Consider the following 139761-nt stretch of genomic DNA (forward strand, 5'->3'; position numbering starts at 1 on the left):
GTGAGAAACAGAGGGCGAGAAACAGAGGGGATGAAACAGAGGGGCTGAAACAGAGGGGCTGAAACAGAGGGGCTGAAACAGAGGGTGAGAAACAGAGGGGCTGAAACAGAGGGCAAGAAACAGAGGGGCTGAAACAGAGGGCGAAAAACAGAGGGCGAGAAACAGAGGGACTGAAACATAGGGGCTGAAACAGAGGGGCTGAAACAGAGGGCGAGAAACAGAGGGGCTGAAACAGAGGGCGAGAAACAGAGGGGCTGAAACAGAGGGGCTGAAACAGAGGGGCTGAAACAGAGTGGCTGAATCAGAGGGCGAGAAATAGAGGGGCTGAAACAGAGGGCAAGAAACAGAGGGGCTGAAACAGTGGGCGAGAAATAGAGCGGCTGAAACAGAGGGCGAGAAACAGAGGGGCTGAGACAGAGGGGCTGAAACAGAGGGGCTGAAACAGAGGGCGAGAAACAGAGGGGCTGAAACGGAGGGCGAGAAACAGAGGGGCTGAATCAGAGGGGCTGAAACAGAGGGCGAGAAACTGAGGGGTTGAAACAGAGGGCGAGAAACAGAGGGGCTGAAACAGAGGGGCTGAAACAGAGGGTGAGAAACAGAGGGGCTGAAACAGAGGGCGAGAAACAGAGGGGCTGAAACAGAGGGGTTGAAACAGAGGGGCTGAATCAGAGGGGCTGAAACAGAGGGGCTGAATCAGAGGGGCTGTAACAGAGGGCGAGAAACAGAGGGGCTGAAACAGAGGACGAGAAAGTGAGGGGCAGAAACAGAGGGCGAGAAACAGAGGGGCTGAAACAGAGCGGCTGAAACAGCGAGCGGGAAACAGAGGGGCTGAAACAGAGGGCGAGAAACAGAGGGGCTGAAACAGAGGGGCTGAAACAGAGGGGCTAAATCAGAGTGGCAGAAACAGAGGGCGATTAACAGAGGGGCTGAAACGGAGGGCGAGAAACAGAGGGGCTGAATCAGAGGGGCTGAAACAGAGGGCGAGAAACTGAGGGGCTGAAACAGAGGGCGAGAAACAGAGGGGCTGAAACAGAGGGGCTGAAACAGAGGGTGAGAAACAGAGGGGCTGAAACAGAGGGCGAGAAACAGAGCGGCTGAAACAGAGGGCGAGAAACAGAGGGGCTGAAACAGTTGGGCTGAAACAGAGGGGCTGAAACAGTGGGGCTGAAACAGAGGGCGAGAAACAGAGGGGCTGAAACAGATGGTGAGAAACAGAGGGGCTGAAACAGAGGGCGAGAAACAGAGGGGCTGAAACAGAGGGGCTGAAACAGAAGGGCTGAAACAGAGGGGCTGAAACAGAGGGGCTGAAACAGAGGGGCTGAAACAGATGGCGAGAAACAGAGGGGCTGAAACAGAGTGGTTGAAACAGAGGGGCTGAATCAGAGGGGCTGATTGAGAGGGGCTGAAACAGAGGGGCTGAATCAGAGGGGATGTAACAGAGGGCGAGAAACAGAGGGGCTAAAACAGAGGACGAGAAACAGAGGGGCAGAAACAGAGGGTGAGAAACAGAGGGGCTGAAACAGAGGGGCTGAAACAGCGAGCGCGAAACAGAGGGCGAGAAACAGAGGGGCTGAAACAGAGGGGCTGAAACAGAGGGGCAAAATCAGAGGGGCAGAAACAGAGGGCGAGAAACAGAGCGGCTGAAACAGAGGGCGAGAAACAGAGGGGCTGAAACAGTCGGGCTGAAACAGAGGGGCTGAAACAGAGGGGCTGAAACAGAGGGCCAGAAACAGAGGGGCTGAAACAGAGGGCGAGAAACAGAGGGGCTGAAACAGAGGGGCTGAAACAGAAGGGCTGAAACAGAGGGGTTGAAACAGAGGGGCTGAAACAGAGGGGCTTAATCAGAGGGGTTAAAACAGAGGGCGAGAAATAGAGGGGCTGAAACCGAGGGCGAGAAACAGAGGGGCTGAAACAGAGGGCGAGAAACAGAGGGGCTGAAACAGAGGGCGAGAAACAGAGGGGCTGAAACAGAGGGCGAGAAACAGAGGGGCGGAAACAGAGGGGCTGAAACAGTGGGGCTGAAACAGAGGTGGAGAAACAGAGGGGCTGAAACAGAGGGCGAGAAACAGAGGGGTTGAAACAGAGGGCGAGAAACAGAGGGGCTGAAACGGAGGGGCGGGAAACAGAGGGGCTGAATCAGAGGGGCTGAATGAGTTGGGCTGAATCAGAGGGGCTGAATCAGAGGCGCTGAAACAGAGGGTGAGAAACAGAGGGGCTGAAACAGAGGGGCTGAAACAGAGGGGCTGAAACAGAGGGGCTGAATCAGAGTGGCTAAATCAGAGGGGCTGAATCAGAGGGGCTGAAACAGAGGGGCTGAATCAGAGGGGCTGAAACAGAGGGCGAGAAACAGAGGGGCTGAAACAGAGAGCGAGAAACAGAGGGGCTGAAACATAGAGCGAGAAACAGAGGGGCTGAAACAGAGGGGCTGAAACACAGGGGCTGAAACAGAGGGGCTGAATCAGAGGGGCTGATTCAGAGTGGCTGAAACAGAGGGGCTGAATCAGCGGGGCTGAAACAGAGGGCGAGAAACTGAGGGTCTGAAACAGTGGGGAGAGAAACAGAGGGGCTGAAACAGAGGGCTAGTAACAGAGGGCCGAAACAGAGGGGCTGAAACAGAGGGCGAGAAACAGAGGGGCTGAAACAGAGGGCGAGAAACAGATGGGCTGAAACAGAGGGGCTGAAACAGAGTGGCTGAAACAGAGGGCGAGAAACAGAGGGGCTGAAACAGATGGGCTGAAACAGAGGGGCTGAAACAGCGGGGCTGAAACAGAGGGCGAGAAACAGAGGGGCTGAAACAGAGGGGCTGAAACAGAGGTGCTGAAACAGAGGGGCTGAAACAGAGGGCGAAAAACAGAGGGGCTGAAACAGGGGGCGAAAAACAGAGGGGCTGAAACAGAGGGCGAGAAACAGAGGGGCTGAAACAGAGTGCGAGAAACAGAGGAACTGAAACAGAGGGCGAGAAACAGAGGGGCTGAAACAGAGGGCGAGAAACAGAGGGGCGGAAACAGAGGGGCTGAAACAGAGGGGCTGAAACAGAGGGTGAGAAACAGAGGGGCTGAAACAGAGGGCGAGAAACAGAGCGGCTGAAACAGAGGGCGAGAAACAGAGGGGCTGAAACAGTTGGGCTGAAACAGAGGGGCTGAAACAGTGGGGCTGAAACAGAGGGCGAGAAACAGAGGGGCTGAAACAGATGGTGAGAAACAGAGGGGCTGAAACAGAGGGCGAGAAACAGAGGGGCTGAAACAGAGGGGCTGAAACAGAAGGGCTGAAACAGAGGGGCTGAAACAGAGGGGCTGAAACAGAGGGGCTGAAACAGATGGCGAGAAACAGAGGGGCTGAAACAGAGTGATTGAAACAGAGGGGCTGAATCAGAGGGGCTGATTGAGAGGGGCTGAAACAGAGGGGCTGAATCAGAGGGGTTGTAACAGAGGGCGAGAAACAGATGGGCTAAAACAGAGGACGAGAAACAGAGGGGCAGAAACAGAGGGTGAGAAACAGAGGGGCTGAAACAGAGGGGCTGAAACAGCGAGCGCGAAACAGAGGGCGAGAAACAGAGGGGCTGAAACAGAGGGGCTGAAACAGAGGGGCAAAATCAGAGGGGCAGAAACAGAGGGCGAGAAACAGAGGGGCGGAAACAGAGGGGCTGAAACAGAGGGGCTGAAACAGAGGGTGAGAAACAGAGGGGCTGAAACAGAGGGCGAGAAACAGAGCAGCTGAAACAGAGGGCGAGAAACAGAGGGGCTGAAACAGTTGGGCTGAAACAGAGGGGCTGAAACAGTGGGGCTGAAACAGAGGGCGTGAAACAGAGGGGCTGAAACAGATGGTGAGAAACAGAGGGGCTGAAACAGAGGGCGAGAAACAGAGGGGCTGAAACAGAGGGGCTGAAACAGAAGGGCTGAAACAGAGGGGCTGAAACAGAGGGGCTGAAACAGAGGGGCTGAAACAGATGGCGAGAAACAGAGGGGCTGAAACAGAGTGGTTGAAACAGAGGGGCTGAATCAGAGGGGCTGATTGAGAGGGGCTGAAACAGAGGGGCTGAATCAGAGGGGTTGTAACAGAGGGCGAGAAACAGAGGGGCTAAAACAGAGGACGAGAAACAGAGGGGCAGAAACAGAGGGTGAGAAACAGAGGGGCTGAAACATAGGGGCTGAAACAGAGGCCGAGAAACAGAGGGTCTGAAACAGAGGGCGAGAAACAGAGGGGCTGAATCAGAGGGGCTGAAACAGAGGGCGAGAAACAGAGGGGCTGAAACAGAGGGCGAGAAACAGAGGGGCTGAAACAGAGGGGCTGAAACAGATGGTGAGAAACAGAGGAGCTGAAACAGAGGGCGAGAAACAGAGGGGCTGAAACAGAGGGGTTGAAACAGAGGGGCTGAATCAGAGGGGCTGATTCAGAGGGGCTGAAACAGAGGGGCTGAATCAGAGGGGCTGTAACAGAGGGCAGAAACAGAGGGGCTGAAACAGAGGACGAGAAACAGAGCGGCAGAAACAGAGGGTGAGAAACAGAGGGGCTGAAACAGAGCGGCTGAAAAAGCGAGCGCGAAACAGAGCGGCTGAAACAGAGGGCGAGAAACAGAGGGGCTGAAACAGTGGGACTGAAACAGAGGGGCTGAAACACAGGGGCTGAAACAGAGGGCGAGAAACAGAGGGGCTGAAACAGAGGGCGAGAAACAGAGGGGCTTAAACAGAGGGGCTGAAACAGAAGGGCTGAAACAGAGGGGTTGAAACAGAGGGGCTGAAACAGAGGGGCTGGAACAGAGGGGGAGAAACAGAGGGGCTGAAACAGAGGGGCTGAATCAGAGGGGCTAAAACAGAGGGCGAGAAATAGAGGGGCTGAAACCGAGGGCGAGAAACAGAGGGGCTGAAACAGAGGGCGAGAAACAGAGGGGCTGAAACAGATGGGCTGAAACAGAGGGCGAGAAACAGAGGGACTGAAACAGAGGGCGAGAAACAGAGGGGCTGAAACAGAGGGCGAGAAACAGAGGGGCGGAAACAGAGGGGCTGAAACAGTGGGGCTGAAACAGAGGGGGAGAAACAGAGGGGCTGAAACAGAGTGCGAGAAACAGAGGGGTTGAAACAGAGGGCGAGAAACAGAGGGGCTGAAACAGAGGGGCGGGAAACAGAGGGGCTGAATCAGAGGGGCTGAGTGAGTGGGGCTGAATCAGAGGGGCTGAATCAGAGGCGCTGAAACAGAGGGTGAGAAAAAGAGGGGCTGAAACAGAGGGGCTGAAACAGAGGGGCTGAAACAGTGGGCGAGAAACAGAGGGGCTGAATCAGAGGGGCTAAATCAGAGGGGCTGAATCAGAGGGGCTGAAACAGAGAGGCTGAATCAGAGGGGCTGAAACAGAGGGCGAGAAACAGAGGGGCTGAAACAGAGGGCGAGAAACAGAGGGGCTGAAACATAGAGCGAGAAACAGAGGGGCTGAAACAGAGGGGCTGAAACAGAGGGGCTGAAACAGAGGGGCTGAATCAGAGGGGCTGATTCAGAGTGGCTGAAACAGAGGGGCTGAATCAGCGGGGCTGAAACAGAGGGCGAGAAACTGAGGGTCTGAAACAGAGGGCGAGAAACAGAGGGGCGAGAAACAGAGGGGCTGAAACAGAGGGCTAGTAACAGAGGGCTGAAACAGAGGGGCTGAAACAGAGGGCGAGAAACAGAGGGGCTGCAACAGAGGGCGAGAAACAGAGGGGCTGAAACAGAGGGCGAGAAACAGAGGGGCTGAAACAGAGGGGCTGAAACAGAGGGCGAAAAACAGAGGGGCTGAAACAGAGGTGCTGAAACAGAGGGCGAAAAACAGAGGGGCTGAAACAGAGGGCGAGAAACAGAGGGGCTGAAACAGAGGGCGAGAAACAGAGGGTGAGAAACAGAGAGCGAGAAACAGAGGGCATGAAACAGAGGGGCTGAAACAGAGGGGCTGAAATAGAGGGGCTGAAACAGAGGGGCTCAATGAGAGGGGCTGATTCAGAGTGGCTGAAACAGAGGGGCTGAATCAGCGGGGCTGAAACAGAGGGCGAGAAACTGAGGGTCTGAAACAGAGGGTGAGAAACAGAGGGGCGAGAAACAGAGGGGCTGAAACAGAGGGCTAGTAACAGAGGGCTGAAACAGAGGGGCTGAAACAGAGGGCGAGAAACAGAGGGGCTGAAACAGAGGGCGAGAAACAGAGGGGCTGAAACAGAGGGCGAGAAACAGAGGGGCTGAAACAGAGGGGCTGAAACAGAGTGGCTGAAACAGAGGGCGAGAAACAGAGGGGCTGAAACAGAGGGCGAGAAACAGAGGGGCTGAAACAGATGGGCTGAAACAGAGGGGCTGAAACAGAGGGGCTGAAACAGAGGGCGAGAAACAGAGGGGCTGAAACAGAGGGGCTGAAACAGAGGTGCTGAAACAGAGGGTGAGAAACAGAGGGCGAAAAACAGAGGGGCTGAAACAGAGGGCGAAAAAAAAAGGGGGGCTGAAACAGAGGGCGAGAAACAGAGGGTGAGAAACAGAGGGCGAGAAACAGAGGGGATGAAACAGAGGGGCTGAAACAGAGGGTGAGAAACAGAGGGGCTGAAACAGAGGGCAAGAAACAGAGGGGCTGAAACAGAGGGCGAAAAACAGAGGGCGAGAAACAGAGGGACTGAAACATAGGGGCTGAAACAGAGGGCGAGAAACAGAGGGGCTGAAACAGAGGGCGAGAAACAGAGGGGCTGAAACAGAGGGGCTGAAACAGAGGGGCTGAAACAGAGTGGCTGAATCAGAGGGCGAGAAATAGAGGGGCTGAAACAGAGGGCAAGAAACAGAGGGGCTGAAACAGTGGGCGAGAAATAGAGCGGCTGAAACAGAGGGCGAGAAACAGAGGGGCTGAGACAGAGGGGCTGAAACAGAGGGGCTGAAACAGAGGGCGAGAAACAGAGGGGTTGAAACGGAGGGCGAGAAACAGAGGGGCTGAATCAGAGGGGCTGAAACAGAGGGCGAGAAACTGAGGGGTTGAAACAGAGGGCGAGAAACAGAGGGGCTGAAACAGAGGGGCTGAAACAGAGGGTGAGAAACAGAGGGGCTGAAACAGAGGGGCTGAAACAGAGGGGCTGAATCAGAGGGGCTGTAACAGAGGGCGAGAAACAGAGGGGCTGAAACAGAGTACGAGAAAGAGAGGGGCAGAAACAGAGGGCGAGAAACAGAGGGGCTGAAACAGAGCGGCAGAAACAGCGAGCGGGAAACAGAGGGGCTGAAACAGAGGGCGAGAAACAGAGGGGCTGAAACAGAGGGGCTGAAACAGAGGGGCTAAATCAGAGTGGCAGAAACAGAGGGCGATTAACAGAGGGGCTGAAACGGAGGGCGAGAAACAGAGGGGCTGAATCAGAGGGGCTGAAACAGAGGGCGAGAAACTGAGGGGCTGAAACAGAGGGCGAGAAACAGAGGGGCTGAAACAGAGGGGCTGAAACAGAGGGTGAGAAACAGAGGGGCTGAAACAGAGGGCGAGAAACAGAGCGGCTGAAACAGAGGGCGAGAAACAGAGGGGCTGAAACAGTTGGGCTGAAACAGAGGGGCTGAAACAGTGGGGCTGAAACAGAGGGCGAGAAACAGAGGGGCTGAAACAGATGGTGAGAAACAGAGGGGCTGAAACAGAGGGCGAGAAACAGAGGGGCTGAAACAGAGGGGCTGAAACAGAAGGGCTGAAACAGAGGGGCTGAAACAGAGGGGCTGAAACAGAGGGGCTGAAACAGATGGCGAGAAACAGAGGGGCTGAAACAGAGTGGTTGAAACAGAGGGGCTGAATCAGAGGGGCTGATTGAGAGGGGCTGAAACAGAGGGGCTGAATCAGAGGGGATGTAACAGAGGGCGAGAAACAGAGGGGCTAAAACAGAGGACGAGAAACAGAGGGGCAGAAACAGAGGGTGAGAAACAGAGGGGCTGAAACAGAGGGGCTGAAACAGCGAGCGCGAAACAGAGGGCGAGAAACAGAGGGGCTGAAACAGAGGGGCTGAAACAGAGGGGCAAAATCAGAGGGGCAGAAACAGAGGGCGAGAAACAGAGCGGCTGAAACAGAGGGCGAGAAACAGAGGGGCTGAAACAGTGGGGCTGAAACAGAGGGGCTGAAACAGAGGGGCTGAAACAGAGGGCCAGAAACAGAGGGGCTGAAACAGAGGGCGAGAAACAGAGGGGCTGAAACAGAGGGGCTGAAACAGAAGGGCTGAAACAGAGGGGTTGAAACAGAGGGGCTGAAACAGAGGGGCTTAATCAGAGGGGTTAAAACAGAGGGCGAGAAATAGAGGGGCTGAAACCGAGGGCGAGAAACAGAGGGGCTGAAACAGAGGGCGAGAAACAGAGGGGCTGAAACAGAGGGCGAGAAACAGAGGGGCTGAAACAGAGGGCGAGAAACAGAGGGGCGGAAACAGAGGGGCTGAAACAGTGGGGCTGAAACAGAGGTGGAGAAACAGAGGGGCTGAAACAGAGGGCGAGAAACAGAGGGGTTGAAACAGAGGGCGAGAAACAGAGGGGCTGAAACGGAGGGGCGGGAAACAGAGGGGCTGAATCAGAGGGGCTGAATGAGTTGGGCTGAATCAGAGGGGCTGAATCAGAGGCGCTGAAACAGAGGGTGAGAAACAGAGGGGCTGAAACAGAGGGGCTGAAACAGAGGGGCTGAAACAGAGGGGCTGAATCAGAGGGGCTGAATCAGAGGGGCTAAATCAGAGGGGCTGAATCAGAGGGGCTGAAACAGAGGGGCTGAATCAGAGGGGCTGAAACAGAGGGCGAGAAACAGAGGGGCTGAAACAGAGAGCGAGAAACAGAGGGGCTGAAACATAGAGCGAGAAACAGAGGGGCTGAAACAGAGGGGCTGAAACACAGGGGCTGAAACAGAGGGGCTGAATCAGAGGGGCTGATTCAGAGTGGCTGAAACAGAGGGGCTGAATCAGCGGGGCTGAAACAGAGGGCGAGAAACTGAGGGTCTGAAACAGAGGGGAGAGAAACAGAGGGGCTGAAACAGAGGGCTAGTAACAGAGGGCTGAAACAGAGGGGCTGAAACAGAGGGCGAGAAACAGAGGGGCTGAAACAGAGGGCGAGAAACAGATGGGCTGAAACAGAGGGGCTGAAACAGAGTGGCTGAAACAGAGGGCGAGAAACAGAGGGGCTGAAACAGATGGGCTGAAACAGAGGGGCTGAAACAGCGGGGCTGAAACAGAGGGCGAGAAACAGAGGGGCTGAAACAGAGGGGCTGAAACAGAGGTGCTGAAACAGAGGGGCTGAAACAGAGGGCGAAAAACAGAGGGGCTGAAACAGGGGGCGAAAAACAGAGGGGCTGAAACAGAGGGCGAGAAACAGAGGGGCTGAAACAGAGGGCGAGAAACAGAGGGACTGAAACAGAGGGCGAGAAACAGAGGGGCTGAAACAGAGGGCGAGAAACAGAGGGGCGGAAACAGAGGGGCTGAAACAGAGGGGCTGAAACAGAGGGTGAGAAACAGAGGGGCTGAAACAGAGGGCGAGAAACAGAGCGGCTGAAACAGAGGGCGAGAAACAGAGGGGCTGAAACAGTTGGGCTGAAACAGAGGGGCTGAAACAGTGGGGCTGAAACAGAGGGCGAGAAACAGAGGGGCTGAAACAGATGGTGAGAAACAGAGGGGCTGAAACAGAGGGCGAGAAACAGAGGGGCTGAAACAGAGGGGCTGAAACAGAAGGGCTGAAACAGAGGGGCTGAAACAGAGGGGCTGAAACAGAGGGGCTGAAACAGATGGCGAGAAACAGAGGGGCTGAAACAGAGTGGTTGAAACAGAGGGGCTGAATCAGAGGGGCTGATTGAGAGGGGCTGAAACAGAGGGGCTGAATCAGAGGGGTTGTAACAGAGGGCGAGAAACAGATGGGCTAAAACAGAGGACGAGAAACAGAGGGGCAGAAACAGAGGGTGAGAAACAGAGGGGCTGAAACAGAGGGGCTGAAACAGCGAGCGCGAAACAGAGGGCGAGAAACAGAGGGGCTGAAACAGAGGGGCTGAAACAGAGGGGCAAAATCAGAGGGGCAGAAACAGAGGGCGAGAAACAGAGGGGCGGAAACAGAGGGGCTGAAACAGAGGGGCTGAAACAGAGGGTGAGAAACAGAGGGGCTGAAACAGAGGGCGAGAAACAGAGCGGCTGAAACAGAGGGCGAGAAACAGAGGGGCTGAAACAGTTGGGCTGAAACAGAGGGGCTGAAACAGTGGGGCTGAAACAGAGGGCGAGAAACAGAGGGGCTGAAACAGATGGTGAGAAACAGAGGGGCTGAAACAGAGGGCGAGAAACAGAGGGGCTGAAACAGAGGGGCTGAAACAGAAGGGCTGAAACAGAGGGGCTGAAACAGAGGGGCTGAAACAGAGGGGCTGAAACAGATGGCGAGAAACAGAGGGGCTGAAACAGAGTGGTTGAAACAGAGGGGCTGAATCAGAGGGGCTGATTGAGAGGGGCTGAAACAGAGGGGCTGAATCAGAGGGGTTGTAACAGAGGGCGAGAAACAGAGGGGCTAAAACAGAGGACGAGAAACAGAGGGGCAGAAACAGAGGGTGAGAAACAGAGGGGCTGAAACAGAGGGGCTGAAACAGCGAGCGCGAAACAGAGGGCGAGAAACAGAGGGGCTGAAACAGAGGGGCTGAAACAGAGGGGCAAAATCAGAGGGGCAGAAACAGAGGGCGAGAAACAGAGCGGCTGAAACAGAGGGCGAGAAACAGAGGGGCTGAAACAGTGGGGCTGAAACAGAGGGGCTGAAACAGAGGGGCTGAAACAGAGGGCCAGAAACAGAGGGGCTGAAACAGAGGGCGAGAAACAGAGGGGCTGAAACAGAGGGGCTGAAACACAGGGGCTGAAACAGAGGGGCTGAATCAGAGGGGCTGATTCAGAGTGGCTGAAACAGAGGGGCTGAATCAGCGGGGCTGAAACAGAGGGCGAGAAACTGAGGGTCTGAAACAGAGGGCGAGAAACAGAGGGGAGAGAAACAGAGGGGCTGAAACAGAGGGCTAGTAACAGATGGCTGAAACAGAGGGGCTGAAACAGAGGGCGAGAAACAGAGGGGCTGAAACAGAGGGCGAGAAACAGATGGGCTGAAACAGAGGGGCTGAAACTGAGTGGCTGAAACAGAGGGCGAGAAACAGAGGGGCTGAAACAGAGGGCGAGAAACAGAGGGGCTGAAACAGATGGGCTGAAACAGAGGGGCTGAAACAGCGGGGCTGAAACAGAGGGCGAGAAACAGAGGGGCTGAAACAGAGGGGCTGAAACAGAGGTGCTGAAACAGAGGGGCTGAAACAGAGTGCGAAAAACAGAGGGGCTGAAACAGGGGGCGAAAAACAGAGGGGCTGAAACAGAGGGCGAGAAACAGAGGGGCTGAAACAGTTGGGCTGAAACAGAGGGGCTGAAACAGTGGGGCTGAAACAGAGGGCGAGAAACAGAGGGGCTGAAACAGATGGTGAGAAACAGAGGGGCTGAAACAGAGGGCGAGAAACAGAGGGGCTGAAATAGAGGGGCTGAAACAGAAGGGCTGAAACAGAGGGGCTGAAACAGAGGGGCTGAAACAGATGGGCTGAAACAGAGGGGCTGAAACTGAGTGGCTGAAACAGAGGGCGAGAAACAGAGGGGCTGAAACAGAGGGCGAGAAACAGAGGGGCTGAAACAGATGGGCTGAAACAGAGGGGCTGAAACAGCGGGGCTGAAACAGAGGGCGAGAAACAGAGGGGCTGAAACAGAGGGGCTGAAACAGAGGTGCTGAAACAGAGGGGCTGAAACAGAGTGCGAAAAACAGAGGGGCTGAAACAGGGGGCGAAAAACAGAGGGGCTGAAACAGAGGGCGAGAAACAGAGGGGCTGAAACAGAGGGCGAGAAACAGAGGGACTGAAACAGAGGGCGAGAAACAGAGGGTCTGAAACAGAGGGCGAGAAACAGAGGGGCGGAAACAGAGGGGCTGAAACAGTGGGGCTGAAATAGAGGGGGAGAAACAGAGGGGCTGAAACAGAGGGCGAGAAACAGAGGGGTTGAAACAGTGGGCGAGAAACAGAGGGGCTGAAACAGAGGGGCGGGAAACAGAGGGGCTGAATCAGAGGGGCTGAATGAGTGGGGCTGAATCAGAGGGGCTGAATCAGAGGCGCTGAAACAGAGGGTGAGAAACAGAGGGGCTGAAACAGAGGGGCTGAAACAGAGGGGCTGAAACAGAGGGCGAGAAACAGAGGGGCTGAATCAGAGGGTCTAAATCAGAGGGGCTGAATCAGAGGGGCTGAAACAGAGGGGCTGATTCAGAGTGGCTGAAACAGAGGGGCTGAATCAGCGGGGCTGAAACAGGGGGCGAGAATCTGATGGTCTGAAACAGAGGGCGAGAAACAGGGGGCGAGAAACAGAGGGGCTGAAACAGAGGGCTAGAAACAGAGGGGCTGAAACAGAGGGGCTGAAACAGAGGGACTGAAACAGAGGGCGAGAAACAGAGGGGCTGAATCAGAGGGGCTAAATCAGAGGGGCTGAATCAGAGGGGCTGAAACAGAGGGGCTGAATCAGAGGGGCTGAAACAGAGGGCGAGAAACAGAGGGGCTGAAACAGAGGGTGAGAAACAGAGGGGCTGAAACAGAGGGCGAGAAACAGAGGGGCTGAAACAGAGGGGCTTAAACAAAGGGGCTGAAACAAAGGGGCTGAAACAGAGGAAGAGAATCAGAGGGGCTGAAACAGAGGGCAAGAAACAGAGGGGCTGAAACGGATTGCGAGAAACAGAGGGCGAGAAACAGAGGGACTGAAACATAGGGGCTGAAACAGAGGGGCTGAAACAGAGGGAGAGAAGCAGAGGGGCTGAAACAGAGGGCGAGAAACAGAGGGACTGAAACAGAGGGGCTGAAACAGAGGGGCTGAAACAGAGTGGCTGAAACAGAGGGCGAGAAATAGAGTGGCTGAAACAGAGGGCGAGAAACAGAGGGCCTAAACAGAGGGGCTGAAACATAGGGGCTGAAACAGAGGCCGAGAAACAGAGGGTCTGAAACAGAGGGCGAGAAACAGAGGGGCTGAATCAGAGGGGCTGAAACAGAGGGCGAGAAACAGAGGGGCTGAAACAGAGGGCGAGAAACAGAGGGGCTGAAACAGAGGGGCTGAAACAGATGGTGAGAAACAGAGGAGCTGAAACAGAGGGCGAGAAACAGAGGGGCTGAAACAGAGGGGTTGAAACAGAGGGGCTGAATCAGAGGGGCTGATTCAGAGGGGCTGAAACAGAGGGGCTGAATCAGAGGGGCTGTAACAGAGGGCAGAAACAGAGGGGCTGAAACAGAGGACGAGAAACAGAGCGGCAGAAACAGAGGGTGAGAAACAGAGGGGCTGAAACAGAGCGGCTGAAACAGCGAGCGCGAAACAGAGGGGCTGAAACAGAGGGCGAGAAACAGAGGGGCTGAAACAGTGGGACTGAAACAGAGGGGCTGAAACACAGGGGCTGAAACAGAGGGCGAGAAACAGAGGGGCTGAAACAGAGGGCGAGAAACAGAGGGGCTTAAACAGAGGGGCTGAAACAGAAGGGCTGAAACAGAGGGGTTGAAACAGAGGGGCTGAAACAGAGGGGCTGGAACAGAGGGGGAGAAACAGAGGGGCTGAAACAGAGGGGCTGAATCAGAGGGGCTAAAACAGAGGGCGAGAAATAGAGGGGCTGAAACCGAGGGCGAGAAACAGAGGGGCTGAAACAGAGGGCGAGAAACAGAGGGGCTGAAACAGATGGGCTGAAACAGAGGGCGAGAAACAGAGGGACTGAAACAGAGGGCGAGAAACAGAGGGGCTGAAACAGAGGGCGAGAAACAGAGGGGCGGAAACAGAGGGGCTGAAACAGTGGGGCTGAAACAGAGGGGGAGAAACAGAGGGGCTGAAACAGAGTGCGAGAAACAGAGGGGTTGAAACAGAGGGCGAGAAACAGAGGGGCTGAAACAGAGGGGCGGGAAACAGAGGGGCTGAATCAGAGGGGCTGAGTGAGAGGGGCTGAATCAGAGGGGCTGAATCAGAGGCGCTGAAACAGAGGGTGAGAAAAAGAGGGGCTGAAACAGAGGGGCTGAAACAGAGGGGCTGAAACAGTGGGCGAGAAACAGAGGGGCTGAATCAGAGGGGCTAAATCAGAGGGGCTGAATCAGAGGGGCTGAAACAGAGAGGCTGAATCAGAGGGGCTGAAACAGAGGGCGAGAAACAGAGGGGCTGAAACAGAGGGCGAGAAACAGAGGGGCTGAAACATAGAGCGAGAAACAGAGGGGCTGAAACAGAGGGGCTGAAACAGAGGGGCTGAAACAGAGGGGCTGAATCAGAGGGGCTGATTCAGAGTGGCTGAAACAGAGGGGCTGAATCAGCGGGGCTGAAACAGAGGGCGAGAAACTGAGGGTCTGAAACAGAGGGCGAGAAACAGAGGGGCGAGAAACAGAGGGGCTGAAACAGAGGGCTAGTAACAGAGGGCTGAAACAGAGGGGCTGAAACAGAGGACGAGAAACAGAGGGGCTGCAACAGAGGGCGAGAAACAGAGGGGCTGAAACAGAGGGCGAGAAACAGAGGGGCTGAAACAGAGGGGCTGAAACAGAGTGGCTGGAACAGAGGTGCTGAAACAGAGGGCGAAAAACAGAGGGGCTGAAACAGAGGGCGAGAAACAGAGGGGCTGAAACAGAGGGCGAGAAACAGAGGGTGAGAAACAGAGGGCGAGAAACAGAGGGGATGAAACAGAGGGGCTGAAACAGAGGGGCTGAAATAGAGGGGCTGAAACAGAGGGGCTCAATGAGAGGGGCTGATTCAGAGTGGCTGAAACAGAGGGGCTGAATCAGCGGGGCTGAAACAGAGGGCGAGAAACTGAGGGTCTGAAACAGAGGGTGAGAAACAGAGGGGCGAGAAACAGAGGGGCTGAAACAGAGGGCTAGTAACAGAGGGCTGAAACAGAGGGGCTGAAACAGAGGGCGAGAAACAGAGGGGCTGAAACAGAGGGCGAGAAACAGAGGGGCTGAAACAGAGGGCGAGAAACAGAGGGGCTGAAACAGAGGGGCTGAAACAGAGTGGCTGAAACAGAGGGCGAGAAACAGAGGGGCTGAAACAGAGGGCGAGAAACAGAGGGGCTGAAACAGATGGGCTGAAACAGAGGGGCTGAAACAGAGGGGCTGAAACAGAGGGCGAGAAACAGAGGGGCTGAAACAGAGGGCGAAAAAAAAAGGGGGGCTGAAACAGAGGGCGAGAAACAGAGGGTGAGAAACAGAGGGCGAGAAACAGAGGGGATGAAACAGAGGGGTTGAAACAGAGGGGCTGAAACAGAGGGGCTGAAACAGAGGGTGAGAAACAGAGGGGCTGAAACAGAGGGCAAGAAACAGAGGGGCTGAAACAGAGGGCGAAAAACAGAGGGCGAGAAACAGAGGGACTGAAACATAGGGGCTGAAACAGAGGGGCTGAAACAGAGGGCGAGAAACAGAGGGGCTGAAACAGAGGGCGAGAAACAGAGGGGCTGAAACAGAGGGGCTGAAACAGAGGGGCTGAAACAGAGTGGCTGAATCAGAGGGCGAGAAATAGAGGGGCTGAATCAGAGGGCAAGAAACAGAGGGGCTGAAACAGTGGGCGAGAAATAGAGCGGCTGAAACAGAGGGCGAGAAACAGAGGGGCTGAGACAGAGGGGCTGAAACAGAGGGGCTGAAACAGAGGGCGAGAAACAGAGGGGCTGAAACGGAGGGCGAGAAACAGAGGGGCTGAATCAGAGGGGCTGAAACAGAGGGCGAGAAACTGAGGGGTTGAAACAGAGGGCGAGAAACAGAGGGGCTGAAACAGAGGGGCTGAAACAGAGGGTGAGAAACAGAGGGGCTGAAACAGAGGGCGAGAAACAGAGGGGCTGAAACAGAGGGGTTGAAACAGAGGGGCTGAATCAGAGGGGCTGAAACAGAGGGGCTGAATCAGAGGGGCTGTAACAGAGGGCGAGAAACAGAGGGGCTGAAACAGAGGACGAGAAAGTGAGGGGCAGAAACAGAGGGCGAGAAACAGAGGGGCTGAAACAGAGCGGCTGAAACAGCGAGCGGGAAACAGAGGGGCTGAAACAGAGGGCGAGAAACAGAGGGGCTGAAACAGAGGGGCTGAAACAGAGGGGCTAAATCAGAGTGGCAGAAACAGAGGGCGATTAACATAGGGGCTGAAACGGAGGGCGAGAAACAGAGGGGCTGAATCAGAGGGGCTGAAACAGAGGGCGAGAAACTGAGGGGCTGAAACAGAGGGCGAGAAACAGAGGGGCTGAAACAGAGGGGCTGAAACAGAGGGTGAGAAACAGAGGGGCTGAAACAGAGGGCGAGAAACAGAGCGGCTGAAACAGAGGGCGAGAAACAGAGGGGCTGAAACAGTTGGGCTGAAACAGAGGGGCTGAAACAGTGGGGCTGAAACAGAGGGCGAGAAACAGAGGGGCTGAAACAGATGGTGAGAAACAGAGGGGCTGAAACAGAGGGCGAGAAACAGAGGGTGAGAAACAGAGGGGCTGAAACAGAGGGGCTGAAACAGAGGGTGAGAAACAGAGGGGCTGAAACAGAGGGCGAGAAACAGAGCGGCTGAAACAGAGGGCGAGAAACAGAGGGGCTGAAACAGTTGGGCTGAAACAGAGGGGCTGAAACAGTGGGGCTGAAACAGAGGGCGAGAAACAGAGGGGCTGAAACAGATGGTGAGAAACAGAGGGGCTGAAACAGAGGGCGAGAAACAGAGGGGCTGAAACAGAGGGGCTGAAACAGAAGGGCTGAAACAGAGGGGCTGAAACAGAGGGGCTGAAACAGAGGGGCTGAAACAGATGGCGAGAAACAGAGGGGCTGAAACAGAGTGGTTGAAACAGAGGGGCTGAATCAGAGGGGCTGATTGAGAGGGGCTGAAACAGAGGGGCTGAATCAGAGGGGTTGTAACAGAGGGCGAGAAACAGATGGGCTAAAACAGAGGACGAGAAACAGAGGGGCAGAAACAGAGGGTGAGAAACAGAGGGGCTGAAACAGAGGGGCTGAAACAGCGAGCGCGAAACAGAGGGCGAGAAACAGAGGGGCTGAAACAGAGGGGCTGAAACAGAGGGGCAAAATCAGAGGGGCAGAAACAGAGGGCGAGAAACAGAGGGGCGGAAACAGAGGGGCTGAAACAGAGGGGCTGAAACAGAGGGTGAGAAACAGAGGGGCTGAAACAGAGGGCGAGAAACAGAGCGGCTGAAACAGAGGGCGAGAAACAGAGGGGCTGAAACAGTTGGGCTGAAACAGAGGGGCTGAAACAGTGGGGCTGAAACAGAGGGCGAGAAACAGAGGGGCTGAAACAGATGGTGAGAAACAGAGGGGCTGAAACAGAGGGCGAGAAACAGAGGGGCTGAAACAGAGGGGCTGAAACAGAAGGGCTGAAACAGAGGGGCTGAAACAGAGGGGCTGAAACAGAGGGGCTGAAACAGATGGCGAGAAACAGAGGGGCTGAAACAGAGTGGTTGAAACAGAGGGGCTGAATCAGAGGGGCTGATTGAGAGGGGCTGAAACAGAGGGGCTGAATCAGAGGGGTTGTAACAGAGGGCGAGAAACAGAGGGGCTAAAACAGAGGACGAGAAACAGAGGGGCAGAAACAGAGGGTGAGAAACAGAGGGGCTGAAACAGAGGGGCTGAAACAGCGAGCGCGAAACAGAGGGCGAGAAACAGAGGGGCTGAAACAGAGGGGCTGAAACAGAGGGGCAAAATCAGAGGGGCAGAAACAGAGGGCGAGAAAGAGAGCGGCTGAAACAGAGGGCGAGAAACAGAGGGGCTGAAACAGTGGGGCTGAAACAGAGGGGCTGAAACAGAGGGGCTGAAACAGAGGGCCAGAAACAGAGGGGCTGAAACAGAGGGCGAGAAACAGAGGGGCTGAAACAGAGGGGCTGAAACAGAAGGGCTGAAACAGAGGGGTTGAAACAGAGGGGCTGAAACAGAGGGGCTTAATCAGTGGGGTTAAAACAGAGGGCGAGAAATAGAGGGGCTGAAACCGAGGGCGAGAAACAGAGGGGCTGAAACAGAGGGCGAGAAACAGAGGGGCTGAAACAGAGGGCGAGAAACAGAGGGGCGGAAACAGAGGGGCTGAAACAGTGGGGCTGAAACAGAGGTGGAGAAACAGAGGGGCTGAAACAGAGGGCGAGAAACAGAGGGGTTGAAACAGAGGGCGAGAAACAGAGGGGCTGAAACAGAGGGGCGGGAAACAGAGGGGCTGAATCAGAGGGGCTGAATGAGTTGGGCTGAATCAGAGGGGCTGAATCAGAGGCGCTGAAACAGTGGGTGAGAAACAGAGGGGCTGAAACAGAGGGGCTGAAACAGAGGGGCTGAAACAGAGGGGCTGAATCAGAGGGGCTAAATCAGAGGGGCTGAATCAGAGGGGCTGAAACAGAGGGGCTGAATCAGAGGGGCTGAAACAGAGGGCGGGAAACAGAGGGGCTGAAACAGAGAGCGAGAAACAGAGGGACTGAAACATAGAGCGAGAAACAGAGGGGCTGAAACAGAGGGGCTGAAACACAGGGGCTGAAACAGAGGGGCTGAATCAGAGGGGCTGATTCAGAGTGGCTGAAACAGAGGGGCTGAATCAGCGGGGCTGAAACAGAGGGCGAGAAACTGAGGGTCTGAAACAGAGGGCGAGAAACAGAGGGGAGAGAAACAGAGGGGCTGAAACAGAGGGCTAGTAACAGATGGCTGAAACAGAGGGGCTGAAACAGAGGGCGAGAAACAGATGGGCTGAAACAGAGGGGCTGAAACTGAGTGGCTGAAACAGAGGGCGAGAAACAGAGGGGCTGAAACAGAGGGCGAGAAACAGAGGGGCTGAAACAGATGGGCTGAAACAGAGGGGCTGAAACAGCGGGGCTGAAACAGAGGGCGAGAAACAGAGGGGCTGAAACAGAGGGGCTGAAACAGAGGTGCTGAAACAGAGGGTCTGAAACAGAGGGCGAAAAACAGAGGGGCTGAAACAGGGGGCGAAAAACAGAGGGGCTGAAACAGAGGGTGAGAAACAGAGGGGCTGAAACAGAGGGCAAGAAACAGAGGGACTGAAACAGAGGGCGAGAAACAGAGGGTCTGAAACAGAGGGCGAGAAACAGAGGGGCGGAAACAGAGGGGCTGAAACAGTGGGGCTGAAATAGAGGGGGAGAAACAGAGGGGCTGAAACAGAGGGCGAGAAACAGAGGGGTTGAAACAGAGGGCGAGAAACAGAGGGGCTGAAACAGAGGGGCGGGAAACAGAGGGGCTGAATCAGAGGGGCTGAATGAGTGGGGCTGAATCAGAGGGGCTGAATCAGAGGCGCTGAAACAGAGGGTGAGAAACAGAGGGGCTGAAACAGAGGGCGAGAAACAGAGGGGCTGAAACAGAGGGGCTGAAACAAAGGGGCTGAAACAAAGGGGCTGAAACAGAGGAAGAGAATCAGAGGGGCTGAAACAGAGGGCAAGAAACAGAGGGGCTGAAACGGATTGCGAGAAACAGAGGGCGAGAAACAGAGGGACTGAAACATAGGGGCTGAAACAGAGGGGCTGAAACAGAGGGAGAGAAGCAGAGGGGCTGAAACAGAGGGCGAGAAACAGAGGGACTGAAACAGAGGGGCTGAAACAGAGGGGCTGAAACAGAGTGGCTGAAACAGAGGGCGAGAAATAGAGTGGCTGAAACAGAGGGCGAGAAACAGAGGGCCTAAACAGAGGGGCTGAAACATAGGGGCTGAAACAGAGGCCGAGAAACAGAGGGTCTGAAACAGAGGGCGAGAAACAGAGGGGCTGAATCAGAGGGGCTGAAACAGAGGGCGAGAAACAGAGGGGCTGAAACAGAGGGCGAGAAACAGAGGGGCTGAAACAGAGGGGCTGAAACAGATGGTGAGAAACAGAGGAGCTGAAACAGAGGGCGAGAAACAGAGGGGCTGAAACAGAGGGGTTGAAACAGAGGGGCTGAATCAGAGGGGCTGATTCAGAGGGGCTGAAACAGAGGGGCTGAATCAGAGGGGCTGTAACAGAGGGCAGAAACAGAGGGGCTGAAACAGAGGACGAGAAACAGAGCGGCAGAAACAGAGGGTGAGAAACAGAGGGGCTGAAACAGAGCGGCTGAAACAGCGAGCGCGAAACAGAGCGGCTGAAACAGAGGGCGAGAAACAGAGGGGCTGAAACAGTGGGACTGAAACAGAGGGGCTGAAACAGAGGGGCTGAAACAGAAGGGCTGAAACAGAGGGGTTGAAACAGAGGGGCTGAAACAGAGGGGCTGGAACAGAGGGGGAGAAACAGAGGGGCTGAAACAGAGGGGCTGAATCAGAGGGGCTAAAACAGAGGGCGAGAAATAGAGGGGCTGAAACCGAGGGCGAGAAACAGAGGGGCTGAAACAGAGGGCGAGAAACAGAGGGGCTGAAACAGATGGGCTGAAACAGAGGGCGAGAAACAGAGGGACTGAAACAGAGGGCGAGAAACAGAGGGGCTGAAACAGAGGGCGAGAAACAGAGGGGCGGAAACAGAGGGGCTGAAACAGTGGGGCTGAAACAGAGGGGGAGAAACAGAGGGGCTGAAACAGAGTGCGAGAAACAGAGGGGTTGAAACAGAGGGCGAGAAACAGAGGGGCTGAAACAGAGGGGCGGGAAACAGAGGGGCTGAATCAGAGGGGCTGAGTGAGAGGGGCTGAATCAGAGGGGCTGAATCAGAGGCGCTGAAACAGAGGGTGAGAAAAAGAGGGGCTGAAACAGAGGGGCTGAAACAGAGGGGCTGAAACAGTGGGCGAGAAACAGAGGGGCTGAATCAGAGGGGCTAAATCAGAGGGGCTGAATCAGAGGGGCTGAAATAGAGAGGCTGAATCAGAGGGGCTGAAACAGAGGGCGAGAAACAGAGGGGCTGAAACAGAGGGCGAGAAACAGAGGGGCTGAAACATAGAGCGAGAAACAGAGGGGCTGAAACAGAGGGGCTGAAACAGAGGGGCTGAAACAGAGGGGCTGAATCAGAGGGGCTGATTCAGAGTGGCTGAAACAGAGGGGCTGAATCAGCGGGGCTGAAACAGAGGGCGAGAAACTGAGGGTCTGAAACAGATGGCGAGAAACAGAGGGGCGAGAAACAGAGGGGCTGAAACAGAGGGCTAGTAACAGAGGGCTGAAACAGAGGGGCTGAAACAGAGGGCGAGAAACAGAGGGGCTGCAACAGAGGGCGAGAAACAGAGGGGCTGAAACAGAGGGCGAGAAACAGAGGGGCTGAAACAGAGGGGCTGAAACAGAGTGGCTGGAACAGAGGTGCTGAAACAGAGGGCGAAAAACAGAGGGGCTGAAACAGAGGGCGAGAAACAGAGGGGCTGAAACAGAGGGCGAGAAACAGAGGGTGAGAAACAGAGGGCGAGAAACAGAGGGGATGAAACAGAGGGGCTGAAACAGAGGGGCTGAAATAGAGGGGCTGAAACAGAGGGGCTCAATGAGAGGGGCTGATTCAGAGTGGCTGAAACAGAGGGGCTGAATCAGCGGGGCTGAAACAGAGGGCGAGAAACTGAGGGTCTGAAACAGAGGGTGAGAAACAGAGGGGCGAGAAACAGAGGGGCTGAAACAGAGGGCTAGTAACAGAGGGCTGAAACAGAGGGGCTGAAACAGAGGGCGAGAAACAGAGGGGCTGAAACAGAGGGCGAGAAACAGAGGGGCTGAAACAGAGGGCGAGAAACAGAGGGGCTGAAACAGAGGGGCTGAAACAGAGTGGCTGAAACAGAGGGCGAGAAACAGAGGGGCTGAAACAGAGGGCGAGAAACAGAGGGGCTGAAACAGATGGGCTGAAACAGAGGGGCTGAAACAGAGGGGCTGAAACAGAGGGCGAGAAACAGAGTGGCTGAAACAGAGGGCGAGAAATAGAGTGGCTGAAACAGAGGGCGAGAAACAGAGGGCCTAAACAGAGGGGCTGAAACATAGGGGCTGAAACAGAGGCCGAGAAACAGAGGGTCTGAAACAGAGGGCGAGAAACAGAGGGGCTGAATCAGAGGGGCTGAAACAGAGGGCGAGAAACAGAGGGGCTGAAACAGAGGGCGAGAAACAGAGGGGCTGAAACAGAGGGGCTGAAACAGATGGTGAGAAACAGAGGAGCTGAAACAGAGGGCGAGAAACAGAGGGGCTGAAACAGAGGGGTTGAAACAGAGGGGCTGAATCAGAGGGGCTGATTCAGAGGGGCTGAAACAGAGGGGCTGAATCAGAGGGGCTGTAACAGAGGGCAGAAACAGAGGGGCTGAAACAGAGGACGAGAAACAGAGCGGCAGAAACAGAGGGTGAGAAACAGAGGGGCTGAAACAGAGCGGCTGAAACAGCGAGCGCGAAACAGAGGGGCTGAAACAGAGGGCGAGAAACAGAGGGGCTGAAACAGTGGGACTGAAACAGAGGGGCTGAAACACAGGGGCTGAAACAGAGGGCGAGAAACAGAGGGGCTGAAACAGAGGGCGAGAAACAGAGGGGCTTAAACAGAGGGGCTGAAACAGAAGGGCTGAAACAGAGGGGTTGAAACAGAGGGGCTGAAACAGAGGGGCTGGAACAGAGGGGGAGAAACAGAGGGGCTGAAACAGAGGGGCTGAATCAGAGGGGCTAAAACAGAGGGCGAGAAATAGAGGGGCTGAAACCGAGGGCGAGAAACAGAGGGGCTGAAACAGAGGGCGAGAAACAGAGGGGCTGAAACAGATGGGCTGAAACAGAGGGCGAGAAACAGAGGGACTGAAACAGAGGGCGAGAAACAGAGGGGCTGAAACAGAGGGCGAGAAACAGAGGGGCGGAAACAGAGGGGCTGAAACAGTGGGGCTGAAACAGAGGGGGAGAAACAGAGGGGCTGAAACAGAGTGCGAGAAACAGAGGGGTTGAAACAGAGGGCGAGAAACAGAGGGGCTGAAACAGAGGGGCGGGAAACAGAGGGGCTGAATCAGAGGGGCTGAGTGAGAGGGGCTGAATCAGAGGGGCTGAATCAGAGGCGCTGAAACAGAGGGTGAGAAAAAGAGGGGCTGAAACAGAGGGGCTGAAACAGAGGGGCTGAAACAGTGGGCGAGAAACAGAGGGGCTGAATCAGAGGGGCTAAATCAGAGGGGCTGAATCAGAGGGGCTGAAACAGAGAGGCTGAATCAGAGGGGCTGAAACAGAGGGCGAGAAACAGAGGGGCTGAAACAGAGGGCGAGAAACAGAGGGGCTGAAACATAGAGCGAGAAACAGAGGGGCTGAAACAGAGGGGCTGAAACAGAGGGGCTGAAACAGAGGGGCTGAATCAGAGGGGCTGATTCAGAGTGGCTGAAACAGAGGGGCTGAATCAGCGGGGCTGAAACAGAGGGCGAGAAACTGAGGGTCTGAAACAGATGGCGAGAAACAGAGGGGCGAGAAACAGAGGGGCTGAAACAGAGGGCTAGTAACAGAGGGCTGAAACAGAGGGGCTGAAACAGAGGACGAGAAACAGAGGGGCTGCAACAGAGGGCGAGAAACAGAGGGGCTGAAACAGAGGGCGAGAAACAGAGGGGCTGAAACAGAGGGGCTGAAACAGAGTGGCTGGAACAGAGGTGCTGAAACAGAGGGCGAAAAACAGAGGGGCTGAAACAGAGGGCGAGAAACAGAGGGGCTGAAACAGAGGGCGAGAAACAGAGGGTGAGAAACAGAGGGCGAGAAACAGAGGGGATGAAACAGAGGGGCTGAAACAGAGGGGCTGAAATAGAGGGGCTGAAACAGAGGGGCTCAATGAGAGGGGCTGATTCAGAGTGGCTGAAACAGAGGGGCTGAATCAGCGGGGCTGAAACAGAGGGCGAGAAACTGAGGGTCTGAAACAGAGGGTGAGAAACAGAGGGGCGAGAAACAGAGGGGCTGAAACAGAGGGCTAGTAACAGAGGGCTGAAACAGAGGGGCTGAAACAGAGGGCGAGAAACAGAGGGGCTGAAACAGAGGGCGAGAAACAGAGGGGCTGAAACAGAGGGCGAGAAACAGAGGGGCTGAAACAGAGGGGCTGAAACAGAGTGGCTGAAACAGAGGGCGAGAAACAGAGGGGCTGAAACAGAGGGCGAGAAACAGAGGGGCTGAAACAGATGGGCTGAAACAGAGGGGCTGAAACAGAGGGGCTGAAACAGAGTGCGAGAAACAGAGGGGCTGAAACAGAGGGCGAAAAAAAAAGGGGGGCTGAAACAGAGGGCGAGAAACAGAGGGTGAGAAACAGAGGGCGAGAAACAGAGGGGATGAAACAGAGGGGTTGAAACAGAGGGGCTGAAACAGAGGGGCTGAAACAGAGGGTGAGAAACAGAGGGGCTGAAACAGAGGGCAAGAAACAGAGGGGCTGAAACAGAGGGCGAAAAACAGAGGGCGAGAAACAGAGGGACTGAAACATAGGGGCTGAAACAGAGGGGCTGAAACAGAGGGCGAGAAACAGAGGGGCTGAAACAGAGGGCGAGAAACAGAGGGGCTGAAACAGAGGGGCTGAAACAGAGGGGCTGAAACAGAGTGGCTGAATCAGAGGGCGAGAAATAGAGGGGCTGAAACAGAGGGCAAGAAACAGAGGGGCTGAAACAGTGGGCGAGAAATAGAGCGGCTGAAACAGAGGGCGAGAAACAGAGGGGCTGAGACAGAGGGGCTGAAACAGAGGGGCTGAAACAGAGGGCGAGAAACAGAGGGGCTGAAACGGAGGGCGAGAAACAGAGGGGCTGAATCAGAGGGGCTGAAACAGAGGGCGAGAAACTGAGGGGTTGAAACAGAGGGCGAGAAACAGAGGGGCTGAAACAGAGGGGCTGAAACAGAGGGTGAGAAACAGAGGGGCTGAAACAGAGGGCGAGAAACAGAGGGGCTGAAACAGAGGGGTTGAAACAGAGGGGCTGAATCAGAGGGGCTGAAACAGAGGGGCTGAATCAGAGGGGCTGTAACAGAGGGCGAGAAACAGAGGGGCTGAAACAGAGGACGAGAAAGTGAGGGGCAGAAACAGAGGGCGAGAAACAGAGGGGCTGAAACAGAGCGGCTGAAACAGCGAGCGGGAAACAGAGGGGCTGAAACAGAGGGCGAGAAACAGAGGGGCTGAAACAGAGGGGCTGAAACAGAGGGGCTAAATCAGAGTGGCAGAAACAGAGGGCGATTAACATAGGGGCTGAAACGGAGGGCGAGAAACAGAGGGGCTGAATCAGAGGGGCTGAAACAGAGGGCGAGAAACTGAGGGGCTGAAACAGAGGGCGAGAAACAGAGGGGCTGAAACAGAGGGGCTGAAACAGAGGGTGAGAAACAGAGGGGCTGAAACAGAGGGCGAGAAACAGAGCGGCTGAAACAGAGGGCGAGAAACAGAGGGGCTGAAACAGTTGGGCTGAAACAGAGGGGCTGAAACAGTGGGGCTGAAACAGAGGGCGAGAAACAGAGGGGCTGAAACAGATGGTGAGAAACAGAGGGGCTGAAACAGAGGGCGAGAAACAGAGGGTGAGAAACAGAGGGGCTGAAACAGAGGGGCTGAAACAGAGGGTGAGAAACAGAGGGGCTGAAACAGAGGGCGAGAAACAGAGCGGCTGAAACAGAGGGCGAGAAACAGAGGGGCTGAAACAGTTGGGCTGAAACAGAGGGGCTGAAACAGTGGGGCTGAAACAGAGGGCGAGAAACAGAGGGGCTGAAACAGATGGTGAGAAACAGAGGGGCTGAAACAGAGGGCGAGAAACAGAGGGGCTGAAACAGAGGGGCTGAAACAGAAGGGCTGAAACAGAGGGGCTGAAACAGAGGGGCTGAAACAGAGGGGCTGAAACAGATGGCGAGAAACAGAGGGGCTGAAACAGAGTGGTTGAAACAGAGGGGCTGAATCAGAGGGGCTGATTGAGAGGGGCTGAAACAGAGGGGCTGAATCAGAGGGGTTGTAACAGAGGGCGAGAAACAGATGGGCTAAAACAGAGGACGAGAAACAGAGGGGCAGAAACAGAGGGTGAGAAACAGAGGGGCTGAAACAGAGGGGCTGAAACAGCGAGCGCGAAACAGAGGGCGAGAAACAGAGGGGCTGAAACAGAGGGGCTGAAACAGGGGCAAAATCAGAGGGGCAGAAACAGAGGGCGAGAAACAGAGGGGCGGAAACAGAGGGGCTGAAACAGAGGGGCTGAAACAGAGGGTGAGAAACAGAGGGGCTGAAACAGAGGGCGAGAAACAGAGCGGCTGAAACAGAGGGCGAGAAACAGAGGGGCTGAAACAGTTGGGCTGAAACAGAGGGGCTGAAACAGTGGGGCTGAAACAGAGGGCGAGAAACAGAGGGGCTGAAACAGATGGTGAGAAACAGAGGGGCTGAAACAGAGGGCGAGAAACAGAGGGGCTGAAACAGAGGGGCTGAAACAGAAGGGCTGAAACAAAGGGGCTGAAACAGAGGGGCTGAAACAGAGGGGCTGAAACAGATGGCGAGAAACAGAGGGGCTGAAACAGAGTGGTTGAAACAGAGGGGCTGAATCAGAGGGGCTGATTGAGAGGGGCTGAAACAGAGGGGCTGAATCAGAGGGGTTGTAACAGAGGGCGAGAAACAGAGGGGCTAAAACAGAGGACGAGAAACAGAGGGGCAGAAACAGAGGGTGAGAAACAGAGGGGCTGAAACAGAGGGGCTGAAACAGCGAGCGCGAAACAGAGGGCGAGAAACAGAGGGGCTGAAACAGAGGGGCTGAAACAGAGGGGCAAAATCAGAGGGGCAGAAACAGAGGGCGAGAAACAGAGCGGCTGAAACAGAGGGCGAGAAACAGAGGGGCTGAAACAGTGGGGCTGAAACAGAGGGGCTGAAACAGAGGGGCTGAAACAGAGGGCCAGAAACAGAGGGGCTGAAACAGAGGGCGAGAAACAGAGGGGCTGAAACAGAGGGGCTGAAACAGAAGGGCTGAAACAGAGGGGTTGAAACAGAGGGGCTGAAACAGAGGGGCTTAATCAGTGGGGTTAAAACAGAGGGCGAGAAATAGAGGGGCTGAAACCGAGGGCGAGAAACAGAGGGGCTGAAACAGAGGGCGAGAAACAGAGGGGCTGAAACAGAGGGCGAGAAACAGAGGGGCGGAAACAGAGGGGCTGAAACAGTGGGGCTGAAACAGAGGTGGAGAAACAGAGGGGCTGAAACAGAGGGCGAGAAACAGAGGGGTTGAAACAGAGGGCGAGAAACAGAGGGGCTGAAACAGAGGGGCGGGAAACAGAGGGGCTGAATCAGAGGGGCTGAATGAGTTGGGCTGAATCAGAGGGGCTGAATCAGAGGCGCTGAAACAGTGGGTGAGAAACAGAGGGGCTGAAACAGAGGGGCTGAAACAGAGGGGCTGAAACAGAGGGGCTGAATCAGAGGGGCTAAATCAGAGGGGCTGAATCAGAGGGGCTGAAACAGAGGGGCTGAATCAGAGGGGCTGAAACAGAGGGCGGGAAACAGAGGGGCTGAAACAGAGAGCGAGAAACAGAGGGACTGAAACATAGAGCGAGAAACAGAGGGGCTGAAACAGAGGGGCTGAAACACAGGGGCTGAAACAGAGGGGCTGAATCAGAGGGGCTGATTCAGAGTGGCTGAAACAGAGGGGCTGAATCAGCGGGGCTGAAACAGAGGGCGAGAAACTGAGGGTCTGAAACAGAGGGCGAGAAACAGAGGGGAGAGAAACAGAGGGGCTGAAACAGAGGGCTAGTAACAGATGGCTGAAACAGAGGGGCTGAAACAGAGGGCGAGAAACAGATGGGCTGAAACAGAGGGGCTGAAACTGAGTGGCTGAAACAGAGGGCGAGAAACAGAGGGGCTGAAACAGAGGGCGAGAAACAGAGGGGCTGAAACAGATGGGCTGAAACAGAGGGGCTGAAACAGCGGGGCTGAAACAGAGGGCGAGAAACAGAGGGGCTGAAACAGAGGGGCTGAAACAGAGGTGCTGAAACAGAGGGTCTGAAACAGAGGGCGAAAAACAGAGGGGCTGAAACAGGGGGCGAAAAACAGAGGGGCTGAAACAGAGGGTGAGAAACAGAGGGGCTGAAACAGAGGGCGAGAAACAGAGGGACTGAAACAGAGGGCGAGAAACAGAGGGTCTGAAACAGAGGGCGAGAAACAGAGGGGCGGAAACAGAGGGGCTGAAACAGTGGGGCTGAAATAGAGGGGGAGAAACAGAGGGGCTGAAACAGAGGGCGAGAAACAGAGGGGTTGAAACAGAGGGCGAGAAACAGAGGGGCTGAAACAGAGGGGCGGGAAACAGAGGGGCTGAATCAGAGGGGCTGAATGAGTGGGGCTGAATCAGAGGGGCTGAATCAGAGGCGCTGAAACAGAGGGTGAGAAACAGAGGGGCTGAAACAGAGGGGCTGAAACAGAGGGGCTGAAACAGAGGGCGAGAAACAGAGGGGCTGAATCAGAGGGTCTAAATCAGAGGGGCTGAATCAGAGGGGCTGAAACAGAGGGGCTTATTCAGAGTGGCTGAAACAGAGGGGCTGAATCAGCGGGGCTGAAACAGGGGGCGAGAAACTGATGGTCTGAAACAGAGGGCGAGAAACAGGGGGCGAGAAACAGAGGGGCTGAAACAGAGGGCTAGAAACAGAGGGGCTGAAACAGAGGGGCTGAAACAGAGGGACTGAAACAGAGGGCGAGAAACAGAGGGGCTGAATCAGAGGGGCTAAATCAGAGGGGCTGAATCAGAGGGGCTGAAACAGAGGGGCTGAATCAGAGGGGCTGAAACAGAGGGCGAGAAACAGAGGGGCTGAAACAGAGGGTGAGAAACAGAGGGGCTGAAACAGAGGGCGAGAAACAGAGGGGCTGAAACAGAGGGGCTGAAACAAAGGGGCTGAAACAAAGGGGCTGAAACAGAGGAAGAGAATCAGAGGGGCTGAAACAGAGGGCAAGAAACAGAGGGGCTGAAACGGATTGCGAGAAACAGAGGGCGAGAAACAGAGGGACTGAAACATAGGGGCTGAAACAGAGGGGCTGAAACAGAGGGAGAGAAGCAGAGGGGCTGAAACAGAGGGCGAGAAACAGAGGGACTGAAACAGAGGGGCTGAAACAGAGGGGCTGAAACAGAGTGGCTGAAACAGAGGGCGAGAAATAGAGTGGCTGAAACAGAGGGCGAGAAACAGAGGGCCTAAACAGAGGGGCTGAAACATAGGGGCTGAAACAGAGGCCGAGAAACAGAGGGTCTGAAACAGAGGGCGAGAAACAGAGGGGCTGAATCAGAGGGGCTGAAACAGAGGGCGAGAAACAGAGGGGCTGAAACAGAGGGCGAGAAACAGAGGGGCTGAAACAGAGGGGCTGAAACAGATGGTGAGAAACAGAGGAGCTGAAACAGAGGGCGAGAAACAGAGGGGCTGAAACAGAGGGGTTGAAACAGAGGGGCTGAATCAGAGGGGCTGATTCAGAGGGGCTGAAACAGAGGGGCTGAATCAGAGGGGCTGTAACAGAGGGCAGAAACAGAGGGGCTGAAACAGAGGACGAGAAACAGAGCGGCAGAAACAGAGGGTGAGAAACAGAGGGGCTGAAACAGAGCGGCTGAAACAGCGAGCGCGAAACAGAGCGGCTGAAACAGAGGGCGAGAAACAGAGGGGCTGAAACAGTGGGACTGAAACAGAGGGGCTGAAACAGAGGGGCTGAAACAGAAGGGCTGAAACAGAGGGGTTGAAACAGAGGGGCTGAAACAGAGGGGCTGGAACAGAGGGGGAGAAACAGAGGGGCTGAAACAGAGGGGCTGAATCAGAGGGGCTAAAACAGAGGGCGAGAAATAGAGGGGCTGAAACCGAGGGCGAGAAACAGAGGGGCTGAAACAGAGGGCGAGAAACAGAGGGGCTGAAACAGATGGGCTGAAACAGAGGGCGAGAAACAGAGGGACTGAAACAGAGGGCGAGAAACAGAGGGGCTGAAACAGAGGGCGAGAAACAGAGGGGCGGAAACAGAGGGGCTGAAACAGTGGGGCTGAAACAGAGGGGGAGAAACAGAGGGGCTGAAACAGAGTGCGAGAAACAGAGGGGTTGAAACAGAGGGCGAGAAACAGAGGGGCTGAAACAGAGGGGCGGGAAACAGAGGGGCTGAATCAGAGGGGCTGAGTGAGAGGGGCTGAATCAGAGGGGCTGAATCAGAGGCGCTGAAACAGAGGGTGAGAAAAAGAGGGGCTGAAACAGAGGGGCTGAAACAGAGGGGCTGAAACAGTGGGCGAGAAACAGAGGGGCTGAATCAGAGGGGCTAAATCAGAGGGGCTGAATCAGAGGGGCTGAAATAGAGAGGCTGAATCAGAGGGGCTGAAACAGAGGGCGAGAAACAGAGGGGCTGAAACAGAGGGCGAGAAACAGAGGGGCTGAAACATAGAGCGAGAAACAGAGGGGCTGAAACAGAGGGGCTGAAACAGAGGGGCTGAAACAGAGGGGCTGAATCAGAGGGGCTGATTCAGAGTGGCTGAAACAGAGGGGCTGAATCAGCGGGGCTGAAACAGAGGGCGAGAAACTGAGGGTCTGAAACAGATGGCGAGAAACAGAGGGGCGAGAAACAGAGGGGCTGAAACAGAGGGCTAGTAACAGAGGGCTGAAACAGAGGGGCTGAAACAGAGGGCGAGAAACAGAGGGGCTGCAACAGAGGGCGAGAAACAGAGGGGCTGAAACAGAGGGCGAGAAACAGAGGGGCTGAAACAGAGGGGCTGAAACAGAGTGGCTGGAACAGAGGTGCTGAAACAGAGGGCGAAAAACAGAGGGGCTGAAACAGAGGGCGAGAAACAGAGGGGCTGAAACAGAGGGCGAGAAACAGAGGGTGAGAAACAGAGGGCGAGAAACAGAGGGGATGAAACAGAGGGGCTGAAACAGAGGGGCTGAAATAGAGGGGCTGAAACAGAGGGGCTCAATGAGAGGGGCTGATTCAGAGTGGCTGAAACAGAGGGGCTGAATCAGCGGGGCTGAAACAGAGGGCGAGAAACTGAGGGTCTGAAACAGAGGGTGAGAAACAGAGGGGCGAGAAACAGAGGGGCTGAAACAGAGGGCTAGTAACAGAGGGCTGAAACAGAGGGGCTGAAACAGAGGGCGAGAAACAGAGGGGCTGAAACAGAGGGCGAGAAACAGAGGGGCTGAAACAGAGGGCGAGAAACAGAGGGGCTGAAACAGAGGGGCTGAAACAGAGTGGCTGAAACAGAGGGCGAGAAACAGAGGGGCTGAAACAGAGGGCGAGAAACAGAGGGGCTGAAACAGATGGGCTGAAACAGAGGGGCTGAAACAGAGGGGCTGAAACAGAGGGCGAGAAACAGAGGGGCTGAAACAGAGGGGCTGAAACAGAGGTGCTGAAACAGAGGGTGAGAAACAGAGGGCGAAAAACAGAGGGGCTGAAACAGAGGGCGAAAAAAAAAGGGGGGCTGAAACAGAGGGCGAGAAACAGAGGGTGAGAAACAGAGGGCGAGAAACAGAGGGGATGAAACAGAGGGGCTGAAACAGAGGGGCTGAAACAGAGGGGCTGAAACAGAGGGTGAGAAACAGAGGGGCTGAAACAGAGGGCAAGAAACAGAGGGGCTGAAACAGAGGGCGAAAAACAGAGGGCGAGAAACAGAGGGACTGAAACATAGGGGCTGAAACAGAGGGGCTGAAACAGAGGGCGAGAAACAGAGGGGCTGAAACAGAGGGCGAGAAACAGAGGGGCTGAAACAGAGGGGCTGAAACAGAGGGGCTGAAACAGAGTGGCTGAATCAGAGGGCGAGAAATAGAGGGGCTGAAACAGAGGGCAAGAAACAGAGGGGCTGAAACAGTGGGCGAGAAATAGAGCGGCTGAAACAGAGGGCGAGAAACAGAGGGGCTGAGACAGAGGGGCTGAAACAGAGGGGCTGAAACAGAGGGCGAGAAACAGAGGGGCTGAAACGGAGGGCGAGAAACAGAGGGGCTGAATCAGAGGGGCTGAAACAGAGGGCGAGAAACTGAGGGGTTGAAACAGAGGGCGAGAAACAGAGGGGCTGAAACAGAGGGGCTGAAACAGAGGGTGAGAAACAGAGGGGCTGAAACAGAGGGCGAGCAACAGAGGGGCTGAAACAGAGGGGTTGAAACAGAGGGGCTGAATCAGAGGGGCTGAAACAGAGGGGCTGAATCAGAGGGGCTGTAACAGAGGGCGAGAAACAGAGGGGCTGAAACAGAGGACGAGAAAGTGAGGGGCAGAAACAGAGGGCGAGAAACAGAGGGGCTGAAACAGAGCGGCTGAAACAGCGAGCGGGAAACAGAGGGGCTGAAACAGAGGGCGAGAAACAGAGGGTCTGAAACAGAGGGGCTGAAACAGAGGGGCTAAATCAGAGTGGCAGAAACAGAGGGCGATTAACAGAGGGGCTGAAACGGAGGGCGAGAAACAGAGGGGCTGAATCAGAGGGGCTGAAACAGAGGGCGAGAAACTGAGGGGCTGAAACAGAGGGCGAGAAACAGAGGGGCTGAAACAGAGGGGCTGAAACAGAGGGTGAGAAACAGAGGGGCTGAAACAGAGGGCGAGAAACAGAGCGGCTGAAACAGAGGGCGAGAAACAGAGGGGCTGAAACAGTTGGGCTGAAACAGAGGGGCTGAAACAGTGGGGCTGAAACAGAGGGCGAGAAACAGAGGGGCTGAAACAGATGGTGAGAAATAGAGGGGCTGAAACAGAGGGCGAGAAACAGAGGGGCTGAAACAGAGGGGCTGAAACAGAAGGGCTGAAACAGAGGGGCTGAAACAGAGGGGCTGAAACAGAGGGGCTGAAACAGATGGCGAGAAACAGAGGGGCTGAAACAGAGTGGTTGAAACAGAGGGGCTGAATCAGAGGGGCTGATTGAGAGGGGCTGAAACAGAGGGGCTGAATCAGAGGGGATGTAACAGAGGGCGAGAAACAGAGGGGCTAAAACAGAGGACGAGAAACAGAGGGGCAGAAACAGAGGGTGAGAAACAGAGGGGCTGAAACAGAGGGGCTGAAACAGCGAGCGCGAAACAGAGGGCGAGAAACAGAGGGGCTGAAACAGAGGGGCTGAAACAGAGGGGCAAAATCAGAGGGGCAGAAACAGAGGGCGAGAAACAGAGCGGCTGAAACAGAGGGCGAGAAACAGAGGGGCTGAAACAGTGGGGCTGAAACAGAGGGGCTGAAACAGAGGGGCTGAAACAGACGGCCAGAAACAGAGGGGCTGAAACAGAGGGCGAGAAACAGAGGGGCTGAAACAGAGGGGCTGAAACAGAAGGGCTGAAACAGAGGGGTTGAAACAGAGGGGCTGAAACAGAGGGGCTTAATCAGAGGGGTTAAAACAGAGGGCGAGAAATAGAGGGGCTGAAACCGAGGGCGAGAAACAGAGGGGCTGAAACAGAGGGCGAGAAACAGAGGGGCTGAAACAGAGGGCGAGAAACAGAGGGGCTGAAACAGAGGGCGAGAAACAGAGGGGCGGAAACAGAGGGGCTGAAACAGTGGGGCTGAAACAGAGGTGGAGAAACAGAGGGGCTGAAACAGAGGGCGAGAAACAGAGGGGTTGAAACAGAGGGCGAGAAACAGAGGGGCTGAAACGGAGGGGCGGGAAACAGAGGGGCTGAATCAGAGGGGCTGAATGAGTTGGGCTGAATCAGAGGGGCTGAATCAGAGGCGCTGAAACAGAGGGTGAGAAACAGAGGGGCTGAAACAGAGGGGCTGAAACAGAGGGGCTGAAACAGAGGGGCTGAAACAGAGGGGCTAAATCAGAGGGGCTGAATCAGAGGGGCTGAAACAGAGGGGCTGAATCAGAGGGGCTGAAACAGAGGGCGAGAAACAGAGGGGCTGAAACAGAGAGCGAGAAACAGAGGGGCTGAAACATAGAGCGAGAAACAGAGGGGCTGAAACAGAGGGTGAGAAACAGAGGGGCTGAAACAGAGGGGCTGAAACAGAGGGGCTGAAACAGAGGGGCTGAATCAGAGGGGCTAAATCAGAGGGGCTGAATCAGAGGGGCTGAAACAGAGGGGCTGAATCAGAGGGGCTGAAACAGAGGGCGAGAAACAGAGGGGCTGAAACAGAGAGCGAGAAACAGAGGGGCTGAAACATAGAGCGAGAAACAGAGGGGCTGAAACAGAGGGGCTGAAATACAGGGGCTGAAACAGAGGGGCTGAATCAGAGGGGCTGATTCAGAGTGGCTGAAACAGAGGGGCTGAATCAGCGGGGCTGAAACAGAGGGCGAGAAACTGAGGGTCTGAAACAGAGGGGAGAGAAACAGAGGGGCTGAAACAGAGGGCTAGTAACAGAGGGCTGAAACAGAGGGGCTGAAACAGAGGGCGAGAAACAGAGGGGCTGAAACAGAGGGCGAGAAACAGATGGGCTGAAACAGAGGGGCTGAAACAGAGTGGCTGAAACAGAGGGCGAGAAACAGAGGGGCTGAAACAGATGGGCTGAAACAGAGGGGCTGAAACAGCGGGGCTGAAACAGAGGGCGAGAAACAGAGGGGCTGAAACAGAGGGGCTGAAACAGAGGTGCTGAAACAGAGGGGCTGAAACAGAGGGCGAAAAACAGAGGGGCTGAAACAGGGGGCGAAAAACAGAGGGGCTGAAACAGAGGGCGAGAAACAGAGGGGCTGAAACAGAGGGCGAGAAACAGAGGGACTGAAACAGAGGGCGAGAAACAGAGGGGCTGAAACAGAGGGCGAGAAACAGAGGGGCGGAAACAGAGGGGCTGAAACAGAGGGGCTGAAACAGAGGGTGAGAAACAGAGGGGCTGAAACAGAGGGCGAGAAACAGAGCGGCTGAAACAGAGGGCGAGAAACAGAGGGGCTGAAACAGTTGGGCTGAAACAGAGGGGCTGAAACAGTGGGGCTGAAACAGAGGGCGAGAAACAGAGGGGCTGAAACAGATGGTGAGAAACAGAGGGGCTGAAACAGAGGGCGAGAAACAGAGGGGCTGAAACAGAGGGGCTGAAACAGAAGGGCTGAAACAGAGGGGCTGAAACAGAGGGGCTGAAACAGAGGGGCTGAAACAGATGGCGAGAAACAGAGGGGCTGAAACAGAGTGGTTGAAACAGAGGGGCTGAATCAGAGGGGCTGATTGAGAGGGGCTGAAACAGAGGGGCTGAATCAGAGGGGTTGTAACAGAGGGCGAGAAACAGATGGGCTAAAACAGAGGACGAGAAACAGAGGGGCAGAAACAGAGGGTGAGAAACAGAGGGGCTGAAACAGAGGGGTTGAAACAGAGGGGCTGAATCAGAGGGGCTGATTCAGAGGGGCTGTAACAGAGGGCAGAAACAGAGGGGCTGAAACAGAGGACGAGAAACAGAGCGGCAGAAACAGAGGGTGAGAAACAGAGGGGCTGAAACAGAGCGGCTGAAACAGCGAGCGCGAAACAGAGCGGCTGAAACAGAGGGCGAGAAACAGAGGGGCTGAAACAGTGGGACTGAAACAGAGGGGCTGAAACACAGGGGCTGAAACAGAGGGCGAGAAACAGAGGGGCTGAAACAGAGGGCGAGAAACAGAGGGGCTTAAACAGAGGGGCTGAAACAGAAGGGCTGAAACAGAGGGGTTGAAACAGAGGGGCTGAAACAGAGGGGCTGGAACAGAGGGGGAGAAACAGAGGGGCTGAAACAGAGGGGCTGAATCAGAGGGGCTAAAACAGAGGGCGAGAAATAGAGGGGCTGAAACAGAGGGCGAGAAACAGAGGGACTGAAACAGAGGGCGAGAAACAGAGGGGCGGAAACAGAGGGCGAGAAACAGAGGGGCGGAAACAGAGGGGCTGAAACAGTGGGGCTGAAACAGAGGGGGAGAAACAGAGGGGCTGAAACAGAGTGCGAGAAACAGAGGGGTTGAAACAGAGGGCGAGAAACAGAGGGGCTGAAACAGAGGGGCGGGAAACAGAGGGGCTGAATCAGAGGGGCTGAGTGAGTGGGGCTGAATCAGAGGGGCTGAATCAGAGGCGCTGAAACAGAGGGTGAGAAAAAGAGGGGCTGAAACAGAGGGGCTGAAACAGAGGGGCTGAAACAGTGGGCGAGAAACAGAGGGGCTGAATCAGAGGGGCTAAATCAGAGGGGCTGAATCAGAGGGGCTGAAACAGAGAGGCTGAATCAGAGGGGCTGAAACAGAGGGCGAGAAACAGAGGGGCTGAAACAGAGGGCGAGAAACAGAGGGGCTGAAACATAGAGCGAGAAACAGAGGGGCTGAAACAGAGGGGCTGAAACAGAGGGGCTGAAACAGAGGGGCTGAATCAGAGGGGCTGATTCAGAGTGGCTGAAACAGAGGGGCTGAATCAGCGGGGCTGAAACAGAGGGCGAGAAACTGAGGGTCTGAAACAGAGGGCGAGAAACAGAGGGGCGAGAAACAGAGGGGCTGAAACAGAGGGCTAGTAACAGAGGGCTGAAACAGAGGGGCTGAAACAGAGGGCGAGAAACAGAGGGGCTGCAACAGAGGGCGAGAAACAGAGGGGCTGAAACAGAGGGCGAGAAACAGAGGGGCTGAAACAGAGGGGCTGAAACAGAGTGGCTGGAACAGAGGTGCTGAAACAGAGGGCGAAAAACAGAGGGGCTGAAACAGAGGGCGAGAAACAGAGGGGCTGAAACAGAGGGCGAGAAACAGAGGGTGAGAAACAGAGGGCGAGAAACAGAGGGGATGAAACAGAGGGGCTGAAACAGAGGGGCTGAAATAGAGGGGCTGAAACAGAGGGGCTCAATGAGAGGGGCTGATTCAGAGTGGCTGAAACAGAGGGGCTGAATCAGCGGGGCTGAAACAGAGGGCGAGAAACTGAGGGTCTGAAACAGAGGGTGAGAAACAGAGGGGCGAGAAACAGAGGGGCTGAAACAGAGGGCTAGTAACAGAGGGCTGAAACAGAGGGGCTGAAACAGAGGGCGAGAAACAGAGGGGCTGAAACAGAGGGCGAGAAACAGAGGGGCTGAAACAGAGGGCGAGAAACAGAGGGGCTGAAACAGAGGGGCTGAAACAGAGTGGCTGAAACAGAGGGCGAGAAACAGAGGGGCTGAAACAGAGGGCGAGAAACAGAGGGGCTGAAACAGATGGGCTGAAACAGAGGGGATGAAACAGAGGGGCTGAAACAGAGGGCGAGAAACAGAGGGGCTGAAACAGAGGGGCTGAAACAGAGGTGCTGAAACAGAGGGTGAGAAACAGAGGGCGAAAAACAGAGGGGCTGAAACAGAGGGCGAAAAAAAAAGGGGGGCTGAAACAGAGGGCGAGAAACAGAGGGTGAGAAACAGAGGGCGAGAAACAGAGGGGATGAAACAGAGGGGCTGAAACAGAGGGGCTGAAACAGAGGGGCTGAAACAGAGGGTGAGAAACAGAGGGGCTGAAACAGAGGGCAAGAAACAGAGGGGCTGAAACAGAGGGCGAAAAACAGAGGGCGAGAAACAGAGGGACTGAAACATAGGGGCTGAAACAGAGGGGCTGAAACAGAGGGCGAGAAACAGAGGGGCTGAAACAGAGGGCGAGAAACAGAGGGGCTGAAACAGAGGGGCTGAAACAGAGGGGCTGAAACAGAGTGGCTGAATCAGAGGGCGAGAAATAGAGGGGCTGAAACAGAGGGCAAGAAACAGAGGGGCTGAAACAGTGGGCGAGAAATAGAGCGGCTGAAACAGAGGGCGAGAAACAGAGGGGCTGAGACAGAGGGGCTGAAACAGAGGGGCTGAAACAGAGGGCGAGAAACAGAGGGGCTGAAACGGAGGGCGAGAAACAGAGGGGCTGAATCAGAGGGGCTGAAACAGAGGGCGAGAAACTGAGGGGTTGAAACAGAGGGCGAGAAACAGAGGGGCTGAAACAGAGGGGCTGAAACAGAGGGTGAGAAACAGAGGGGCTGAAACAGAGGGCGAGAAACAGAGGGGCTGAAACAGAGGGGTTGAAACAGAGGGGCTGAATCCGAGGGGCTGAAACAGAGGGGCTGAATCAGAGGGGCTGTAACAGAGGGCGAGAAACAGAGGGGCTGAAACAGAGGACGAGAAACAGAGCGGCAGAAACAGAGGGTGAGAAACAGAGGGGCTGAAACAGAGCGGCTGAAACAGCGAGCGCGAAACAGAGCGGCTGAAACAGAGGGCGAGAAACAGAGGGGCTGAAACAGTGGGACTGAAACAGAGGGGCTGAAACACAGGGGCTGAAACAGAGGGCGAGAAACAGAGGGGCTGAAACAGAGGGCGAGAAACAGAGGGGCTTAAACAGAGGGGCTGAAACAGAAGGGCTGAAACAGAGGGGTTGAAACAGAGGTGCTGAAACAGAGGGGCTGGAACAGAGGGGGAGAAACAGAGGGGCTGAAACAGAGGGGCTGAATCAGAGGGGCTAAAACAGAGGGCGAGAAATAGAGGGGCTGAAACAGAGGGCGAGAAACAGAGGGACTGAAACAGAGGGCGAGAAACAGAGGGGCGGAAACAGAGGGCGAGAAACAGAGGGGCGGAAACAGAGGGGCTGAAACAGTGGGGCTGAAACAGAGGGGGAGAAACAGAGGGGCTGAAACAGAGTGCGAGAAACAGAGGGGTTGAAACAGAGGGCGAGAAACAGAGGGGCTGAAACAGAGGGGCGGGAAACAGAGGGGCTGAATCAGAGGGGCTGAGTGAGTGGGGCTGAATCAGAGGGGCTGAATCAGAGGCGCTGAAACAGAGGGTGAGAAAAAGAGGGGCTGAAACAGAGGGGCTGAAACAGAGGGGCTGAAACAGTGGGCGAGAAACAGAGGGGCTGAATCAGAGGGGCTAAATCAGAGGGGCTGAATCAGAGGGGCTGAAACAGAGAGGCTGAATCAGAGGGGCTGAAACAGAGGGCGAGAAACAGAGGGGCTGAAACAGAGGGCGAGAAACAGAGGGGCTGAAACATAGAGCGAGAAACAGAGGGGCTGAAACAGAGGGGCTGAAACAGAGGGGCTGAAACAGAGGGGCTGAATCAGAGGGGCTGATTCAGAGTGGCTGAAACAGAGGGGCTGAATCAGCGGGGCTGAAACAGAGGGCGAGAAACTGAGGGTCTGAAACAGAGGGCGAGAAACAGAGGGGCGAGAAACAGAGGGGCTGAAACAGAGGGCTAGTAACAGAGGGCTGAAACAGAGGGGCTGAAACAGAGGGCGAGAAACAGAGGGGCTGCAACAGAGGGCGAGAAACAGAGGGGCTGAAACAGAGGGCGAGAAACAGAGGGGCTGAAACAGAGGGGCTGAAACAGAGTGGCTGGAACAGAGGTGCTGAAACAGAGGGCGAAAAACAGAGGGGCTGAAACAGAGGGCGAGAAACAGAGGGGCTGAAACAGAGGGCGAGAAACAGAGGGTGAGAAACAGAGGGCGAGAAACAGAGGGGATGAAACAGAGGGGCTGAAACAGAGGGGCTGAAATAGAGGGGCTGAAACAGAGGGGCTCAATGAGAGGGGCTGATTCAGAGTGGCTGAAACAGAGGGGCTGAATCAGCGGGGCTGAAACAGAGGGCGAGAAACTGAGGGTCTGAAACAGAGGGTGAGAAACAGAGGGGCGAGAAACAGAGGGGCTGAAACAGAGGGCTAGTAACAGAGGGCTGAAACAGAGGGGCTGAAACAGAGGGCGAGAAACAGAGGGGCTGAAACAGAGGGCGAGAAACAGAGGGGCTGAAACAGAGGGCGAGAAACAGAGGGGCTGAAACAGAGGGGCTGAAACAGAGTGGCTGAAACAGAGGGCGAGAAACAGAGGGGCTGAAACAGAGGGCGAGAAACAGAGGGGCTGAAACAGATGGGCTGAAACAGAGGGGATGAAACAGAGGGGCTGAAACAGAGGGCGAGAAACAGAGGGGCTGAAACAGAGGGGCTGAAACAGAGGTGCTGAAACAGAGGGTGAGAAACAGAGGGCGAAAAACAGAGGGGCTGAAACAGAGGGCGAAAAAAAAAGGGGGGCTGAAACAGAGGGCGAGAAACAGAGGGTGAGAAACAGAGGGCGAGAAACAGAGGGGATGAAACAGAGGGGCTGAAACAGAGGGGCTGAAACAGAGGGGCTGAAACAGAGGGTGAGAAACAGAGGGGCTGAAACAGAGGGCAAGAAACAGAGGGGCTGAAACAGAGGGCGAAAAACAGAGGGCGAGAAACAGAGGGACTGAAACATAGGGGCTGAAACAGAGGGGCTGAAACAGAGGGCGAGAAACAGAGGGGCTGAAACAGAGGGCGAGAAACAGAGGGGCTGAAACAGAGGGGCTGAAACAGAGGGGCTGAAACAGAGTGGCTGAATCAGAGGGCGAGAAATAGAGGGGCTGAAACAGAGGGCAAGAAACAGAGGGGCTGAAACAGTGGGCGAGAAATAGAGCGGCTGAAACAGAGGGCGAGAAACAGAGGGGCTGAGACAGAGGGGCTGAAACAGAGGGGCTGAAACAGAGGGCGAGAAACAGAGGGGCTGAAACGGAGGGCGAGAAACAGAGGGGCTGAATCAGAGGGGCTGAAACAGAGGGCGAGAAACTGAGGGGTTGAAACAGAGGGCGAGAAACAGAGGGGCTGAAACAGAGGGGCTGAAACAGAGGGTGAGAAACAGAGGGGCTGAAACAGAGGGCGAGAAACAGAGGGGCTGAAACAGAGGGGTTGAAACAGAGGGGCTGAATCAGAGGGGCTGAAACAGAGGGGCTGAATCAGAGGGGCTGTAACAGAGGGCGAGAAACAGAGGGGCTGAAACAGAGGACGAGAAAGAGAGGGGCAGAAACAGAGGGCGAGAAACAGAGGGGCTGAAACAGAGCGGCAGAAACAGCGAGCGGGAAACAGAGGGGCTGAAACAGAGGGCGAGAAACAGAGGGGCTGAAACAGAGGGGCTGAAACAGAGGGGCTAAATCAGAGTGGCAGAAACAGAGGGCGATTAACAGAGGGGCTGAAACGGAGGGCGAGAAACAGAGGGGCTGAATCAGAGGGGCTGAAACAGAGGGCGAGAAACTGAGGGGCTGAAACAGAGGGCGAGAAACAGAGGGGCTGAAACAGAGGGGCTGAAACAGAGGGTGAGAAACAGAGGGGCTGAAACAGAGGGCGAGAAACAGAGCGGCTGAAACAGAGGGCGAGAAACAGAGGGGCTGAAACAGTTGGGCTGAAACAGAGGGGCTGAAACAGTGGGGCTGAAACAGAGGGCGAGAAACAGAGGGGCTGAAACAGATGGTGAGAAACAGAGGGGCTGAAACAGAGGGCGAGAAACAGAGGGGCTGAAACAGAGGGGCTGAAACAGAAGGGCTGAAACAGAGGGGCTGAAACAGAGGGGCTGAAACAGAGGGGCTGAAACAGATGGCGAGAAACAGAGGGGCTGAAACAGAGTGGTTGAAACAGAGGGGCTGAATCAGAGGGGCTGATTGAGAGGGGCTGAAACAGAGGGGCTGAATCAGAGGGGATGTAACAGAGGGCGAGAAACAGAGGGGCTAAAACAGAGGACGAGAAACAGAGGGGCAGAAACAGAGGGTGAGAAACAGAGGGGCTGAAACAGAGGGGCTGAAACAGCGAGCGCGAAACAGAGGGCGAGAAACAGAGGGGCTGAAACAGAGGGGCTGAAACAGAGGGGCAAAATCAGAGGGGCAGAAACAGAGGGCGAGAAACGGAGCGGCTGAAACAGAGGGCGAGAAACAGAGGGGCTGAAACAGTGGGGCTGAAACAGAGGGGCTGAAACAGAGGGGCTGAAACAGAGGGCCAGAAACAGAGGGGCTGAAACAGAGGGCGAGAAACAGAGGGGCTGAAACAGAGGGGCTGAAACAGAAGGGCTGAAACAGAGGGGTTGAAACAGAGGGGCTGAAACAGAGGGGCTTAATCAGAGGGGTTAAAACAGAGGGCGAGAAATAGAGGGGCTGAAACCGAGGGCGAGAAACAGAGGGGCTGAAACAGAGGGCGAGAAACAGAGGGGCTGAAACAGAGGGCGAGAAACAGAGGGGCGGAAACAGAGGGGCTGAAACAGTGGGGCTGAAACAGAGGTGGAGAAACAGAGGGGCTGAAACAGAGGGCGAGAAACAGAGGGGTTGAAACAGAGGGCGAGAAACAGAGGGGCTGAAACGGAGGGGCGGGAAACAGAGGGGCTGAATCAGAGGGGCTGAATGAGTTGGGCTGAATCAGAGGGGCTGAATCAGAGGCGCTGAAACAGAGGGTGAGAAACAGAGGGGCTGAAACAGAGGGGCTGAAACAGAGGGGCTGAAACAGAGGGGCTGAAACAGAGGGACTGAATCAGAGGGGCTAAATCAGAGGGGCTGAATCAGAGGGGCTGAAACAGAGGGGCTGAATCAGAGGGGCTGAAACAGAGGGCGAGAAACAGAGGGGCTGAAACAGAGAGCGAGAAACAGAGGGGCTGAAACATAGAGCGAGAAACAGAGGGGCTGAAACAGAGGGGCTGAAACACAGGGGCTGAAACAGAGGGGCTGAATCAGAGGGGCTGATTCAGAGTGGCTGAAACAGAGGGGCTGAATCAGCGGGGCTGAAACAGAGGGCGAGAAACTGAGGGTCTGAAACAGAGGGGAAAGAAACAGAGGGGCTGAAACAGAGGGCTAGTAACAGAGGGCTGAAACAGAGGGGCTGAAACAGAGGGCGAGAAACAGAGGGGCTGAAACAGAGGGCGAGAAACAGATGGGCTGAAACAGAGGGGCTGAAACAGAGTGGCTGAAACAGAGGGCGAGAAACAGAGGGGCTGAAACAGATGGGCTGAAACAGAGGGGCTGAAACAGCGGGGCTGAAACAGAGGGCGAGAAACAGAGGGGCTGAAACAGAGGGGCTGAAACAGAGGTGCTGAAACAGAGGGGCTGAAACAGAGGGCGAAAAACAGAGGGGCTGAAACAGGGGGCGAAAAACAGAGGGGCTGAAACAGAGGGCGAGAAACAGAGGGGCTGAAACAGAGGGCGAGAAACAGAGGGACTGAAACAGAGGGCGAGAAACAGAGGGGCTGAAACAGAGGGCGAGAAACAGAGGGGCGGAAACAGAGGGGCTGAAACAGAGGGGCTGAAACAGAGGGTGAGAAACAGAGGGGCTGAAACAGAGGGCGAGAAACAGAGCGGCTGAAACAGAGGGCGAGAAACAGAGGGGCTGAAACAGTTGGGCTGAAACAGAGGGGCTGAAACAGTGGGGCTGAAACAGAGGGCGAGAAACAGAGGGGCTGAAACAGATGGTGAGAAACAGAGGGGCTGAAACAGAGGGCGAGAAACAGAGGGGCTGAAACAGAGGGGCTGAAACAGAAGGGCTGAAACAGAGGGGCTGAAACAGAGGGGCTGAAACAGAGGGGCTGAAACAGATGGCGAGAAACAGAGGGGCTGAAACAGAGTGGTTGAAACAGAGGGGCTGAATCAGAGGGGCTGATTGAGAGGGGCTGAAACAGAGGGGCTGAATCAGAGGGGTTGTAACAGAGGGCGAGAAACAGATGGGCTAAAACAGAGGACGAGAAACAGAGGGGCAGAAACAGAGGGTGAGAAACAGAGGGGCTGAAACAGAGGGGCTGAAACAGCGAGCGCGAAACAGAGGGCGAGAAACAGAGGGGCTGAAACAGAGGGGCTGAAACAGAGGGGCAAAATCAGAGGGGCAGAAACAGAGGGCGAGAAACAGAGGGGCGGAAACAGAGGGGCTGAAACAGAGGGTGAGAAACAGAGGGGCTGAAACAGAGGGCGAGAAACAGAGCGGCTGAAACAGAGGGCGAGAAACAGAGGGGCTGAAACAGTTGGGCTGAAACAGAGGGGCTGAAACAGTGGGGCTGAAACAGAGGGCGAGAAACAGAGGGGCTTAAACAGATGGTGAGAAACAGAGGGGCTGAAACAGAGGGCGAGAAACAGAGGGGCTGAAACAGAGGGGCTGAAACAGAAGGGCTGAAACAGAGGGGCTGAAACAGAGGGGCTGAAACAGAGGGGCTGAAACAGATGGCGAGAAACAGAGGGGCTGAAACAGAGTGGTTGAAACAGAGGGGCTGAATCAGAGGGGCTGATTGAGAGGGGCTGAAACAGAGGGGCTGAATCAGAGGGGTTGTAACAGAGGGCGAGAAACAGATGGGCTAAAACAGAGGACGAGAAACAGAGGGGCAGAAACAGAGGGTGAGAAACAGAGGGGCTGAAACAGAGGGGCTGAAACAGAGGCCGAGAAACAGAGGGTCTGAAACAGAGGGCGAGAAACAGAGGGGCTGAATCAGAGGGGCTGAAACAGAGGGCGAGAAACAGAGGGGCTGAAACAGAGGGCGAGAAACAGAGGGGCTGAAACAGAGGGGCTGAAACAGATGGTGAGAAACAGAGGAGCTGAAACAGAGGGCGAGAAACAGAGGGGCTGAAACAGAGGGGTTGAAACAGAGGGGCTGAATCAGAGGGGCTGATTCAGAGGGGCTGAAACAGAGGGGCTGAATCAGAGGGGCTGTAACAGAGGGCAGAAACAGAGGGGCTGAAACAGAGGACGAGAAACAGAGCGGCAGAAACAGAGGGTGAGAAACAGAGGGGCTGAAACAGAGCGGCTGAAACAGCGAGCGCGAAACAGAGCGGCTGAAACAGAGGGCGAGAAACAGAGGGGCTGAAACAGTGGGACTGAAACAGAGGGGCTGAAACACAGGGGCTGAAACAGAGGGCGAGAAACAGAGGGGCTGAAACAGAGGGCGAGAAACAGAGGGGCTTAAACAGAGGGGCTGAAACAGAAGGGCTGAAACAGAGGGGCTGAAACAGAGGGGCTGAAACAGAGGGGCTGGAACAGAGGGGGAGAAACAGAGGGGCTGAAACAGAGGGGCTGAATCAGAGGGGCTAAAACAGAGGGCGAGAAATAGAGGGGCTGAAACCGAGGGCGAGAAACAGAGGGGCTGAAACAGAGGGCGAGAAACAGAGGGGCTGAAACAGATGGGCTGAAACAGAGGGCGAGAAACAGAGGGACTGAAACAGAGGGCGAGAAACAGAGGGGCGGAAACAGAGGGCGAGAAACAGAGGGGCGGAAACAGAGGGGCTGAAACAGTGGGGCTGAAACAGAGGGGGAGAAACAGAGGGGCTGAAACAGAGTGCGAGAAACAGAGGGGTTGAAACAGAGGGCGAGAAACAGAGGGGCTGAAACAGAGGGGCGGGAAACAGAGGGGCTGAATCAGAGGGGCTGAGTGAGTGGGGCTGAATCAGAGGGGCTGAATCAGAGGCGCTGAAACAGAGGGTGAGAAAAAGAGGGGCTGAAACAGAGGGGCTGAAACAGAGGGGCTGAAACAGTGGGCGAGAAACAGAGGGGCTGAATCAGAGGGGCTAAATCAGAGGGGCTGAATCAGAGGGGCTGAAACAGAGAGGCTGAATCAGAGGGGCTGAAACAGAGGGCGAGAAACAGAGGGGCTGAAACAGAGGGCGAGAAACAGAGGGGCTGAAACATAGAGCGAGAAACAGAGGGGCTGAAACAGAGGGGCTGAAACAGAGGGGCTGAAACAGAGGGGCTGAATCAGAGGGGCTGATTCAGAGTGGCTGAAACAGAGGGGCTGAATCAGCGGGGCTGAAACAGAGGGCGAGAAACTGAGGGTCTGAAACAGAGGGCGAGAAACAGAGGGGCGAGAAACAGAGGGGCTGAAACAGAGGGCTAGTAACAGAGGGCTGAAACAGAGGGGCTGAAACAGAGGGCGAGAAACAGAGGGGCTGCAACAGAGGGCGAGAAACAGAGGGGCTGAAACAGAGGGCGAGAAACAGAGGGGCTGAAACAGAGGGGCTGAAACAGAGTGGCTGGAACAGAGGTGCTGAAACAGAGGGCGAAAAACAGAGGGGCTGAAACAGAGGGCGAGAAACAGAGGGGCTGAAACAGAGGGCGAGAAACAGAGGGTGAGAAACAGAGGGCGAGAAACAGAGGGGATGAAACAGAGGGGCTGAAACAGAGGGGCTGAAATAGAGGGGCTGAAACAGAGGGGCTCAATGAGAGGGGCTGATTCAGAGTGGCTGAAACAGAGGGGCTGAATCAGCGGGGCTGAAACAGAGGGCGAGAAACTGAGGGTCTGAAACAGAGGGTGAGAAACAGAGGGGCGAGAAACAGAGGGGCTGAAACAGAGGGCTAGTAACAGAGGGCTGAAACAGAGGGGCTGAAACAGAGGGCGAGAAACAGAGGGGCTGAAACAGAGGGCTAGAAACAGAGGGGCTGAAACAGAGGGCGAGAAACAGAGGGGCTGAAACAGAGGGGCTGAAACAGAGTGGCTGAAACAGAGGGCGAGAAACAGAGGGGCTGAAACAGAGGGCGAGAAACAGAGGGGCTGAAACAGATGGGCTGAAACAGAGGGGATGAAACAGAGGGGCTGAAACAGAGGGCGAGAAACAGAGGGGCTGAAGCAGAGGGGCTGAAACAGAGGTGCTGAAACAGAGGGTGAGAAACAGAGGGCGAAAAACAGAGGGGCTGAAACAGAGGGCGAAAAAAAAAGGGGGGCTGAAACAGAGGGCGAGAAACAGAGGGTGAGAAACAGAGGGCGAGAAACAGAGGGGATGAAACAGAGGGGCTGAAACAGAGGGGCTGAAACAGAGGGGCTGAAACAGAGGGTGAGAAACAGAGGGGCTGAAACAGAGGGCAAGAAACAGAGGGGCTGAAACAGAGGGCGAAAAACAGAGGGCGAGAAACAGAGGGACTGAAACATAGGGGCTGAAACAGAGGGGCTGAAACAGAGGGCGAGAAACAGAGGGGCTGAAACAGAGGGCGAGAAACAGAGGGGCTGAAACAGAGGGGCTGAAACAGAGGGGCTGAAACAGAGTGGCTGAATCAGAGGGCGAGAAATAGAGGGGCTGAAACAGAGGGCAAGAAACAGAGGGGCTGAAACAGTGGGCGAGAAATAGAGCGGCTGAAACAGAGGGCGAGAAACAGAGGGGCTGAGACAGAGGGGCTGAAACAGAGGGGCTGAAACAGAGGGCGAGAAACAGAGGGGCTGAAACGGAGGGCGAGAAACAGAGGGGCTGAATCAGAGGGGCTGAAACAGAGGGCGAGAAACTGAGGGGTTGAAACAGAGGGCGAGAAACAGAGGGGCTGAAACAGAGGGGCTGAAACAGAGGGTGAGAAACAGAGGGGCTGAAACAGAGGGCGAGAAACAGAGGGGCTGAAACAGAGGGGTTGAAACAGAGGGGCTGAATCAGAGGGGCTGAAACAGAGGGGCTGAATCAGAGGGGCTGTAACAGAGGGCGAGAAACAGAGGGGCTGAAACAGAGGACGAGAAAGAGAGGGGCAGAAACAGAGGGCGAGAAACAGAGGGGCTGAAACAGAGCGGCAGAAACAGCGAGCGGGAAACAGAGGGGCTGAAACAGAGGGCGAGAAACAGAGGGGCTGAAACAGAGGGGCTGAAACAGAGGGGCTAAATCAGAGTGGCAGAAACAGAGGGCGATTAACAGAGGGGCTGAAACGGAGGGCGAGAAACAGAGGGGCTGAATCAGAGGGGCTGAAACAGAGGGCGAGAAACTGAGGGGCTGAAACAGAGGGCGAGAAACAGAGGGGCTGAAACAGAGGGGCTGAAACAGAGGGTGAGAAACAGAGGGGCTGAAACAGAGGGCGAGAAACAGAGCGGCTGAAACAGAGGGCGAGAAACAGAGGGGCTGAAACAGTTGGGCTGAAACAGAGGGGCTGAAACAGTGGGGCTGAAACAGAGGGCGAGAAACAGAGGGGCTGAAACAGATGGTGAGAAACAGAGGGGCTGAAACAGAGGGCGAGAAACAGAGGGGCTGAAACAGAGGGGCTGAAACAGAAGGGCTGAAACAGAGGGGCTGAAACAGAGGGGCTGAAACAGAGGGGCTGAAACAGATGGCGAGAAACAGAGGGGCTGAAACAGAGTGGTTGAAACAGAGGGGCTGAATCAGAGGGGCTGATTGAGAGGGGCTGAAACAGAGGGGCTGAATCAGAGGGGATGTAACAGAGGGCGAGAAACAGAGGGGCTAAAACAGAGGACGAGAAACAGAGGGGCAGAAACAGAGGGTGAGAAACAGAGGGGCTGAAACAGAGGGGCTGAAACAGCGAGCGCGAAACAGAGGGCGAGAAACAGAGGGGCTGAAACAGAGGGGCTGAAACAGAGGGGCAAAATCAGAGGGGCAGAAACAGAGGGCGAGAAACGGAGCGGCTGAAACAGAGGGCGAGAAACAGAGGGGCTGAAACAGTGGGGCTGAAACAGAGGGGCTGAAACAGAGGGGCTGAAACAGAGGGCCAGAAACAGAGGGGCTGAAACAGAGGGCGAGAAACAGAGGGGCTGAAACAGAGGGGCTGAAACAGAAGGGCTGAAACAGAGGGGTTGAAACAGAGGGGCTGAAACAGAGGGGCTTAATCAGAGGGGTTAAAACAGAGGGCGAGAAATAGAGGGGCTGAAACCGAGGGCGAGAAACAGAGGGGCTGAAACAGAGGGCGAGAAACAGAGGGGCTGAAACAGAGGGCGAGAAACAGAGGGGCTGAAACAGAGGGCGAGAAACAGAGGGGCGGAAACAGAGGGGCTGAAACAGTGGGGCTGAAACAGAGGTGGAGAAACAGAGGGGCTGAAACAGAGGGCGAGAAACAGAGGGGTTGAAACAGAGGGCGAGAAACAGAGGGGCTGAAACGGAGGGGCGGGAAACAGAGGGGCTGAATCAGAGGGGCTGAATGAGTTGGGCTGAATCAGAGGGGCTGAATCAGAGGCGCTGAAACAGAGGGTGAGAAACAGAGGGGCTGAAACAGAGGGGCTGAAACAGAGGGGCTGAAACAGAGGGGCTGAAACAGAGGGACTGAATCAGAGGGGCTAAATCAGAGGGGCTGAATCAGAGGGGCTGAAACAGAGGGGCTGAATCAGAGGGGCTGAAACAGAGGGCGAGAAACAGAGGGGCTGAAACAGAGAGCGAGAAACAGAGGGGCTGAAACATAGAGCGAGAAACAGAGGGGCTGAAACAGAGGGGCTGAAACACAGGGGCTGAAACAGAGGGGCTGAATCAGAGGGGCTGATTCAGAGTGGCTGAAACAGAGGGGCTGAATCAGCGGGGCTGAAACAGAGGGCGAGAAACTGAGGGTCTGAAACAGAGGGGAAAGAAACAGAGGGGCTGAAACAGAGGGCTAGTAACAGAGGGCTGAAACAGAGGGGCTGAAACAGAGGGCGAGAAACAGAGGGGCTGAAACAGAGGGCGAGAAACAGATGGGCTGAAACAGAGGGGCTGAAACAGAGTGGCTGAAACAGAGGGCGAGAAACAGAGGGGCTGAAACAGATGGGCTGAAACAGAGGGGCTGAAACAGCGGGGCTGAAACAGAGGGCGAGAAACAGAGGGGCTGAAACAGAGGGGCTGAAACAGAGGTGCTGAAACAGAGGGGCTGAAACAGAGGGCGAAAAACAGAGGGGCTGAAACAGGGGGCGAAAAACAGAGGGGCTGAAACAGAGGGCGAGAAACAGAGGGGCTGAAACAGAGGGCGAGAAACAGAGGGACTGAAACAGAGGGCGAGAAACAGAGGGGCTGAAACAGAGGGCGAGAAACAGAGGGGCGGAAACAGAGGGGCTGAAACAGAGGGGCTGAAACAGAGGGTGAGAAACAGAGGGGCTGAAACAGAGGGCGAGAAACAGAGCGGCTGAAACAGAGGGCGAGAAACAGAGGGGCTGAAACAGTTGGGCTGAAACAGAGGGGCTGAAACAGTGGGGCTGAAACAGAGGGCGAGAAACAGAGGGGCTGAAACAGATGGTGAGAAACAGAGGGGCTGAAACAGAGGGCGAGAAACAGAGGGGCTGAAACAGAGGGGCTGAAACAGAAGGGCTGAAACAGAGGGGCTGAAACAGAGGGGCTGAAACAGAGGGGCTGAAACAGATGGCGAGAAACAGAGGGGCTGAAACAGAGTGGTTGAAACAGAGGGGCTGAATCAGAGGGGCTGATTGAGAGGGGCTGAAACAGAGGGGCTGAATCAGAGGGGTTGTAACAGAGGGCGAGAAACAGATGGGCTAAAACAGAGGACGAGAAACAGAGGGGCAGAAACAGAGGGTGAGAAACAGAGGGGCTGAAACAGAGGGGCTGAAACAGCGAGCGCGAAACAGAGGGCGAGAAACAGAGGGGCTGAAACAGAGGGGCTGAAACAGAGGGGCAAAATCAGAGGGGCAGAAACAGAGGGCGAGAAACAGAGGGGCGGAAACAGAGGGGCTGAAACAGAGGGTGAGAAACAGAGGGGCTGAAACAGAGGGCGAGAAACAGAGCGGCTGAAACAGAGGGCGAGAAACAGAGGGGCTGAAACAGTTGGGCTGAAACAGAGGGGCTGAAACAGTGGGGCTGAAACAGAGGGCGAGAAACAGAGGGGCTGAAACAGATGGTGAGAAACAGAGGGGCTGAAACAGAGGGCGAGAAACAGAGGGGCTGAAACAGAGGGGCTGAAACAGAAGGGCTGAAACAGAGGGGCTGAAACAGAGGGGCTGAAACAGAGGGGCTGAAACAGATGGCGAGAAACAGAGGGGCTGAAACAGAGTGGTTGAAACAGAGGGGCTGAATCAGAGGGGCTGATTGAGAGGGGCTGAAACAGAGGGGCTGAATCAGAGGGGTTGTAACAGAGGGCGAGAAACAGATGGGCTAAAACAGAGGACGAGAAACAGAGGGGCAGAAACAGAGGGTGAGAAACAGAGGGGCTGAAACAGAGGGGCTGAAACAGCGAGCGCGAAACAGAGGGCGAGAAACAGAGGGGCTGAAACAGAGGGGCTGAAACAGAGGGGCAAAATCAGAGGGGCAGAAACAGAGGGCGAGAAACAGAGCGGCTGAAACAGAGGGCGAGAAACAGAGGGGCTGAAACAGTGGGGCTGAAACAGAGGGGCTGAAACAGAGGGGCTGAAACAGAGGGCCAGAAACAGAGGGGCTGAAACAGAGGGCGAGAAACAGAGGGGCTGAAACAGAGGGGCTGAAACAGAAGGGCTGAAACAGAGGGGTTGAAACAGAGGGGCTGAAACAGAGGGGCTTAATCAGAGGGGTTAAAACAGAGGGCGAGAAATAGAGGGGCTGAAACCGAGGGCGAGAAACAGAGGGGCTGAAACAGAGGGCGAGAAACAGAGGGGCTGAAACAGAGGGCGAGAAACAGAGGGGCGGAAACAGAGGGGCTGAAACAGTGGGGCTGAAACAGAGGTGGAGAAACAGAGGGGCTGAAACAGAGGGCGAGAAACAGAGGGGTTGAAACAGAGGGCGAGAAACAGAGGGGCTGAAACAGAGGGGCGGGAAACAGAGGGGCTGAATCAGAGGGGCTGAATGAGTTGGGCTGAATCAGAGGGGCTGAATCAGAGGCGCTGAAACAGTGGGTGAGAAACAGAGGGGCTGAAACAGAGGGGCTGAAACAGAGGGGCTGAAACAGAGGGGCTGAATCAGAGGGGCTAAATCAGAGGGGCTGAATCAGAGGGGCTGAAACAGAGGGGCTGAATCAGAGGGGCTGAAACAGAGGGCGGGAAACAGAGGGGCTGAAACAGAGAGCGAGAAACAGAGGGACTGAAACATAGAGCGAAAAACAGAGGGGCTGAAACAGAGGGGCTGAAACACAGGGGCTGAAACAGAGGGGCTGAATCAGAGGGGCTGATTCAGAGTGGCTGAAACAGAGGGGCTGAATCAGCGGGGCTGAAACAGAGGGCGAGAAACTGAGGGTCTGAAACAGAGGGCGAGAAACAGAGGGGAGAGAAACAGAGGGGCTGAAACAGAGGGCTAGTAACAGATGGCTGAAACAGAGGGGCTGAAACAGAGGGCGAGAAACAGAGGGGCTGAAACAGAGGGCTAGAAACAGATGGGCTGAAACAGAGGGGCTGAAACTGAGTGGCTGAAACAGAGGGCGAGAAACAGAGGGGCTGAAACAGAGGGCGAGAAACAGAGGGGCTGAAACAGATGGGCTGAAACAGAGGGGCTGAAACAGCGGGGCTGAAACAGAGGGCGAGAAACAGAGGGGCTGAAACAGAGGGGCTGAAACAGAGGTGCTGAAACAGAGGGGCTGAAACAGAGGGCGAAAAACAGAGGGGCTGAAACAGGGGGCGAAAAACAGAGGGGCTGAAACAGAGGGCGAGAAACAGAGGGGCTGAAACAGAGGGCGAGAAACAGAGGGACTGAAACAGAGGGCGAGAAACAGAGGGTCTGAAACAGAGGGCGAGAAACAGAGGGGCGGAAACAGAGGGGCTGAAACAGTGGGGCTGAAATAGAGGGGGAGAAACAGAGGGGCTGAAACAGAGGGCGAGAAACAGAGGGGTTGAAACAGAGGGCGAGAAACAGAGGGGCTGAAACAGAGGGGCGGGAAACAGAGGGGCTGAATCAGAGGGGCTGAATGAGTGGGGCTGAATCAGAGGGGCTGAATCAGAGGCGCTGAAACAGAGGGTGAGAAACAGAGGGGCTGAAACAGAGGGGCTGAAACAGAGGGGCTGAAACAGAGGGCGAGAAACAGAGGGGCTGAATCAGAGGGTCTAAATCAGAGGGGCTGAATCAGAGGGGCTGAAACAGAGGGGCTGAATCAGAGGGGCTGAAACAGAGGGCGAGAAACAGAGGGGCTGAAACAGAGGGCGAGAAACAGAGGGGCTGAAACATAGAGCGAGAAACAGAGGGGCTGAAACAGAGGGGCTGAAACAGAGGGGCTGAATCAGAGGGGCTGATTCAGAGTGGCTGAAACAGAGGGGCTGAATCAGCGGGGCTGAAACAGAGGGCGAGAAACTGAGTGTCTGAAACAGAGGGCGAGAAACAGAGGGGCGAGAAACAGAGGGGCTGAAACAGAGGGCTAGTAACAGAGGGCTGAAACAGAGGGGCTGAAACAGAGGGCGAGAAACAGAGGGGCTGAAACAGAGGGCGAGAAACAGAGGGGCTGAAACAGAGGGGCTGAAACAGAGTGGCTGAAACAGAGGGCGAGAAACAGAGGGGCTGAAACAGAGGGCGAGAAACAGAGGGGCTGAAACAGATGGGCTGAATCAGAGGGGCTGAAACAGCGGGGCTGAAACAGAGGGCGAGAAACAGAGGGGCTGAAACAGAGGGGCTGAAACAGAGGTGCTGAAACAGAGGGGCTCAAACAGAGGGCGAAAAACAGAGGGGCTGAAACAGAGGGCGAAAAACAGAGGGGCTGAAACAGAGGGCGAGAAACAGAGGGTGAGAAAAAGAGGGCGAGAAACAGAGGGGTTGAAACAGAGGGGCTGAAACAGAGGGGCTGAAATAGAGGGGCTGAAACAGAGGGGCTGAATGAGAGGGGCTGAAACAAAGGGGCTGAATCAGAGGAGCTGAAACAGAGGGCGAGAAACAGATGGGCTGAAACATAGGGTGAGATACAGAGGGGCTGAAACAGAGGGCGAGAAACAGAGGGGCTGAAACAGAGGGGCTGAAACAGAGGGGCTGAAACAGAGGGCGAGAAACAGAGAGGCTGAAACAGAGGGCGAGAAACAGAGGGGCTGAAACAGAGGGCGAGAAACAGAGGGGCTGAAACAGAGGGCGAGAAACAGAGGGGCTGAAACAGAGGGGCTGAAACAGAGGGGCTGAAACAGAGGGGCTGAAACAGAGGGCGAGAAACAGAGGGGCTGAAACAGAGGGCAAGAAACAGAGGGGCTGAAACAGAGGGCGAAAAACAGAGGGCGAGAAACAGAGGGACTGAAACATAGGGGCTGAAACAGAGGGGCTGAAACAGAGGGCGAGAAACAGAGGGGCTGAAACAGAGGGCGAGAAACAGAGGGGCTGAAACAGAGGGGCTGAAACAGAGGGGCTGAAACAGAGTGGCTGAATAAGAGGGCGAGAAATAGAGGGGCAGAAACAGTGGGCAAGAAACAGAGGGGCTGAATCAGAGGGGCTGAAACAGAGGGGCTGAAACAGAGGGCGAGAAGCAGAGGGGCTGAAAAAGAGGGGCTGAAACAGAGGGGCTGAAACAGAGGGCGAGAAACAGAGGGGCTGAAACAGAGGGCGAGAAACAGAGGGGCTGAATCAGAGGGGCTGAAACAGAGGGCGAGAAACAGAGGGGCTGAAACAGAGGGCGAGAAACAGAGGGGCTGAAACAGAGGGGCTGAAACAGAGGGTGAGAAACAGAGGGGCTGAAACAGAGGGCGAGAAACAGAGGGGCTGAAACAGAGGGGTTGAAACAGAGGGGCTGAATCAGAGGGGCTGATTCAGAGGGGCTGAAACAGAGGGGCTGAATCAGAGGGGCTGTAACAGAGGGCGAGAAACAGAGGGGCTGAAACAGAGGACGAGAATCAGAGGGGCAGAAACAGAGGGCGAGAAACAGAGGGGCTGAAACAGAGGGCGAGAAACAGAGGGGCTGAAACATAGGGGCTGAAACAGAGGGGCTGAAACAGTGGGGCTGAAACAGAGGGGCTGAAACAGAGGGCGAGAAACAGAGGGGCTGAATCAGAGGGGCTGAAACAGAGGGTGAGAAACAGAGGGGCTGAAACAGAGGGGGAGAAACAGAGTGGCTGAAACAGACGGGCTGAAACAGAGGGGCTGAGAAAGAGGGCGAAAAACAGAGGGGCTGAAACAGAGAGCGAGAAACAGAGGGTCTGAATCAGAGGGGCTGAAACAGAGGTGCTGAAACAGAGGGGCTGAAAAAGAGTGGCTGAAACAGACGGGCTGAAACAGAGGGGCTGGAACAGTGGGGGAGAAACAGAGGGGCTGAAACAGAGTTGCTCAATCAGAGGGGCTGAAACAGAGGGCGAGAAACAGAGGGGCTGAAACAGAGGGGCTGAAACAGAGGGCGAGAAACAGAGGGGCTGAAACAGAGGTGCTGAAACAGAGGGGCTGAAACAGAGGGCGAGAAACAGAGGGGCTGCAACAGAGGGGCTGAAACAGAGGGCGAGAAACAGAGGAGCTGAAACAGAGGGCGAGAAACAGAGGAGCTGAAACAGAGGGGCGGGAAACAGAGGGGCTGAATCAGAGGGGCTAAATCAGAGGGGCTGAATCAGACGGGCTGAATCAGAGTGGCTGAAACAGAGGGTGCGAAACAGAGGGACTGAAACAGAGGGCGAGAAACAGAGGGGCTGAAACAGAGGGGCTGAAACAGAGGGTGAGAAACAGAGTGGCAGAAACAGAGGGCGAGAAACAGAGGGGCTGAAACAGAGGGGCTGAAACAGAGGGCGCGAAACAGAGGGGCTGAAACAGAGGGCGAGAAACAGAGGGGCAGAAACAGAGGGGCTGAAACAGAGTGGCTGAAACAGAGGGGCTGAAACAGAGGGCGAGAAACAGAGGGACTGAAACAGAGGGGCTGAAACAGAGGGCGAGAAACAGAGGGGCTGAAACAGAGGGCGAGAAATAGAGGGGCTGAAACAGAGGGCGAGAAACAAAGGGGCAGAAACAGAGGGGCAGAAACAGAGGGGCTGAAACAAAGGGGCTGAAACAGAGGGCGAGAAACAGAGGGGCTGATTCAGAGGGGCTGAATCAGAGGGCCTAAAACAGAGGGGCTGAAACAGAGGGCGAGAAACAAAGGGGCTGAAACAGCGGGCGCGTAACAGAGGGCGAGAAACAGAGGGGCTGAAACAGAGGGGCTGAAACAGACGGGCTGATACAGAGAGCCTGAAACAGAGGGCGAGAAAAAGAGGGGCTGAAACAGAGGGCGAAAAACAGAGGGGCTGAAACAGAGGGCGAGAAACAGATGGTGAGAAACAGAGGGCGAGAAACAGAGGGGCTGAAACAGAGGGGCTGAAACAGAGGGCGAGAAACAGAGGGGATGAAACAGAGGGGCTGAAACAGAGGGGCTGAAACAGAGGGCGAGAAACAGAGGGGCTGAAACAGAGGGGCTGAATCAGAGGTGCTGAAACAGAGGGCGAGAAACAGAGGGGCTGAAGCGGAGGGGCTAAATCAGAGGGGCTTAATCAGAGGGGCTGAAACAGAGGGGCTGAATCAGAGGGGCTGAAATAGAGGGCGAGAAACAGAGGGGCTGAAACAGAGGGCGAGAAACAGAGGGGCTGAAACAGAGGGGTTGAAACAGAGGGGCTGAAACAGTGGGGCTGAAACAGAGGGCGAGAAACAGAGGGGCTGAAACAGAGGGCGAAAAACAGCGGGGCTGAAACAGAGGGCGAGAAACAGAGGGGCTGAATCAGAGGGGCTGAAACAGAGGGTGAGAAACAGAGGGGCTGAAACAGAGGGGGAGAAACAGAGTGGCTGAAACAGACGGGCTGAAACAGAGGGGCTGAGAAAGAGGGCGAAAAACAGAGGGGCTGAAACAGAGAGCGAGAAACAGAGGGGCTGAAACAGAGGGGCTGAAACAGAGGTGCTGAAACAGAGGGGCTGAAAAAGAGTGGCTGAAACAGAGGGGCTGAAACAGAGGGGCTGGAACAGAGGTGGAGAAACAGAGGGGCTGAAACAGAGGGGCTCAATCAGAGGGGCTGAAACAGAGGGCGAGAAACAGAGGGGCTGAAACAGAGGGCGAGAAACAGAGGGGCTGAAACAGAGGGCGAGAAACAGAGGGGCTGAAACAGAGGGCGAGAAACAGAGGGGCTGAAACAGAGGGCGAGAAACAGAGGGGCTGAAACAGATAGGCTGAAACAGAGGGTGCGAAACAGAGGGGCTGAAACAGGGGGCGAGAAACAGAGGGGCTGAAACAGAGTGCTAGAAACAGAGGGGATGAAACAGAGGGGCTGAAACAGAGGGGCTGAAACAGTGGGGCTGAAACAGAGGGCGAGAAACAGAGCGGCTGAAACAGAGGGCGAGAAACAGAGGGGCTGAAACAGAGGGCGAGAAACAGAGGGGCTGAAACAGACGGCGAGAAACAGAGGGGCTGAATCAGAGGGGCTGAAACAGAGGGGCTGAAAGAGAGGGGCTGAAACAGAGGGCGAGAAACAGAGGGGCTGAAACAGAGGGCGAGAAACAGAGGGCGAGAAACAGAGGGACTGAAACATTGGGCTGAAACAGAGGGGCTGAAACAGAGGGGGCGAAACAGAGGGGTTGAAACAGAGGGCGAGAAACAGAGGGGCTAAAGCAGAGGGGCTGAATGAGTGGGGCTGAATCAGCGGGACTGAATCAGAGGGGCTGAAACGGAGGGTGAGAAACAGAGGGGCTGAAACAGAGGGGCTGAAACAGAGGGGCTGAAACAGAGGGCGAGAAACAGAGGGGCTGAATCAGAGGGGCTAAATCAGAGGGGCTTAATCAGAGGGGCTGAAACAGAGGGGCTGAGTGAGAGGGGCTGAAATAGAGGGGGAGAAACAGAGGGGCTGAAACAGAGGGCGAGAAACAGAGGGGCTGAAACAGAGGGTGAGAAACAGAGGGGCTGATACAGAGGGGCTGAAACAGAGGTGCTGAATCAGAGGGGCTGATTCAGAGGGGCTGAAACAGAGGGGCTGAAACAGAGGGGCTGAAACAGAGGGCGAGAAACAGAGGGGCTGAAACATAGGGGCTGAAACAGAGGGGCTGAAACAGTGGGGCTGAAACAGAGGGGCTGAAACAGAGGGCGAGAAACAGAGGGGCTGAATCAGAGGGGCTGAAACAGAGGGTGAGAAACAGAGGGGCTGAAACAGAGGGGGAGAAACAGAGTGGCTGAAACAGACGGGCTGAAACAGAGGGGCTGAGAAAGAGGGCGAAAAACAGAGGGGCTGAAACAGAGAGCGAGAAACAGAGGGTCTGAATCAGAGGGGCTGAAACAGAGGTGCTGAAACAGAGGGGCTGAAAAAGAGTGGCTGAAACAGACGGGCTGAAACAGAGGGGCTGGAACAGTGGGGGAGGAACAGAGGGGCTGAAACAGAGTTGCTCAATCAGAGGGGCTGAAACAGAGGGCGAGAAACAGAGGGGCTGAAACAGAGGGGCTGAAACAGAGGGCGAGAAACAGAGGGGCTGAAACAGAGGTGCTGAAACAGAGGGGCTGAAACAGAGGGCGAGAAACAGAGGGGCTGCAACAGAGGGGCTGAAACAGAGGGCGAGAAACAGAGGAGCTGAAACAGAGGGCGAGAAACAGAGGAGCTGAAACAGAGGGGCGGGAAACAGAGGGGCTGAATCAGAGGGGCTAAATCAGAGGGGCTGAATCAGACGGGCTGAATCAGAGTGGCTGAAACAGAGGGTGCGAAACAGAGGGACTGAAACAGAGGGCGAGAAACAGAGGGGCTGAAACAGAGGGGCTGAAACAGAGGGTGAGAAACAGAGTGGCAGAAACAGAGGGCGAGAAACAGAGGGGCTGAAACAGAGGGGCTGAAACAGAGGGCGCGAAACAGAGGGGCTGAAACAGAGGGCGAGAAACAGAGGGGCAGAAACAGAGGGGCTGAAACAGAGTGGCTGAAACAGAGGGGCTGAAACAGAGGGCGAGAAACAGAGGGACTGAAACAGAGGGCGAGAAACAGAGGGGCTGAAACAGAGGGCGAGAAATAGAGGGGCTGAAACAGAGGGCGAGAAACAAAGGGGCAGAAACAGAGGGGCAGAAACAGAGGGGCTGAAACAAAGGGGCTGAAACAGAGGGCGAGAAACAGAGGGGCTGATTCAGAGGGGCTGAATCAGAGGGCCTAAAACAGAGGGGCTGAAACAGAGGGCGAGAAACAAAGGGGCTGAAACAGCGGGCGCGTAACAGAGGGCGAGAAACAGAGGGGCTGAAACAGAGGGGCTGAAACAGACGGGCTGATACAGAGAGCCTGAAACAGAGGGCGAGAAAAAGAGGGGCTGAAACAGAGGGCGAAAAACAGAGGGGCTGAAACAGAGGGCGAGAAACAGATGGTGAGAAACAGAGGGCGAGAAACAGAGGGGCTGAAACAGAGGGGCTGAAACAGAGGGCGAGAAACAGAGGGGATGAAACAGAGGGGCTGAAACAGAGGGGCTGAAACAGAGGGCGAGAAACAGAGGGGCTGAAACAGAGGGGCTGAATCAGAGGTGCTGAAACAGAGGGCGAGAAACAGAGGGGCTGAAGCGGAGGGGCTAAATCAGAGGGGCTTAATCAGAGGGGCTGAAACAGAGGGGCTGAATCAGAGGGGCTGAAATAGAGGGCGAGAAACAGAGGGGCTGAAACAGAGGGCGAGAAACAGAGGGGCTGAAACAGAGGGGTTGAAACAGAGGGGCTGAAACAGTGGGGCTGAAACAGAGGGCGAGAAACAGAGGGGCTGAAACAGAGGGCGAAAAACAGCGGGGCTGAAACAGAGGGCGAGAAACAGAGGGGCTGAATCAGAGGGGCTGAAACAGAGGGTGAGAAACAGAGGGGCTGAAACAGAGGGGGAGAAACAGAGTGGCTGAAACAGACGGGCTGAAACAGAGGGGCTGAGAAAGAGGGCGAAAAACAGAGGGGCTGAAACAGAGAGCGAGAAACAGAGGGGCTGAAACAGAGGGGCTGAAACAGAGGTGCTGAAACAGAGGGGCTGAAAAAGAGTGGCTGAAACAGAGGGGCTGAAACAGAGGGGCTGGAACAGAGGTGGAGAAACAGAGGGGCTGAAACAGAGGGGCTCAATCAGAGGGGCTGAAACAGAGGGCGAGAAACAGAGGGGCTGAAACAGAGGGCGAGAAACAGAGGGGCTGAAACAGAGGGCGAGAAACAGAGGGGCTGAAACAGAGGGCGAGAAACAGAGGGGCTGAAACAGAGGGCGAGAAACAGAGGGGCTGAAACAGATAGGCTGAAACAGAGGGTGCGAAACAGAGGGGCTGAAACAGGGGGCGAGAAACAGAGGGGCTGAAACAGAGTGCTAGAAACAGAGGGGATGAAACAGAGGGGCTGAAACAGAGGGGCTGAAACAGTGGGGCTGAAACAGAGGGCGAGAAACAGAGCGGCTGAAACAGAGGGCGAGAAACAGAGGGGCTGAAACAGAGGGCGAGAAACAGAGGGGCTGAAACAGACGGCGAGAAACAGAGGGGCTGAATCAGAGGGGCTGAAACAGAGGGGCTGAAAGAGAGGGGCTGAAACAGAGGGCGAGAAACAGAGGGGCTGAAACAGAGGGCGAGAAACAGAGGGACTGAAACATTGGGCTGAAACAGAGGGGCTGAAACAGAGGGGGCGAAACAGAGGGGTTGAAACAGAGGGCGAGAAACAGAGGGGCTAAAGCAGAGGGGCTGAATGAGTGGGGCTGAATCAGCGGGACTGAATCAGAGGGGCTGAAACGGAGGGTGAGAAACAGAGGGGCTGAAACAGAGGGGCTGAAACAGAGGGGCTGAAACAGAGGGCGAGAAACAGAGGGGCTGAATCAGAGGGGCTAAATCAGAGGGGCTTAATCAGAGGGGCTGAAACAGAGGGGCTGAGTGAGAGGGGCTGAAATAGAGGGGGAGAAACAGAGGGGCTGAAACAGAGGGCGAGAAACAGAGGGGCTGAAACAGAGGGTGAGAAACAGAGGGGCTGATACAGAGGGGCTGAAACAGAGGTGCTGAATCAGAGGGGCTGATTCAGAGGGGCTGAAACAGAGGGGCTGAAACAGAGGGGCTGAAACAGAGGGCGAGAAACAGAGGGGCTGAAACAGCGGGCGAGAAACAGAGGGCGAGAAACAGAGGGGCTGAAACAGAGGGGCTGTAACAGACAGGCTGAATCAGAGAGCCTGAAACAGAGGGCGAGAAACAGAGGGGCTGAAACAGAGGGCGAAAAACAGAAGGGCTGAAACAGAGGGTGAGAAACAGAGGGTGAGAAACAGAGGGCGAGAAACAGAGGGGATGAAACAGAGGGGCTGAAACAGAGGGCGAGAAACAGAGGAGCTGAAACAGAGGGCGAGAAACAGAGGGGCTGAAACAGAGGGGCGGGAAACAGAGGGGCTGAATCAGAGGGGCTGAATCAGAGGGGCTGAATCAGACGGGCTGAATCAGAGTGGCTGAAACAGAGGGTGCGAAACAGAGGGGCTGAAACAGAGGGGCTGAAACAGAGGTGCTGAAACAGAGGGGCTGAAAAAGAGTGGCTGAAACAGACGGGCTGAAACAGAGGGGCTGGAACAGTGGGGGAGAAACAGAGGGGCTGAAACAGAGGGGCTGAAAGAGAGGTGCTGAAACAGAGGGGCTGAAAAAGAGTGGCTGAAACAGACGGGCTGAAACAGAGGGGCTGGAACAGTGGGGGAGAAACAGAGGGGCTGAAACAGAGTTGCTCAATCAGAGGGGCTGAAACAGAGGGCGAGAAACAGAGGGGCTGAAACAGAGGGGCTGAAACAGAGGGCGAGAAACAGAGGGGCTGAAACAGAGGTGCTGAAACAGAGGGGCTGAAACAGAGGGCGAGAAACAGAGGGGCTGAAACAGAGGGGCTGAAACAGAGGGCGAGAAACAGAGGAGCTGAAACAGAGGGCGAGAAACAGAGGGGCTGAAACAGAGGGGCGGGAAACAGAGGGGCTGAATCAGAGGGGCTGAATCAGACGGGCTGAATCAGAGTGGCTGAAACAGAGAGCGAGAAACAGAGGGGCTGAAACAGAAGGGCTGAAACAGAGGTGCTGAAACAGAGGGGCTGAAAAAGAGTGGCTGAAACAGAGGGGCTGAAACAGAGGGGCTGGAACAGTGGTGGAGAAACAGAGGGGCTGCAACAGAGGGGCTGAAACAGAGGGCGAGAAACAGAGGAGCTGAAACAGAGGGCGAGAAACAGAGGGGCTGAAACAGAGGGGCGGGAAACAGAGGGGCCGAATCAGAGGGGCTGAATCAGACAGGCTGAATCAGAGTGGCTGAAACAGAGAGCGAGAAACAGAGGGGCTGAAACAGAGGGGCTGAAACAGAGGTGCTGAAACAGAGGGGCTGAAAAAGAGTGGCTGAAACAGAGGGGCTGAAACAGAGGGGCTGGAACAGTGGTGGAGAAACAGAGGGGCTGAAACAGAGGGGCTCAATCAGAGGGGCTGAACCAGAGGGCGAGAAACAGAGGGGCTGAAACAGAGGGCGAGAAACAGAGGGGCTGAAACAGAGGGCGAGAAACAGAGGGGCTGAAACAGATAGGCTGAAACAGAGGGTGCGAAACAGAGGGGCTGAAACAGGGGGCGAGAAACAGAGGGGCTGAAACAGAGTGCTAGAAACAGAGGGGATGAAACAGAGGGGCTGAAACAGAGGGGCTGAAACAGTGGGGCTGAAACAGAGGGCGAGAAACAGAGGGGCTGAAACAGAGGGCGAGAAACAGAGGGGCTGAAACAGAGGGCGAGAAACAGAGGGGCTGAAACAGACGGCAAGAAACAGAGGGGCTGAATCAGAGGGGCTGAAACAGAGGGGCTGAAACAGAGGGGCTGTAACAGAGGGCGAGAAACAGAGGGGCTGAAACAGAGGGCGAGAAACAGAGGGCGGGAAACAGAGGGACTGAAACATTGGGCTGAAACAGAGGGGCTGAAACAGAGGGCGAGAAACAGAGGGGTTGAAACAGAGGGCGAGAAACAGAGGGGCTAAAGCAGAGGGGCTGAATGAGTGGGGCTGAATCAGCGGGACTGAATCAGAGGGGCTGAAACGGAGGGTGAGAAACAGAGGGGCTGAAACAGAGGGGCTGAAACAGAGGGGCTGAAACAGAGGGCGAGAAACAGAGGGGCTGAATCAGAGGGGCTAAATCAGAGGGGCTTAATCAGAGGGGCTGAAACAGAGGGGCTGAGTCAGCGGGGCTGAAATAGAGGGGGAGAAACAGAGGGGCTGATACAGAGGGGCTGAAACAGAGGTGCTGAATCAGAGGGGCTGATTCAGAGGGGCTGAAACAGAGGGGCTGAAACAGAGGAGTGAAACAGAGGGCGAGAAACAGAGGGGCTGAAACAGCGGGCGAGAAACAGAGGGCGAGAAACAGAGGGGCTGAAACAGAGGGGCTGTAACAGACAGGCTGAATCAGAGAGCCTGAAACAGAGGGCGAGAAACAGAGGGGCTGAAAAAGAGGGCGAAAAACAGAAGGGCTGAAACAGAGGGTGAGAAACAGAGGGTGAGAAACAGAGGGCGAGAAACAGAGGGGATGAAACAGAGGGGCTGAAACAGAGGGCGAGAAACAGAGGAGCTGAAACAGAGGGCGAGAAACAGAGGGGCTGAAACAGAGGGGCGGGAAACAGAGGGGCTGATTCAGAGGGGCTGAATCAGAGGGGCTGAATCAGACGGGCTGAATCAGAGTGGCTGAAACAGAGGGTGCGAAACAGAGGGGCTGAAACAGAGGGCGAGAAACAGAGGGGCTTAAACAAAGGGGCTGAAACAGAGGGCGAGAAATAGAGTGGCAGAAACAGAGGGCGAGAAACAGAGGGGCTGAAACAGAGGGCGAGAAACAGAGGGGCAGAAACAGAGGGGCTGAAACAGAGTGGCTGAAACAGAGGGGCTGAAACAGAGGGCGAGAAACAGAGGGACTGAAACAGAGGGGCTGAAACAGAGGGCGAGAAACAGAGGGGCAGAAACAGAGGGGCTGAAACAGAGTGGCTGAAACAGAGGGGCTGAAACAGAGGGCGAGAAACAGAGGGACTGAAACAGAGGGGCTGAAACAGAGGGCGAGAAACAGAGGGGCTGAAACAGAGGGCGAGAAACAGAGGGGCTGAAACAGAGGGCGAGAAACAGAGGGGCTGAAACAGAGGGGCAGAAACAGAGGGGCTGAAACAAAGGGGCTGAAACAGAGGGCGAGAAACAGAGGGGCTGATTCAGAGGGGCTGAATCAGAGGGGCTGAAACAGAGGGGCTGAAACAGAGGGCGAGAAACAAAGGGGCTGAAACAGCGGGCGCGTAACAGAGGGCGAGAAACAGAGAGGCTGAAACAGAGGGGCTGAAACAGACGGGCTGATACAGAGAGCCTGAAACAGAGGGCGAGAAAAAGAGGGGCTGAAACAGAGGGCGAAAAACAGAGGGGCTGAAACAGAGGGCGAGAAACAGAGGGTGAGAAACAGACGGCGAGAAACAGAGGGGCTGAAACAGAGGGGCTGAAACAGAGGGCGAGAAACAGAGGGGATGAAACAGAGGGGTTGAAACAGAGGGGCTGAAACAGAGGGGCTGAATCAGAGGGGCTGAAACAGAGGGGCTGAATCAGAGGGGCTGAAACAGAGGGCGAGAAACAGAGGGGCTGAATCAGAGGGGCTAAATCAGAGGGGCTTAATCAGAGGGGCTGAAACAGAGGGGCTGAATCAGAGGGGCTGAAATAGAGGGCGAGAAACAGAGGGGCTGAAACAGAGGGCGAGAAACAGAGGGGCTGAAACAGAGGGGCTGAAACAGAGGGGCTGAAACAGTGGGGCTGAAACAGAGGGCGAGAAACAGAGGGGCTGAAACAGAGGGCGAGAAACAGAGGGGCTGAATCAGAGGGGCTGAAACAGATGGTGAGAAACAGAGGGGCTGAAACAGAGGGGGAGAAACAGAGTGGCTGAAACAGACGGGCTGAAACAGAGGGGCTGAGAAAGAGGGCGAAAAACAGAGGGGCTGAAACAGAGAGCGAGAAACAGAGGGGCTGAAACAGAGGGGCTGAAACAGAGGTGCTGAAACAGAGGGGCTGAAAAAGAGTGGCTGAAACAGAGGGGCTGAAACAGAGGGGCTGGAACAGTGGTGGAGAAACAGAGGGGCTGAAACAGAGGGGCTCAATCAGAGGGGCTGAAACAGAGGGCGAGAAACAGAGGGGCTGAAACAGAGGGCGAGAAACAGAGGGGCTGAAAAAGAGGGCGAGAAACAGAGGGGCTGAAACAGATAGGCTGAAACAGAGGGTGCGAAACAGAGGGGCTGAAACAGAGGGCGAGAAACAGAGGGGCTGAAACAGAGTGCTAGAAACAGAGGGGCTGAAACAGAGGGGCTGAAACAGAGGGGCTGAAACAGTGGGGCTGAAACAGAGGGCGAGAAACAGAGGGGCTGAAACAGAGGGCGAGAAACAGAGGGGCTGAAACAGAGGGCGAGAAACAGAGTGGCTGAAACAGAGGGCGAGAAACAGAGGGCGAGAAACAGAGGGGCTGAATCAGAGGGGCTAAATCAGAGGGGCTTAATCAGAGGGGCTGAAACAGAGGGGCTGAATCAGAGGGGCTGAAATAGAGGGCGAGAAACAGAGGGGCTGAAACATTGGACTGAAACAGAGGGGCTGAAACAGAGGGGCTGAAACAGACGGGCTGAAACAGAGGGCGAGAAACAGAGGGGCTGAAACAGAGGGCGAGAAACAGAGGGGCTGAAACAGAGGGCGAGAAACAGAGGGGCTGAATCAGAGGGGCTGAAACAGAGGGTGAGAAACAGAGGGGCTGAAACAGAGGGGGAGAAACAGAGTGGCTGAAACAGACGGGCTGAAACAGAGGGGCTGAGAAAGAGGGCGAAAAACAGAGGGGCTGAAACAGAGAGCGAGAAACAGAGGGGCTGAAACAGAGGGGCTGAAACAGAGGTGCTGAAACAGAGGGGCTGAAAAAGAGTGGCTGAAACAGAGGGGCTGAAACAGAGGGGCTGGAACAGTGGTGGAGAAACAGAGGGGCTGAAACAGAGGGGCTCAATCAGAGGGGCTGAAACAGAGGGCGAGAAACAGAGGGGCTGAAACAGAGGGCGAGAAACAGAGGGGCTGAAACAGAGGGCGAGAAACAGAGGGGCTGAAACAGATAGGCTGAAACAGAGGGTGCGAAACAGAGGGGCTGAAACAGAGGGCGAGAAACAGAGGGGCTGAAACAGAGTGCAAGAAACAGAGGGGCTGAAACAGAGGGGCTGAAACAGAGGGGCTGAAACAGTGGGGCTGAAACAGAGGGCGAGAAACAGAGGTGCTGAAACAGAGGGCGAGAAACAGAGGGGCTGAAACAGAGGGCGAGAAACAGAGTGGCTGAAACAGAGGGCGAGAAACAGAGGGGCTGAAACAGACAGCGAGAAACAGAGGGGCTGAATCAGAGGGGCTGAAACAGAGGGGCTGAAACAGAGGCCGAAAAACAGAGGGGCTGAAACAGAGGGCGAGAAACAGAGGGTGAGAAACAGAGGGCGAGAAACAGAGGGGCTGAAACAGAGGGGCTGAAACAGAGGGAGAGAAACAGAGGGGATGAAACAGAGGGGCTGAAACAGAGGGGCTGAATCAGAGGGGCTGAAACAGAGGGGCTGAATCAGAGGCCGAAAAACAGAGGGGCTGAAACAGAGGGCGAGAAACAGAGGGTGAGAAACAGAGGGCGAGAAACAGAGGGGCTGAAACAGAGGGGCTGAAACAGAGGGCGAGAAACAGAGGGGATGAAACAGAGGGGCTGAAACAGACGGGCTGAAACAGAGGGGCTGAGAAAGAGGGCGAAATACAGAGGGGCTGAAACAGAGTGGCTGAAACAGAGGTGCTGAAACAGAGGGGCTGAAAAAGAGTGGCTGAAACAGAGGGGCTGAAACAGAGGGGCTGGAACAGTGGTGGAGAAACAGAGGGGCTGAAACAGAGGGGCTCAATCAGAGGGGCTGAAACAGAGGGCGAGAAACAGAGGGGCTGAAACAGAGGGCGAGAAACAGAGGGGCTGAAACAGAGGGCGAGAAACAGAGGGGCTGAAACAGAGGGCGAGAAACAGAGGGGCTGAAACAGAGGGGCAGAAACAGAGGGGCTGAAACAAAGGGGCTGAAACAGAGGGCGAGAAACAGAGGGGCTGATTCAGAGGGGCTGAATCAGAGGGGCTGAAACAGAGGGGCTGAAACAGAGGGCGAGAAACAAAGGGGCTGAAACAGCGGGCGCGTAACAGAGGGCGAGAAACAGAGAGGCTGAAACAGAGGGGCTGAAACAGACGGGCTGATACAGAGAGCCTGAAACAGAGGGCGAGAAAAAGAGGGGCTGAAACAGAGGGCGAAAAACAGAGGGGCTGAAACAGAGGGCGAGAAACAGAGGGTGAGAAACAGACGGCGAGAAACAGAGGGGCTGAAACAGAGGGGCTGAAACAGAGGGCGAGAAACAGAGGGGATGAAACAGAGGGGCTGAAACAGAGGGGCTGAAACAGAGGGGCTGAATCAGAGGGGCTGAAACAGAGGGGCTGAATCAGAGGGGCTGAATCAGAGGGGCTAAATCAGAGGGGCTTAATCAGAGGGGCTGAAACAGAGGGGCTGAATCAGAGGGGCTGAAATAGAGGGCGAGAAACAGAGGGGCTGAAACAGAGGGCGAGAAACAGAGGGGCTGAAACAGAGGGGCTGAAACAGAGGGGCTGAAACAGTGGGGCTGAAACAGAGGGCGAGAAACAGAGGGGCTGAAACAGAGGGCGAGAAACAGAGGGGCTGAATCAGAGGGGCTGAAGCAGATGGTGAGAAACAGAGGGGCTGAAACAGAGGGGGAGAAACAGAGTGGCTGAAACAGACGGGCTGAAACAGAGAGCGAGAAACAGAGGGGCTGAAACAGAGGGGCTGAAACAGAGGTGCTGAAACAGAGGGGCTGAAAAAGAGTGGCTGAAACAGAGGGGCTGAAACAGAGGGGCTGGAACAGTGGTGGAGAAACAGAGGGGCTGAAACAGAGGGGCTGAATCAGAGGGGCTGAAACAGAGGGCGAGAAACAGAGGGGCTGAATCAGAGGGGCTAAATCAGAGGGGCTTAATCAGAGGGGCTGAAACAGAGGGGCTGAATCAGAGGGGCTGAAATAGAGGGCGAGAAACAGAGGGGCTGAAACAGAGGGCGAGAAACAGAGGGGCTGAAACAGAGGGGCTGAAACAGAGGGGCTGAAACAGTGGGGCTGAAACAGAGGGCGAGAAACAGAGGGGCTGAAACAGAGGGCGAGAAACAGAGGGGCTGAATCAGAGGGGCTGAAGCAGATGGTGAGAAACAGAGGGGCTGAAACAGAGGGGGAGAAACAGAGTGGCTGAAACAGACGGGCTGAAACAGAGAGCGAGAAACAGAGGGGCTGAAACAGAGGGGCTGAAACAGAGGTGCTGAAACAGAGGGGCTGAAAAAGAGTGGCTGAAACAGAGGGGCTGAAACAGAGGGGCTGGAACAGTGGTGGAGAAACAGAGGGGCTGAAACAGAGGGGCTCAATCAGAGGGGCTGAAACAGAGGGCGAGAAACAGAGGGGCTGAAACAGAGGGCGAGAAACAGAGGGGCTGAAAAAGAGGGCGAGAAACAGAGGGGCTGAAACAGATAGGCTGAAACAGAGGGTGCGAAACAGAGGGGCTGAAACAGAGGGCGAGAAACAGAGGGGCTGAAACAGAGTGCTAGAAACAGAGGGGCTGAAACAGAGGTGCTGAAACAGAGGGGCTGAAAAAGAGTGGCTGAAACAGAGGGGCTGAAACAGAGGGGCTGGAACAGTGGTGGAGAAACAGAGGGGCTGAAACAGAGGGGCTCAATCAGAGGGGCTGAAACAGAGGGCGAGAAACAGAGGGGCTGAAACAGAGGGCGAGAAACAGAGGGGCTGAAACAGAGGGCGAGAAACAGAGGGGCTGAAACAGATAGGCTGAAACAGAGGGTGCGAAACAGAGGGGCTGAAACAGAGGGCGAGAAACAGAGGGGCTGAAACAGAGTGCAAGAAACAGAGGGGCTGAAACAGAGGGGCTGAAACAGAGGGGCTGAAACAGTGGGGCTGAAACAGAGGGCGAGAAACAGAGGTGCTGAAACAGAGGGCGAGAAACAGAGGGGCTGAAACAGAGGGCGAGAAACAGAGTGGCTGAAACAGAGGGCGAGAAACAGAGGGGCTGAAACAGACAGCGAGAAACAGAGGGGCTGAATCAGAGGGGCTGAAACAGAGGGGCTGAAACAGAGGCCGAAAAACAGAGGGGCTGAAACAGAGGGCGAGAAACAGAGGGTGAGAAACAGAGGGCGAGAAACAGAGGGGCTGAAACAGAGGGGCTGAAACAGTGGGAGAGAAACAGAGGGGATGAAACAGAGGGGCTGAAACAGAGGGGCTGAATCAGAGGGGCTGAAACAGAGGGGCTGAAACAGAGGCCGAAAAACAGAGGGGCTGAAACAGAGGGCGAGAAACAGAGGGTGAGAAACAGAGGGCGAGAAACAGAGGGGATGAAACAGAGGGGCTGAAACAGACGGGCTGAAACAGAGGGGCTGAGAAAGAGGGCGAAAAACAGAGGGGCTGAAACAGCGGGGCTGAAACAGAGGTGCTGAAACAGAGGGGCTGAAAAAGAGTGGCTGAAACAGAGGGGCTGAAACAGAGGGGCTGGAACAGTGGTGGAGAAACAGAGGGGCTGAAACAGAGGGGCTCAATCAGAGGGGCTGAAACAGAGGGCGAGAAACAGAGGGGCTGAAACAGAGGGCGAGAAACAGAGGGGCTGAAACAGAGGGCGAGAAACAGAGGGGCTGAAACAGAGGGCGAGAAACAGAGGGGCTGAAACAGAGGGGCAGAAACAGAGGGGCTGAAACAAAGGGGCTGAAACAGAGGGCGAGAAACAGAGGGGCTGATTCAGAGGGGCTGAATCAGAGGGGCTGAAACAGAGGGGCTGAAACAGAGGGCGAGAAACAAAGGGGCTGAAACAGCGGGCGCGTAACAGAGGGCGAGAAACAGAGAGGCTGAAACAGAGGGGCTGAAACAGACGGGCTGATACAGAGAGCCTGAAACAGAGGGCGAGAAAAAGAGGGGCTGAAACAGAGGGCGAAAAACAGAGGGGCTGAAACAGAGGGCGAGAAACAGAGGGTGAGAAACAGACGGCGAGAAACAGAGGGGCTGAAACAGAGGGGCTGAAACAGAGGGCGAGAAACAGAGGGGATGAAACAGAGGGGCTGAAACAGAGGGGCTGAAACAGAGGGGCTGAATCAGAGGGGCTGAAACAGAGGGGCTGAATCAGAGGGGCTGAAACAGAGGGCGAGAAACAGAGGGGCTGAATCAGAGGGGCTAAATCAGAGGGGCTTAATCAGAGGGGCTGAAACAGAGGGGCTGAATCAGAGGGGCTGAATTAGAGGGCGAGAAACAGAGGGGCTGAAACAGAGGGCGAGAAACAGAGGGGCTGAAACAGAGGGGCTGAAACAGAGGGGCTGAAACAGTGGGGCTGAAACAGAGGGCGAGAAACAGAGGGGCTGAAACAGAGGGCGAGAAACAGAGGGGCTGAATCAGAGGGGCTGAAGCAGATGGTGAGAAACAGAGGGGCTGAAACAGAGGGGGAGAAACAGAGTGGCTGAAACAGACGGGCTGAAACAGAGAGCGAGAAACAGAGGGGCTGAAACAGAGGGGCTGAAACAGAGGTGCTGAAACAGAGGGGCTGAAAAAGAGTGGCTGAAACAGAGGGGCTGAAACAGAGGGGCTGGAACAGTGGTGGAGAAACAGAGGGGCTGAAACAGAGGGGCTCAATCAGAGGGGCTGAAACAGAGGGCGAGAAACAGAGGGGCTGAAACAGAGGGCGAGAAACAGAGGGGCTGAAAAAGAGGGCGAGAAACAGAGGGGCTGAAACAGATAGGCTGAAACAGAGGGTGCGAAACAGAGGGGCTGAAACAGAGGGCGAGAAACAGAGGGGCTGAAACAGAGTGCTAGAAACAGAGGGGCTGAAACAGAGGGGCTGAAACAGAGGGGCTGAAACAGTGGGGCTGAAACAGAGGGCGAGAAACAGAGGGGCTGAAACAGAGGGCGAGAAACAGAGGGGCTGAAACAGAGGGCGAGAAACAGAGTGGCTGAAACAGAGGGCGAGAAACAGAGGGCGAGAAACAGAGGGGCTGAATCAGAGGGGCTAAATCAGAGGGGCTTAATCAGAGGGGCTGAAACAGAGGGGCTGAATCAGAGGGGCTGAAATAGAGGGCGAGAAACAGAGGGGCTGAAACATTGGGCTGAAACAGAGGGGCAGAAACAGAGGGGCTGAAACAGTGGGGCTGAAACAGAGGGCGAGAAACAGAGGGGCTGAAACAGAGGGCGAGAAACAGAGGGGCTGAAACAGAGGGCGAGAAACAGAGGGGCTGAATCAGAGGGGCTGAAACAGAGGGTGAGAAACAGAGGGGCTGAAACAAAGGGGGAGAAACAGAGTGGCTGAAACAGACGGGCTGAAACAGAGGGGCTGAGAAAGAGGGCGAAAAACAGAGGGGCTGAAACAGAGAGCGAGAAACAGAGGGGCTGAAACAGAGGGGCTGAAACAGAGGTGCTGAAACAGAGGGGCTGAAAAAGAGTGGCTGAAACAGAGGGGCTGAAACAGAGGGGCTGGAACAGTGGTGGAGAAACAGAGGGGCTGAAACAGAGGGGCTCAATCAGAGGGGCTGAAACAGAGGGCGAGAAACAGAGGGGCTGAAACAGAGGGCGAGAAACAGAGGGGCTGAAACAGAGGGCGAGAAACAGAGGGGCTGAAACAGATAGGCTGAAACAGAGGGTGCGAAACAGAGGGGCTGAAACAGAGGGCGAGAAACAGAGGGGCTGAAACAGAGTGCTAGAAACAGAGGGGCTGAAACAGAGGGGCTGAAACAGAGGGGCTGAAACAGTGGGGCTGAAACAGAGGGCGAGAAACAGAGGCGCTGAAACAGAGGGCGAGAAACAGAGGGGCTGAAACAGAGGGCGAGAAACAGAGTGGCTGAAACAGAGGGCGAGAAACAGAGGGGCTGAAACAGACAGCGAGAAACAGAGGGGCTGAATCAGAGGGGCTGAAACAGAGGGGCTGAAACAGAGGCCGAAAAACAGAGGGGCTGAAACAGAGGGCGAGAAACAGAGGGTGAGAAACAGAGGGCGAGAAACAGAGGGGCTGAAACAGAGGGGCTGAAACAGAGGGAGAGAAACAGAGGGGATGAAACAGAGGGGCTGAAACAGTGGGGCTGAATCAGAGGGGATGAAACAGAGGGGCTGAATCAGAGGCCGAAAAACAGAGGGGCTGAAACAGAGGGCGAGAAACAGAGGGTGAGAAACAGAGGGCGAGAAACAGAGTGGCTGAAACAGAGGGGCTGAAACAGAGGGCGAGAAACAGAGGGGATGAAACAGAGGGGCTGAAACAGACGGGCTGAAACAGAGGGGCTGAGAAAGAGGGCGAAAAACAGAGGGGCTGAAACAGAGCGCGAGAAACAGAGGGGCTGAAACAGAGGGCGAGAAACAGAGGGGCTGAAACAGAGGGGCAGAAACAGAGGGGCTGAAACAAAGGGGCTGAAACAGAGGGCGAGAAACAGAGGGGCTGATTCAGAGGGGCTGAATCAGAGGGGCTGAAACAGAGGGGCTGAAACAGAGGGCGAGAAACAAAGGGGCTGAAACAGCGGGCGCGTAACAGAGGGCGAGAAACAGAGAGGCTGAAACAGAGGGGCTGAAACAGACGGGCTGATACAGAGAGCCTGAAACAGAGGGCGAGAAAAAGAGGGGCTGAAACAGAGGGCGAAAAACAGAGGGGCTGAAACAGAGGGCGAGAAACAGAGGGTGAGAAACAGACGGCGAGAAACAGAGGGGCTGAAACAGAGGGGCTGAAACAGAGGGCGAGAAACAGAGGGGATGAAACAGAGGGGCTGAAACAGAGGGGCTGAAACAGAGGGGCTGAATCAGAGGGGCTGAAACAGAGGGGCTGAATCAGAGGGGCTGAAACAGAGGGCGAGAAACAGAGGGGCTGAATCAGAGGGGCTAAATCAGAGGGGCTTAATCAGAGGGGCTGAAACAGAGGGGCTGAATCAGAGGGGCTGAAATAGAGGGCGAGAAACAGAGGGGCTGAAACAGAGGGCGAGAAACAGAGGGGCTGAAACAGAGGGGCTGAAACAGAGGGGCTGAAACAGTGGGGCTGAAACAGAGGGCGAGAAACAGAGGGGCAGAAACAGAGGGCGAGAAACAGAGGGGCTGAATCAGAGGGGCTGAAGCAGATGGTGAGAAACAGAGGGGCTGAAACACAGGGGGAGAAACAAAGTGGCTGAAACAGACGGGCTGAAACAGAGGGGCTGAGAAAGAGGGCGAAAAACAGAGGGGCTGAAACAGAGAGCGAGAAACAGAGGGGCTGAAACAGAGGGGCTGAAACAGAGGTGCTGAAACAGAGGGGCTGAAAAAGAGTGGCTTAAACAGAGGGGCTGAAACAGAGGGGCTGGAACAGTGGTGGAGAAACAGAGGGGCTGAAACAGAGGGGCTCAATCAGAGGGGCTGAAACAGAGGGCGAGAAACAGAGGGGCTGAAACAGAGGGCGAGAAACAGAGGGGCTGAAAAAGAGGGCAAGAAACAGAGGGGCTGAAACAGATAGGCTGAAACAGAGGGTGCGAAACAGAGGGGCTGAAACAGAGGGCGAGAAACAGAGGGGCTGAAACAGAGTGCTAGAAACAGAGGGGCTGAAACAGAGGGGCTGAAACAGAGGGGCTGAAACAGTGGGGCTGAAACAGAGGGCGAGAAACAGAGGGGCTGAAACAGAGGGCGAGAAACAGAGTGGCTGAAACAGAGGGCGAGAAACAGAGGGCGAGAAACAGAGGAGCTGAATCAGAGGGGCTAAATCAGAGGGGCTTAATCAGAGGGGCTGAAACAGAGGGGCTGAATCAGAGGGGCTGAAATAGAGGGCGAGAAACAGAGGGGCTGAAACATTGGGCTGAAACAGAGGGGCAGAAACAGAGGGGCTGAAACAGTGGGGCTGAAACAGAGGGCGAGAAACAGAGGGGCTGAAACAGAGGGCGAGAAACAGAGGGGCTGAAACAGAGTGCTAGAAACAGAGGGGCTGAAACAGAGGGGCTGAAATAGAGGGGCTGAAACAGTGGGGCTGAAACAGAGGGCGACAAACAGAGGGGCTGAAACAGAGGGCGAGAAACAGAGGGGCTGAAACAGAGGGCGAGAAACAGAGTGGCTGAAACAGAGGGCGAGAAACAGAGGGCGAGAAACAGAGGGGCTGAATCAGAGGGGCTAAATCAGAGGGGCTTAATCAGAGGGGCTGAAACAGAGGGGCTGAATCAGAGGGGCTGAAATAGAGGGCGAGAAACAGAGGGGCTGAAACATTGGGCTGAAACAGAGGGGCTGAAACAGAGGGGCTGAAACAGTGGGGCTGAAACAGAGGGCGAGAAACAGAGGGGCTGAAACAGAGGGCGAGAAACAGAGGGGCTGAAACAGAGGGCGAGAAACAGAGGGGCTGAATCAGAGGGGCTGAAACAGAGGGTGAGAAACAGAGGGGCTGAAACAGAGGGGGAGAAACAGAGTGGCTGAAACAGACGGGCTGAAACAGAGGGGCTGAGAAAGAGGGCGAAAAACAGAGGGGATGAAAAAGAGAGCGAGAAACAGAGGGGCTGAAACAGAGGGGCTGAAACAGAGGTGCTGAAACAGAGGGGCTGAAAAAGAGTGGCTGAAACAGAGGGGCTGAAACAGAGGGGCTGGAACAGTGGTGGAGAAACAGAGGGGCTGAAACAGAGGGGCTCAATCAGAGGGGCTGAAACAGAGGGCGAGAAACAGAGGGGCTGAAACAGAGGGCGAGAAACAGAGGGGCTGAAACAGAGGGCGAGAAACAGAGGGGCTGAAACAGATAGGCTGAAACAGAGGGTGCGAAACAGAGGGGCTGAAACAGAGGGCGAGAAACAGAGGGGCTGAAACAGAGTGCAAGAAACAGAGGGGCTGAAACAGAGGGGCTGAAACAGAGGGGCTGAAACAGTGGGGCTGAAACAGAGGGCGAGAAACAGAGGTGCTGAAACAGAGGGCGAGAAACAGAGGGGCTGAAACAGAGGGCGAGAAACAGAGTGGCTGAAACAGAGGGCGAGAAACAGAGGGGCTGAAACAGACAGCGAGAAACAGAGGGGCTGAATCAGAGGGGCTGAAACAGAGGGGCTGAAACAGAGGCCGAAAAACAGAGGGGCTGAAACAGAGGGCGAGAAACAGAGGGGCTGAAACAGAGGGGCTGAAACAGAGGGAGAGAAACAGAGGGGATGAAACAGAGGGGCTGAAACAGAGGGGCTGAATCAGAGGGGCTGAAACAGAGGGGCTGAATCAGAGGCCGAAAAACAGAGGGGCTGAAACAGAGGGCGAGAAACAGAGGGTGAGAAACAGAGGGCGAGAAACAGAGGGGCTGAAACAGAGGGGCTGAAACAGAGGGCGAGAAACAGAGGGGATGAAACAGAGGGGCTGAAACAGACGGGCTGAAACAGAGGGGCTGAGAAAGAGGGCGAAAAACAGAGGGGCTGAAACAGAGGGGCTGAAACAGAGGTGCTGAAACAGAGGGGCTGAAAAAGAGTGGCTGAAACAGAGGGGCTGAAACAGAGGGGCTGGAACAGTGGTGGAGAAACAGAGGGGCTGAAACAGAGGGGCTCAATCAGAGGGGCTGAAACAGAGGGCGAGAAACAGAGGGGCTGAAACAGAGGGCGAGAAACAGAGGGGCTGAAACAGAGGGCGAGAAACAGAGGGGCTGAAACAGAGGGCGAGAAACAGAGGGGCTGAAACAGAGGGGCAGAAACAGAGGGGCTGAAACAAAGGGGCTGAAACAGAGGGCGAGAAACAGAGGGGCTGATTCAGAGGGGCTGAATCAGAGGGGCTGAAACAGAGGGGCTGAAACAGAGGGCGAGAAACAAAGGGGCTGAAACAGCGGGCGCGTAACAGAGGGCGAGAAACAGAGAGGCTGAAACAGAGGGGCTGAAACAGACGGGCTGATACAGAGAGCCTGAAACAGAGGGCGAGAAAAAGAGGGGCTGAAACAGAGGACGAAAAACAGAGGGGCTGAAACAGAGGGCGAGAAACAGAGGGTGAGAAACAGACGGCGAGAAACAGAGGGGCTGAAACAGAGGGGCTGAAACAGAGGGCGAGAAACAGAGGGGATGAAACAGAGGGGCTGAAACAGAGGGGCTGAAACAGAGGGGCTGAATCAGAGGGGCTGAAACAGAGGGGCTGAATCAGAGGGGCTGAAACAGAGGGCGAGAAACAGAGGGGCTGAATCAGAGGGGCTAAATCAGAGGGGCTTAATCAGAGGGGCTGAAACAGAGGGGCTGTATCAGAGGGGCTGAAATAGAGGGCGAGAATCAGAGGGGCTGAAACAGAGGGCGAGAAACAGAGGGGCTGAAACAGAGGGGCTGAAACAGAGGGGCTGAAACAGTGGGGCTGAAACAGAGGGCGAGAAACAGAGGGGCTGAAACAGAGGGCGAGAAACAGAGGGGCTGAATCAGAGGGGCTGAAACAGATGGTGAGAAACAGAGGGGCTGAAACAGAGGGGGAGAAACAGAGTGGCTGAAACAGACGGGCTGAAACAGAGGGGCTGTGAAAGAGGTCGAAAAACAGAGGGGCTGAAACAGAGAGCGAGAAACAGAGGGGCTGAAACAGAGGGGCTGAAACAGAGGGGCTGGAACAGTGGTGGAGAAACAGAGGGGCTGAAACAGAGGGGCTCAATCAGAGGGGCTGAAACAGAGGGCGAGAAACAGAGGGGCTGAAACAGAGGGCGAGAAACAGAGGGGCTGAAAAAGAGGGCGAGAAACAGAGGGGCTGAAACAGATAGGCTGAAACAGAGGGTGCGAAACAGAGGGGCTGAAACAGAGGGCGAGAAACAGAGGGGCTGAAACAGAGTGCTAGAAACAGAGGGGCTGAAACAGAGGGGCTGAAACAGAGGGGCTGAAACAGTGGGGCTGAAACAGAGGGCGAGAAACAGAGGGGCTGAAACAGAGGGCGAGAAACAGAGGGGCTGAAACAGAGGGCGAGAAACAGAGTGGCTGAAACAGAGGGCGAGAAACAGAGGGCGAGAAACAGAGGGGCTGAATCAGAGGGGCTAAATCAGAGGGGCTTAATCAGAGGGGCTGAAACAGAGGGGCTGAATCAGAGGGGCTGAAATAGAGGGCGAGAAACAGAGGGGCTGAAACATTGGGCTGAAACAGAGGGGCAGAAACAGAGGGGCTGAAACAGTGGGGCTGAAACAGAGGGCGAGAAACAGAGGGGCTGAAACAGAGGGCGAGAAACAGAGGGGCTGAAACAGAGGGCGAGAAACAGAGGGGCTGAATCAGAGGGGCTGAAACAGAGGGTGAGAAACAGAGGGGCTGAAACAGAGGGGGAGAAACAGAGTGGCTGAAACAGACGGGCTGAAACAGAGGGGCTGAGAAAGAGGGCGAAAAACAGAGGGGCTGAAACAGAGAGCGAGAAACAGAGGGGCTGAAACAGAGGGGCTGAAACAGAGGTGCTGAAACAGAGGGGCTGAAAAAGAGTGGCTGAAACAGAGGGGCTGAAACAGAGGGGCTGGAACAGTGGTGGAGAAACAGAGGGGCTGAAACAGAGGGGCTCAATCAGAGGGGCTGAAACAGAGGGCGAGAAACAGAGGGGCTGAAACAGAGGGCGAGAAACAGAGGGGCTGAAACAGAGGGCGAGAAACAGAGGGGCTGAAACAGATAGGCTGAAACAGAGGGTGCGAAACAGAGGGGCTGAAACAGAGGGCGAGAAACAGAGGGGCTGAAACAGAGTGCTAGAAACAGAGGGGCTGAAACAGAGGGGCTGAAACAGAGGGGCTGAAACAGTGGGGCTGAAACAGAGGGCGAGAAACAGAGGCGCTGAAACAGAGGGCGAGAAACAGAGGGGCTGAAACAGAGGGCGAGAAACAGAGTGGCTGAAACAGAGGGCGAGAAACAGAGGGGCTGAAACAGACAGCGAGAAACAGAGGGGCTGAATCAGAGGGGCTGAAACAGAGGGGCTGAAACAGAGGCCGAAAAACAGAGGGGCTGAAACAGAGGGCGAGAAACAGAGGGTGAGAAACAGAGGGCGAGAAACAGAGGGGCTGAAACAGAGGGCCTGAAACAGAGGGAGAGAAACAGAGGGGATGAAACAGAGGGGCTGAAACAGTGGGGCTGAATCAGAGGGGATGAAACAGAGGGGCTGAATCAGAGGCCGAAAAACAGAGGGGCTGAAACAGAGGGCGAGAAACAGAGGGTGAGAAACAGAGGGCGAGAAACAGAGGGGCTGAAACAGAGGGGCTGAAACAGAGGGCGAGAAACAGAGGGGATGAAACAGAGGGGCTGAAACAGACGGGCTGAAACAGAGGGGCTGAGAAAGAGGGCGAAAAACAGAGGGGCTGAAACAGAGCGCGAGAAACAGAGGGGCTGAAACAGAGGGCGAGAAACAGAGGGGCTGAAACAGAGGGGCAGAAACAGAGGGGCTGAAACAAAGGGGCTGAAACAGAGGGCGAGAAACAGAGGGGCTGATTCAGAGGGGCTGAATCAGAGGGGCTGAAACAGAGGGGCTGAAACAGAGGGCGAGAAACAAAGGGGCTGAAACAGCGGGCGCGTAACAGAGGGCGAGAAACAGAGAGGCTGAAACAGAGGGGCTGAAACAGACGGGCTGATACAGAGAGCCTGAAACAGAGGGCGAGAAAAAGAGGGGCTGAAACAGAGGGCGAAAAACAGAGGGGCTGAAACAGAGGGCGAGAAACAGAGGGTGAGAAACAGACGGCGAGAAACAGAGGGGCTGAAACAGAGGGGCTGAAACAGAGGGCGAGAAACAGAGGGGATGAAACAGAGGGGCTGAAACAGAGGGGCTGAAACAGAGGGGCTGAATCAGAGGGGCTGAAACAGAGGGGCTGAATCAGAGGGGCTGAAACAGAGGGCGAGAAACAGAGGGGCTGAATCAGAGGGGCTAAATCAGAGGGGCTTAATCAGAGGGGCTGAAACAGAGGGGCTGAATCAGAGGGGCTGAAATAGAGGGCGAGAAACAGAGGGGCTGAAACAGAGGGCGAGAAACAGAGGGGCTGAAACAGAGGGGCTGAAACAGAGGGGCTGAAACAGTGGGGCTGAAGCAGAGGGGCTGAAACAGAGGGCGAGAAACAGAGGGGCTGAATCAGAGGGGCTGAAGCAGATGGTGAGAAACAGAGGGGCTGAAACAGAGGGGGAGGAACAGAGTGGCTGAAACAGACGGGCTGAAACAGAGGGGCTGAGAAAGAGGGCGAAAAACAGAGGGGCTGAAACAGAGAGCGAGAAACAGAGGGGCTGAAACAGAGGGGCTGAAACAGAGGTGCTGAAACAGAGGGGCTGAAAAAGAGTGGCTGAAACAGAGGGGCTGAAACAGAGGGGCTGGAACAGTGGTGGAGAAACAGAGGGGCTGAAACAGAGGGGCTCAATCAGAGGGGCTGAAACAGAGGGCGAGAAACAGAGGGGCTGAAACAGAGGGCGAGAAACAGAGGGGCTGAAAAAGAGGGCGAGAAACAGAGGGGCTGAAACAGATAGGCTGAAACAGAGGGTGCGAAACAGAGGGGCTGAAACAGAGGGCGAGAAACAGAGGGGCTGAAACAGAGTGCTAGAAACAGAGGGGCTGAAACAGAGGGGCTGAAACAGAGGGGCTGAAACAGTGGGGCTGAAACAGAGGGCGAGAAACAGAGGGGCTGAAACAGAGGGCGAGAAACAGAGGGGCTGAAACAGAGGGCGAGAAACAGAGTGGCTGAAACAGAGGGCGAGAAACAGAGGGCGAGAAACAGAGGGGCTGAATCAGAGGGGCTAAATCAGAGGGGCTTAATCAGAGGGGCTGAAACAGAGGGGCTGAATCAGAGGGGCTGAAATAGAGGGCGAGAAACAGAGGGGCTGAAACATTGGGCTGAAACAGAGGGGCAGAAACAGAGGGGCTGAAACAGTGGGGCTGAAACAGAGGGCGAGAAACAGAGGGGCTGAAACAGAGGGCGAGAAACAGAGGGGCTGAAACAGAGGGCGAGAAACAGAGGGGCTGAAACAGAGGGGGAGAAACAGAGTGGCTGAAACAGACGGGCTGAAACAGAGGGGCTGAGAAAGAGGGCGAAAAACAGAGGGGCTGAAACAGAGAGCGAGAAACAGAGGGGCTGAAACAGAGGGGCTGAAACACAGGTTCCGGATCAGAGGGGCTGAAAAAGAGTGGCTGAAACAGAGGGGCTGAAACAGAGGGGCTGGAACAGTGGTGGAGAAACAGAGGGGCTGAAACAGAGGGGCTCAATCAGAGGGGCTGAAACAGAGGGCGAGAAACAGAGGGGCTGAAACAGAGGGCGAGAAACAGAGGGGCTGAAACAGAGGGCGAGAAACAGAGGGGCTGAAACAGATAGGCTGAAACAGAGGGTGCGAAACAGAGGGGCTGAAACAGAGGGCGAGAAACAGAGGGGCTGAAACAGAGTGCTAGAAACAGAGGGGCTGAAACAGAGGGGCTGAAACAGAGGGGCTGAAACAGTGGGGCTGAAACAGAGGGCGAGAAACAGAGGCGCTGAAACAGAGGGCGAGAAACAGAGGGGCTGAAACAGAGGGCGAGAAACAGAGTGGCTGAAACAGAGGGCGAGAAACAGAGGGGCTGAAACAGACAGCGAGAAACAGAGGGGCTGAATCAGAGGGGCTGAAACAGAGGGGCTGAAACAGAGGCCGAAAAACAGAGGGGCTGAAACAGAGGGCGAGAAACAGAGGGTGAGAAACAGAGGGCGAGAAACAGAGGGGCTGAAACAGAGGGGCTGAAACAGAGGGCGAGAAACAGAGGGGATGAAACAGAGGGGCTGAAACAGACGGGCTGAAACAGAGGGGCTGAGAAAGAGGGCGAAAAACAGAGGGGCTGAAACAGAGGGGCTGAAACAGAGGTGCTGAAACAGAGGGGCTGAAAAAGAGTGGCTGAAACAGAGGGGCTGAAACAGAGGGGCTGGAACAGTGGTGGAGAAACAGAGGGGCTGAAACAGAGGGGCTGAATCAGAGGGGCTGAAACAGAGGGCGAGAAACAGAGGGGCTGAAACAGAGGGCGAGAAACAGAGGGGCTGAAACAGAGGGCGAGAAACAGAGGGGCTGAAACAGATAGGCTGAAACAGAGGGTGCGAAACAGAGGGGCTGAAACAGAGGGCGAGAAACAGAGGGGCTGAAACAGAGTGCTAGAAACAGAGGGGATGAAACAGAGGGGCTGAAACCGAGGGGCTGAAACAGTGGGGCTGAAACAGAGGGCGAGAAACAGAGGTGCTGAAACAGAGGGCGAGAAACAGAGGGGCTGAAACAGAGGGCGAGAAACAGAGGGGCTGAAACAGACGGCGAGAAACAGAGGGGCTGAATCAGAGGGGCTGAAACAGAGGGGCTGAAACAGAGAGGCTGAAACAGAGGGCGAGAAACAGAGGGCGAGAAACAGAGGGACTGAAACATTGGGCTGAAACAGAGGGGCGGAAACAGAGGGGGAGAAACAGAGAGGTTGAAACAGAGGGCGAGAAACAGAGGGGCTAAAGCAGAGGGGCTGAATGAGTGGTGCTGAATCAGAGGGACTGAATCAGAAGGGCTGAAACGGAGGGTGAGAAACAGAGGGGCTGAAACATAGGGGCTGAAACAGAGGGGCTGAAACAGAGGGCGAGAAACAGAGGGGCTGAATCAGAGGGGCTAAATCAGATGGGCTTAATCAGAGGGGCTGAAACAGAGGGGCTGAGTCAGAGGGGCTGAAATAGAGGGGGAGAAACAGAGGGGCTGAAACCGAGGGGGAGAAACAGAGGGGCTGAAACAGAGGGTGAGAAACAGAGGGGCTGATACAGAGGGGCTGAAACAGAGGTGCTGAATCAGAGGGGCTGATTCAGAGGGGCTGAAACAGAGGGGCTGAAACAGAGGGGCTGAAACAGAGGGCGAGAAACAGAGGGGCTGAAACAGCGGGCGAGAAACAAAGGGCGAGAAACAGAGGGGCTGAAACAGAGGGGCTGAAACAGACGGGCTGAATCAGAGAGCCTGAAACAGAGGGCGAGAAACAGAGGGGCTGAAACAGAGGGCGAAAAACAGAAGGGCTGAAACAGAGGGCGAGAAACAGAGGGTGAGAAACAGAGGGCGAGAAACAGAGGGGATGAAACAGAGGGGCTGAAACAGAGGGCGAGAAACAGAGGAGCTGAAACAGAGGGCGAGAAACAGAGGGGCTGAAACAGAGGGGCGGGAAACAGAGGGGCTGAATCAGAGGGGCTGAATCAGAGGGGCTGAATCAGACGGGCTGAATCAGAGTGGCTGAAACAGAGGGTGCGAAACAGAGGGGCTGAAACAGAGGGCGAGAAACAGAGGGGCTGAAACAGAGGGGCTGAAACAGAGGGCGAGAAACAGAGTGGCAGAAACATAGGGCGAGAAACAGAGGGGCTGAAACAGAGGGGCTGAAACAGAGGGCGAGAAACAGAGGGGCTGAAACAGAGGGCGAGAAACAGAGGGGCAGAAACAGAGGGGCTGAAACAGAGTGGCTGAAACAGAGGGGCTGAAACAGAGGGCGAGAAACAGAGGGACTGAAACAGAGGGGCTGAAACAGAGGGCGAGAAACAGAGGGGCTGAAACAGAGGGCGAGAAACAGAGGTCGAGAAACAGAGGGGCAGAAACAGAGGGGCTGAAACAAAGGGGCTGAAACAGAGGGCGAGAATCAGAGGGGCTGATTCAGAGGGGCTGAATCAGAGGGGCTGAAACAGAGGGGCTGAAACAGAGGGCGAGAAACAAAGGGGCTGAAACAGCGGGCGCGTAACAGAGGGCGAGAAACAGAGGGGCTAAAACAGACGGGCTGATACAGAGAGCCTGAAACAGAGGGCGAGAAAAAGAGGGGCTGAAACAGAGGGCGAAAAACAGAGGGGCTGAAACAGATGGCGAGAAACAGAGGGTGAGAAACAGAGGGCGAGAAATAGAGTGGCTGAAACAGAGGTGCTGAAACTGACGGCGAGAAACAGAGGGGATGAAACAGAGGGGCTGAAACAGAGGGGCTGAAACAGAGGGGCTGAATCAGAGGGGCTGAAACAGAGGGGCTGAATCAGAGGGGCTGAAACAGAGGGCGAGAAACAGAGGGGCTGAATCAGAGGGGCTAAATCAGAGGGGCTTAATCAGAGGGGCTGAAACAGAGGGGCTGAATCAGAGGGGCTGAAATAGAGGGCGAAAAACAGAGGGGCTGAAACAGAGGGCGAGAAACAGAGGGGCTGAAACAGAGGGGCTGAAACAGAGGGGCTGAAACAGAGGGACTGAAACATTGGGCTGAAACAGTGGGGCTGAAACAGAGGGGGAGAAACAGAGGGGCTGAAACAGAGGGCGAGAAACAGTGGGGCTGAAACAGAGGGCGAGAAACAGAGGGGCTGAAACAGAGGGCGAGAAACAGAGGGGCTGAATCAGAGGGGCTGAAACAGAGGGTGAGAAACAGAGGGGCTGAAACAGAGGGGTTAGAAACAGAGTGGCTGAAACAGACGGGCTGAAACAGAGGGGCTGAGAATGAGGGCGAAAAACAGAGGGGCTGAAACAGATATGCTGAAACAGAGGGGCTGAAACAGTGGGGCTGAAACAGAGGGCGAGAAACAGAGGGGCTGAAACAGAGGGCGAGAAACAGAGGGGCTGAAACAGAGGGCGAGAAACAGAGGGGCTGAAACAGACGGCGAGAAACAGAGGGCGAGAAACAGAGGGGCTGCAACAGAGGGGCTGAAACAGAGGGGCTGAAACAGAGGGCGAGAAACAGAGGGGCTGAAACAGAGGGGCTGAAACAGAGGGCGAGAAACAGAGGGGCTAAAACAGAGGGGCTGAAACAGAGGGCGAGAAACAGAGGGACTGAAACAGAGGGCGAGAAACAGAGGTGCTGAAACAGAGGACGAGAAACAGAGGGGCTGAAACAGAGGGGCTGAAACAGCGGGGCTGAAACAGAGGGGCTGAAACAGAGGGCGAGAAACGTAGGGGCTGAAACAGAGTAAGAGAAACAGAGGGGCTGAAACAGACGGGCTGAAACAGAGGGGCTGAATCAGAGGGGCTGATTCAGAGGGGCTGAAACAGAGGGGCTGAATCAGAGGGGCTCAGACAGAGGGCGAGAAACAGAGGGGCTGAAACAGAGGGGCTGAAACAGAGAGCGCGAAACAGAGGGGCTGAAACAGAGGGTGAGAAACAGATGGGCTGAAACAGAGGGGCTGAAACAGAGGGACTAAATCAGAGGGGCAGAAACAGAGGGCGAGAAACAGAGGCGCTGGAACAGAGGGCGAGAAACAGAGGGGCTGAAACATAGGGGCTGAAACAGAGGGGCATGAAACAGAGGGGCTGAAACAGAGGGCGAGAAACAGAGGGGCTGAAACAGAGTGGCTGAAACAGAGGGGCTGAAGCAGAGGGTTAGAAACAGAGGGGCTGAAACAGAGGGGCTGAAACAGAACGGCTGAAACAGAGGGCGAGAAACAGAGGGGCTGAATCAGAGGGGCTGAATCAGAGGGGCTGAAACAGAGGGGCTGAAACAGAGGCGCTGAATCAGAGGGGCTGAAACAGAGGGGCTGAAACAGAGTGCGAGAAACAGAGGGGCTGAAACAGAGGGGCTGAAACAGAGGGGCTGAAACAGAGTGCGAGAAACAGAGAGGCTGAAACAGAGGGCGAGAAACAGAGGGGCTGAAACAGAGGGCGAGAAACAGAGGGGCTGAAACAGAGTGCGAGAAATAGATGGGCTGAAACAGAGGGGCTGAAACAGAGTGGCTGAAACAGAGGGCGAAAAACAGAGGGGTTGAAACAGAGGGCGAGAAACAGATGGGCTGAAACAGAGGGGCTAAAACAGAGGGGCTGAAACAGAGGGCGAGAAACAGAGGGGTTGAAACAGAGGGCGAGAAACAGAGGGGCTGAAACACAGGGGTAGAAACAGAGGGGCTGAAACAGAGGGGCTGAAACAGAGGGGCTGAAACAGACGGCAAGAAAAAGAGGGGCTGAATCAGAGGAGCTGAATCAGAGGGGCTGAAACAGAGGGGCTGAAACAGAGGGCGAGAAACAAAGGGGCTGAAACAGCGGGCGACAAACAGAGGGGCTGAAACAGAGCGGCTGAAACAGAGGGAGAGATACAGAGGGGCTGAAACAGATGGCGAGAAACAGAGGGGCTGAAACAGAGGGGCTGAAACAGAGGGCGAGAAACAGAGCGACTGAAACAGAGGGCGAGAAACAGAGGGGCTGAAACAGACGGGGAGAAACAGAGGGGCTGAAACAGAGGGGGAGAAACAGAGGGGATGAAACAGAGGAGCTGAAACAGAGGGGCTGAAACAGAGTGGCTAAAACAGAGGGGCAGAAACAGAGGGCGAGAAACAGAGGGGCTGAAACAGAGGGCGAGAAACAGAGGGGCTGAAACAGAGGGCGAGAAATAGAGGGGCTGAAACAGAGGGGCTGAAACAGAGGGCGAGAAACAGATGGGCTGAAACAGAGGGCGAGAAACAGAGGGGCTGAAACAGAGGGGCTGAAACAGAGGGCGAGAAACAGAGGGGCTGAAACAGAGGGCGAGAAACAGAGGGGCTGAAACAGAGGGGGAGAAACAGAGGGGCTGAAACAGAGGGGCTGAAACAGATGGTGAGAAACAGAGGGGCTCAAACAGCAGGCGAGAAATAGAGGGGCTGAAACAGAGGGGCTGAAACAGAGGGGCTGAATCAGAGGGGCTGATTCAGAGGGGCTGAAACAGAGGGCGAGAAACAGAGGGGCAGAAACAGAGGGCGAGAAACAGAGGGGCTCAAACAGAGGGGCTCAAACAGAGAGCGCGGAACAGTGGGGCTGAAACAGAGGGCGAGAAACAAAGGGGTTGAAACAGAGGGGCTGAAACAGAGTGGCTAAAACAGAGGGGCAGAAACAGAGGGCGAGAAACAGAGGGGCTGAAAGAGAGGGGGAGAAACAGAGGGGCTGAAACAGAGGGGCTGAAATAGAGAGGCTGAAACAGAGGGGCTGAAACAGAGGGCGAGAAACAGAGGGGCTGAATCAGAGGGGCTGAATCAGAGGGGCTGAAACAGAGTGGCTGAAACAGAGGGCGAGAAACAGAGGGGCTGAAACAGAGGGCGAGAAACAGAGGGCGAGAATCAGATGTGCTGAAACAGAGGGGCTGAAACAGAGGGGCTGATACAGAGGGCGAGAAACAGAGGGGCTGAAACAGACGGGCTGAAACAGAGGGGCTGAAACAGAGGGTGAGAAACAGAGGGGCTGAAACAGAGGGGCTGAAACAGAACGGCTGAAACAGAGGGCGAGAAACAGAGGGGCTGAATCAGAGGGGCTGAATCAGAGGGGCTGAATCAGAGGGGCTGAAACAGAGGGGCTGAAACAGAGGGGCTGAATCAGAAGGGCTGAAACAGAGGGGCTGAAACAGAGTGCGAGAAACAGAGGGGCTGAAACAGAGGGCGAGAAACAGAGGGGCTGAAACAGAGGGGCTGAAACAGAGGGGCTGAAACAGAGGGCAAGAAACAAAGGGGGCTGAAACAGCGGGCGAGAAACAGAGGGCGAGAAACAGAGGGGCTGAAACAGAGGAGCTGAAACAGAGGGCGAGATACAGAGGGGCTGAAACAGATGGCGAGAAACAGGGGGGCTGAAACAGAGGGGCTGAAACAGAGGGCGAGAAATAGAAAGACTGAAACAGAGGGCGAGAAACAGAGGGGCTGAAACAGAGGGCGAGAAACAGAGGGGCTGAAACAGAGGGGCTGAAACAGAGGGGCTGAAACAGAGGGGCTGAAACAGAGGGCGAGAAACAGAGGGGCTGAAACAGAGGGCGAGAAACAGAGGGGCTGAAACGGAGGGCGAGAAACAGAGGGGCTGAAACAGAGGGGCTGAAACAGAGGGGCTGAAACAGAGGGCGAGAAACAGAGGGGCTGAAACAGAGGGCGAGAAACAGAAGGGCTGAATCAGAGGGGCTGAAACAGAGGGCGAGAAACAGAGGGGCTGAAACAGAGGGCGAGAAACAGAGGTGGCTGAAACAGAGGGGCTGAAACAGATGGTGAGAAACAGAGGGGCTCAAACAAAAGGCGAGAAATAGAGGGGCTGAAACAGAGGGGCTGAAACAGAGGGGCTGAATCAGAGGGGCTGATTCAGAGGGGCTGAAACAGAGGGCGAGAAACAGAGGGGCAGAAACAGAGGGCGAGAAACAGAGGGGCTCAAACAGAGGGGCTCAAACAGAGAGCGCGGAACAGTGGGGCTGAAACAGAGGGCGAGAAACAAAGGGGTTGAAACAGAGGGGCTGAAACAGAGTGGCTAAAACAGAGGGGCAGAAACAGAGGGCGAGAAACAGAGGGGCTGAAAGAGAGGGGGAGAAACAGAGGGGCTGAAACAGAGGGCGAGAAATAGAGGGGCTGAAACAGAGGGGCTGAAACAGAGGGCGAGAAACAGATGGGCAGAAACAGAGGGCGAGAAACAGAGGGGCTGAAACAGAGGGGCTGAAACAGAGGGCGAGAAACAGAGGGGCTGAAACAGAGGGCGAGAAACAGAGGGGCTGAAACAGAGGGGGAGAAACAGAGGGGCTGAAACCGAGGGGCTGAAACAGAGGGCGAGAAGCAGAGGGGCTGAAACAGAGGGGCTGAAACAGAGGGGCTGAAACAGAGGGGCTGAAACAGAGGGCGAGAAACAGAGGGGATGAATCAGAGGGGCTGAATCAGTGGGTGCTGAAACAGAGGGGCTGAAACAGAGGGCGAGAAACAAAGCGGCTGAAACAGCGGGCGGGAAACAGAAGGCGAGAAACAGAGGGGCTGAAACAGAGGGGCTGAAACAGATGGGCTGAAACAGAGAGCCTGAACCACAGGGCGAGAAACAGAGGGGCTGAAACAGAGGGCGAAAAACAGAGGGGCTGAAACAGAGGGCGAGAAACAGAGGGTGAGAAACAGAGGGCGAGAAACAGAGGGGATGAAACAGAGGGGCTGAAACAGAGGGGCTGAAACAGAGGGGCTGAAACAGAGGGGCTGAAATAGAGGGGCTGAATCAGAGGAGCTGAATCAGAGGGGCTGAAACAGAGGGGCTGAAACAGAGGGCGAGAAACAAAGGGGGCTGAAACAGCGGGCGAGAAACAGAGGGCGAGAAACAGAGGGGCTGAAACAGAGGAGCTGAAACAGAGGGCGAGATACAGAGGGGCTGAAACAGATGGCGAGAAACAAAGGGGTTGAAACAGAGGGGCTGAAACAGAGTGGCTAAATCAGAGGGGCAGAAACAGAGGGCGAGAAACAGAGGGGCTGAAAGAGAGGGAGAGAAACAGAGGGGCTGAAACAGAGGGGCTGAAATAGAGAGGCTGAAACAGAGGGGCTGAACAGAGGGCGAGAAACAGAGGGGCTGAATCAGAGGGGCTGAATCAGAGGGGCTGAAACAGAGTGGCTGTAACAGAGGGCGAGAAACAGAGGGGCTGAAACAGAGGGCGAGAAACAGAGGGCGAGAATCAGACGTGCTGAAACAGAGGGGCTGAAACAGAGGGGCTGATACAGAGGGCGAGAAACAGAGGGGCTGAAACAGACGGGCTGAAACAGAGGGGCTGAAACAGAGGGTCAGAAACAGAGGGGCTGAAACAGAGGGGCTGAAACAGAATGGCTGAAACAGAGGCGAGAAACAGAGGGGCTGAATCAGAGGGGCTGAATCAGAGGGGCTGAATCAGAGGGGCTGAAACAGAGGGGCTGAACGAGAGGGCAAGAAACACAGAGGCTGAAACAGAGGGCGAGAAACAGAGGGGCTGAAACAGAGGGCGAGAAACAGAGGGGCTGAAACAGAGGGGCTGAAACAGAGGGGCTGAATCAGAGGGCGAGAAACAGAGGGGCTGAAACAGAGGGCGAGAAACAGAGGGGCTGAAACAGAGGGCGAGAAACAGAGGGGCTGAAACAGGGGGGCTGAAACAGAGGGGCTGAAACAGAGGGGCTGAAACAGAGGGCGAGAAACAGAGGGGCTGAAACCGAGGGCGAGAAACAGAGGGGCTGAAACAGAGGGCGAGAAACAGAGGGGCTGAAACAGACGGGCTGAAACAGAGGGTGAGAAACAGAGCGGCTGAAACAGAGGGCGAGAAACAGAGGGGCTGAAACAGAGGAGCTGAATCAGAGGGGCTGAAACAGAGGGAGAGATACAGAGGGGCTGAAACAGAGGGGCTGAAACAGAGAGCGCGAAACAGAGGGGCTGAAACAGAGGGTGAGAAACAGAGGGGCTGAAACAGAGGGGCTGAGACAGTGGGACTAAATCAGAGGGGCAGAAACAGAGGGCGAGAAACAGAGGGGCTGGAACAGAGGGCGAGAAACAGAGGGGCTGAAACATAGGGGCTGAAACAGATGGGCATGAAACAGAGGGGCTGAAACAGTGGGCGAGAAACAGAGGGGCTGAAACAGAGGGGCTGAAACAGACGGGCTGAAACAGAGGGTGAGAAACAGAGCGGCTGAAACAGAGGGCGAGAAACAGAGGGGCTGAAACAGAGGAGCTGAAACAGAGGGGCTGAATCAGAGGGGCTGATTCAGAGGGGCTGAAACAGAGGGGCTGAATCAGAGGGGCTGAAACAGAGGGAGAGATACAGAGGGGCTGAAACAGAGGGGCTGAAACAGAGAGCGCGAAACAGAGGGGCTGAAAGAGATGGTGAGAAACAGAGGGGCTGAAACAGAAGGCGAGAAACAGAGGGGCTGAAACAGAGGGGCTGAAACAGAGGGGCTGAATCAGAGGGGCTGATTCAGAGGGGCTGAAACAGAGGGGCTGAATCAGAGGGCGTGAAACAGAGGGGCAGAAACAGAGTGCGAGAAACAGAGGGGCTGAAACAGAGGGAGAGATACAGAGGGGCTGAAACAGAGGGGCTGAAACAGAGAGCGCGAAACAGAGGGGCTGAAAGAGATGGTGAGAAACAAAGGGGTTGAAACAGAGGGGCTGAAACAAAGGGCGAGAAACAGAGGGGCTGAAACAGAGGGGCTGAAACAGAACGTCTGAAACAGAGGGCGAGAAACAGAGGGGCTGAAACAGAGGGCGAGAAACAGAGGGGCTGAATCAGAGGGGCTGAAACAGTGGGCGAGAAACAGGTGGGCTGAAACAGAGGGCGAGAAACAGAGGGGCTGAAACAGAGGGGCTGAAACAGATGGTGAGAAACAGAGGGGCTGAAACAGAAGGCGAGAAACAGAGGGGCTGAAACAGAGGGGCTGAAACAGAGGGGCTGAATCAGAGGGGCTGATTTAGAGGGGCTGAAACAGAGGGGCTGAATCAGAGGGCGAGAAACAGAGGGGCAGAAAGAGAGGGCGAGAAACAGAGGGGCTGAAACAGAGGAGCAGAAACAGAGAGCGCGGAACAGTGGGGCTGAAACAGAGGTCGAGAAACACAGGGGTTGAAACAGAGGGGCTGAAACAGAGTGGCTGAAACAGAGGGGCTGAAATAGAGAGGCTGAAACAGAGGGGCTGAACAGAGGGCGAGAAACAGAGGGGCTGAATCAGAGGGGCTGAATCAGAGGGGCTGAAACAGAGTGGCTGTAACAGAGGGCGAGAAACAGAGGGGCTGAAACAGAGGGCGAGAAACAGAGGGCGAGAATCAGACGTGCTGAAACAGAGGGGCTGAAACAGAGGGGCTGATACAGAGGGCGAGAAACAGAGGGTCAGAAACAGAGGGGCTGAAACAGAGGGGCTGAAACAGAATGGCTGAAACAGAGGCGAGAAACAGAGGGGCTGAATCAGAGGGGCTGAATCAGAGGGGCTGAATCAGAGGGGCTGAAACAGAGGGGCTGAACGAGAGGGCAAGACAGAGAGGCTGAAACAGAGGGCGAGAAACAGAGGGGCTGAAACAGAGGGCGAGAAACAGAGGGGCTGAAACAGAGGGGCTGAAACAGAGGGGCTGAAACAGAGGGGTTGAAACAGAGGGCGAGAAACAGAGGGGCTGAAACAGAGGGCGAGAAACAGAGGGGCTGAAACAGAGGGCGAGAAACAGAGGGGCTGAAACAGAGGGGCTGAAACAGAGGGGCTGAAACAGAGGGGCTGAAACAGAGGGCGAGAAACAGAGGGGCTGAAACCGAGGGCGAGAAACAGAGGGGCTGAAACAGAGGGCGAGAAACAGAGGGGCTGAAACAGACGGGCTGAAACAGAGGGTGAGAAACAGAGCGGCTGAAACAGAGGGCGAGAAACAGAGGGGCTGAAACAGCGGAGCTGAAACAGAGGGGCTGAATCAGAGGGGCTGATTCAGAGGGGCTGAAACAGAGGGGCTGAATCAGAGGGGCTGAAACAGAGGGAGAGATACAGAGGGGCTGAAACAGAGGGGCTGAAACAGAGAGCGCGAAACAGAGGGGCTGAAACAGAGGGTGAGAAACAGAGGGGCTGAAACAGAGGGGCTGAGACAGAGGGGCTGAAACAGATGGGCATGAAACAGAGGGGCTGAAACAGTGGGCGAGAAACAGAGGGGCTGAAACAGAGGGGCTGAAACAGAGGGCGAGAAACAGAGGGGCTGAAACAGACGGGCTGAAACAGAGGGTGAGAAACAGAGCGGCTGAAACAGAGGGCGAGAAACAGAAGGGCTGAAACAGAGGAGCTGAAACAGAGGGGCTGAATCAGAGGGGCTGATTCAGAGGGGCTGAAACAGAGGGGCTGAATCAGAGGGGCTGAAACAGAGGGAGAGATACAGAGGGGCTGAAACAGAGGGGCTGAAACAGAGAGCGCGAAACAGAGGGGCTGAAAGAGATGGTGAGAAACAGAGGGGCTGAAACAGAAGGCGAGAAACAGAGGGGCTGAAACAGAGGGGCTGAAACAGAGGGGCTGAATCAGAGGGGCTGATTCAGAGGGGCTGAAACAGAGGGGCTGAATCAGAGGGCGTGAAACAGAGGGGCAGAAACAGAGGGCGAGAAACAGAGGGGCTGAAACAGAGGGGCTGAAACAGAGAGCGCGGAACAGTGGGGCTGAAACAGAGGGCGAGAAACAAAGGGGTTGAAACAGAGGGTCTGAAACAGAGTGGCTAAATCAGAGGGGCAGAAACAGAGGGGCTGAAAGAGAGGGCGAGAAACAGAGGGGATGAAACAGAGGGGCTGAAACAGAGGGGCTGAAACAGAGGGGCTGAAACAGAGGGCGAGAAACAGAGGGGCTGAAACAGAGGGTGAGAAACAGAGGTGCTGAAACAGAGGGGCTGAAACAGAGGGCGAGAAACAGAGGGGCTGAATCAGAGGGGCTGAAACAGACGGGCTGAAACAGAGAGCCTGAAACAAAGCGCGAGAAACAGAGGGGCTGAAACAGAGGGCGAGAAACAGAGGGGCTGACACAGAAGGCGAGAAACAGAGGGGCTGAAACAGAGCGGCTGAAACAGAGGGCGAGAAACAGAGGGGCTGAAACAGAGGGCAAGAAACAGAGGGGCTGAAACAGAGGGCGAGAAACAGACGGCCTGAAACAGAGGGCGAGAAACAGAGGGGCTGAAACAGAGGGGCTGAAACAGAGGGCGAGAAACAGAGGGGCTGAAACAGAGGGCGAGAAACAGAGGGCGGGAAACAGAGGTACTGAAACAGAGGGGCTGAAACAGAGGGGCTGAATCAGAGGGGCTGATTCAGAGGGGCTGAAACAGAGGGGCTGAATCAGAGGGGCTGAAACAGAGGGAGAGATACAGAGGGGCTGAAACAGAGGGGCTGAAACAGAGAGCGCGAAACAGAGGGGCTGAAACAGAGGGTGAGAAACAGAGGGGCTGAAACAGAGGGGCTGAGACAGTGGGACTAAATCAGAGGGGCAGAAACAGAGGGCGAGAAACAGAGGGGCTGGAACAGAGGGCGAGAAACAGAGGGGCTGAAACATAGGGGCTGAAACAGATGGGCATGAAACAGAGGGGCTGAAACAGTGGGCGAGAAACAGAGGGGCTGAAACAGAGGGGCTGAAACAGACGGGCTGAAACAGAGGGTGAGAAACAGAGCGGCTGAAACAGAGGGCGAGAAACAGAGGGGCTGAAACAGAGGAGCTGAAACAGAGGGGCTGAATCAGAGGGGCTGATTCAGAGGGGCTGAAACAGAGGGGCTGAATCAGAGGGGCTGAAACAGAGGGAGAGATACAGAGGGGCTGAAACAGAGGGGCTGAAACAGAGAGCGCGAAACAGAGGGGCTGAAAGAGATGGTGAGAAACAGAGGGGCTGAAACAGAAGGCGAGAAACAGAGGGGCTGAAACAGAGGGGCTGAAACAGAGGGGCTGAATCAGAGGGGCTGATTCAGAGGGGCTGAAACAGAGGGGCTGAATCAGAGGGCGTGAAACAGAGGGGCAGAAACAGAGTGCGAGAAACAGAGGGGCTGAAACAGAGGGAGAGATACAGAGGGGCTGAAACAGAGGGGCTGAAACAGAGAGCGCGAAACAGAGGGGCTGAAAGAGATGGTGAGAAACAAAGGGGTTGAAACAGAGGGGCTGAAACAAAGGGCGAGAAACAGAGGGGCTGAAACAGAGGGGCTGAAACAGAACGTCTGAAACAGAGGGCGAGAAACAGAGGGGCTGAAACAGAGGGCGAGAAACAGAGGGGCTGAATCAGAGGGGCTGAAACAGTGGGCGAGAAACAGGTGGGCTGAAACAGAGGGCGAGAAACAGAGGGGCTGAAACAGAGGGGCTGAAACAGATGGTGAGAAACAGAGGGGCTGAAACAGAAGGCGAGAAACAGAGGGGCTGAAACAGAGGGGCTGAAACAGAGGGGCTGAATCAGAGGGGCTGATTTAGAGGGGCTGAAACAGAGGGGCTGAATCAGAGGGCGAGAAACAGAGGGGCAGAAAGAGAGGGCGAGAAACAGAGGGGCTGAAACAGAGGAGCAGAAACAGAGAGCGCGGAACAGTGGGGCTGAAACAGAGGTCGAGAAACACAGGGGTTGAAACAGAGGGGCTGAAACAGAGTGGCTGAAACAGAGGGGCTGAAATAGAGAGGCTGAAACAGAGGGGCTGAACAGAGGGCGAGAAACAGAGGGGCTGAATCAGAGGGGCTGAATCAGAGGGGCTGAAACAGAGTGGCTGTAACAGAGGGCGAGAAACAGAGGGGCTGAAACAGAGGGCGAGAAACAGAGGGCGAGAATCAGACGTGCTGAAACAGAGGGGCTGAAACAGAGGGGCTGATACAGAGGGCGAGAAACAGAGGGTCAGAAACAGAGGGGCTGAAACAGAGGGGCTGAAACAGAATGGCTGAAACAGAGGCGAGAAACAGAGGGGCTGAATCAGAGGGGCTGAATCAGAGGGGCTGAATCAGAGGGGCTGAAACAGAGGGGCTGAACGAGAGGGCAAGACAGAGAGGCTGAAAGAGAGGGCGAGAAACAGAGGGGCTGAAACAGAGGGCGAGAAACAGAGGGGCTGAAACAGAGGGGCTGAAACAGAGGGGCTGAAACAGAGGGGTTGAAACAGAGGGCGAGAAACAGAGGGGCTGAAACAGAGGGCGAGAAACAGAGGGGCTGAAACAGAGGGCGAGAAACAGAGGGGCTGAAACAGAGGGGCTGAAACAGAGGGGCTGAAACAGAGGGGCTGAAACAGAGGGCGAGAAACAGAGGGGCTGAAACCGAGGGCGAGAAACAGAGGGGCTGAAACAGAGGGCGAGAAACAGAGGGGCTGAAACAGACGGGCTGAAACAGAGGGTGAGAAACAGAGCGGCTGAAACAGAGGGCGAGAAACAGAGGGGCTGAAACAGCGGAGCTGAAACAGAGGGGCTGAATCAGAGGGGCTGATTCAGAGGGGCTGAAACAGAGGGGCTGAATCAGAGGGGCTGAAACAGAGGGAGAGATACAGAGGGGCTGAAACAGAGGGGCTGAAACAGAGAGCGCGAAACAGAGGGGCTGAAACAGAGGGTGAGAAACAGAGGGGCTGAAACAGAGGGGCTGAGACAGAGGGGCTGAAACAGATGGGCATGAAACAGAGGGGCTGAAACAGTGGGCGAGAAACAGAGGGGCTGAAACAGAGGGGCTGAAACAGAGGGCGAGAAACAGAGGGGCTGAAACAGACGGGCTGAAACAGAGGGTGAGAAACAGAGCGGCTGAAACAGAGGGCGAGAAACAGAAGGGCTGAAACAGAGGAGCTGAAACAGAGGGGCTGAATCAGAGGGGCTGATTCAGAGGGGCTGAAACAGAGGGGCTGAATCAGAGGGGCTGAAACAGAGGGAGAGATACAGAGGGGCTGAAACAGAGGGGCTGAAACAGAGAGCGCGAAACAGAGGGGCTGAAAGAGATGGTGAGAAACAGAGGGGCTGAAACAGAAGGCGAGAAACAGAGGGGCTGAAACAGAGGGGCTGAAACAGAGGGGCTGAATCAGAGGGGCTGATTCAGAGGGGCTGAAACAGAGGGGCTGAATCAGAGGGCGTGAAACAGAGGGGCAGAAACAGAGGGCGAGAAACAGAGGGGCTGAAACAGAGGGGCTGAAACAGAGAGCGCGGAACAGTGGGGCTGAAACAGAGGGCGAGAAACAAAGGGGTTGAAACAGAGGGTCTGAAACAGAGTGGCTAAATCAGAGGGGCAGAAACAGAGGGGCTGAAAGAGAGGGCGAGAAACAGAGGGGATGAAACAGAGGGGCTGAAACAGAGGGGCTGAAACAGAGGGGCTGAAACAGAGGGCGAGAAACAGAGGGGCTGAAACAGAGGGTGAGAAACAGAGGTGCTGAAACAGAGGGGCTGAAACAGAGGGCGAGAAACAGAGGGGCTGAATCAGAGGGGCTGAAACAGACGGGCTGAAACAGAGAGCCTGAAACAAAGCGCGAGAAACAGAGGGGCTGAAACAGAGGGCGAGAAACAGAGGGGCTGACACAGAAGGCGAGAAACAGAGGGGCTGAAACAGAGCGGCTGAAACAGAGGGCGAGAAACAGAGGGGCTGAAACAGAGGGCAAGAAACAGAGGGGCTGAAACAGAGGGCGAGAAACAGACGGCCTGAAACAGAGGGCGAGAAACAGAGGGGCTGAAACAGAGGGGCTGAAACAGAGGGCGAGAAACAGAGGGGCTGAAACAGAGGGCGAGAAACAGAGGGCGGGAAACAGAGGTACTGAAACAGAGGGGCTGAAACAGAGGGGCTGAAACAGAGGGCGAGAAACAGAGGCGCTGAAACAGAGGGCGAGAAACAGAGGGGCTGAAACACGGGGCGTGAAACAGAGGGGCTGAAACAGAGGGTCGGGAAACAGAGGGGCGGGAATCAGAGGGGCTGAAACAGAGGGGCTGAATCAGAGGGGCTGAATCAGAGGGGCTGAAACAGAGGGTGTGAAACTGAGGGGCTGAAACAGAGGGCGAGAAACAGAGGGGCTGAAACAGAGGGGCTGAAACAGAGGGGCTGAAACAGAGGGCGAGAAACAGAGGGGCTGAATCAGAGGGGCTGTATCAGAGGGGCTGAAACGGAGGGGCTGAAACAGAGGGCGGGAAACAGAGGGGCTGAAACCGCGGGCGAGAAACAGTGGACGAGAAACAGAGGGGCTGAAACAGACGGGCTGAAACAGAGAGCCTGAAACAGAGGGCGAGAAACAGAGGGGCTGAAACAGAGTGCGAAAAACAGAGGGGCTGAAACAGAGGGCGAAAAACAGAGGGTGAGAAACAGAAGGCGAGAAACAGAGGGGCTGAAACAGAGGGGCTGAAACAGAGGGGCTGAAACAGAGGGGCTGAATCAGAGGGGCTGAAAGAGAGGGGCTGTATCAGAGGGGCTGAAACAGAGGGTGAGAAACAGAGGGGCTGAAACAGAGGGCGAGAAACAGAGGGGCTGAAACAGAGGGCGAGAAACAGAGGGGCTGAAACAGAGGGGCTGAAACAGAGGGGCTGAAAGAGAGGGGCTGAAACAGAGGGCGAGAAACAGAGGGGCTGAAACACGGGGCGTGAAACAGAGGGGCTGAAACAGAGGGGCGGGAAACAGAGGGGCGGGAATCAGAGGGGCTGAAACAGAGGGGCTGAATCAGAGGGGCTGAATCAGAGGGGCTGAAACAGAGGGTGAGAAACTGAGGGGCTGAAACAGAGGGCGAGAAACAGAGGGGCTGAAACAGAGGGGCTGAAACAGAGGGGCTGAAACAGAGGGCGAGAAACAGAGGGGCTGAATCAGAGGGGCTGAATCAGAGGGGCTGAAACGGAGGGGCTGAAACAGAGGGCGGGAAACAGAGGGGCTGAAACCGCGGGCGAGAAACAGTGGACGAGAAACAGAGGGGCTGAAACAGAGGGGCTGAAACAGAGAGCCTGAAACAGAGGGCGAGAAACAGAGGGGCTGAAACAGAGGGCGAAAAACAGAGGGGCTGAAACAGAGGGCGAAAAACAGAGGGTGAGAAACAGAAGGCGAGAAACAGAGGGGCTGAAACAGAGGGGCTGAAACAGAGGGGCTGAAACAGAGGGGCTGAATCAGAGGGGCTGAAACAGAGGGGCTGTATCAGAGGGGCTGAAACAGAGGGTGAGAAACAGAGGCGCTGAAACAGAGGGCGAGAAACAGAGGGGCTGAAACAGAGGGCGAGAAACAGAGGGGCTGAAACAGAGGGGCTGAAAGAGAGGGGCTGAAACAGAGGGCAAGAAACAGACGGCGAGAAACAGAGGGGTTAAACAGAGGGCGAGAAACAGAGGGGCTGAAAAAGAGGCCGAGAAACAGAGGGGCTGAAAGAGAGGGGCTGAAACAGAGGGCGAGAAACAGAGGGGCTGAAACAGAGGGCGAGAAACAGAGGGCGAGAAACAGAGGGACTGAAACAGAGGGGCTGAAACAGAGGGGCTGAAACAGAGGGCGAGAAACAGAGGGGCTGAAACAGAGGGTGAGAAACAGAGGGGCTGAAACACGGGGCGTGAAACAGACGGGCTGAAACAGAGGGGCAGGAAACAGAGGGGCGGGAAACAGAGAGGCGGGAAACAGAGGGGCTGAATCAGGAGGGCTGAATCAGAGCGGCTGAATCAGAGGGGCTGAATCAGAGGGGCTGAAACAGAGGGTGAGAAACAGAGGGGCTGAAACAGAGGGGCTGAAACAGAGGGGCTGAAACAGAGGGCGAGAATCAGAGGGGCTGAATCAGAGGGGCTGAATCAGAGGGGCTGAAACAGCGGGGCTGAATCAGAGGGGCATAAACAGAGGGCGAGAAACACAGGGGCTGAAACAGAGGGCGGGAAACAGAGGGGCTGAAACAGAGGGCGAGAAACAGAGGGGCTGAAACAGAGGGGCTGAAACAGAGGGGCTGAATCAGAAGGCCTGATTCAGAGGGGCTGAATCAGAGAGGCTGAATCAGAGGGGCTGAAACAGAGGGTGAGAAACAGAGAGGCTGAAACAGAGGGGCTGAAACAGAGGGGCCGAAACAGAGGGCGAGAAACAGAGGCGCTGATTCAGAGGGCTGAATCAGAGGGGCTGAATCAGAGGGGCTGAAACAGCGGGGCTGAATCAGAGGGGCTGAAACAGCGGGCGAAAAACAGAGGGGCTGAAACAGAGGGCGGGAAACAGAGGGGCTGAAACAGAGGGCGAGAAACAGAGGGGCTGAAACAGAGGGCGAGAAACAGTGGTGCTGAAACAGAGGGCGAGAAACAGAGGGGCTGAAACAGAGGGGCTGAAAAAGAGGGCGAGAAACAGAGGGGCTGAAACAGAGGGTGAGAAACAGAGGGGCTGAAGCAGAGGTGCTGAAACAGAGGTGCTGAAACAGAGGGGCTGAAACAGAGGGGCTGAAACAGAGGGCGAGAAACAGACGGGCTGAATCAGAGGTGCTGAATCAGAGGAGCTGAAACAGAAGGGCTGAAACAGAGGGCGAGAAACAGAGGGGCTGGAACAGCGGGTGAGAAACAGCGGACGAGAAACAGAAGGGCTGAAACAGAGGGGCTGAAACAGACGGGCTGAAACAGAGAGCCTGAAACAGAGGGCGAGAAACAGAGGGGGAGAAACAGAGGGCGAGAAACAGAGGGGCTGACACAGAGGGGCTGAAACAGAATGGCTGAAACAGAGGGGCTGAATCAGAGGGGCTGAAACAGAGGGGCTGAATCAGAGGGGCTGAAACAGAGGGCGAGAAACAGAGGGCCTGAAACAGAGGGCGAGAAACAGAGGGGCTGACACAGAATGCGAGAAACAGAGGGTCTGAAACAGAGGGGCTGACACAGAGTGGCTGAAACAGAGCGGCTGAAACAGAGGGCGAGAAACAGAGGGGCTGAAACAGAGGGCAAGAAACAGAGGGGCTCAATCAGAGGGCGAGAAACAGACGGGCTGAAACAGAGGGCGAGAAACAGAGGGGCTGAAACAGAGGGGCTGAAACAGAGGGCGAGAAACAGAGGGGCTGAAACAGAGGGCGAGAAACAGAGGGCGGGAAACAGAGGTACTGAAAGAGAGGGGCTGAAACAGAGGGGCTGAAACAGAGGGCGAGAAACAGAGGCGCTGAAACAGAGGGCGAGAAACAGAGGGGCTGAAACAGAGGGGCTGAAAAAGAGGGCGAGAAACAGAGGGGCTGAAACAGAGGGTGAGAAACAGAGGGGCTGAAGCAGAGGGGCTGAAACAGAGGTGCTGAAACAGAGGGGCTGAAACAGAGGGTGAGAAACAGAGGGGCTGAAACAGAGGGCGAGAAACAGAGGGGCTGAAACAGAGGGGCTGAAACAGAGGGCGAGAAACAGAGGGGCTGAATCAGAGGTGCTGAATCAGAGGAGCTGAAACAGAAGGGCTGAAACAGAGGGCGAGAAACAGAGGGGCTGGAACAGCGGGTGAGAAACAGCGGACGAGAAACAGAGGGGCTGAAACAGAGGGGCTGAAACAGACGGGCTGAAACAGAGAGCCTGAAACAGAGGGTGAGAAACAGAGGGGGAGAAACAGAGGGCGAGAAACAGAGGGGCTGACACAGAGGGGCTGAAACAGAATGGCTGAAACAGAGGGGCTGAATCAGAGGGGCTGAAACAGAGGGGCTGAATCAGAGGGGCTGAAACAGAGGGCGAGAAACAGAAGGCCTGAAACAGAGGGCGAGAAACAGAGGGGCTGACACAGAATGCGAGAAACAGAGGGTCTGAAACAGAGGGGCTGACACAGAGTGGCTGAAACAGAGCGGCTGAAACAGAGGGCGCGAAACAGAGGGGCTGAAACAGAGGGCAAGAAACAGAGGGGCTCAATCAGAGGGCGAGAAACAGACGGGCTGAAACAGAGGGCGAGAAACAGAGGGGCTGAAACAGAGGGGCTGAAACAGAGGGCGAGAAACAGAGGGGCTGAAACAGAGGGCGAGAAACAGAGGGCGGGAAACAGAGGTACTGAAAGAGAGGGGCTGAAACAGAGGGGCTGAAACAGAGGGCGAGAAACAGAGGGGCTGAAACAGAGGGCGAGAAACAGAGGGGCTGAAACACGGGGCGTGAAACAGAGGGGCTGAAACAGAGGGCGAAAAACAGAGGGGCTGAAACAGAGAGCGAAAAACAGAGGGTGAGAAACAGAAGGCGAGAAACAGAGGGGCTGAAACAGAGGGGCTGAAACAGAGGGGCTGAAACAGAGGGGCTGAATCAGAGGGGCTGAAACAGAGGGGCTGTATCAGAGGGGCTGAAACAGAGGGTGAGAAACAGAGGGGCTGAAACAGAGGGCGAGAAACAGAGGGGCTGAAACAGAGGGCGAGAAACAGAGGTGCTGAAACAGAGGGGCTGAAACAGAGGGGCTGAAAGAGAGGTGCTGAAACAGAGGGCGAGAAACAGAGGGCGAGAAACAGAGGGGCTAAAACAGAGGGCGAGAAACAGAGGGGCTGAAAAAGAGGCCGAGAAACAGAGGGGCTGAAAGAGAGGGGCTGAAACAGAGGGCGAGAAACAGAGGGGCTGAAACAGAGGGCGAGAAACAGAGGGCGAGAAACAGAGGGACTGAAACAGAGGGCGAGAAACAGAGGGGCTGAAACAGAGGGTGAGAAACAGAGGGGCTGAAACACGGGGCGTGAAACAGAGGGGCTGAAACAGAGGGGCAGGAAACAGAGGGGCGGGAAACAGAGGGGCGGGAAACAGAGGGGCTGAATCAGGGGGGCTGAATCAGAGCGGCTGAATCAGAGGGGCTGAATCAGTGGGGCTGAAACAGAGGGTGAGAAACAGAGGGGCTGAAACAGAGGGGCTGAAACAGAGGGGCTGAAACAGAGGGCGAGAAACAGAGGGGCTGAATCAGAGGGGCTGAATCAGAGGGGCTGAAACAGCGGGGCTGAATCAGAGGGGCTGAAACAGAGGGCGAGAAACAGAGGGGCTGAAACAGAGGGCGGGAAACAGAGGGGCTGAAACAGAGGGCAAGAAACAGAGGGGCTGAAACAGAGGGGCTGAAACAGAGGGGCTGAATCAGAAGGCCTGATTCAGAGGGGCTGAATCAGAGGGGCTGAATCAGAGAGGCTGAATCAGAGGGGCTGAAACAGGGGATGAGAAACAGAGGGGCTGAAACAGAGGGGCTGAAACAGAGGGGCCGAAACAGAGGGCGAGAAACAGAGGGGCTGAATCAGAGGGCTGAATCAGAGGGGCTGAATCAGAGGGGCTGAAACAGCGGGGCTGAATCAGAGGGGCTGAAACAGCGGGCGAAAAACAGAGGGGCTGAAACAGAGGGCGGGAAACAGAGGGGCTGAAACAGAGGGCGAGAAACAGAGGAGCTGAAACAGAGGGGCTGAAACAGAGGGGCTGAAACAGAGGGCGAGAAACAGAGGAGCAGAAACAGAGGGCGAGAAACCGAAGGGGTGAAACAGAGGGGCTGAAACAGAGGGTGAGAAACAGAGGGGCTGACACAGAGGGTCTGAAACAGAGGGGCTGAAACAGAGGGGCTGAAACAGAGGGCGAGAAACAGAGGGGCTGAAACAGAGGGCGAGAAACAGAGGGGCTGAAAGAGAGGGGCTGAAACAGAGGGCGAGAAACAGAGGGGCTGAATCAGAGGGCTGAATCAGAGGGGCTGAATCAGAGGGGCTGAAACAGCGGGGCTGAATCAGAGGGGCTGAAACAGAGGGCGAGAAACAGAGGGGCTGAAACAGAGGACGGGAAACAGAGGGGCTGAAACAGAGGGCGAGAAACAGAGGGGCTGAAACAGAGGGGCTGAAACAGAGAGGCTGAATCAGCGGCGCAGAAACAGAGGGCGAGAAACAGAGAGGCTGAAACAGAGGGCGAGAAACAGAGGCACAGAAACAGAGGGCGAGAAACCGAGGGGCTGAAACAGAGGGGCTGAAACACAGGGTGAGAAACAGAGGGGCTGACACAGAGGGGCTGAAACAGAGGGGCTGACACAGAGGGGCTGAAACAGAGGGCGAGAAACAGAGGGGCTGAAACAGAGGGGCTGAAACAGAGGGCGAGAAACAGAGGGGCTGAAACAGAGGGTCTGAAACAGAGGGGCTGAAACAGAGGGCGAGAAACAGAGGGGCTGAAACAGAGGGCGAGAAACAGAGGGGCGAGAAACAGAGAGGCTGAAACAGAGGGGCTGACAAAGAGGGGCTGAATCAGAGGGGCTGAAACAGAGGGGCTGAAACAGAGGGCGAGAAACAGAGGGGCTGAAACAGAGGGCGAGAAACAGAGGCGCAGATACAGAGGGCGAGAAACAGAGGGGTTAATCAGAGGGGCTGAAACAGAGGGGCTGAAACAGAGGGCGAGAAACAGAGGGGCTGAAACAGAGAGCGAGAAACAGAGGGGCTGAAACAGTGGGGCTGAAACAGAGGGGCTGAAACAGAGGTGCTGAAACAGAGGGCGAGAATCAGAGGGGCTGAAACAGAGGGCGAGAAACAGAGGGGCTGAAACAGAGGGCGAAAAACAGAGGTGCTGAAACAGAGGGTCTGAAACAGAGGGGCTGAAACAGAGGGCGAGAAACAGAGGGGCTGAAACAGAGGGCGAGAAACAGAGGGCTGAAACAGAGGGGCTGAAACAGAGGGGCTGAAAAAGAGGGGCTGACTCAGAGGGGCTGAAACAGAGGGGCTGAAACAGAGGGCGAGAAAGAGAGGGGCTGAAACAGTGGGCGAGAAACAGAGGCGCAGAAACAGAGGGGCTGAAACAGAGGGGCTGAAACAGAGGAGCTGAAACAGAATGGCTGAAACAGAGGGGCTGAATCAGAGGGGCTGAAACAGAGGGGCTGAAACAGAGGGGCTGAATCAGCAGGCCTGATTCAGAGGGGCTGAATCAGAGGGGCTGAATCAGAGAGGCTGAATCAGAGGGGCTGAAACAGGGGGTGAGAAACACAGGGGCTGACACAGAGGGGCTGAAACAGAGGGGCCGAAACAGAGGGCGAGAAACAGAGGGGCTGAATCAGAGGGATGAATCAGAGGGGCTGAATCAGAGGGGCTGAAACAGCGGGGATGAATCAGAGGGGCTGAAACAGCGGGCGAAAAACAGAGGGGCTGAAACAGAGGGCGGGAAACAGAGGGGCTGAAACAGAGGGCGAGAAACAGAGGAGCTGAAACAGAGGGCGAGAAACAGAGGAGCAGAAACAGAGGGCGAGAAACCGAAGGGCTGAAACAGAGGGGCTGAAACAGAGTGTGAGAAACAGAGGGGCTGACACAGAGGGTCTGAAACAGAGGGGCTGAAACAGAGGGGCTGAAACAGAGGGCGAGAAACAGAGGGGCTGAAACAGAGGGCGAGAAACAGAGGGGCTGAAAGAGAGGGGCTGAAACAGAGGGCAAGAAACAGAGGGGCTGAATCAGAGGGCTGAATCAGAGGGGCTGAATCAGAGGGGCTGAAACAGCGGGGCTGAATCAGAGGGGCTGAAACAGAGGGCGAGAAACAGAGGGGCTGAAACAGAGGACGGGAAACAGAGGGGCTGAAACAGAGGGCGAGAAACAGAGGGGCTGAAACAGAGGGGCTGAAACAGAGAGGCTGAATCAGCGGCGCAGAAACAGAGGGCGAGAAACCGAGGGGCTGAAACAGAGGGGCTGAAACAGAGGGTGAGAAACAGAGGGGCTGACACAGAGGGGCTGAAACAGAGGGGCTGACACAGAGGGGCTGAAACAGAGGGCGAGAAACAGAGGGCTGAAACAGAGGGGCTGAAAAAGAGGGCGAGAAACAGAGGGGCTGAAACAGAGGGTCTGAAACAGAGGGGCTGAAACAGAGGGCGAGAAACAGAGGGGCTGAAACAGAGGGCGAGAAACAGAGGGGCAGAAACAGAGAGGCTGAAACAGAGGGGCTGACAAAGAGGGGCTGAATCAGAGGGGCTGAAACAGAGGGGCTGAAACAGAGGGCGAGAAACAGAGGGGCTGAAACAGAGGGCGAGAAACAGAGGCGCAGATACAGAGGGCGAGAAACAGAGGGGTTAATCAGAGGGGCTGAAACAGAGGGGCTGAAACAGAGGGCGAGAAACAGAGGGGCTGAAACAGAGGGGCTGAAACAGAGGGGCTGAAACAGAGGGGCTGAAACAGAGGTGCTGAAACAGAGAGCGAGAATCAGAGGGGCTGAAACAGATGGCGAGAAACAGAGGGGCTGAAACAGAGGGCGAAAAACAGAGGGGCTGAAACAGAGGGTCTGAAACAGAGGGGCTGAAACAGAGGGCGAGAAACAGAGGGGCTGAAACCGAGGGCGAGAAACAGAGGGGCTGAAACAGAGGGGCTGAAACAGAGGGGCTGAAAAATAGGGGCTGAATCAGAGGGGCTGAAACAGAGGGGCTGAAACAGAGGGCGAGAAAGAGAGGGGCTGAAACAGAGGGCGAGAAACAGAGGCGCAGAAACAGAGGGGCTGAAACAGAGGGGCTGAAACAGAGGGGCTGAAACAGAATGGCTGAAACAGAGGGGCTGAATCAGAGGGGCTGAAACAGAGGGGCTGAAACAGAGGGGCTGAAACAGAGGGCGAGAAACAGAGTGGCTGAAACAGAGGGCGAGGAACAGAGGGGCTGAAACAGAAGGCTAGAAACAGAGGGGCTGAAACAGAGGGGCTGAAACAGAGGTGCTGAAACAGAGGGCGAGAAACAGAGTGGCTGAAACAGAGGGCGAGAAACAGAGGGGCTGAAACAGAGGGGCTGAAACAGAGGGCGAGTAACAGAGGTGCTGAAACAGAGGGCAAGAAATAGAGGGCGAGAAACAGAGGGACTGAAACAGAGGGGCTGAAACAAAGGGGCTGAAACAGAGGGCGAGAAACAGAGGCACTGAAACAGAGGGCGAGAAACAGAGGGGCTGAAACACGGGGCGTGAAACAGTGGGGCTGAAACAGAGGGGCGGGAAACAGACCGGTGGTAAACAGAGGTGCTGAATCAGAGGGGCTGAATCAGAGGGGCTGAAACAGTGGGTGAGAAACAGAGGGGCTGAAACAGAGGGCGAGAAACAGAGGGGCTGAAACAGAGGGGCTGAAACAGAGGGGCTGAAACAGAGGGGCTGAAACAGACGGCGAGAAACAGAGGGGCTGAATCAGAGGGGCTGAATCAGAGGGGCTGAAACAGAGGGGCTGAAACAGAGGGCGAGAAACAGAGGGGCTGAAACAGCGGGCGAGAAACCGAGGGCGAGAAAGAGAGTGGCTGAAACAGAGGGGCTGAAACAGAGGGTGAGAAACAGAGGGGCTGAAACAGAGGGGCTGAAACAGAGGGGCCGAAACAGAGGGCGAGAAACAGAGGGGCTGAATCAGAGGGCTGAATCAGAGGGGCTGAATCAGAGGGGCTGAAACAGCGGGGCTGAATCAGAGGGGCTGAAACAGCGGGCGAAAAACAGAGGGGCTGAAACAGAGGGCGGGAAACAGAGGGGCTGAAACAGAGGGCGTGAAACAGAGGGGCTGAAACAGAGGGGCTGAAACAGAGGGGCTGAAACAGAGGGCGAGAAACAGCGGCGCAGAAACAGAGGGCGAGAAACCGAAGGGCTGAAACAGAGGGGCTGAAACAGAGGGTGAGAAACAGAGGGGCTGACACAGAGGGGCTGAAACAGAGGGGCTGAAACAGAGGGCGAGAAACAGAGGGGCTGAAACAGAGGGCGAGAAACAGAGGGGCTGAAAGAGAGGGGCTGAAACAGAGGGCGAGAAACAGAGGGGCTGAATCAGAGGGCTGAATCAGAGGGGCTGAATCAGAGGGGCTGAAACAGCGGGGCTGAATCAGAGGGGCTGAAACAGAGGGCGAGAAACAGAGGGGCTGAAACAGAGGACGGGAAACAGAGGGGCTGAAACAGAGGGCGAGAAACAGAGGGGCTGAAACAGAGGGGCTGAAACAGAGAGGCTGAATCAGCGGCGCTGAAACAGAGGGCGAGAAACAGAGCGGCTGAAACAGAGGGCGAGAAACAGAGGACGAGAAACAGAGGGGCTGAAACAGAGGGGCTGAAACAGACGGGCTGAAACAGAGAGCCTGAAACAGAGGGCGAGAAACAGAGGGGCTGAAACAGAGGGCGAAAAACAGAGGGGCTGAAACAGAGGGCGAGAAATAGGGGGGGAGAAACAGAGGGCGAGAAACAGAGGGGCTGACACAGAGGGGCTGAAACAGAATGGCTGAAACAGAGGGGCTGAATCAGAGGGGCTGAAACAGAGGCGCTGAATCAGAGGGGCTGAAACAGAGGGCGAGAAACAGAGGGGCTGAAACAGATGGCGAGAAACAGAGGGGCTGACACAGAAGGCGAGAAACAGAGGGGCTGAAACAGAGCGGCTGAAACAGAGGGCTAGAAACAGAGGGGCTGAAACAGAGGGCAAGAAACAGAGGGGCTGAAACAGAGGCCGAGAAACAGACGGGCTGAAACAGAGGGCTAGAAACAGAGGGGCTGAAACAGAGGCGCTGAAACAGAGGGCGAGAAACAGAGGGGCTGAAACAGAGGACGAGAAACAGAGGGCGGGAAACAGAGATACTGAAACAGAGGGGCTGAAACAGAGGGCGAGAAACAGAGGCGCTGAAACAGAGGGCGAGAAACAGAGGGGCTGAAACACGGGGCGTGAAACAGAGGGGCTGAAACAGAGGGGCGGGAAACAGAGGGGCGGGAATCAGAGGGGCTGAAACAGAGGGGCTGAATCAGAGGGGCTGAATCAGAGGGGCTGAAACAGAGGGTGTGAAACTGAGGGGCTGAAACAGAGGGCGAGAAACAGAAGGGCTGAAACAGAGGGGCTGAAACAGAGGGGCTGAAACAGAGGGCGAGAAACAGAGGGGCTGAATCAGAGGGGCTGAATCAGAGGGGCTGAAACGGAGGGGCTGAAACAGAGGGCGGGAAACAGAGGGGCTGAAACAGAGGGCGAGAAACAGAGGGGCTGAAACACGGGGTGTGAAACAGTGGGGCTGAAACAGAGGGGCGGGAAACAGAGCGGCGGTAAACAGAGGTGCTGAATCAGAGGGGCTGAATCAGAGGGGCTGAAACAGTGGGTGAGAAACAGAGGGGCTGATACAGATGGCGAGAAACAGAGGGGCTGAAACAGAGGGGCTGAAACAGAGGGGCTGAAACAGAGGGGCTGAAACAGACGGCGAGAAACAGAGGGGCTGAATCAGAGGGGCTGAATCAGAGGGGCTGAAACAGAGGGGCTGAAACAGAGGGCGAGAAACAGAGGGGCTGAAACAGCGGGCGAGAAACCGAGGGCGAGAAAGAGAGTGGCTGAAACAGAGGGGCTGAAACAGAGGGCGAGAAACAGAGGGGCTGAAACAGAGGGGCTGAAACAGAGGGGCCGAAACAGAGGGCGAGAAACAGAGGGGCTGAATCAGAGGGCTGAATCAGAGGGGCTGAATCAGAGGGGCTGAAACAGCGGGGCTGAATCAGAGGGGCTGGAACAGCGGGCGAAAAATAGAGGGGCTGAAACAGAGGGCGGGAAACAGAGGGGCTGAAACAGAGGGCGTGAAACAGAGGGGCTGAAACAGAGGGGCTGAAACAGAGGGGCTGGAACAGAGGGCGAGAAACAGAGGCGCAGAAACAGAGGGCGAGAAACCGAAGGGCTGAAACAGAGGGGCTGAAACAGAGGGTGAGAAACAGAGGGGCTGACACAGAGGGGCTAAACAGAGGGGCTGAAACAGAGGGCGAGAAACAGAGGGGCTGAAACAGAGGGCGAGAAACAGAGGGGCTGAAAGACAGGGGCTGAAACAGAGGGCGAGAAACAGAGGGGCTGAATCAGAGGGCTGAATCAGAGGGGCTGAATCAGAGGGGCTGAAACAGCGGGGCTAAATCAGAGGGGCTGAAACAGAGGGCGAGAAACAGAGGGGCTGAAACAGAGGACGGGAAACAAAGGGGCTGAAACAGAGGGCGAGAAACAGAGGGGCTGAAACAGAGGGGCTGAAACAGAGAGGCTGAATCAGCGGCGCTGATACAGAGGGCGAGAAACAGAGCGGCTGAAACAGAGGGCGAAAAACAGAGGACGAGAAACAGAGGGGCTGAAACAGAGGGGCTGAAACAGACGGGCTGAAACAGAGAGCCTGAAACAGAGGGCGAGAAACAGAGGGGCTGAAACAGAGGGCGAAAAACAGAGGGGCTGAAACAGAGGGCGAGAAACAGAGGGGCTGAAACAGAGCGGCTGAAACAGAGGGCGAGAAACATAGGGGCTGAAACAGAGGGCAAGAAACAGAGGGGCTGAAACAGAGGGCGAGAAACAGACGGGCTGAAACAGAGGGGCTGAAACAGAATGGCTGAAACAGAGGGGCTGAATCAGAGGGGCTGAAACAGAGGCGCTGAATCAGAGGGGCTGAAACAGAGGGCGAGAAACAGAGGGGCTGAAACAGAGGGCGAGAAACAGAGGGGCTGACACAGAAGGCGAGAAACAGAGGGGCTGAAACAGAGCGGCTGAAACAGAGGGCGAGAAACATAGGGGCTGAAACAGAGGGCAAGAAACAGAGGGGCTGAAACAGAGGGCGAGAAACAGACGGGCTGAAACAGAGGGCTAGAAACAGAGGGGCTGAAACAGAGGGGCTGAAACAGAGGGCGAGAAACAGAGGGGCTGAAACAGAGGGCGAGAAACAGAGGGCGGGAAACAGCGATACTGAAACAGAGGGGCTGAAACAGAGGGGCTGAAACAGAGGGCGAGAAACAGAGGCGCTGAAACAGAGGGCGAGAAACAGAGGGGCTGAAACACGGGGCGTGAAACAGAGGGGCTGAAACAGAGGGGCGGGAAACAGAGGGGCGGGAATCAGAGGGGCTGAAACAGAGGGGCTGAATCAGAGGGGCTGAATCAGAGGGGCTGAAACAGAGGGTGTGAAACTGAGGGGCTGAAACAGAGGGCGAGAAACAGAAGGGCTTAAACAGAGGGGCTGAAACAGAGGGGCTGAAACAGAGGGCGAGAAACAGAGGGGCTGAATCAGAGGGGCTGAATCAGAGGGGCTGAAACGGAGGGGCTGAAACAGAGGGCGGGAAACAGAGGGGCTGAAACAGAGGGCGAGAAACAGAGGGGCTGAAACAGAGGGGCTGAAACAGAGGGGCTGAAACAGACGGGCTGAAACAGAGAGCCTGAAACAGAGGGCGAGAAACAGAGGGGCTGAAACAGAGGGCGAAAAACAGAGGGGCTGAAACAGAGGGAGAAAAACAGAGGGTGAGAAACAGAAGGCGAGAAACAGAGGGGCTGAAACAGAGGGGCTGAAACAGAGGGGCTGAAACAGAGGTGCTGAATCAGAGGGGCTGAAACAGAGGGGCTGTAAAAGAGGGGCTGAAACAGAGGGATTGAAACAGAGGGGCTGAAACAGAGGGGGAGAAACAGAGGGGCTGAAACAGAGGGCGAGAAACAGAGGGGCTGAAACAGAGGGGCTGAAAGAGAGGGGCTGAAACAGAGGGCGAGAAACTGAGGGGCTGAAACACGGGGCGTGAAACAGAGGGGCTGAAACAGAGGGGCGGGAAACAGAGGGGCGGGAATCAGAGGGGCTGAAACAGAGGGGCTGAATCAGAGGGGCTGAATCAGAGGGGCTGAAACAGAGGGTGTGAAACTGAGGGGCTGAAACAGAGGGCGAGAAACAGAGGGGCTGAAACAGAGGGGCTGAAACAGAGGGGCTGAAACAGAGGGCGAGAAACAGAGGGGCTGAATCAGAGGGGCTGAATCAGAGGGGCTGAAATGGAGGGGCTGAAACAGAGGGCGGGAAACAGAGGGGCTGAAACCTCGGGCGAGAAACAGTGGACGAGAAACAGAGGGGCTGAAACAGAGGGGCTGAAACAGACGGGCTGAAACAGAGAGCCTGAAACAGAGGGCGAGAAACAGAGGGGCTGAAACAGAGGGCGAAAAACAGAGGGGCTGAATCAGAGGGCGAAAAACAGAGGGTGAGAAACAGAAGGCGAGAAACAGAGGGGCTGAAACAGAGGGGCTGAATCAGAGGGTGAGAAACAGAGGGGCTGAAACAGAGGGGCTGTATCAGAGGGGCTGAAACAGAGGGCGATAAACAGAGGGGCTGAATCAGAGGGGCTGAATCAGAGGGGCTGAATCAGAGGGGCTGAATCAGTGGGGCTGAAACAGAGGGTGAGAAACAGAGGGGCTGAAACAGAGGGGCTGAAACAGAGGGGCTGAAACAGAGGGCGAGAAACAGAGGGGCTGAATCAGAGGGGCTGAATCAGAGGGGCTGAATCAGAGGGGCTGAAACAGCGGGGCTGAATCAGAGGGGCTGAAACAGAGGGCGAGAAACAGAGGGGCTGAAACAGAGGGCGGGAAACAGAGGGGCTGAAACAGAGGGCAAGAAACAGAGGGGCTGAAACAGAGGGGCTGAAACAGAGGGGCTGAATCAGAAGGCCTGATTCAGAGGGGCTGAATTAGAGGGGCTGAATCAGAGAGGCTGAATCAGAGGGGCTGAAACAGGGGGTGAGAAACAGAGGGGCTGAAACAGAGGGCAAGAAACAGAGGGGCTGAAACAGAGGGGCTGAAACAGAGGGGCTGAATCAGAAGGCCTGATTCAGAGGGGCTGAATTAGAGGGGCTGAATCAGAGAGGCTGAATCAGAGGGGCTGAAACAGGGGGTGAGAAACAGAGGGGCTGAAACAGAGGGGCTGAAACAGAGGGGCCGAAACAGAGGGCGAGAAACAGAGGGGCTGAATCGGAGGGCTGAATCAGAGGGGCTGAATCAGAGGGGCTGAAACAGCGGGGCTGAATCAGAGGGGCTGAAACAGCGGGCGAAAAACAGAGGGGCTGAAACAGAGGGCGGGAAACAGCGGGGCTGAAACAGAGGGCGAGAAACAGAGGAGCTGAAACAGAGGGGCTGAAACAGAGGGGCTGAAACAGAGGGCGAGAAACAGAGGAGCAGAAACAGAGGGCGAGAAACCGAAGGGCTGAAACAGAGGGGCTGAAACAGAGGGTGAGAAACAGAGGGGCTGACACAGAGGGTCTGAAACAGAGGGGCTGAAACAGAGGGGCTGAAACAGAGGGGCGGGAAACAGAGCGGCGGTAAACAGAGGTGCTGAATCAGAGGGGCTGAATCAGAGGGGCTGAAACAGTGGGTGAGAAACAGAGGGGCTGAAACAGAGGGCGAGAAACAGAGGGGCTGAAACAGAGGGGCTGAAACAGAGGGGCTGAAACAGAGGGGCTAGAACAGAGGGGCTGAAACAGAGGGCGAGAAACAGAGGGGCTGAAACAGAGGGGATGAAACAGAGGAGCTGAAACAGAGGGGCTGAAACAGAGGGCGAGAAACAGAGGTGCTGAAACAGAGGGCGAAAAACAGAGGGGCTGAAACAGAAGGCGAGAAACAGAGGGGCTGAAACAAACGGGCTGAAAAAGAGGGTGAAAAACAAGGCGGCTGAAACAGAGGGCGAGAAACAGAGGGGCTGAAACAGAGGAGCTGAAACAGAGGGGCTGAATCAGAGGGGCTGATTCAGAGGGGCTGAAACAGAGGGGCTGAATCAGAGGGGCTGAAACAGAGTGCGAGAAACAGAGGGGCTGAAACAGAGGGGCTGAAACAGAGAGCGCGAAACAGAGGGGCTGAAACAGAGGGTGAGAAACGGAGGGGCTGAAACATAGGTGCTGAAACAGAGGGGCATGAAACAGAGGGGCTGAAACAGAGGGCGAAAAACAGAGGGGCTGAAACAGAGGGGCTGAAACAGAGGGGCTGAAACAGAGGGCGAGAAACAGAGGGTCTGAAACAGAGGGCGAGAAACAGAGGGGCTGGAACAGAGGGCGAAAAACAGAGGGGCTGAAACAGAGGGGCTGAAACAGAGGGGCTGAAACAGAGGGCGAGAAACAGAGGGGCTGAATCAGAGGGGCTGAATCAGAGGGGCTGAAACAGAGGGGCTGAAACAGAGGGCGAGAAACAAAGGGGCTGAAACAGCGGGGAGAAACAGAGGGCGAGAAACAGAGGGGCTGAAACAGACGGGCTGAAACAGACAGGCTGAAACAGAGAGCCTGAAACAAAGGGCGAGAAACAGAGGGGCTGAAACAGAGGGCGAAAACAGAGGGGCTGAAACTGAGGGCGAGAAACAGAGGGTGAGAAACAGAGGGCGAGAATCAGAGGGGATGAAACAGAGGGGCTGAATCAGAGGGGCTGAAATAGAGGGGCTGAAACAGAGGGGCTGAATCAGAGGGGCTGAAACAGAGGGCGAGTAACAGCGGGGCCGAAACAGAGGGCGAGAAACAGATGTGCTGAAAAAGAGGGCGAGAAACAGAGGGGCTGAAACAGAGGGGCTGAAACAGAAGGGCTGAAACAGAGGGCGAGAAACAGAGAGGCTGAAACAGAGGGCGAGAAACAGAGAGGCTGAAACAGAGGGCGAGATACAGAGGGGCTGAAACAGAGGGCGCGAAACAGAGAGGCTGAAACAGAGGGGCTGAAACAGAGGGGCTGAAACAGAGGGGCTGAAACAGAGGGCGAGAAACAGAGGGGCTGAAACAGAGGGCGAGAAACAGAGGGGCTGAAACAGAGAGCGAGAAGCAGAGAGGCTGAAACACAGGGGGGGAAACAGAGGGGCTGAAACAGAGGGCGAGAAACAGTGGGGCTGAAACAGAGTGCGAGAAATAGAGGGGCTGAAACAGAGGGGCTGAAACAGAGGGGCTGAAACAGAGGGGGAGAAACAGAGGGGCTGAAAGAGAGGGCGAGAAACAGAGGGGCTGAAACAGAGGGCGAGAAACAGAGGGCGGGAAACAGCGATACTGAAACAGAGGGGCTGAAACAGAGGGGCTGAAACAGAGGGCGAGAAACAGAGGCGCTGAAACAGAGGGCGAGAAACAGAGGGGCTGAAACACAGGGCGTGAAACAGAGGGGCTGAAACAGAGGGGCGGGAAACAGAGGGGCGGGAATCAGAGGGGCTGAAACAGAGGGGCTGAATCAGAGGGGCTGAATCAGAGGGGCTGAAACAGAGGGTGTGAAACTGAGGGGCTGAAACAGAGGGCGAGAAACAGAAGGGCTTAAACAGAGGGGCTGAAACAGAGGGGCTGAAACAGAGGGCGAGAAACAGAGGGGCTGAATCAGAGGGGCTGAATCAGAGGGGCTGAAACGGAGGGGCTGAAACAGAGGGCGGGAAACAGAGGGGCTGAAACAGAGGGCGAGAAACAGAGGGGCTGAAACAGAGGGGCTGAAACAGAGGGGCTGAAACAGACGGGCTGAAACAGAGAGCCTGAAACAGAAGGCGAGAAACAGAGGGGCTGAAACAGAGGGCGAAAAACAGAGGGGCTGAAACAGAGGGAGAAAAACAGAGGGTGAGAAACAGAAGGCGAGAAACAGAGGGGCTGAAACAGAGGGGCTGAAACAGAGGGGCTGAAACAGAGGTGCTGAATCAGAGGGGCTGAAACAGAGGGGCTGTAAAAGAGGGGCTGAAACAGAGGGATTGAAACAGAGGGGCTGAAACAGAGGGGGAGAAACAGAGGGGCTGAAACAGAGGGCGAGAAACAGAGGGGCTGAAACAGAGGGGCTGAAAGAGAGGGGCTGAAACAGAGGGCGAGAAACAGAGGGGCTGAAACACGGGGCGTGAAACAGAGGGGCTGAAACAGAGGGGCGGGAAACAGAGGGGCGGGAATCAGAGGGGCTGAAACAGAGGGGCTGAATCAGAGGGGCTGAATCAGAGGGGCTGAAACAGAGGGTGTGAAACTGAGGGGCTGAAACAGAGGGCGAGAAACAGAGGGGCTGAAACAGAGGGGCTGAAACAGAGGGGCTGAAACAGAGGGCGAGAAACAGAGGGGCTGAATCAGAGGGGCTGAATCAGAGGGGCTGAAATGGAGGGGCTGAAACAGAGGGCGGGAAACAGAGGGGCTGAAACCTCGGGCGAGAAACAGTGGACGAGAAACAGAGGGGCTGAAACAGAGGGGCTGAAACAGACGGGCTGAAACAGAGAGCCTGAAACAGAGGGCGAGAAACAGAGGGGCTGAAACAGAGGGCGAAAAACAGAGGGGCTGAATCAGAGGGCGAAAAACAGAGGGTGAGAAACAGAAGGCGAGAAACAGAGGGGCTGAAACAGAGGGGCTGAAACAGAGGGTGAGAAACAGAGGGGCTGAAACAGAGGGGCTGTATCAGAGGGGCTGAAACAGAGGGCGATAAACAGAGGGGCTGAATCAGAGGGGCTGACTCAGAGGGGCTGAATCAGAGGGGCTGAATCAGTGGGGCTGAAACAGAGGGTGAGAAACAGAGGGGCTGAAACAGAGGGGCTGAAACAGAGGGGCTGAAACAGAGGGCGAGAAACAGAGGGGCTGAATCAGAGGGGCTGAATCAGAGGGGCTGAATCAGAGGGGCTGAAACAGCGGGGCTGAATCAGAGGGGCTGAAACAGAGGGCGAGAAACAGAGGGGCTGAAACAGAGGGCGGGAAACAGAGGGGCTGAAACAGAGGGCAAGAAACAGAGGGGCTGAAACAGAGGGGCTGAAACAGAGGGGCTGAATCAGAAGGCCTGATTCAGAGGGGCTGAATTAGAGGGGCTGAATCAGAGAGGCTGAATCAGAGGGGCTGAAACAGGGGGTGAGAAACAGAGGGGCTGAAACAGAGGGGCTGAAACAGAGGGGCCGAAACAGAGGGCGAGAAACAGAGGGGCTGAATCGGAGGGCTGAATCAGAGGGGCTGAATCAGAGGGGCTGAAACAGCGGGGCTGAATCAGAGGGGCTGAAACAGCGGGCGAAAAACAGAGGGGCTGAAACAGAGGGCGGGAAACAGCGGGGCTGAAACAGAGGGCGAGAAACAGAGGAGCTGAAACAGAGGGGCTGAAACAGAGGGGCTGAAACAGAGGGCGAGAAACAGAGGAGCAGAAACAGAGGGCGAGAAACCGAAGGGCTGAAACAGAGGGGCTGAAACAGAGGGTGAGAAACAGAGGGGCTGACACAGAGGGTCTGAAACAGAGGGGCTGAAACAGAGGGGCTGAAACAGAGGGGCGGGAAACAGAGCGGCGGTAAACAGAGGTGCTGAATCAGAGGGGCTGAATCAGAGGGGCTGAAACAGTGGGTGAGAAACAGAGGGGCTGAAACAGAGGGCGAGAAACAGAGGGGCTGAAACAGAGGGGCTGAAACAGAGGGGCTGAAACAGAGGGGCTAGAACAGAGGGGCTGAAACAGAGGGCGAGAAACAGAGGGGCTGAAACAGAGGGGATGAAACAGAGGAGCTGAAACAGAGGGGCTGAAACAGAGGGCGAGAAACAGAGGTGCTGAAACAGAGGGCGAAAAACAGAGGGGCTGAAACAGAAGGCGAGAAACAGAGGGGCTGAAACAAACGGGCTGAAAAAGAGGGTGAAAAACAAGGCGGCTGAAACAGAGGGCGAGAAACAGAGGGGCTGAAACAGAGGAGCTGAAACAGAGGGGCTGAATCAGAGGGGCTGATTCAGAGGGGCTGAAACAGAGGGGCTGAATCAGAGGGGCTGAAACAGAGTGCGAGAAACAGAGGGGCTGAAACAGAGGGGCTGAAACAGAGAGCGCGAAACAGAGGGGCTGAAACAGAGGGTGAGAAACGGAGGGGCTGAAACATAGGTGCTGAAACAGAGGGGCATGAAACAGAGGGGCTGAAACAGAGGGCGAAAAACAGAGGGGCTGAAACAGAGGGGCTGAAACAGAGGGCGAGAAACAGAGGGTCTGAAACAGAGGGGCTGAAACAGAAGGGCTGAAACAGAGGGCGAGAAACAGAGAGGCTGAAACAGAGGGCGAGAAACAGATGTGCTGAAAAAGAGGGCGAGAAACAGAGGGGCTGAAACAGAGGGGCTGAAACAGAAGGGCTGAAACAGAGGGCGAGAAACAGAGAGGCTGAAACAGAGGGCGAGAAACAGAGAGGCTGAAACAGAGGGCGAGATACAGAGGGGCTGAAACAGAGGGCGCGAAACAGAGAGGCTGAAACAGAGGGGCTGAAACAGAGGGGCTGAAACAGAGGGGCTGAAACAGAGGGCGAGAAACAGAGGGGCTGAAACAGAGGGCGAGAAACAGAGGGGCTGAAACAGAGAGCGAGAAGCAGAGAGGCTGAAACACAGGGGGGGAAACAGAAGGGCTGAAACAGAGGGCGAGAAACAGTGGGGCTGAAACAGAGTGCGAGAAATAGAGGGGCTGAAACAGAGGGGCTGAAACAGAGGGGCTGAAACAGAGGGGGAGAAACAGAGGGGCTGAAAGAGAGGGCGAGAAACAGAGGGGCTGAAACAGAGGGGCTGAAACAGAGGGGCTGAAACAGAGGGCGAGAAACAGAGGCGCTGAAACAGAGGGCGAGAAACAGAGGGGCTGAAACAGAGGGGGAGAAACAGAGGGGCTGAAACAGAGGGGCTGAAACAGAGGGCGAGAAACAGAGGGGCTGAATCAGAGGGGCTGAATCAGACGGGCTGAAACAGAGGGGCTGAAACAGAGGGCGAGAAACAATGGGGCTGAAACAGCGGGCGAGAAACAGAGGGCGAGAAACAGAGGGCGAGAAACAGAGGTGCTGAATCAGAGGGTCTGAAACAGAGAGCCTGAAACAAAGTGCGAGAAACAAAGGGGCTGAAACAGAGGGTGAAAAACATAGGGGCTGAAACAAAGGGCGAGAAACAGAGGGTGAGAAACAGAGGGCGAGAAACAGAGGTGCTGAAACAGAGGGTCTGAAACAGAGGGGATGAAACAGAGGGCGAGAAACAGAGGGGCTGAAACAGAGGGCGAGAAACAGAGGGGCTGAAACAGAGGGCGAGAAATAGAGGGGCTGAAACAGAGGGCGAGAAACACAGGGGCTGAAACAGAGGGTGAGAATCAGAGTTTCTGAAACAGAGGGGCTGAAACAGAGGGGCTGTAACAGTGGGCGAGAAACAGAGGGGCTGAAACAGAGGGCGAGAAACAGAGGGGCTGAAACAGAGGGCGAGAAACAGAGGGGCTGAAACAGAGGCCGAGAAACATTGGGGCTGAAACAGAGGGTGAGAAACAGACGGGCTGAAACAGAGGGCGAGAAACAGAGGGGCTGAAACAGAGGGGCTGAAACAGAGTGGCTGAATCAGAGTGGCTGATTCAGAGGGGCTGAAACAGAGGGCGAGAAACAGAGGGGCTGAAACAGAGGGCGAGAAACAGATGGGCTGAAACAGAGGGGCTGAAACAGAACGGCTGAAACAGAGGGCGAGAAACAGAGGGGCTGAATCAGAGGGGCTGAATCAGAGGGCTGAATCAGAGGGGCTGAATCAGAGGGGCTGAAACAGCGGGGCTGAATCAGAGGGGCTGAAACAGAGGGCGAGAAACAGAGGGGCTGAAACAGAGGACGGGAAACAGAGGGGCTGAAACAGAGGGCGAGAAACAGAGGGGCTGAAACAGAGGGGCTGAAACAGAGAGGCTGAATCAGCGGCGCTGAAACAGAGGGCGAGAAACAGAGCGGCTGAAACAGAGGGCGAGAAACAGAGGACGAGAAACAGAGGGGCTGAAACAGAGGGGCTGAAACAGACGGGCTGAAACAGAGAGCCTGAAACAGAGGGCGAGAAACAGAGGGGCTGAAACAGAGGGCGAAAAACAGAGGGGCTGAAACAGAGGGCGAGAAATAGGGGGGGAGAAACAGAGGGCGAGAAACAGAGGGGCTGACACAGAGGGGCTGAAACAGAATGGCTGAAACAGAGGGGCTGAATCAGAGGGGCTGAAACAGAGGCGCTGAATCAGAGGGGCTGAAACAGAGGGCGAGAAACAGAGGGGCTGAAACAGAGGGCGAGAAACAGAGGGGCTGACACAGAAGGCGAGAAACAGAGGGGCTGAAACAGAGCGGCTGAAACAGAGGGCGAGAAACAGAGGGGCTGAAACAGAGGGCAAGAAACAGAGGGGCTGAAACAGAGGCCGAGAAACAGACGGGCTGAAACAGAGGGCTAGAAACAGAGGGGCTGAAACAGAGGCGCTGAAACAGAGGGCGAGAAACAGAGGGGCTGAAACAGAGGACGAGAAACAGAGGGCGGGAAACAGAGATACTGAAACAGAGGGGCTGAAACAGAGGGCGAGAAACAGAGGCGCTGAAACAGAGGGCGAGAAACAGAGGGGCTGAAACACGGGGCGTGAAACAGAGGGGCTGAAACAGAGGGGCGGGAAACAGAGGGGCGGGAATCAGAGGGGCTGAAACAGAGGGGCTGAATCAGAGGGGCTGAATCAGAGGGGCTGAAACAGAGGGTGTGAAACTGAGGGGCTGAAACAGAGGGCGAGAAACAGAAGGGCTGAAACAGAGGGGCTGAAACAGAGGGGCTGAAACAGAGGGCGAGAAACAGAGGGGCTGAATCAGAGGGGCTGAATCAGAGGGGCTGAAACGGAGGGGCTGAAACAGAGGGCGGGAAACAGAGGGGCTGAAACAGAGGGCGAGAAACAGAGGGGCTGAAACACGGGGCGTGAAACAGTGGGGCTGAAACAGAGGGGCGGGAAACAGAGCGGCGGTAAACAGAGGTGCTGAATCAGAGGGGCTGAATCAGAGGGGCTGAAACAGTGGGTGAGAAACAGAGGGGCTGAAACAGATGGCGAGAAACAGAGGGGCTGAAACAGAGGGGCTGAAACAGAGGGGCTGAAACAGAGGGGCTGAAACAGACGGCGAGAAACAGAGGGGCTGAATCAGAGGGGCTGAATCAGAGGGGCTGAAACAGAGGGGCTGAAACAGAGGGCGAGAAACAGAGGGGCTGAAACAGCGGGCGAGAAACCGAGGGCGAGAAAGAGAGTGGCTGAAACAGAGGGGCTGAAACAGAGGGCGAGAAACAGAGGGGCTGAAACAGAGGGGCTGAAACAGAGGGGCCGAAACAGAGGGCGAGAAACAGAGGGGCTGAATCAGAGGGCTGAATCAGAGGGGCTGAATCAGAGGGGCTGAAACAGCGGGGCTGAATCAGAGGGGCTGAAACAGCGGGCGAAAAATAGAGGGGCTGAAACAGAGGGCGGGAAACAGAGGGGCTGAAACAGAGGGCGTGAAACAGAGGGGCTGAAACAGAGGGGCTGAAACAGAGGGGCTGGAACAGAGGGCGAGAAACAGAGGCGCAGAAACAGAGGGCGAGAAACCGAAGGGCTGAAACAGAGGGGCTGAAACAGAGGGTGAGAAACAGAGGGGCTGACACAGAGGGGCTAAACAGAGGGGCTGAAACAGAGGGCGAGAAACAGAGGGGCTGAAACAGAGGGCGAGAAACAGAGGGGCTGAAAGACAGGGGCTGAAACAGAGGGCGAGAAACAGAGGGGCTGAATCAGAGGGCTGAATCAGAGGGGCTGAATCAGAGGGGCTGAAACAGCGGGGCTGAATCAGAGGGGCTGAAACAGAGGGCGAGAAACAGAGGGGCTGAAACAGAGGACGGGAAACAAAGGGGCTGAAACAGAGGGCGAGAAACAGAGGGGCTGAAACAGAGGGGCTGAAACAGAGAGGCTGAATCAGCGGCGCTGAAACAGAGGGCGAGAAACAGAGCGGCTGAAACAGAGGGCGAAAAACAGAGGACGAGAAACAGAGGGGCTGAAACAGAGGGGCTGAAACAGACGGGCTGAAACAGAGAGCCTGAAACAGAGGGCGAGAAACAGAGGGGCTGAAACAGAGGGCGAAAAACAGAGGGGCTGAAACAGAGGGCGAAAAACAGGGGGGGAGAAACAGAGGGCGAGAAACAGAGGGGCTGACACAGAGGGGCTGAAACAGAATGGCTGAAACAGAGGGGCTGAATCAGAGGGGCTGAAACAGAGGCGCTGAATCAGAGGGGCTGAAACAGAGGGCGAGAAACAGAGGGGCTGAAACAGAGGGCGAGAAACAGAGGGGCTGACACAGAAGGCGAGAAACAGAGGGGCTGAAACAGAGCGGCTGAAACAGAGGGCGAGAAACATAGGGGCTGAAACAGAGGGCAAGAAACAGAGGGGCTGAAACAGAGGGCGAGAAACAGACGGGCTGAAACAGAGGGCTAGAAACAGAGGGGCTGAAACAGAGGGGCTGAAACAGAGGGCGAGAAACAGAGGGGCTGAAACAGAGGGCGAGAAACAGAGGGCGGGAAACAGCGATACTGAAACAGAGGGGCTGAAACAGAGGGGCTGAAACAGAGGGCGAGAAACAGAGGCGCTGAAACAGAGGGCGAGAAACAGAGGGGCTGAAACACGGGGCGTGAAACAGAGGGGCTGAAACAGAGGGGCGGGAAACAGAGGGGCGGGAATCAGAGGGGCTGAAACAGAGGGGCTGAATCAGAGGGGCTGAATCAGAGGGGCTGAAACAGAGGGTGTGAAACTGAGGGGCTGAAACAGAGGGCGAGAAACAGAAGGGCTTAAACAGAGGGGCTGAAACAGAGGGGCTGAAACAGAGGGCGAGAAACAGAGGGGCTGAATCAGAGGGGCTGAATCAGAGGGGCTGAAACGGAGGGGCTGAAACAGAGGGCGGGAAACAGAGGGGCTGAAACAGAGGGCGAGAAACAGAGGGGCTGAAACAGAGGGGCTGAAACAGAGGGGCTGAAACAGACGGGCTGAAACAGAGAGCCTGAAACAGAGGGCGAGAAACAGAGGGGCTGAAACAGAGGGCGAAAAACAGAGGGGCTGAAACAGAGGGAGAAAAACAGAGGGTGAGAAACAGAAGGCGAGAAACAGAGGGGCTGAAACAGAGGGGCTGAAACAGAGGGGCTGAAACAGAGGTGCTGAATCAGAGGGGCTGAAACAGAGGGGCTGTAAAAGAGGGGCTGAAACAGAGGGATTGAAACAGAGGGGCTGAAACAGAGGGGGAGAAACAGAGGGGCTGAAACAGAGGGCGAGAAACAGAGGGGCTGAAACAGAGGGGCTGAAAGAGAGGGGCTGAAACAGAGGGCGAGAAACAGAGGGGCTGAAACACGGGGCGTGAAACAGAGGGGCTGAAACAGAGGGGCGGGAAACAGAGGGGCGGGAATCAGAGGGGCTGAAACAGAGGGGCTGAATCAGAGGGGCTGAATCAGAGGGGCTGAAACAGAGGGTGTGAAACTGAGGGGCTGAAACAGAGGGCGAGAAACAGAGGGGCTGAAACAGAGGGGCTGAAACAGAGGGGCTGAAACAGAGGGCGAGAAACAGAGGGGCTGAATCAGAGGGGCTGAATCAGAGGGGCTGAAATGGAGGGGCTGAAACAGAGGGCGGGAAACAGAGGGGCTGAAACCTCGGGCGAGAAACAGTGGACGAGAAACAGAGGGGCTGAAACAGAGGGGCTGAAACAGACGGGCTGAAACAGAGGGGCTGAAACAGAGGGCGAGAAACCGAGGGGCTGAAACAGAGGGCGAAAAACAGAGGGGCTGAATCAGAGGGCGAAAAACAGAGGGTGAGAAACAGAAGGCGAGAAACAGAGGGGCTGAAACAGAGGGGCTGAAACAGAGGGTGAGAAACAGAGGGGCTGAAACAGAGGGGCTGTATCAGAGGGGCTGAAACAGAGGGCGATAAACAGAGGGGCTGAATCAGAGGGGCTGAATCAGAGGGGCTGAATCAGAGGGGCTGAATCAGTGGGGCTGAAACAGAGGGTGAGAAACAGAGGGGCTGAAACAGAGGGGCTGAAACAGAGGGGCTGAAACAGAGGGCGAGAAACAGAGGGGCTGAATCAGAGGGGCTGAATCAGAGGGGCTGAATCAGAGGGGCTGAAACAGCGGGGCTGAATCAGAGGGGCTGAAACAGAGGGCGAGAAACAGAGGGGCTGAAACAGAGGGCGGGAAACAGAGGGGCTGAAACAGAGGGCAAGAAACAGAGGGGCTGAAACAGAGGGGCTGAAACAGAGGGGCTGAATCAGAAGGCCTGATTCAGAGGGGCTGAATTAGAGGGGCTGAATCAGAGAGGCTGAATCAGAGGGGCTGAAACAGGGGGTGAGAAACAGAGGGGCTGAAACAGAGGGGCTGAAACAGAGGGGCCGAAACAGAGGGCGAGAAACAGAGGGGCTGAATCGGAGGGCTGAATCAGAGGGGCTGAATCAGAGGGGCTGAAACAGCGGGGCTGAATCAGAGGGGCTGAAACAGCGGGCGAAAAACAGAGGGGCTGAAACAGAGGGCGGGAAACAGCGGGGCTGAAACAGAGGGCGAGAAACAGAGGAGCTGAAACAGAGGGGCTGAAACAGAGGGGCTGAAACAGAGGGCGAGAAACAGAGGAGCAGAAACAGAGGGCGAGAAACCGAAGGGCTGAAACAGAGGGGCTGAAACAGAGGGTGAGAAACAGAGGGGCTGACACAGAGGGTCTGAAACAGAGGGGCTGAAACAGAGGGGCTGAAACAGAGGGGCGGGAAACAGAGCGGCGGTAAACAGAGGTGCTGAATCAGAGGGGCTGAATCAGAGGGGCTGAAACAGTGGGTGAGAAACAGAGGGGCTGAAACAGAGGGCGAGAAACAGAGGGGCTGAAACAGAGGGGCTGAAACAGAGGGGCTGAAACAGAGGGGCTAGAACAGAGGGGCTGAAACAGAGGGCGAGAAACAGAGGGGCTGAAACAGAGGGGATGAAACAGAGGAGCTGAAACAGAGGGGCTGAAACAGAGGGCGAGAAACAGAGGTGCTGAAACAGAGGGCGAAAAACAGAGGGGCTGAAACAGAAGGCGAGAAACAGAGGGGCTGAAACAAACGGGCTGAAAAAGAGGGTGAAAAACAAGGCGGCTGAAACAGAGGGCGAGAAACAGAGGGGCTGAAACAGAGGAGCTGAAACAGAGGGGCTGAATCAGAGGGGCTGATTCAGAGGGGCTGAAACAGAGGGGCTGAATCAGAGGGGCTGAAACAGAGTGCGAGAAACAGAGGGGCTGAAACAGAGGGGCTGAAACAGAGAGCGCGAAACAGAGGGGCTGAAACAGAGGGTGAGAAACGGAGGGGCTGAAACATAGGTGCTGAAACAGAGGGGCATGAAACAGAGGGGCTGAAACAGAGGGCGAAAAACAGAGGGGCTGAAACAGAGGGGCTGAAACAGAGGGGCTGAAACAGAGGGCGAGAAACAGAGGGTCTGAAACAGAGGGCGAGAAACAGAGGGGCTGGAACAGAGGGCGAAAAACAGAGGGGCTGAAACAGAGGGGCTGAAACAGAGGGGCTGAAACAGAGGGCGAGAAACAGAGGGGCTGAATCAGAGGGGCTGAATCAGAGGGGCTGAAACAGAGGGGCTGAAACAGAGGGCGAGAAACAAAGGGGCTGAAACAGCGGGGAGAAACAGAGGGCGAGAAACAGAGGGGCTGAAACAGACGGGCTGAAACAGACAGGCTGAAACAGAGAGCCTGAAACAAAGGGCGAGAAACAGAGGGGCTGAAACAGAGGGCGAAAACAGAGGGGCTGAAACTGAGGGCGAGAAACAGAGGGTGAGAAACAGAGGGCGAGAATCAGAGGGGATGAAACAGAGGGGCTGAATCAGAGGGGCTGAAATAGAGGGGCTGAAACAGAGGGGCTGAATCAGAGGGGCTGAAACAGAGGGCGAGTAACAGCGGGGCCGAAACAGAGGGCGAGAAACAGATGTGCTGAAAAAGAGGGCGAGAAACAGAGGGGCTGAAACAGAGGGGCTGAAACAGAAGGGCTGAAACAGAGGGCGAGAAACAGAGAGGCTGAAACAGAGGGCGAGAAACAGAGAGGCTGAAACAGAGGGCGAGATACAGAGGGGCTGAAACAGAGGGCGCGAAACAGAGAGGCTGAAACAGAGGGGCTGAAACAGAGGGGCTGAAACAGAGGGGCTGAAACAGAGGGCGAGAAACAGAGGGGCTGAAACAGAGGGCGAGAAACAGAGGGGCTGAAACAGAGAGCGAGAAGCAGAGAGGCTGAAACACAGGGGGGGAAACAGAGGGGCTGAAACAGAGGGCGAGAAACAGTGGGGCTGAAACAGAGTGCGAGAAATAGAGGGGCTGAAACAGAGGGGCTGAAACAGAGGGGCTGAAACAGAGGGCAAGAAACAGAGGGGCTGAAACAGAGGGGCTGAAACAGAGGGGCTGAATCAGAAGGCCTGATTCAGAGGGGCTGAATTAGAGGGGCTGAATCAGAGAGGCTGAATCAGAGGGGCTGAAACAGGGGGTGAGAAACAGAGGGGCTGAAACAGAGGGGCTGAAACAGAGGGGCCGAAACAGAGGGCGAGAAACAGAGGGGCTGAATCGGAGGGCTGAATCAGAGGGGCTGAATCAGAGGGGCTGAAACAGCGGGGCTGAATCAGAGGGGCTGAAACAGCGGGCGAAAAACAGAGGGGCTGAAACAGAGGGCGGGAAACAGCGGGGCTGAAACAGAGGGCGAGAAACAGAGGAGCTGAAACAGAGGGGCTGAAACAGAGGGGCTGAAACAGAGGGCGAGAAACAGAGGAGCAGAAACAGAGGGCGAGAAACCGAAGGGCTGAAACAGAGGGGCTGAAACAGAGGGTGAGAAACAGAGGGGCTGACACAGAGGGTCTGAAACAGAGGGGCTGAAACAGAGGGGCTGAAACAGAGGGGCGGGAAACAGAGCGGCGGTAAACAGAGGTGCTGAATCAGAGGGGCTGAATCAGAGGGGCTGAAACAGTGGGTGAGAAACAGAGGGGCTGAAACAGAGGGCGAGAAACAGAGGGGCTGAAACAGAGGGGCTGAAACAGAGGGGCTGAAACAGAGGGGCTAGAACAGAGGGGCTGAAACAGAGGGCGAGAAACAGAGGGGCTGAAACAGAGGGGATGAAACAGAGGAGCTGAAACAGAGGGGCTGAAACAGAGGGCGAGAAACAGAGGTGCTGAAACAGAGGGCGAAAAACAGAGGGGCTGAAACAGAAGGCGAGAAACAGAGGGGCTGAAACAAACGGGCTGAAAAAGAGGGTGAAAAACAAGGCGGCTGAAACAGAGGGCGAGAAACAGAGGGGCTGAAACAGAGGAGCTGAAACAGAGGGGCTGAATCAGAGGGGCTGATTCAGAGGGGCTGAAACAGAGGGGCTGAATCAGAGGGGCTGAAACAGAGTGCGAGAAACAGAGGGGCTGAAACAGAGGGGCTGAAACAGAGAGCGCGAAACAGAGGGGCTGAAACAGAGGGTGAGAAACGGAGGGGCTGAAACATAGGTGCTGAAACAGAGGGGCATGAAACAGAGGGGCTGAAACAGAGGGCGAAAAACAGAGGGGCTGAAACAGAGGGGCTGAAACAGAGGGGCTGAAACAGAGGGCGAGAAACAGAGGGTCTGAAACAGAGGGCGAGAAACAGAGGGGCTGGAACAGAGGGCGAAAAACAGAGGGGCTGAAACAGAGGGGCTGAAACAGAGGGGCTGAAACAGAGGGCGAGAAACAGAGGGGCTGAATCAGAGGGGCTGAATCAGAGGGGCTGAAACAGAGGGGCTGAAACAGAGGGCGAGAAACAAAGGGGCTGAAACAGCGGGGAGAAACAGAGGGCGAGAAACAGAGGGGCTGAAACAGACGGGCTGAAACAGACAGGCTGAAACAGAGAGCCTGAAACAAAGGGCGAGAAACAGAGGGGCTGAAACAGAGGGCGAAAACAGAGGGGCTGAAACTGAGGGCGAGAAACAGAGGGTGAGAAACAGAGGGCGAGAATCAGAGGGGATGAAACAGAGGGGCTGAATCAGAGGGGCTGAAATAGAGGGGCTGAAACAGAGGGGCTGAATCAGAGGGGCTGAAACAGAGGGCGAGTAACAGCGGGGCCGAAACAGAGGGCGAGAAACAGATGTGCTGAAAAAGAGGGCGAGAAACAGAGGGGCTGAAACAGAGGGGCTGAAACAGAAGGGCTGAAACAGAGGGCGAGAAACAGAGAGGCTGAAACAGAGGGCGAGAAACAGAGAGGCTGAAACAGAGGGCGAGATACAGAGGGGCTGAAACAGAGGGCGCGAAACAGAGAGGCTGAAACAGAGGGGCTGAAACAGAGGGGCTGAAACAGAGGGGCTGAAACAGAGGGCGAGAAACAGAGGGGCTGAAACAGAGGGCGAGAAACAGAGGGGCTGAAACAGAGAGCGAGAAGCAGAGAGGCTGAAACACAGGGGGGGAAACAGAGGGGCTGAAACAGAGGGCGAGAAACAGTGGGGCTGAAACAGAGTGCGAGAAATAGAGGGGCTGAAACAGAGGGGCTGAAACAGAGGGGCTGAAACAGAGGGGGAGAAACAGAGGGGCTGAAAGAGAGGGCGAGAAACAGAGGGGCTGAAACAGAGGGGCTGAAACAGAGGGGCTGAAACAGAGGGCGAGAAACAGAGGCGCTGAAACAGAGGGCGAGAAACAGAGGGGCTGAAACAGAGGGGGAGAAACAGAGGGGCTGAAACAGAGGGGCTGAAACAGAGGGCGAGAAACAGAGGGGCTGAATCAGAGGGGCTGAATCAGACGGGCTGAAACAGAGGGGCTGAAACAGAGGGCGAGAAACAATGGGGCTGAAACAGCGGGCGAGAAACAGAGGGCGAGAAACAGAGGGCGAGAAACAGAGGTGCTGAATCAGAGGGTCTGAAACAGAGAGCCTGAAACAAAGTGCGAGAAACAAAGGGGCTGAAACAGAGGGTGAAAAACATAGGGGCTGAAACAAAGGGCGAGAAACAGAGGGTGAGAAACAGAGGGCGAGAAACAGAGGTGCTGAAACAGAGGGTCTGAAACAGAGGGGATGAAACAGAGGGCGAGAAACAGAGGGGCTGAAACAGAGGGCGAGAAACAGAGGGGCTGAAACAGAGGGCGAGAAATAGAGGGGCTGAAACAGAGGGCGAGAAACACAGGGGCTGAAACAGAGGGTGAGAATCAGAGTTTCTGAAACAGAGGGGCTGAAACAGAGGGGCTGTAACAGTGGGCGAGAAACAGAGGGGCTGAAACAGAGGGCGAGAAACAGAGGGGCTGAAACAGAGGGCGAGAAACAGAGGGGCTGAAACAGAGGCCGAGAAACAGAGGGGCTGAAACAGAGGGTGAGAAACAGACGGGCTGAAACAGAGGGCGAGAAACAGAGGGGCTGAAACAGAGGGGCTGAAACAGAGTGGCTGAATCAGAGTGGCTGATTCAGAGGGGCTGAAACAGAGGGCGAGAAACAGAGGGGCTGAAACAGAGGGCGAGAAACAGATGGGCTGAAACAGAGGGGCTGAAACAGAACGGCTGAAACAGAGGGCGAGAAACAGAGGGGCTGAATCAGAGGGGCTGAATCAGAGGGGCTGAAACAGAGGGGCTGAAACAGAGGGCGAGAAACAGAGGGGCTGAAACAGAGGGCGAGAAACAGAGGGTGAGAAACAGAGGGGCTGAAAAAGAGGGGCTGAAACAGAGGGGCTGAAACAGAGGGGCTGATACAGAGGGCGAGAAACAGAGGGGCTGAAACAGAGGGCGTGAAACAGAGGGGCTGAAACAGAGTGCGAGAAACAGAGGGGCTGAAACAGAGGGGCTGAAACAGAGGGGCTGAAACAGAGGGCGAGAAACAGAGGGGCTGAAACAGAGTGCGAGAAACAGAGGGGCTGAAACAGAGGTCGAGAAACAGAGGGGCTGAAACAGAGGGGCTGAAACAGAGGTGCTGCAACAGAGAGGCTGAAACCGAGGGCGAGAAACAGAGGGTCTGAAACAGAGGGCGAGAAACAGAGGGGCTTAAACAGAGGGCGAGAAACAGAGGGGCTAAAACAGAGGGACTGAAACAGAGGGGTTGAAACAGTGTGGCTGAAACAGAGGGCGAGAAACAGAGGGGCTGAAACAGAGGGCGAGAAACAGAGGGGCTGAAACAGAGGGGCTGAAACAGAGGGTGAGAAACAGAGGGGCTGAAACGGAGGGGCTGAAACAGAGGGGCTGAAACAGAGGGCGAGAAAGAGAGGGGCTGAATCAGAGGGGCTAAATCAGAGGGGCTGACTCAGAGGGGCTGAAACAGAGGGGCTGAATCAGAGGGGCTGAAACAGAGGGCGAGAAATAGAGGGGCTGAAACAGAGGGCGACAAACAGAGGGGCTGAAACAGAGGGGCTGAAACAGAGGGGCTGAAACAGAGGGCGAGAAACAGAGGGTCTGAAACAGAGGGCGAGAAACAGAGGGGCTGAAACAGAGGGCGAGAAACAGAGGGGCTGAAACAGAGGGGCTGAAACAGAGGGCGAGAAACAGAGGGGCTGAAACAGAGGCCGAGAAACAGAGGGGCTGAAACAGAGGGTGAGAAACAGACGGGCTGAAACAGAGGGCGAGAAACAGAGGGGCTGAAACAGAGGGGCTGAAACAGAGTGGCTGAATCAGAGTGGCTGATTCAGAGGGGCTGAAACAGAGGGCGAGAAACAGAGGGGCTGAAACAGAGGGCGAGAAACAGATGGGCTGAAACAGAGGGGCTGAAACAGAACGGCTGAAACAGAGGGCGAGAAACAGAGGGGTGAATCAGAGGGGCTGAATCAGAGGGGCTGAAACAGAGGGGCTGAAACAGAGGGCGAGAAACAGAGGGGCTGAAACAGAGGGCGAGAAACAGAGGGTGAGAAACAGAGGGGCTGAAAAAGAGGGGCTGAAACAGAGGGGCTGAAACAGAGGGGCTGATACAGAGGGCGAGAAACAGAGGGGCTGAAACAGAGGGCGTGAAACAGAGGGGCTGAAACAGAGTGCGAGAAACAGAGGGGCTGAAACAGAGGGGCTGAAACAGAGGGGCTGAAACAGAGGGCGAGAAACAGAGGGGCTGAAACAGAGTGCGAGAAACAGAGGGGCTGAAACAGAGGTCGAGAAACAGAGGGGCTGAAACAGAGGGGCTGAAACAGAGGTGCTGGAACAGAGAGGCTGAAACCGAGGGCGAGAAACAGAGGGGCTGAAACAGAGGGCGAGAAACAGAGGGGCTTAAACAGAGGGCGAGAAACAGAGGGGCTAAAACAGAGGGACTGAAACAGAGGGGTTGAAACAGTGTGGCTGAAACAGAGGGCGAGAAACAGAGGGGCTGAAACAGAGGGCGAGAAACAGAGGGGCTGAAACAGAGGGGCTGAAACAGAGGGTGAGAAACAGAGGGGCTGAAACGGAGGGGCTGAAACAGAGGGGCTGAAACAGAGGGCGAGAAAGAGAGGGGCTGAATCAGAGGGGCTAAATCAGAGGGGCTGACTCAGAGGGGCTGAAACAGAGGGGCTGAATCAGAGGGGCTGAAACAGAGGGCGATAAACAGAGGGGCTGAAACAGAGGGCGAGAAACAGAGGGGCTGAAACAGAGGGGCTGAAACAGAGGGGCTGAAACAGAGGGCGAGAAACAGAGGGTCTGAAACAGAGGGCGAGAAACAGAGGGGCTGAAACAGAGGGCGAGAAACAGAGGGGCTGAAACAGAGGGGCTGAAACAGAGGTGCTGGAACAGAGAGGCTGAAACCGAGGGCGAGACACAGAGGGGCTGAGACAGAGGGCGAGAAACAGAGGGGCTTAAACAGAGGGCGAGAAACAGAGGGGCTGAAACAGAGGGACTGAAACAGAGGGGTTGAAACAGTGTGGCTGAAACAGAGGGCGAGAAACAGAGGGGCTGAAACAGATGGCGAGAAACAGACGGGCTGAAACAGAGGGGCTGAAACAGAGGGTGAGAAGCAGAGGGGCTGAAACGGAGGGGATGAAACAGAGGGGCTGAAACAGAGCGCGAGAAAGAGAGGGGCTGAATCAGAGGGGCTAAATCAGAGGGGCTGACTCAGAGGGGCTGAAACAGAGGGGCTGAATCAGAGGGGCTGAAACAGAGGGGGAGAAACAGAGGGGCTGAAACAGAGGGGCTGAAACAGAGGGCGAGAAACAGAGGGGCTGAATCAGAGGGGCTGAATCAGACGGGCTGAAACAGAGGGGCTGAAACAGAGGGCGAGAAACAGAGGGGCTGAAACAGAGGGGCTGAAACAGAGGGGCTGAAACAGAGGGCGAGAAACAGAGGCGCTGAAACAGAGGGCGAGAAACAGAGGGGCTGAAACAGAGGGGGAGAAACAGATGGGCTGAAACAGAGGGGCTGAAACAGAGGGCGAGAAACAGAGGGGCTGAATCAGAGGGGCTGAATCAGACGGGCTGAAACAGAGGGGCTGAAACAGAGGGCGAGAAACAAAGGGGCTGAAACAGCGGGCGAGAAACAGAGGGCGAGAAACAGAGGGGCTGAAACAGAGGGGCTGAAACAGACGTGCTGAAACAGAGAGCCTGAAACAAAGTGCGAGAAACAGAGGGGCTGAAACAGAGGGTGAAAAACAGAGGGGCTGAAACAAAGGGCGAGAAACAGAGGGTGAGAAACAGAGGGCGAGAAACAGAGGTGCTGAAACAGAGGGGCTGAAACAGAGGGGATGAAACAGAGGGCGAGAAACAGAGGGGCTGAAACAGAGGGCGAGAAACAGAGGGGCTGAAACAGAGGGCGAGAAATAGAGGTGCTGAAACAGAGGGCGAGAAACACAGGGGCTGAAACAGAGGGTGAGAATCAGAGGGGCTGAAACAGAGGGGCTGAAACAGAGGGGCTGTAACAGTGGGCGAGAAACAGAGGGGCTGAAACAGAGGGCGAGAAACAGAGGGGCTGAAACAGAGGGCGAGAAACAGAGGGGCTGAAACAGAGGGCGAGAAACAGAGGGGCTGAAACAGAGGGTGAGAAACAGACGGGCTGAAACAGAGGGCGAGAAACAGAGGGGCTGAAACAGAGGGGCTGAAACAGAGGGGCTGAATCAGAGTGGCTGATTCAGAGGGGCTGAAACAGACGGCGAGAAACAGAGGGGCTGAAACAGAGGGCGAGAAACAGAGGGGCTGAAACAGAGGGGCTGAAACAGAACGGCTGAAACAGCGGGCGAGAAACAGAGGGCGAGAAACAGAGGGGCTGAAACAGAGGGGCTGAAACAGACGTGCTGAAACAGAGAGCCTGAAACAAAGTGCGAGAAACAGAGGGGCTGAAACAGAGGGTGAAAAACAGAGGGGCTGAAACAAAGGGCGAGAAACAGAGGGTGAGAAACAGAGGGCGAGAAACAGAGGTGCTGAAACAGAGGGGCTGAAACAGAGGGGATGAAACAGAGGGCGAGAAATAGAGGGGCTGAAACAGAGGGCGAGAAACAGAGGGGCTGAAACAGAGGGCGAGAAATAGAGGTGCTGAAACAGAGGGCGAGAAACACAGGGGCTGAAACAGAGGGTGAGAATCAGAGGGGCTGAAACAGAGGGGCTGAAACAGAGGGGCTGTAAAAGTGGGCGAGAAACAGAGGGGCTGAAACAGAGGGCGAGAAACAGAGGGGCTGAAACAGAGGGCGAGAAACAGAGGGGCTGAAACAGAGGGGCTGAATCAGAGTGGCTGATTCAGAGGGGCTGAAACAGAGGGCGAGAAACAGAGGGGCTGAAACAGAGGGCGAGAAACAGAGGGGCTGAAACAGAGGGGCTGAAACAGAACGGCTGAAACAGAGGGCGAGAAACAGAGGGGCTGAATCAGAGGGGCTGAATCAGAGGGGCTGAAACAGAGGGGCTGAAACAGAGGGCGAGAAACAGAGGGGCTGAAACAGAGGGCGAGAAACAGAGGGTGAGAAACAGAGGGGCTGAAACAGAGGGGCTGATACAGAGGGCGAGAAACAGAGGGGCTGAAACAGAGGGCGAGAAACAGAGGGGGTGAAACAGAGTGCGAGAAACAGACGGGCTGAAACAGAGGTCGAGAAACAGAGGGGCTGAAACAGAGGGGCTGAAACAGAGGTGCTGGAACAGAGAGTCTGAAACCGAGGGCGAGACACAGAGGGGCTGAAACAGAGGGCGAGAAACAGAGGGGCTTAAACAGAGGGCGAGAAACAGAGGGGCTGAAACAGAGGGACTGAAACAGAGGGGTTGAAACAGTGTGGCTGAAACAGAGGGCGAGAAACAGAGGGGCTGAAACAGAGGGCGAGAAACAGAGGGGCTGAAACAGAGGGGCTGAAACAGAGGGTGAGAAACAGAGGGGCTGAAACGGAGGGGCTGAAACAGAGGGGCTGAAACAGAGGGCGAGAAAGAGAGGGGCTGAATCAGAGGGGCTAAATCAGAGGGGCTGACTCAGAGGGGCTGAAACAGAGGGGCTGAATCAGAGGGGCTGAAACAGAGGGCGAGAAACAGAGGGGCTGAAACAGAGGGCGACAAACAGAGGGGCTGAAACTGAGGGGCTGAAACAGAGGGCGAGAAACAGAGGGTCTGAAACAGAGGGCGAGAAACAGAGGGGCTGAAACAGAGGGCGAGAAACAGAGGGGCTGAAACAGAGGGGCTGAAACAGAGGTGCTGGAACAGAGAGGCTGAAACCGAGGGCGAGACACAGAGGGGCTGAAACAGAGGGCGAGAAACAGAGGGGCTTAAACAGAGGGCGAGAAACAGAGGGGCTGAAACAGAGGGACTGAAACAGAGGGGTTGAAACAGTGTGGCTGAAACAGAGGGCGAGAAACAGAAGGGCTGAAACAGAGGGCGAGAAACAGAGGGGCTGAAACAGAGGGGCTGAAACAGAGGGTGAGAAGCAGAGGGGCTGAAACGGAGGGGCTGAAACAGAGGGGCTGAAACAGAGGGCGAGAAAGAGAGGGGCTGAATCAGAGGGGCTAAATCAGAGGGGCTGACTCAGAGGGGCTGAAACAGAGGGGCTGAATCAGAGGGGCTGAAACAGAGGGGGAGAAACAGAGGGGCTGAAACAGAGGGGCTGAAACAGAGGGCGAGAAACAGAGGGGCTGATTCAGAGGGGCTGAATCAGACGGGCTGAAACAGAGGGGCTGAAACAGAGGGCGAGAAACAAAGGGGCTGAAACAGCGGGCGAGAAACAGAGGGCGAGAAACAGAGGGGCTGAAACAGAGGGGCTGAAACAGACGTGCTGAAACAGAGAGCCTGAAACAAAGTGCGAGAAACAGAGGGGCTGAAACAGAGGGTGAAAAACAGAGGGGCTGAAACAAAGGGCGAGAAACAGAGGGTGAGAAACAGAGGGCGAGAAACAGAGGGGCTGAAATAGAGGGGCTGAAACAGAGGGGATGAAACAGAGGGCGAGAAACAGAGGGGCTAAAACAGAGGGCGAGAAACAGAGGGGCTGAAACAGAGGGCGAGAAATAGAGGGGCTGAAACAGAGGGCGAGAAACAGAGGGGCTGAAACAGAGGGTGAGAAACAGAGGGGCTGAAACAGAGGGGCTGAAACAGAGGGGCTGTAACAGTGGGCGAGAAACAGAGGGGCTGAAACAGAGGGCGAGAAACAGAGGGGCTGAAACAGAGGGCGAGAAACAGAGGGGCTGAAACAGAGGGCGAGAAACAGAGGGGCTGAAACAGAGGGTGAGAAACAGACGGACTGAAACAGAGGGCGAGAAACAGAGGGGCTGAAACAGAGGGGCTGAAACAGAGGGGCTGAATCAGAGTGGCTGATTCAGAGGGGCTGAAACAGAGGGCGAGAAACAGAGGGGCTGAAACAGAGGGCGAGAAACAGAGGGGCTGAAACAGAGGGGCTGAAACAGAACGGCTGAAACAGAGGGCGAGAAACAGAGGGGCTGAATCTGAGAGGCTGAATCAGAGGGGCTGCAACAGAGGGGCTGAAACAGAGGGCGAGAAACAGAGGGGCTGAAACAGAGGGAGAGAAACAGAGGGTGAGAAACAGAGGGGCTGAAAAAGAGGGGCTGAAACAGAGGGGCTGAAACAGAGGGGCTGATACAGAGGGCGAGAAACAGAGGGGCTGAAACAGAGGGCGAGAAACAAAGGGGCTGAAACAGAGTGCGAGAAACAGAGGGGCTGAAACAGAGGGGCTGAAACAGAGGGGCTGAAACAGAGGGCGAGAAACAGAGGGGCTGAAACAGAGTGCGAGAAACAGAGGGGCTGAAACAGAGGTCGAGAAACAGAGGGGCTGAAACAGAGGGGCTGAAACAGAGGTGCTGGAACAGAGAGGCTGAAACCGAGGGCGAGACACAGAGGGGCTGAAAGAGAGGGCGAGAAACAGTGGGGCTTAAACAGAGGGCGAGAAACAGAGGGGCTGAAACAGAGGGACTGAAACAGAGGGGTTGAAACAGTGTGGCTGAAACAGAGGGCGAGAAACAGAGGGGCTGAAACAGAGGGCGAGAAACAGAGGGGCTGAAACAGAGGGGCTGAAACAGAGGGTGAGAAACAGAGGGGCTGAAACGGAGGGGCTGAAACAGAGGGGCTGAAACGGAGGGCGAGAAAGAGAGGGGCTGAATCAGAGGGGCTAAATCAGAGGGGCTGACTCAGAGGGGCTGAAACAGAGGGGCTGAATCAGAGGGGCTGAAACAGAGGGCGATAAACAGAGGGGCTGAAACAGAGGGCGAGAAACAGAGGGGCTGAAACAGAGGGGCTAAAACAGAGGGGCTGAAACAGTGGGGCTGAATCAGAGCTGCTGAAACAGAGGGGCTGTATCAGAGGGGCTGAAACAGAGGGGCTGAATCAGAGGTGCTGAAACAGAGGGGCTGAATCAGAGGGGCTGAAACAGAGGGCGAGAAACAGAGAGCGCGAAACAGAGGGGCTGAACCAGAGGGCGAGAAACAGAGGAGCTGAAACAGAGGGGCTGAAACAGAGGGCGAGAAACAGAGGGGCTGAAACAGAGGGCGAGAAACAGAGGGGCTGAAACAGATGGGCTGAAACAGAGGGTGAGAAACAGAGGGGCTGAAACAGAGGGCAAGAAACAGATTGGCTGAAACAGAGGGGCTGAAACAGAGGGGCTGAATCAGAGGGGCTGATTCAGAGGGGCTGAAACAGTCGGGCTGAATCAGAGGGGCTGAAACAGAGGGCGAGAAACAGAGGGGCTGAAACAGAAGGGCTGAAACAGAGAGCGCGAAACAGAGGGGCTGAAACAGAGGGCGAGAAACTGAGGGGCTGAAACAGAGGGGCTGAAACAGAGGGGCTAAATCAGAGGGGCAGAAACAGAGGGCGAGAAACAGAGGGGCTGAAACAGAGGGCGAGAAACGGAGGGGCTGAAACAGAGGGCGCGAAACAGAGGGGCTGAAACAGAGGGCGAGAAACAGAGGCGCTGAAACAGAGGGGCTGAAACAGAACGGGTGAAACAGAGGGCGAGAAACAGAGGGGCTGAATCAGAGGGGCTGAATCAGAGGGGCTGAAACAGAGGGGCTAAAACAGAGGGCGAGAAACAGAGGGGCTGAAACAGAGGGCGAGAAACAGACGGCGAGAAACAGAGGGGCTGAAACAGAGGGGCTGAAACAGAGAGCGAGAAACAGAGGGGCTGAAACAGAGGGCGAGAAACCGAGGGGCTGAAACAGAGGGCGAGAAACAGAGGCGCTGAAACAGAGGGGCTGAAACAGAGGGGCTGAAACAGAGGGGCTGAAACAGAGGGCGAGAAACAGAGAGGCTGAAACAGAGGGCGAGAAACAGAGGGGCTGAAACAGAGGGCGAGAAACAGAGTGCTGAAACAGAGGGGCTGAAACAAAGGGGCTAAAACAGAGGGACTGAAACTGAGGGCGAGAAACAGAGGTGCTGAAACAGAGTCCGAGAAACAGAGGGGCTGAAACAGAGGGCGAGAAACAGAGGGCGAGAAACAGAGGGACTGAAACAGAGGGGCTGAAACAGAGGGCGAGAAACAGAGGGGCTGAAACTGAGGGGCTGAATGCGTGGGGCTGAATCAGAGGGGCTGATTCCGAGGGGCTGAAACAGAGGGTGAGAAACAGATTGGCTGAAACAGTGGGGCTGAAACAGAGGGCGAGAAACAGAGGGGCTGAATCAGAGGGGCTAAACCAGAGGGGCTGAATCAGAGAGGCTGAAACAGAGGTGCTGAAACAGAGGGGCTGAATCAGAGGTGCTGATTCAGAGGGGCTGAAACAGACGGGCTGAATCAGCAGGGCTGAAAGAGAGGGCAAGAAACAGAGGGGCTGAAACAGAGGGCGAGAGACAGAGGGGCAGAAACAGAGTGCGAGAAACAGAGGGGCTGAAACAGTGGGGCTGAAACAGAGGGCGAGAAACAGAGGGGCTGAATCAGAGGGGCTAAATCAGAGGGGCTGAATCAGAGGGGCTGAAACAGAGGGTGAGAAACAGAGGGGCTGAATCAGAGGTGCTGATTCAGAGGGGCTGAAACAGACGGGCTGAATCAGCAGGGCTGAAAGAGAGGGCAAGAAACAGAGGGGCTGAAACAGAGGGCGAGAGACAGAGGGGCAGAAACAGAGTGCGAAAAACAGAGGGGCTGAAACAGAGGGGATGAAACAGAGGAGCTGAAACAGAGGGGCTGAAACAGAGGGCGAGAAACAGAGGGGCTGAAACAGAGGGCGAGAAACAGAGGGGCTGAAACAGAAGGCGAGAAACAGAGGGGCTGAAACAAACGGGCTGAAAAAGAGGGTCAAAAACAAAGCGGCTGAAACAGAGGGCGAGAAACAGAGAGGCTGAAACAGAGGAGCTGAAACAGAGGGGCTGAATCAGAGGGGCTGATTCAGAGGGGCTGAAACAGACGGGCTGAATCAGAGGGGCTGAAACAGAGGGCGAGAAACAGAGGGGCTGAAACAGAGGGGCTGAAACAGACGGGCTGCAACAGAGAGCCTGAAACAAAGGGCGAGAAACAGAGGGGCTGAAACAGAGGGCGAGAAACAGAGGGGCTGAAACAGAGGGCGAGAAACAGAGGGCGAGAAACAGAGGGACTGAAACAGAGGGGCTGAAACAGAGGGCGAGAAACAGAGGGGCTGAAACAGAGGGCGAGAAACAGAGGGGCTGAAACAGAGGGCGAGAAACAGAGGGGCTGAAACAGAGGGGCTGAAACAAAGTGGCTAAAACAGAGGGGCTGAAACAGAGGGCGAGAAACAGAGGTGCTGAAACAGAGTCCGAGAAACAGAGGGGCTGAAACAGAGGGCGAGAAACAGAGGGCGAGAAACAGAGGGACTGAAACAGAGGGGCTGAAACAGAGGGCGAGAAACAGAGGGGCTGAAACTGAGGGGCTGAAACAGAGGGGCTGAAACAGAGGGCGAGAAACAAAGGGGCTGAAACAGCGGGCGAGAAACAGAGGGCGAGAAACAGAGGGGCTGAAACAGAGGGGCTGAAACAGAGGGCGAGAAACAAAGGGGCTGAAACAGCGGGCGAGAAACAGAGGGCGAGAAACAGATGGGCTGAAACAGACGGGCTGAAACAGACGGGCTGAAACAGAGAGCCTGAAACAAAGGGCGAGAAACAGAGGGGCTGAAACAGAGGGCGAAAAACAGAGGGGCTGAAACTGAGGGCGAGAAACAGAGGGGGAGAAACAGAGGGTGAGACACAGAGGGGATGAAACAGAGGGGCTGAAACAGAGGGGCTGAAACAGAAGGGCAGAAACAGAGGGCGAGAAACAGAGAGGCTGAAACAGAGGGCGAGAAACAGAGGGGCTGAAACAGAGGGCGAGATACAGAGGGGCTGAAACAGAGGGCGAGAAACAGAGGGGCTGAAACAGAGAGCGAGAAGCAGAGAGGCTGAAACACAGTGGGGGAAACAGAGGGACTGAAACAGAGGGCGAGAAACAGTGGGGCTGAAACAGAGGGCGAGAAATACAGGGGCTGAAACAGAGGGGCTGAAACAGAGGGGCTGAAACAGAGGTCGAGAAACAGAGGGGCTGAAACAGAGGGCGAGAAACAGAAGGGCTGAAACAGAGGGGCTGAAACAGAGGGGCTGAAACAGAGGGCGAGAAACAGAGGCGCTGAAACAGAGGGCGAGAAACAGAGGGGCTGAAACAGAGGTTGAGAAACAGAGGGGCTGAAACAGAGGGGCTGAAACAGAGGGCAAGAAACAGAGGGGCTGAATCAGAGGGGCTGAATCAGAGGGGCTGAATCAGAGGGGCTGAAACAGAAGGCGAGAAACAAAGGGGCTGAAACAGCGGGCGAGGAACAGAGGGCGAGAAACAGAGGGGCTGAAACAGAGGGGCTGAAACAGACGGGCTGAAACAGAGAGCCTGAAACAAAGGGCGAGAAACAGAGGGGCTGAAACAGAGGGCGAGAAACAGAGGGCGAGAATCAGAGGGACTGAAACAGAGGGGCTGAAACAGAGGGGCTGAAACAGAGGAGCTGAAACAGAGGGCGAGAAACAAAGGGGCTGAAACCGAGGGGCTGAATCAGAGGGGCTGAAACAGAGGGGCTGAAACAGAGGGCGAAAAACAGAGGGGCTGAAACAGAGGGCGAGAAACAGAGGGTGAGAAACAGAGGGCGGGAAACAGAGGGGATGAAACAGAGCGGCTGAAACAGAGGGGCTGAAATAGAGGGGCTGAAACAGAGGGCGAGAAACAGAGGGGCTGAAACAGAGGGCGAGAAACAGAGGGGCTGAAACAGAGGGCGAGAAACAGAGGGGCTGAAACAGAGGGGCTGAAACAGAGGGGCTGAAACAGAGGGCGAGAAACAGAGGGGCTGAAACAGAGGGCGAGAAACAGAGGGGCTGAAACAGAGGGTGAGAAACAGAGGGCGAGAAACTGAAGGACTGAAACAGACGGGCTGAAACAGAGGGTGAGAAACAGAGGGGCTGAAACAGAGGGCGAGAAACAAAGGGGCTGAAACCGAGGGGCTGTATCAGAGGGGCTGAAACAGAGGGGCTGAAACAGAGGGCGAAAAACAGAGGGGCTGAAACAGAGGGCGAGAAACAGAGGGTGAGAAACAGAGGGCGGGAAACAGAGGGGATGAAACAGAGCGGCTGAAACAGAGGGGCTGAAATAGAGGGGCTGAAACAGAGGGCGAGAAACAGAGGGGCTGAAACAGAGGGCGAGAAACAGAGGGGCTGAAACAGAGGGCGAGAAACAGAGGGGCTGAAACAGAGGGGCTGAAACAGAGGGGCTGAAACAGAGGGCGAGAAACAGAGGGGCTGAAACAGAGGGCGAGAAACAGAGGGGCTGAAACAGAGGGTGAGAAACAGAGGGCGAGAAACTGAAGGACTGAAACAGACGGGCTGAAACAGAGGGTGAGAAACAGAGGGGCTGAAACAGAGGGCGAGAAACAGAGGGGCTGAAACAGAGGGGCTGAAACAGAGGGGCTGAATCAGAGGGGCGGATTCAGAGGGGCTGAAACAGAGGGGCTGAATCAGTGGGGCTGAAACAGAGGGCGAGAAATAGAGGGGCTGAAACAGAGGGCGAGAAACACAGGGGCTGAAACAGAGGGCGAGAAACAGAGGGGCTGAAACAGAGGGGCTGTAACAGTGGGCGAGAAACAGAGGGGCTGAAACAGAGGGCGAGAAACAGAGGGGCTGAAACAGAGGGCGAGAAACAGAGGGGCTGAAACAGAGGGCGAGAAACAGGCGGGCTGAAACAGAAGGTGAGAAACCGGCGGGCTGAAACAGAGGGCGAGAAACAGAGGGGCTGAAACAGAGGGGCTGAAACAGAGGGGCTGAATCAGAGTGGCTGATTCAGAGGGGCTGAAACAGAGGGCGAGAAACAAAGGGGCTGAAACAGAGGGCGAGAAACAGAGGGGCTGAAACAGAACGGCTGAAACAGAGGGCGAGAAACAGAGGGGCTGAATCAGAGGGGCTGAATCAGAGGGGCTGAAACAGAGGGGCTGAAACAGAGGGCGAGAAACAGAGGGGCTGAAACAGAGGGCGAGAAACAGAGGGCGAGAAACAGAGGGGCTGAAAAAGAGGGGCTGAAACAGAGGGGCTGAAACAGAGGGGCTGATACAGAGGGCGAGAAACAGAGGGGCTCAAACAGAGGTCGAGAAACAGAGGGGCTGAAACAGAGGGCGAGAAACAGAGGGGCTGAAACAGTGGGGCTGAAACAGAGGGCGAGAAACAGAGGGGCTGAAACAGAGGGCGAGAAACAGAGGGGCTGAAACAGAGGTCGAGAAACAGAGGGGCTGAAACAGAGGGGCTGAAACAGAGGGGCTGTAACAGAGAGGCTGAAACCGAGGGCGAGACACAGAGGGGCTGAAACAGAGGGCGAGAAACAGAGGGGCTTAAACAGAGGGCGAGAAACAGAGGGGCTGAAACAGAGGGATTGAAACAGAGGGGTTGAAACAGTGGGGATGAAACAGAGGGCGAGAAACAGAGGGGCTGAAACAGAGGGCGAGAAACAGAGGGGCTGAAACAGAGGGGCTGAAACAGAGTGTGAGAAACAGAGGGGCTGAAACGGAGGGGCTGAAACAGAGGGGCTGAAACAGAGGGCGAGAAAGAGAGGGGCTGAATCAGAGGGGCTAAATCAGAGGGGCTGAATCAGAGGGGCTGAAACAGAGGGGCTGAATCAGAGGGGCTGAAACAGAGGGCGAGAAACAGAGGGGCTGAAACAGAGGGCGAGAAACAGAGGGGCTGAAACAGAGGGCGAGAAACAGAGGGGCTGAAACAGAGGGGCTAAAACAGAGGGGCTGAAACAGTGGGGCTGAATCAGAGGGGCTGAAACAGAGGGGCTGTATCAGAGGGGCTGAAACAGAGGGGCTGAATCAGAGGTGCTGAAACAGAGGGGCTGAATCAGAGGGGCTGAAACAGAGGGGCTGAAACAGAGGGCGAGAAACAGAGGGGCTGAAACAGAGTGCGAGAAACAGAGGGGCTGAAACAGAGGTCGAGAAACAGAGGGGCTGAAACAGAGGGGCTGAAACAGAGGTGCTGGAACAGAGAGGCTGAAACCGAGGGCGAGAAACAGAGGGGCTGAAACAGAGGGCGAGAAACAGAGGGGCTTAAACAGAGGGCGAGAAACAGAGGGGCTAAAACAGAGGGACTGAAACAGAGGGGTTGAAACAGTGTGGCTGAAACAGAGGGCGAGAAACAGAGGGGCTGAAACAGAGGGCGAGAAACAGAGGGGCTGAAACAGAGGGGCTGAAACAGAGGGTGAGAAACAGAGGGGCTGAAACGGAGGGGCTGAAACAGAGGGGCTGAAACAGAGGGCGAGAAAGAGAGGGGCTGAATCAGAGGGGCTAAATCAGAGGGGCTGACTCAGAGGGGCTGAAACAGAGGGGCTGAATCAGAGGGGCTGAAACAGAGGGCGATAAACAGAGGGGCTGAAACAGAGGGCGAGAAACAGAGGGGCTGAAACAGAGGGGCTGAAACAGAGGGGCTGAAACAGAGGGCGAGAAACAGAGGGGCTGAAACAGAGGGCGAGAAACAGAGGGGCTGAAACAGAGGGCGAGAAACAGAGGGGCTGAAACAGAGGGGCTGAAACAGAGGTGCTGGAACAGAGAGGCTGAAACCGAGGGCGAGACACAGAGGGGATGAGACAGAGGGCGAGAAACAGAGGGGCTTAAACAGAGGGCGAGAAACAGAGGGGCTGAAACAGAGGGACTGAAACAGAGGGGTTGAAACAGTGTGGCTGAAACAGAGGGCGAGAAACAGAGGGGCTGAAACAGATGGCGAGAAACGGACGGGCTGAAACAGAGGGGCTGAAACAGAGGGTGAGAAGCAGAGGGGCTGAAACGGAGGGGATGAAACAGAGGGGCTGAAACAGAGGGCGAGAAAGAGAGGGGCTGAATCAGAGGGGCTAAATCAGAGGGGCTGACTCAGAGGGGCTGAAACAGAGGGGCTGAATCAGAGGGGCTGAAACAGAGGGGGAGAAACAGAGGGGCTGAAACAGAGGGGCTGAAACAGAGGGCGAGAAACAGAGGGGCTGAATCAG

This window comes from Chiloscyllium punctatum, chromosome 22 (genome assembly GCF_047496795.1).
Source record: "Chiloscyllium punctatum isolate Juve2018m chromosome 22, sChiPun1.3, whole genome shotgun sequence".
Taxonomy (NCBI): Eukaryota; Metazoa; Chordata; class Chondrichthyes; order Orectolobiformes; family Hemiscylliidae; genus Chiloscyllium; species Chiloscyllium punctatum.